Below are 113,682 nucleotides of genomic sequence, written 5' to 3' on the forward strand. Positions count from 1 at the left end.
GGGTCGTCTTGGAACCTTGGCTCTAAATATAATTGTTACGTTTTATGTAAAGGTTTGTTTACGGGTTGAGGTGACCAAGGAACAGGTCTCAAACCAGCAGTGCATCCTACAACGCTTAAAATAATGCAGCGTAGCTAAAACGCCAAGTTGGATCAATGGACTACACGCACCAACTAAAATGCTAATCATAAAATATCACTCGGTTTCGAATACGCTCGATACCCCGCTCGAGTCGGAGGTCTGAAAGCTCAATTTAGCGCTTTTGGATCCTTAATGCCCATTAATATACCAGATACACTCTATGATAGGAATGAAACCTTTACTTCGCTATGAGGGTAGTGAAACACAATAGCCCTGCGAAAATTATGTCCAATAGTCAACTTTTCTCACCAAACTAAGCGGCAACGGAGATAGAATCACAGAATTGTGTTATAGTTACTTCAGATAGTACGCTTCTACCTTTGGGTAGAGATAAAGAATGGGGGATTTTGGAACTCATTTTGGAGCATAACCCTAACCCTGTTTCATTTCGCAGGCGGCTTTTAATGTGCTTTACAAGTACACTGCTTGTGAATGTTTGCCCCGGTCATGGAGGCCGCATCTTACACCGCCCCCAAAAGTCCAGGAGTAGGATAGCACCGCTGGCATGCACACGTAGATGGAGGGACGACCTAGCTGTTGCCACAGCCACAGCGCTTACCGCACATCCTCAATCCTGGTGTATAGCAAGTCCTATGCGGATCCCCGCGTCTCAACGTTCCTATGGGGCAGACAAACCATAATAGGGAATGGGGAGTGCGTCACCTCCAAACCACCGTCCGGCCTCAAGTTCCACGTCGGCCATTGGGTATACAAATACCTGTCTTCGTCTTGGAAGCGGAAGAGGTATCCCAGCGTACAGATATATGCGACATAAACATTAGTGTGAAGATGAGGAAGAAAGAGGGCGGCGGAAGCTATCCTATAGGCGGGTTTCAATATTGGCCGGCCTTGGCAACGGTCGCTGCACAGGACATCCCGCTAGTGTTCGAGGCGCCTTCACCGCATACTACGCACCCCGAGCCAAGATGCGCAAGATGCGCAAGATGCGCCGCCAATGGGTCTGCGTGAGATGTTCGTCTTCTTCCTGGAGGTAGCGGTGGGAAGTTATCGACGGGAGTCGTGCGGGCACGCATCATGTATTATCACCCGCTCTACGGTCTTGGCTAGGCGTCGGGTTCCTACGTCTTGTTTTGAAGATTGGATGATATGATTGGCTGGCATAAACGAATCTCTGGTGTGTGCGGGAACTGTGGATGTCGGTGCGGGCGGCGGTGTGTGAGACTGGAGAGTTGAGTGTATAAGACCGCTACCTATCGCTGGAGTTTCCTCAGTCCTGCACATGAGTGCTAGAAACATTTAGGTATGCGTGGAATTGAAACATGCCCACGCTGGGGGTTGGATAAAGGATTCGGCAGATTTGTATGCAGGACCCGTGGTGTGTCTGGTGGCCACTCGGTAAAGCCAGGTTCCACTACGGACGGGTCCAGGAAAAATAGAGTTTGAGCTGTAACTGTTAGTGATTCATAGACTTGTAGAAGGAAGAGTGGTATCGTGTCCACGGCCAAGAGACTTACTGGGTTGCAAACACCGTACCTGCGCTTCTAGGTATTTAAATCATATACCATCACTCGATTCCGAGGCTCCAGTCGCAATGCTTGGTTAAGTTCCAGTCGTGTTGGATAGCAGCTCAGGGTGTGAAACAGGCGTTCTCTCCGGACCTCCTATAAGAGAGCTTTTATTAGCTAGATATCACCAATAAATGAAGCTTTTATGCCTGAGTTCCTTCTGATCCGTCTCCCCAACCCGCCCTCCTTTCAGCAATTGTAACCCAACACATCCCCCCGCACGGCAGCCCGTAAGTGAATCGGTATCCCCCTTACATACCCACTCACGATAACTGTTTCACCGCATACATGACAAGCAAGATGGGTGTGTCCAAACCTGTCTACTTATACCTGATAATCCACATCTGCCATCATTGCCGGAAGTCGTGTGTCCAGCAAGCCACAACCTCCCGAAACACACCATGTTCCGGGATATATGCAGAGTGTCCTAAGGGGATGCGCAAAGTTGACACTCAATAACCCACCTCCACGCACCGCGAGATGTCTGGCCGAAATAACAACTACACTAGTACTCCAGCTCGGCGACGTCAACTGTCAGTAACTGAACTGCTCGCATCCCAGACTCACGTACCCCCCCCCCCTCGCGGGGTTTCAGACGATATTGGCACTTGACCCACTCACCGGCAATGCGGCGGTCAGCTTGAGATGGAAGACTTTCCGCTGGGTCGAGCCAGGTAAGTGTGTAGTACATACTTGTGTTCCACGGCAGGGGCGCTCGAGTGTCGTATTCTCGTGTCAGTGTGTGCTAAGACCAGGAATATTGGTGTGGTTTGGGGAACATATAGGTACTTGTACATGTAGTTGATGTCTCACATCAGCGCGAGTGACCTGTGGTGATAGGGCCAGCTTATCGGGTTGTTGTGATAACCCTAGCCCCGCAACTCGCCGCAGGCTGGGTTTTTCGTATCACGGCTAGCTACCTACAGTAGCTAGGGCAGGGTTTGGTTAATTGCGCTACGTATACATATAATCAAGCTTTAGAGTAGAGTACTGATGCGCGGAATTCTACAAAGGAACATGTCAGAAGTGAAGATACCTTGTAATTGGGGGCATGCTATGTGCCTAGTTCATGCATGCCACTTGAGAAAGCTAGCACTCAGAAGCCACCATGGAAGATACATGTGCACATCTCTGCTCTGCTCTGCTCTAGATCTACTCTACAGCCACACACAAAGGAGCCAGAGTCCCCATCCTCGCTCTCTTCCCCATCCACCCCCATAGCCACCTCGCTTAGTTCAACCATTCAGACAAAGTCCCTAGAAGCACAGATATGCACAAATAGACAAGTCGACGATCAGGTCAGGGGTCGGGGGGTCGGAACTTATGATTAGGGTTAGGGGGTTACGCATAGATTGACATGATTGATTAGACTCGCACGGACTAGCAAGTTGTAGACTCATATTGCGTGTGTTGTCGTTAGATTAGTAAGTGACTCTACTCTATTCAGCTATCGATCTATGTATGTACATACATGTACTCTATCTATTCTACGTACCCTGGGCCAGTCTCGTCTAGTTAGTCGTCTTTCAGCTTCCTCAATCGAAGGATTCTCTTTTCTTTACATAACATCCGGGGGTGCTGCGGCAATCAAGTACGCTAATTCTCGAGGATATGATCGTCAGGTACATCCATCCTTTCAACCGAAATAACTCGGCTGTTTCTGGGCTCCTGGAAGGCAAGCCTTGAGGGAACCGGATAGACATAGGCAGCGGCTACATATGCATTGCATTGTGGTTTGGCTATCGCTATGATATCTATTTGCAATCGAGCACGAGGTAACGTTTTCGAGCCCCTCTGCCCCACCTCGATCTACGCTCAGGAAATCGGCAACCTCGTGCACAGCATAAGCTTAAAAACACATCAGCGATGGGCTAACCAGATGTTTCACCAGCTCGAATTTCGTCTGTCTGCCGGGCCTAGTTGAGCCGCGGCGGGCCAAGGCGTGTGTTTTGAGTCGAGATGCGGAAGGAGCTTGTACTCGACGTTATCTAGCGTTGGGCGGCGAGACTAGATAAGCCACCAAGAACCGAATGATCCGGGGATGTACCGTTCATTGGGATGATAGTAGCGAAAAAAAAAACGATCTGTCAAACCTGAGGGCCAACGTTGAATCCTCTCGGATTATAATATCTGCACTTTGTCTGCTCGTTCGTTGAAAATCTCTTGATTGCACTTACTGGAAACTTTGGAGCCTTCTGGAATTTAGACGTTGATCTTCCCCTCTGCCGATTCCGGGGACAGGAATTAAACTAAACTACATGTAATCATGCATACGGAGCCGTCCGTACTCTAGTGCAACCAAGGGAAATCACACTCGGTGTCAAGACAAGACAAGGCCAGGCCAGGCTGCATTGCATGTCTTAGCTAGTGCTGAGAAAGAAGAACTTGGAAGAAGTGGTTTATGCAAGGGTTTTGCCCAGTCGAGTATGCATGTGTAGAAGTAAGGGTTTTATACCCAGAAGGTATGGGCGATATAGATTGCTATATGCATACCTGACACCACTGTCTCAACATACATCATCTGAAGAAAGAACGTTTCATTCACTTCGCTGATATTATCTAGCCAGAGACACCTGTGATGCTGATTAACATGGTAATTCGCCAGTAAAAGTCAAACACGGACGACAACTACTCAGGCGAACAAGCCTTACCCCAAGATTTGAACAATTGATAGTGTGGTACATATACCTTTCACAGAAATTGCGCCCGTGATGTCTATTTTTCGATGCTGTAGTAGTACTGCTGTGGTGCAACGAGGCTCAGCAAAAAGCATTTCCGTCCGGAAATCATCCGCAGAGCTCTGGTTGGTCAATCATGGGTTGGGGCGAGCCAGTTGTCTCGCACTTCCCGATTGAGCCCGTACGCGCGACCTTTGAGAACCGGGAAGCCATTTGGAAAGGTCTTGTATTGGACCCACACCGGCGATAAGGCCGTACCTAAGCTTCCACCAGTTCATGAAGCAATGGCCCTCGAAACGGAGGTATATCAAGTTGTCCATGTTAATATTGATATGGTATATCCACGCCAATGTGAGCTTCCAGATGTATCCTTCTATGTAATCTTTCTCAGAGGGAACCTTACTAATGCATACATATCTACTCTACTCAAATAGACGCTCTGATTATGCGCGGGGGGGGGGGGGGGATCCGGGATGGTAAAGTACTTTTTTGCGGTTTTCTCTCTCGAACGATTGGGTCATAGCACTACACCCACATCGCCTGCATGCTTTCGGGAGATCTAGAGCACTCAGCACTCCTCACGCACCCATGGCGTAATAAGATATTAGATGTAGATGGAACACAACTATCCGCCAACTTTACCTTTCCGGGAGAGAAGGACGTTAGCGAAGGCCACTAGTATCTCCACCATTTCCATATCCCCATGCTCCCCTTGCTCCACAAATACGAGTACCTGTGTGGTGCTTTACGTATGTAGGTACTCGCAGCAGGTAACAAGTACCCGAAAATGCAAGCCCTAATCTGCAATTACCATTGGAGTAGAAGTCAAAAATACACCAAAACCTTGCAGCTACATTTTCGGGTACTTCAGGCCTGTTGCGAGTACTCTAGAGTACCCATCTGGAATACATGTGTAGGTACAGGGCACAGGTAACTACTGGATTGGGATAGAAGGACTACTAGGCAGTTATGTAAGTACCGCACACCTTACGCTTTTCTGCGCTGTCACTTGTGGAGGACAGGTTAGGCCAGGGTTCATCTTCACCATCACCCATACTCGCAGGGATGGGCTCAGGGTTACCACTAAACTACTCCTCGTACCTGCTACTTACTACTAAGGGCGTCCCTCTCCCACACACCCTCTTTTTTTCTCCCTCCCACAAATTAAATGGTTTGACATTTTACATATATTTTCGAGATCCCCCTCCCCACACCCCTTCTAGGCCGGAAATACTCACCAAGGAGTTTAAAGTAGTATCGATTTCCAGCTTTCTGTGCTTACCTGCTTGCCTCTCACCCCAGCCCTGGTGGTGGTGCTCGTCAATCAATCAATCAATTCTTTTTTGACGTGTCTTGGAATAATGAGGGTGGGTAGAGGTGCATTTTACTTAGACTTTGGGATAAAAGCTAACATTTACAAAAATAGGCCTGAATCAGTGTGCCCTCAGAATAGTTTGCTGAGGATAGTATTCTTCAATAAGAAAGGACTTGAATTACTGCGACTACTCCAACGCACTACTACAACTACTGCTACTACACAGCTACAAACCCAATTTTAAAGAAGCGCAATCATGCTGTCTCAACCCAATATCGCGTCAATAGTAGTTACCTATATCTGCACGTTCCTTTCTGCCATCTTGATAGTCACCCGCCTCCTCTTTCGCTTCCACCGTGGCGAACGAATGTACACGGACGACACATGGATGGGAATATCATTGGCTCCATTATTTATCAGGTTGGGGATAATACACATGGTGCTAGTCTATGGAACAAATAATATCGACTTTGATAAGATTAATGTGATGGGTATGAGTGAGGAGGAAATGCATAGGAGGGTGGTGGGAAGCAAGTTGATCTTGGCTAGTAGAATATTTTACGCTGGATTGTGAGTTTTCTGGATTTGAAGGGAAGGGAATTCATGGGGACGATGGACTAATTTGGGGGAGTTAAGTCTGTGGTGTATGAAGGTGTGTATTTTGGGGTTCTATGAGCGCCTGACGGCTAGGTCAAAACCGTATGGTCTGCTTATCGATCTCACGTACTTGACCTGCGGGATCACTTTCATTGCGGTAATACTTGGCACCGTACTTGAATGCCGCCCCTTCCCTGTATATTGTAAGTCCTCTTCAGTCTGGTCAATCAACCATATTTCATACTAATATATCGCAGGGCAAATATCGCCATATCCTGGAGGTGAGAAAAAGAAAATAGTATTGCCGCCTTTTCCTTCTGTTACTGACGAAATTTATAGAGTGTGTAAAAGCTGTCGCACAGCTATTTACTATGGCAACTTTCAATATACTGACTGATGCGTTGCTCATCCTCATTCCTCTACCTATGGTCTTTAAATCCAGACTCCCTCTCATCCGGAAGATTCAACTCCTAGTCCTCTTCGGCCTCGGATTTTTCGTCATGGCCGTCACGATGGTCCGTTTGCCTGTTATCATCGGTGATCAGTCTGTACAGAAGGCACGCACACTATGGGCTTCAATTGAGTGCTTTGTGGCCTGCGTGGTCGCAAATGCGCCTGTTGTTAACTCATTCATACAAAAAGTGCGCAAACACACAGCCACTGAACACGACCAATACCAGCTCAACTCTTCATATGCGAGACGACGGCGTATGCCTGTAACGGGCCAGGATAGTGTCGGGTCTCTGACGAGGAATGATGAAATGATATCTGTGATTGAAGTTAGTCCATCCCCAGCTCAAACGCAACTATCCAAGACCATCCCTAACATTCGGACATGACAGACCAGGACAGAGGTAGTCCAGAAGATAGATATCAACCTCGACGAGTCCCTCAGCCGGTCGAGATCGAAGAAATCACCGTGGCGGGGAGACTTCTTGGGAACCCAAATCTGGACAGAGTCCGAGACGGAGACGGACAACTTGTATTCTTTCCCGCCTAGAGCGGTCCTGAAGACGGATAGATCCGGATCTGTTTAATCACTTTCTTCCTTTCTTTCTTTCTCCTTCTTTGCAGCATTAGTCACGGGCGTTTTGGGTAACACATACATTATATTGACATGGGATACATGTAGAAAAACGGGGGGTTAAGCTTTTACTTTATATTCCTTGCGATGGCGGAATTTTTGATGGGATAGGATATTTTCATATATATTATTGGCTAGCTTTAAATAGCGGCCCGCATGGGGGGAGAACATTGGACTTTGCATACATGTAGTACTTTATATTGTGGATATTCCCTTTTTTATGAATGCATTAATCGATTCCAAGGCATAAAAAAAACCAGAGCTAGGAAACCTCGCTTGACAATATTCCTGGATCATCCCTTACTTGAAATTTCGCTTAGGCACTCTCGAGTACTTTACTGGGTGTCAAGTACGCGAAGCAAGCGCAGGGTGCATGGTCCAGACTTGCCAATTTGGTACTGCCATACGTATGCGTGCCTGCAGTTATCCAGCCCGTGGTTATATGCAGTGTTTGCCCGAGTTTGGTAAGCCGAGTGATGACTCATGAATGGGGTGTCATATGTTGATTAGACTATTTAAGGCAGTTACTGTATATTGGAAACGTCGTTACTTGTCTCGGATGCAGATATAGCTATGTAACCTATGGGCATGTGTATCATGGCTATGGGGGGGTGTGTGTGTATGTGTGTGTGTGTGTAGTACATGTAGGTGTAGCGCCAGGTGGAGTATGGTCAAGGGTTGCGTGGAGGTTTTTGGCAGGTAGGGTTAATTACTGGTGCAGCTAGCCCTCTAAGCTAATAAGATTGTATTTTGCGTTTTTGAGGGTTATTAGCCGTAATTTTAAGGGTACAAAGTGGTGGGTTTATAAAGCTGATAGCTCTAGCGTGCTCTGAGTGGTCGGAACTTCCCCAGGCCAATTCACAGCATTTGCAGCTTTTGAATCTACGTACTCTTTCCTTCATCAGAGAGGAATCGTTATTTGTAATTTACGAACTGTACAAAGTAGTTACATTACATTGCGTCGGATCTAAAGTCTAAATGATGATCGTCCCAAGCCCTTTAAAAAGTGGCAACCCCGCTCCAGATCTGCTCGCTCAGTGTAGCATTCTCCTTGACTACCGCCGCAATCGCAGGAATCTCCCTCTTCAACAAATCACTCACCATCCTGCCAAAAACAATCGACCCAGGAACATTTAGATGGGTTCTGTCATTATCATTCAGCGCTAGCTTTAGCGATGCGGCTACGCCAATCTGCTCGAGGTAGTGGACCGAATTCTTCCACAGATCAATGTAGTTGGTTTCGGTCTCTTCGGCGACCTCAATGGCGTACCCGGCCCAGGGGGCGAGGGTATCGGCGATGGTGCCGTTGGCATTGTAGTTACGACGGGAGAGCGAGGTTACGAGGACCTGTGGGGTGTTAGTTTGGGAAACTTGAGAATTTCGCGCTTGATGTTGAAGAGTTACATACAGGCTCACCGTTCCTTTCTTTGACATCGGCTACCATCTGGCGGAGGTTTGTCTTGAAGGTTTCAGTGTAATTGGTGAGTTTCATATCGTTATGCCCAAACTAATACACCACAGTAGCGTTAGCAACATGCTCTGCTCAAGGATTCTAATGCAGTGACATGCCTGGATCGTAACATAAACGGTGCTGTTACCAGCATATGCCTCTACCTTCCCCAACACTGTCGCCCAATCCCCTCCCGACATGAACGAGCTCGTTGTAGCACCATTGTGACCATAGTTTATGGCAAAGCTCGGCGCCTTGAGTGTGAAGTTCTTGAATCCATCACCCCAACCTACACACAAGATCAGAATTCGCCCAAACCAAAAACAGGCTGGTGTATAATAACTTACCCCCGCCACCGGTAGACTGAGTAGCAGTCGTGGAGTCTCCTGCCAAAAGGAACACCGAAGGCTTCGACTCGGCAGCTTTCTGGTGCTTTGCTGGGGCAGCTGCTACAATCTGGAACGAAACACCGAGGAGTGAGAGAAGAACTGAAACCTTCATTGTGGCGAGATTTTGGAGGATGATGGAGCTGTGGATGGAACAACGAGTCGGGGGCGGAACCAGCAGTTTATTTATCTTCCATAATTTCATTCGCTACCAGGTTGCGTAGATTGAGCTTTTCCCTTTCCCCGGATGAAGGGGGATAAATATTAATATCAAGGGAATCTGTTCCTGTTTTTCTGCTGTACTTTTGCAGCGAGAAAGGCCGCATCTGGGTCGAGGCTAAATTTCCCCAGTATCTGTGTATGCAACTCGGTGGGATGGAGTAAAGATTTCCGCCTGGGGCTAAATGCTTAGCTCTTTCCCCACATATTCGGTGTGTCGTACCAGGGGTGAGGGTTCGGAATAATGCGAACCGAAAACTGGGCATCTCGGGAGTCGGTTGGGCGGAGTCGGCACGGTGCAGTGCGTGCTATATACTGGAGACTATATAAATTGGAACCTACATAGACCTGAAGACTTTTATATCAACAATCCGACAAATATAAGGATCGCAGACATCACCGACCTTTTTAACTTGCCAAGTTGCAAGTGATAATCCATGATGCAACGAGAGAAACCACGCACTTTGCCGCTCAATCATAAACTGGATGAATTGACTTCTGTAGTCTTAGTACTAAGAATGATAACCCAAATTTGATTTGATCAACAGCTAGCTAAACATGAGATAGTAGCTTGTCATTGTTTCAAAACCCTGACTTGATAGAACCATCGATTTCTGTGCAATTGGTTAACCCCAAGTTCAAATTCTATTTCTCGAGCAATTATCAGTTGTGGAGAGCGATGGCTTCAGCCCTGGAACCCATTCGTAGCCGATAGGAGATTATGGATTGGGATGAGATGAGGTTGATAAGTTCAAAAGTATCCGCTTAAAGACGTGAAGAGTTTACGTTTACTCTCCCACACTTCCTCATAGCGTACTAACGTCATTCTATTTTGGCGACTAGCGAAGCACGCTCGGCTAACACACAGTGCTTGAGAACAGAAGCACTCAGCTCATCATCTCAACTATGTACATAGCTTACACCACCCGGATCATAACCCAGGAAAATCCAAGCGCCCATAGTGACCGAAACAGCAGGAATGGCAAGAAACAGAGACCTTACAGATGAGGGAATAAAATACAAGTATGACAAAATACCATTCCTTCAAAATTACCATCATCTTGGAATTAAGGTAATGTATCTCACTCTAGCTCAATCCTAATATATGCTTCCCCCTATTCTGTTCCTTTATGAATAAATAATCATATGTACCATCCATGCTTCACCGGCTTAATTACCCACTAATCCCCTTTCTTCTTTCCCGCGAGTTTATTTCGCGGGCGCCCGCTGTCACAAATATCGATCAAACCTCCTAGGTTCAAGGATTTGGTGTCGATATCCCTAGCCCTGTGACGGAGCAATATCGGTGTTCGCAGACTTCTCCGACCTCTCCTTTTTCATGCAGGCGACAGAAGTCGTCCCAGATTTAATTTGTGGGGTGTGAGACATTGAATGGGGGAAGTTCACTAATTGGGTACCTACAGCCGACATACACATCAATAGGGGGAATGTACTCTAGTGAGAGTGGGCTTTTTTTTAAGCTTATTTGCACATATGATCCAAGAATTGTGGGGTAAGATATCATGGAAAGGTATGTAAGAAGCAGAAATTCGTCTGAATTTAGTTCTCTGTAATATACAGAAAGATATATATATAGAGCATCATGATAACCCAACATGAGACCACCGACTTTTCGTTCCCAACTAGCATTACTCAAGCAGTCATATCAACCCATGAAAAATCCTCCCACATCTTAATCATTGCGGCCCAGAACTACCACAGACAGCTAACTTCGGGGTTGGAACATCGCAGGCCTCCGCACACGTCTGTATGTTCTTGTTCTTACAATGGCACGATTCCGGGTATGATTGTGCACAAACGAAATTGTTGACACAGCCCTCGTACGTACCCGTTGGACATACTTTGGCGGGCGTGGACTCCGATGGAGCAGGCGAGGGCCCGGGGCAGAAAGACTTATCTGTTGGCAGCGCGGAGACGAGTGTCAGGAGAAGAGCCAAGAGGAGGGTGATGATGAGAAGCTTCATGATGATTATCGTGATGGACTAGGCGGTGTTAGCATGAGCTCGGCGAGCGCAATGCCAGGAGAAAGGAGCATACCAGTTGGAGAGATTGATGAAAAGTCTCGACGATGAGGAGGAGGCGCTGGTTGATGTTTGGGAGAAAACCAGCTCCCTTATGTACTAACTCCCCAATAGTCGTGGCGTGGTCATTGCGTCAATCGTCGAGTCTCCAACCTGTTCAGCCCAACCTCAGAGGCCAAGAACAGCCTACCAACAACGCATCGCCACTGGCCGAGGAAGAGAAAAGCAAAGAAAAGAACACTGCAAAGTGCTGAAAGGACCTGTCGATCAATCATGCCAGGATGCTCTAGTACCATTAAGAGTGCGGCAGAGCACTGTGTGAGACATAGATATGCCTTTTGGGTGAGCTGTCTTTTGCACGAGTGGAGTTTGGTATGTAATAGATACGGGCTCTAGCCGTGAGCTTGAACCTCTCCTCTTCTACTCCTCGTATTCGATCCTTCATGCCCTAACTCAACTGACCAACAACAGCACAGACAAACATGCAAAAACTATAATAAAACCCTATATATATCAATCGATCAATCAAACTACCGCAGTGGTCGTTCCATTCACGACCTCAGCCTCAAACCACGTCCCAGCAACCGGCCCGCCAAGCCCCGTCTTCTCCACCCACGCAGTCAAGTTGAACTCCGCGATGACGCTCAAATCCAGATCTGAGAAGGAAACATCAAAGCCTTCTGGCTGACGATACAAGAAAAATACATATCTGTTTCAGTTCAATCAGTAATTGGGCATCATGTGGTACATACATCGGGTGGCACGACATACCTATGTGGACCTGAGCCAGCAGGCGGATTAGGACCGCGATATTCATTCGCCGCAGCCGTGGTATTAGTAACGATGTTACCGTTGGGCGAGCATTCGGAACCAATGATGAGATCACTGGCAATGTAGTGTCTTATATTTCGTCGGGTGGGAGTCTCGCGACTGGGTGCGTCAGGGTCTACTATCACACCCACGTACTTATCGGTCTCGCTGGGTTGTAGGCCGCGAATTGAAATGATGGGTGCGATCTGGGAGTCTATCTACAACATCAGCTCTCATGCAACAAGCATCATGCAGGAAACCTATATGTACCGTTGCGACCAATGCGAGCTCCGGGGGTAAGGGCTACGGCAGTTCCGTTTTTATAGTCGAAACTGAGATACGCGAGCGCAGAAGGCCCGAAGTAAGGTATAACATCCGGAACAATTTCAGCTGCTTCGAGCTTTTCTGAGATGATTTCGAGGTCAGCTGAGGTGGGGGGTGCCGCTACGGCGTAGGCGTAGGCAGCCGCGAAGGCGGCGGAAAATGCGAAGACACGGACGAGCTTAATCATTTCTGTTCTATTTACTTTGGGACTTATGAAAATGGTGGGCGTATTGCAGGTATTTATGAAATCCCACACAAGTATATGTGCTTCAGGTACCTGCCTACTCTAGCTCAATGTATGCAAGACGGATGATCTACTACATGTAGGTATGCATGCATGTAGCTCGGGGACGATCTTACCGAGGATCTCCAGGCACAGAAAAAACAAGTCTGAATAAGCTATAAACACATATATGTGGAAGTTGGATATCACTTGGCTCTTTTGATTGCGGGGAACCGGGTGAATACCATAGACTAGCTACATGATGCGGGCGAGGTTAATTGAGAAGTACTTTTGTCATTGTCCAGTTTAATAGATAATGCTCCAAGAACAGCTCCAAGTACTGCCTGTCATCGCAAGTTGGGATACATCAACATGCAGTTCGCATTTAAAGCGTAATGCTATGATGAAGCATCCCCAAACGCAGCCAAACAACCCGCGCGCACACAATCACAGCCACCGCCAAGGACCGCGGCGGCGTTGTGTATGCGGTCTATACGAGGACAGGCCTTCAAGTTCAAGCCATCTCCCGATATACAAATTTCACACCGACACTTTTAGGAAAAACTGTCCATCTACGGACTAATTGCTTTGCATGCCCGGCAGCGAGTTCCAAATATTCTCCCTTTTTGGTATCCTCTTCAGGCTAATGAGATGCGGGTTTTAGTTTTGCGTTATAAAACTAAACGAACTTTACCTTCTACAATTATCAAGGAATTTCTCGTAGTATTGGTACTAAATAGTTCTACTCCTGCTTCCTTGGTCTAGTGTCGAACAGGGTATCCTACTGGCTTAGAATTCTAGCTATTAGTTATTCCAATGGTTATGTGAATATCTGGTACCGGATAAACAACTAATCTTGCTCTATCTAGCTCAAAAACTAATATAGGTTTGGAGGGTAGATCCTAGAACCATTATTTTCTATATGCACTGTGCAAATGTAACACCAATAGAGTAGACGCTCATGTACCCGGAATGTAGACCGGTAATAGATTTATAACTGGGTGTGTGCTTGGCGGGTCAGATAGAAAATAAATGTATTAACAAATTAGAAGCCGGGGTTAGAATTAAGATCGTTTGAGATGATTTTAGTGCTCAGAGAATGTACTGATTATGTATGAGTTACCACTGATATTTAAATCTGAGATATTCAGCCATTTTAATCTGTGCGGGGGCCTTCGGTCAACATCACAGGAGCCGAGCTTCATAGATATCCCTTATGTTTTGTAGATACGGTTCTAGAATCAAAGTTATTCTCAATCTCAACAGGTGTCAAAAGAAAGTTCAAAGAAGTCATGAAACGAATGCAGTTATCCACTTTCCGAATTCCCATTACCCCAATCCCTTCAAAGTCTCACAGGAAAAAACCACTCTTATACTCCTCTTATTGTTCTAAACCTTCTTCTTTAGCGCCGTGCTCACCGATGGAAATCCCTTGGTCCATCGACTATCATCTTTCTCGGCCTCTCCCACTAGCCATTCAGCTAGCTCAGACCTCTGAATTCCTAGACTTGTATTCCCATCCCCAACATACCCTTCCGCAATCTCACCAACTGGGCCTTCACAAATACTGATATTAGCCCCTCTCCTCCAACCGGGAACGAGGGAGGACTTACCATTGCCCAAATTTCCAATTCTGAAGATAGTCCAATTTAGATCCTGAGCCTCCTTTTGGAAGAGCTCACTGATCCCTATAATCTGTCTCCACGCCGCATGTACCAGTAGATACACAATCCATACAAGAAACGCTGTCAGCCATCTATGTCAGCCTCGGCCACAGTCAATCCTAGAATTAGCACCACAAACCTCGTCCCAAAGATGGTTTGTCTTCCGGGACATAGATAGATACTGTTCCCATTGCCAATATCCTCTTGACTCCATTATTCCTCATCTCAGCCACAATACGGCGATATCCATCTGTAAACGTATCTCCAATCGTCCATGGCATCAGCGACGCAGACGCGGTAGGCCCAAGCAATGATATCACGGCATCTGGCTTCTGTGCAAATGCGGCAGAGAGAGGTGCAGTGTCTGTAAGCTCTCCTTTGAAGACCTTAATATTTGGGTGGGCGAGAGTTTCTGGGGAGAGCTTATCGGGGTTGCGGGCGTGGATTATGACGGTATGGCCATGGGCGAGGGCGAGGTTTACCGTGGCAACGCCCGAGGGGCCCGTTCCGCCAAAGATGAGAAGGTTTTTCGGTGTCATTTTGATTATACAATACAACAAATCCTTCAACTATATAGAGCGAGGATTTGTTATCGACCTTGAATTTTGATGTTTAGTTATCAGAGTTAGATGAGGAAACAAGGTCTTTATAAAACTTTCGAAGGCGGCATGCCGCGGAAGGGTAAATACCCGAGAACCGAGGAGTTCTTGGTGTTTTGTGGTGTGTTGCTATTTGCCGTGATACGGAATTCCGCGATTCGACTCGGCCGGTACGGTGATGATCACGGGATTCAGATAAACATGGATATAGCACTATCAGAAGCCTCAGGACTCGGATTTCAAATGGTGCTATCACAGTCGTTGTTAGTTACGAACACAGAATTTAATGCATGTAGTTGGACCTTAGGCAAGCTGCAAGCTTAAGTGGTGCTAATATGTGTAACGGGATAAGACTAGGATGATATTACCGATGAGGGCAGTAATAATCTGGCCAAAAGGGGATGAAATAGGAGATTCGTGATTAGTTCTCTGTCTGGTTGCGCCGCATGCGTGACGGGGGATAAATAACGCCACAAATTCTGAATGTGGCCTATTGGAGTCCTTTGTCTTTTTTAACTTTATCTTTTTAGGGGCAGGAATCTGTAAATTATTGAAAGCCATTATCTTGAATTGCTATTGGTATTAGCACCGGAAAATTGACCCAAGTTGCGGCTTCAGGTACCTGTATGGTATTAGCCACTTTTCACGCCTTCCGTCCGGCGAAAAAGCCATTGGACTGACTTTAGACTCATAAGCTCCCTCTACCATGTCTTTTTGTGGTATTTGCAAAATTTTGAGATTTGGATTGAGGATAAAAGATAGTTAGGCGTTCTAGAATCGGCAGCACACGCTGATCTAAGAAACCGAAGCTAGACGGGGAATTACAAGTGAAACAAGTTCAAAGGTTCTGCCTCGAGTTTCCCGTGGACGGCGCCGATGGCTATAGGTGACTTTACCGGAGGACAAAGATAGAAAAATGTGGACGTCGTTAATTTGAAGTTGAAAGTAGCCACAGTGTTCTTGGTCGTAAACTATTTTCTTAAACTAGCTTGTCTTTCTCCATATACACAAGCCGCGTCTCTGTTTTATTTCTTGTATTTTAGAGTTTCAGGCCCGCACGGCATTATGTATTAATTGTCAACTTCAAAATCCAGGCTTAGGTGCACGTGGTCTTTTTAAACATTGAGTCAGTCACTAACAGATCCAGCAGCTATTTTGGACCAACCTTCCGCACATAAAGTGACACCCGGTACTCTTCCATCAATTACAAGGCGCTGTGGCCCTAAACCCGATGTTACTACTTGGATTGCAAAGGCGGTGATCTAGGTGAACGGCAGAGATAGATAAATCTTATAAGGGTTAGGGTTAGTACTTCGTCATTTTGTCTCTTTCGCAATGATACGTACGAGTTTGATTGCTAAGGTCCTAGCTCCAAAGGATAAAAGCTCAAAGTAATGATACCCCCGGATGATTTGTTACAATATCCCCGCTCCTGGTTTCCCGTTGAATCATGAAATCTCACTCACATTTGACAATCGAATCTCTCCGGCAGCGAAGGCTCTATATATATGTCTCGAAGAAGCAGATCCAGTGTCGCAGTATCCGGTCGTACCTTGTTTTATTTGGAAAACGCGTTCCCTGAATATTAGTTGGATCATGAGATCTCACTCATGTTTGCGAGTTTGGGCCGGTGGATTCGTCTCAATGAGATGTGGGGGAGGGTTGTATGGCGCCGCCCAGACGAGGTTGGTTTACAGATAGGAAGCGGTAGGGGCTCAGATATATAGCATTTTTCGAAGGGTGCCCGCATATATATACGTCCTTTGAGCGGTAGAGGTTGAAAGATACCTATATAGAGTAATGATACAGGTATGGTGCGCCCACGCATAAAGGTGACAAAAGGTGACAAGTCAGGTTTGGTGGGTGGAACAGGCTTGGCAGTAGGGTAACTGCAACTTCACCACACCTCAACTACACCTTTACACACCTAAAACTGATAGGCAACAACACAACCAGTTTTCAAGAGTTAAATTGGTAATTTTGGGAGGTTATCCAGCAAGATACTGTGAAAAGGACTTGTCTTAATCTCGAAAACTCATAGAGTTATGGTGCATAAACCAAGAGGACAATAATATTGCATCTCTATCATTCCCAGCTGTAACAGAGCCATTTCAACTGTCTGGTGTATGAGTACACACAGGGCCCGGTTACATGCTGAGAGTTATTGTTAGAAGCCAACTGCACGGTGATATGCAAGTACCGGCAGTGTGTGTTTAGCTACCAGCTGTTAGAGTAACTACATTTCGGGCGCTAGGAAGGGGATCTATTCATGGGAGCAATGACTGACGAGTCTATGCCTTGCCAGTGATTAGAAGGCTGGCCAGAGTGAAGCTCTGATTGCCCGGTGATCCTCTGTATCCTCTGAGCATTGTAAGATCGCCGATAGTGGCAGGGACTATGCCAGGGAAGTCTACAATAAGCGAAAGCTCTACAGCAATGATTAAGCTTATACCTGAACGGCAGCTCATTCATACAGGCTCCGGTTGTGTGACAACCAAAGCTGCAGGTGTTATAAAGGCTTTGCCTAAGGGTAGTTGCCTTGGGTATCGGAAACACCTGTTGACACTTAGAGAAAAGTGGGGTAGCGGTGGTATTGTTTCCTGGACCAAAGAAAGGCTTCACCAGAACTTAGTAAGGAATTAGGAGCAGAGATTAGAAGCCTTCGGAGTATAAGTGCTCAGGTTCATTCTCGCCCTTCAGTCCTTTTCTCTCGAGTCTTCATCAGAAAGAAATATCAAGTTCTTATCGGTAGCAGACCCCTTAAAGATTATTGAGTTCTAGCGATAGTATCTTTGAATAATCTGCAACCTGATTGTCTATCTTGCACGGCCGTCTCTATTCTATCTTATTTTATTTCTCTTAGAAGAGACTCCCATTATACCAGCCCCATGGCAACCACCCACACCAAATAATTTTGAGCACAACAACCACACAAGATATTGTTCTCCCCTTCGGGAATGTAGTAAATAAGATGTAGCTTAACAATATAGAACCCTGAAAATACTTTTACATTAAATAGACAATGATTTATAGCCTTTTTAACAATGAAAACGCAAATCCTATCACTATTTGTGCATCTAAAAATTCATTTTAAATTTTCTATATACTTTTAAGCTAATCGACTATTACCTCCCAAAATTACGAATTTAACTCTTGAAAACTGGTTGTGTTGTTGCCTACCAGCTTTAGGTGCGTAAAGGTGTAGTTGAGGTATGGTGTGGTGAGATTGAGGTTGCAGTTACCCTACTGCCAAGCCTGTTCCACTTTGTGATTGCTTGGCGCATTTTACATGCTAAAATACTGAATTTCAAGCTTGAATAACTTTTTAACCAGGAGAGATATCAAAAATCTGATTGGTAAAATTCTTCTTCATCACTAGTACTTCAATTTTACCAACCGGAATTTTCATAATTTGTTTCGTTAGAAAGTTATTCAACCACGACCTCGCCCCAATTTTTTGACTACCTTTATGATTGGGCGCACCATACATACGTGCAGGTACACGCAGAGGGGTACATACATACATGTACTCCACATCATATTACCTCTCTGCAATAAGTATGAATAAGGAGATGGTCTTATGTTGATGCATAGTTCCTACCTCCCCGTGATTAAGAGCAGTGTTGTGCCTCTAGGTGCACAGGGCTGCGCTGATGCAGAAAAGTGCGAAAAGCCATTGGTCATGGTCATTTTATTGAGATGACCTACCGGGTACAAATTTTAGGTGTAGTGTATGTTAGTAACACATATTATATGTTACCAACACATATATGAGCATGTTATGAGTAACTCACAAATGTAATTGTGCGAATCTCTAATGAGGCGGGATTCTATAACAAAGACGTAGGCCGGTACCGAGGCAAGGATCGACTCGGATATGTTCTAGGACGGGGACAGTGGGCCGGGCTGAATACCGATCGAAACAGAATAGAATTTACTTGCAAACCGAATGAAGACGTTGCGTAAAGAAGAAAAAAAAAAAGTACAGATAGTGAGGACGAAGCCTCGAATATAAACCCCAAAGAATAACCCAGTAACCAATCTTCGTCACCACACCTAAGAAAATATCAAACAAATATAATAACGTCCCACAATCCATCCCGATCCTTCTTCCTACAACCTAACCCAAAGCGCTTAGCGCTTACTGTATCCTCCGAGTATCTTTCTAACATATCCAACCTCACCGAAGCCATCCTAATCCTTCACCTAACGACCCATTCCGCAGTGTTCTCGTCGGCAGAGCAGGTGGGAGTGGTCGGGCCGTAATAGAGTCACAAAATTATATGTGTGAACCTATACTTTGAAAACACATGTAGTGTTACTTGGACCTTTGGAAGTAGGCGGAGGCGTAGACTATGGTTGACAAGGAACACAATCGAGGCAGAGGATTTGAGCTTAAAACTATGGGATAAGCGATATACTATGGACTCCCTTGGTATGGAATGCTAAGGGACGATGAATGTGGTCTGTGGAAATACTCAAGTAGACTATCTAAATCCCAGGATTCAGGTTGCCAGCTCTGTGTAATGTAGGATAAAGATAGAATTGTAACCTAACAATACAGAGAGAATGAAGAAAGTTGTGTAAAGAGGAAAGAGAAAAACAGAACATCAAAGAAAGACAGAACCCTTTTAGATACCTAATAACCCCAGTCCAAATATGACTCATACATTCGCACAAAGGAAACCAGTAGAACTCAAAGGAAACCCATATTACTAATTCCAACCTCATTGTCAAGTACTTTCTCTTTATGCCCTAATACAATACCCGATCGTAATGCTAAGACGCCGTTACAGGAACATATAAAGGGCATAAAGAGGAAGTACTTGGCAACTAGGTTGGGATTAGTAATATGAGTTTCCTTTGGATTCTATGGGTTTCCATCATTCGAGGTTATGAGTCAGATTTGGATTAAGGATATTGGATATATAAAGGGGTTCTGTCTTTCATTGATATTCTATTTCTCTCTTTTCTCTTTATGCAACCTCCTTTATCCTCTCTATATTGTTGGTTTACAATACTATCTTTATTCTACGTTAAACATGGTCGGGCCACCGGAATCTTGAGATATAGGTAGCCCACTTGAGTATTTCTACAGTCCATAGTTATTGTTTCCTAATTACTACGTCCTCAGTCTGGGTTGTGTTCCTTGGCTACTATAGTCTACGTATTCATCTATATTCATAGTAACATGTGACGGTTCCCCAGTAGAATTAAATATGCTACTCACACAGTTGATTTGATCAAAAGAAATGCTACTTGCCTGTAGTATTTGTTTCTGGCTACATTTCTTTACATGGATGAAGAATAGCATGATATCGTGAAGCCCGCAGGAACAAAATTAAACAAAACACTTGGCGCATATAAAATCTCGGCATTTCTGAGTGCTGTGGCCGGTCTTCTCTCGGCGTTAAACCTCTTCTTAATTTCTAAAACCTCACTGCTCTTCCTCCCTTTAATTTCTTCTTAGTCTGACCTCTTTTATAATTCATAGTATACCTCCAAACCGGCCGACACGACTGTTCCTATATACATATATATATAGCCAACTAACCGTATTACTCGCACAATTGATTCCCAGTATAATTATAAATTAATATATATATATATATATTGCTAGTAGATATATATTTTTTAAATATATCACTAATTGTTTTACTTGTATACTTATTTATTTATGACTATATACTATAGCTAATTAAAATAATGCTCCGTTTTTTCTAACTATGTACTCACTATTATCTTTTTTCAAAAGCTCAATGAGTTCTCGAATTTACTGTGCCATTATTACACTCATTACCCCCCTCCTTTCCCTGTATATAACCCTCCCTTCCCGAACTGTATTGAATTGCTAGATATAAGCCAATAACAATTCGTTTTTCTTCCGAACATGGAATCATTCTTTTTTTCTCTCGGATATTCGTTCTTGTAGTGCTTTATCTGACTCTATTAAAAGTGGGTGGGTTCTCAAAGCCATATCATCCTCAGGAAGCTCTACTATAAAGTAAAATGCTACCACTCCGAAGTGACTCTCATTTCTTCCCAACCGTTGATTTATTAACTCGAAACGAAAATATGAGCTAGAGCGATATTGATTTAATCAGTTCTTCTCAAGGGGGTGAGTAGCAAGTATTCCGCAAGGTACGAAGAGTGTAATAGGGGACGGTATGGGAGCTCGCAATAGGGGTACTTCGGGGCTCTAGCGTTGGTAGGGTTCGACGAGACGAAGAGAAAGTGATGCGATGGTCTTCTTAAAGAAAGAAGAGGACGATAATATTGTATAGTAATAGACAGCGTAGATACAGAAGACGTTGCGTAAAGAAAGAAGAAGAAGAAGAACGAGAAATACAAACAAAACCCCCCTTAATATACTCAAGGAAATCCCAGCGATGACAAATCCAACATGACTCATACATTAACGATCAACAGAACCCGGTAGAACCCAATAGAACCTTTCTGACTAATCCGACTCTTCATAACCCCGTACCTCTACTAGTCGATCCATGAAAGTTCTTTACCAATGAATATGATTTAAACAAGTATGAATTACCTCGTTGCCTTGCATCAAAACCTGTTAACTGGGATATATAGCAATGTTTTGGAATGTCATAACTATTAGCCACTTCGTGTAGTTGAGTATCATCCAGACCTCAATTAAAATTCTGGGCGGCATGTTCATCAAGATAGAAATCTTCAATAAATAGTCTCTCGTGTCCTTTGAGGTTGTATTTTTTCGATAGACTGCAGAAGTGAATAAAATCGGTTCAATTTTCAAAAAGAGTAGATCCAATATCATTTAACGGTTTTGATTTATTTATTCTCTTAGTCAGGAATCTTGATAGGAAAACATTTCCATCACTGTCTTCGTCTTTGCTACTGGGATATCCATGGTCGATTGTGTAAATCAATGTACTCTTCTGCTCAAGTAATATTAAACTGATGGATAAATTAGGATTGGTTGAGACTTTTGACTTTGCTATCCCCACCAGTGTGCCACAAATATAATGGAGGTCTCTTCTAAAAGAAATAAAATAGGATAGAATTGAGATGGCCGTGTAAGATAGACAATCAGGTTGCAGATTACTCAAAGATACTATCGCTAGAACTCAAAAATCTTTAAGGGCTCTGCTACCGATAAGAACTTGGTTTTCTTTCTGATGGAGACTGGAGAGAGGAAGACTGAAGGCCGAGAATGAGCCTGAGTATTTATACTCTGAAGACTTCTATTCTCTGCTCCTAACTCCTTACTAAGTTCCGGTGAAGCCTTTCCTCAGTTCGGAAAATAATACCACCCCTACCCCGCTTTTCTCTAAGCGCCAGCAAGTGTTTCCGATACCGAAGGCAATATCACAGCCCGACCATCCCCACCTGCTCTGATGACGAGAATGCTACGGAATCGGATTGTTAGGTGAAGAATCAGGATGGCTTCGCTTAGATTGATTATATTAGAAAGGTGCTCGGAGGATACAGTAAGCGCTAAGCGCTTTGGGTTAGGTTGTAGGAAGAAGGATCGGGATGGATTGTGGGACGTTATTATATTTGTTTGATATTTTCTTAGGTGTGGTGACGAAGATTGGTTACTGGGTTATTCTTTGGGGTTTATATTCGAGGCTTCGTCCTCACTATCTGTACTTTTTTTTTTTCTTCTTCACGCAACGTCTTCATTCGGTTTGCAAGTAAATCCTATTCTGTTTCTATCGGTATTTAGCTCGGTACCCTGTCCTCATACGAGAACATATCCGAGCCGATCTTTGCCTTGGTACCTGCCCACATCCTTGTCCTAGAACCCCCCCATTAGAGGCAACCACCCTTAGTCGAAGTTATTGTAATACCTGCAGCCTTGGTTGTCATACAACCAGAACCTGCATGAATGAGCTGCCACTCAGGTATATGCTTAATCATTGCTGTAGAGCTTTTCACTTATTGTAGACTTCCCTGGTATAGTCCCTGCCACTATCAGTGGGCCTGCAATGCTTAGAGAATACAGAGGATCACCGGACAATCAGAGCTTCACTCTGGCCAGCCTTCTAGTCATTGGTAAAGTATAGACTCGTCAGTCATTTCTCTCAAGGGGGCGAGTAGCGAGTATTCTGCAGGGTACGAAGGAGGTAGTAGAGGTCGGTAGCGGAGCCTGCAATAGGGGTCTTGAGGGACTCTAGCATTGGTAAGGGTCAACAGGACAAGGGGAGCAGCAGTGCGGTGGTCTTCTTGAGTAAAGAATAGGAGATAATATTGTATATTAATTGACAGCATAGGTACAGAAGACCTTGTATATCAAAAGAAAGAAGAGAAAGAGAACAGAAACGAGGACAAAACCTCTTAATATACCCAAGGAAATGCCAGCGATAACAAATCCAAAGTGGCTCATACTCTTGCAATCGACAAAACCAGATAGAACTCAATAGAATCTTTCTGACTAATCCAACTGCTCATAACCTAGTGTATCAACTAATTGATCCATGAAACCCTTCTCTGGCTCCCCCTGTCATCATCGAAGGTAAAGAAGAGTGGGAGGTTTACGAGATTCTACACTTCTAGCTCCGGTATAAACGTCTCCAGTATCTGTGTAGTTGGAAGGGGTACGATGCCCCTACCTGGGAATACTCTGACAATATCATCAATGCCCTCCACTTCCTCCCCCACTTCCATCGCTTATACCCTACGAGGCTTGTACCCGTCAGAGTTCTCGCAGAGCTCGAAACTAGAGAGGGGACTGCTATCACGGTCCCACCGCCCCCACCCGCTTTGCAATCGAGAACTCTGCGAAATCATATCAATGGGTGAAAAAACGAGATAGTATCGGTTATCTTGGATGAGATAAAAAAGGCGCTCGGAAGATACAGTAAGCACTAGGTGATTCGGGTTAGGATTGTGGGAAGAAGGATCGGGATCGGTTATGGGATTTCATTATATTCGCTTGATATTTCTTTAGGTGTGGTAGCTAGGGTTAGTCATCAGGTTTCTCTTTGGAGTTTGTGTTCGGGGCTTCGTCTCCTCTCTTTGCACTTCACTTTCTTCATTCTTCAGACAAAATCTTCATTCTGCTTGTTAGCAATATATTCTATTTTCGATCGGTACTCAGCCCGGTCTCCTATCCAAGTCCATAAATGTATCCGAGTCGATCCAAGCCTTGGTACCTACCTTAGAATCCTGTCCTAGAAGACTACCCCATTAGAAAAAGAGGGATACCAATAGCAAGTATCACTGAAGTTACTGTAACGGGGACTATGGGCGTAGGAACTATGAAGCCAAGGAATACAACCGAGGCGAAGACGTGGACGTAGGAGGTTCGTGGACTATGGACTATGGGGCCGAAGGGTACACCTAAGGCAAGAACGGGGACTGTGGACTATGGACTATGGATGGTTGTACCTGGTCTAGTATACCGGGTAAACCCTATGACGTAGTGCGAACCAAATAGTATTCGTAACTGTAAAGTACAGAGGTTGCGTAAGGAAAAAAGAGAAAGAAAGAGAAACAAGAAATCACAAGACAACGCCCCCCTTATATATCCATACCCTATCCCAATGCTGACTCATACCCTCGCATAACAGAAAGAGAAAGAACACAATAGAAACCCGCTTCACTAAACCCAACCAGACTACATAATCGTTCTCCCTTGTACCCAGACAACTCACATAGCCAACCCGCCTAGCTGCCGTTACAGTTACCACTAAAAGAGACAAAGTTGCAGACGAGGATCCGAAAGTTGCTCTTTCCAATTCTGCTAATGATATCAATCAAACTATTAATACACATAGGAAACGTTGTAAACCGACAGTGAATAAAAATGATACTGTTATTAAGTATCCAATTCAGCTAGGGAAAAGCCAACTACTGCCACCGCTAAAAAAATCCAGAGGTCACCGTATGAAAAATGCCGGCAAGCTGAATTCCGATAAGAGTGAGATTGCCAGTACTGCAGCCAGAAGTGCTGCCAAAAGTCTTACCGGAGATGAAGAAGGTGACAGAGAAGACAGAGAGAATATTATCTGTTATACCAGTAGAGGGACCAAGGGAATACGTCTCAGTGCAGGGGGATCTTGAAACACTACTAGAGGAGATGTTAGAGGGAAGGTTACCAGAGTTGGTCCTAAGAGACAGCAGAAATGTGGACAATTCGGATTCAATGAAAGATATAATAATAGGGATACAAGTGACATAGGGGCGGGCATGGAAGAAGAAGGGGAACAGATAGGAAACGACGAAGTAGATGAACTCCGGATACAGCATGATTCTGGCATTGGGGATGATGAGGGTCCAGATGAGGGGATACAGTCGAGATACGATACAATAGAGCCGGAGGATAATAATGAGGGTAGCCAAGTGAAGTCCTCCATTCAGTGCTCGGGACATCAGGTGAAGAAAAGTAGGAAAGCCCAATACAAAGAGGAATTCCAACAACGGGTAGAAATTACTAATGATTTGAAGAGAGCTGAGAGAGGATTAAAGATAGGTTGGAAGAGTTTCAATGAGGATCACCCATTAGACTATATATTACACCTTACCATTCAGCCCATTCTACAATTATAAACATACAGATGCTTACATAAATATAAATAGTTGAAACACATTTTTTAGGGTTTACAATGTTTGATATGCAGAGGATAAGATGGTTTTAGCTAAAAATAAAACAAAACGGTTTAGTGCGGGTTGGAAGGAGTTATATGGGACATTCATGATAGGTTTTCAAATAGCTTAGACAATGGTATATGATGTAAACACAAAAATAAATATATGCTATAAACACAAATATATGCGTGAGTGACACAATTATATGCATGACTAGCATACTGTCTTTGCGTGAGTGACACACTTATATGCGTAAGTAACACTGCTTTTGTGTTTTGCACACATTTATATGCATAACTCACACACTGCTTTTGTGTTTTTCACACATTTATATGCATAACTCACACATAACCTTTTTACTCACTGCCAGCAAAAACAAAGCAGTTTCATGTGTTATCAACACAATGTACCAACACATATTTTATGTGTTGGTAACACATGAAATTTTGTACCTCGGTGGACCATTACTCGTGGAATTTGACCCACAGAGAAGATTGGCGCGCCACGATGTGAACCTCAATTTACCAAAAATTACTTGCCCGGCACCGGCCACCACGACCCGCCTCTCCTCCTCATGCACGCCCAGGTTGTTGCTGATTCGAACATGTTATCTGAATCTATATCTGACCAATTAATCTATCACTCGGATTTGCTCTACCCATATGAGGGGTGGGGGGAAGAATTGCAATTGCAATTGACAAAGTAAAAGGGATAATACTAGCTATGGATTTCTATTCGGCAGGATATACGTATTTGTTTATACGTGCTCATTAAACAAACCCATCTCTTGAACTCGTGACTCCCGACAGTGTCAGACATGCGGATTCAAAACAACTTTCTCGCCATTTTTCAAGTACATTATTGTACGGGACTGTTTTCGTTTTTCCAGCGGCTGATCACACAGGACGTTGAAGTTACCTGTTCAAGCGTCACTACAGGGGAAGATTAGGGGCGTTTTCAAAGACAAATAGCCAAGCAGGAAGTAATAATGTCATATGCGACCGGCCCCAAAACTGTTGTTTTCATTGTAATAATGATTTTTCTTTCCCGTTAAGGTGCAAATATAGATATAATTATAGAGACCAGGTTAGGATGTTGCCGGAAACACGTAGCTACATGTATCCATCCATGGCGGCTATAGAGGAGATATTTTGATATAACTAAGGGCTAGAACAAATGAATTAATATTGGAAGATACCACTACAAGGTATCGGGCATTTTAGCCCGTGGATATATTTATCGTTGGGCCAGGCCATGATCATGGCTTGTCTAAGGAAGATAAATGGGCTTTGGGACTGCACCGCTCGACACGAATTGCGATGGGACCTTATAAGTTCGTGCAAAGATTGGGCGTCTCTCTGGCTTGGATTCTCTGATATCGGTTCTCCGAGTAGGTGCCTAGAATGACCCCATGTAGCTCGGGGAGAGCAAGAGGTAACCCGAGGCAGTGACCGAGTTACGCAGTTGAGGGGATCGCACCACTTATCAAAGCTTGATTCCCGGACCGAAGGAGTCGCGTTCTGATAGTTCGGTTGCAACGTTACAGTTCATTACACTAGGTTCAACAGAACTTCTCGATCGCTAAGTTCCTTCCATATGTGTATTGTTTGGCCGAATCGAATACGAGCGTCCCGGAAAACCATAACTAAATCTACCAAAATCAGACTCCCAGGATCTAATAGATCATCGGACAGCTCTCCATCCCTGGCTTCCGATAAAAATAACATCCTCGAATTGTCTAAACTAGGCAGCTGATGTTGACATAGTCACTGATCAGTAAGGTTTAAAGTTAACTCATTGCATGCAAGATCTAACGGCGAGCCTATGGTTAATTTTTTTCTTCACCAAGTATCACCCGTAAGGAAGGAGAGAAGGTCGGGAGTTTGCACATTGGTTAGGTTCACTTATATATCTCCTAATAAAGGAACCTCACCCGTGAGCTTGGTTCGACGTTTCCTCGACGTGGCATGTCATACATACCCTGACATTTTATCACACGTGTGTCGTCGAGTATTCATCAGACGTCAGAAGGATATTCGCGTGATACCTGGCACTATGTACTAGAGTATGTAAAGAGAAGTACACATTTACAACTCGTATAGATCTATTTTTGTATGGGTAGTGCAGGTACAGCTGGGGAAGCCTATACCCGGAGTGTCCGCGACATTCAGTTTGATGATTACTAATACAATTAAGTACTGCTTCAAGTAATTAAAATAAATAGGATAATGCCAAGGGATCTGAGACTATTTCCCTATTATTTATATGCTAACCAGTTATGGAGTAAATGTGATAGATCTCCTTTCTAATATGGTAATAATGAACGATTTGGAGTAAAGAATTAACCGATTAGGCAATAAAAAGAGGCGACATTCAGTGGGCTCACCACCAAAAATGTACCAACTTTAAAGTCGAACCACACCTCAACCACAACACCTAAATTAATTATCTCTCTATAGAACTGTAGAGAAGAGGCAGTAGGATTATTCTATAGATAGAAAAGGAATTTAGGGGTTGTGGTGGTCGAGTAGTTGACGCTAGAAATCGGGGCTAAAGTGCTCCGGATATAGGCTTCCCCAGCTGTACCCTATGCAACAAACAAAATCCCCGGGTACATACGTGCCGAGCGATCCGCTGCCACAGTGGCGGGACCAATTGTGGTGCTCTCGGAGGTGAGACGGGTTTGGGAAACTATTCGCCGGTTGGTTAAGACGAAGTGCGAAAAGAAGGATTGCAATTTGGACATGTACTTTCTGGACGAATCCCTTTGAACATCAATGTCAGGGGCAAGGCAAGAGTAATCAATCTGGCATTGATTCCTGCACTTTTGAAGCATCCTGATCGATATCCTGCATATGGGATGAATGGGTGGGGATAATCCCTCTCGGAAACAAGCTTATGTCAATCAACTAGTTTGTTGCTTGTATCGTCCAGAGTAATCCATTGGCACCAGCTGCCCTGGCGATTAACCAGTAATTAGCGCGGTGATTTTATTTACTAACCCGTACGTTTCCTTCTCGCTTTGTTAATGTTTCCTTCTAGCGGATCTCTCATTAGGTTCTATTTTCGAAGGGAAAAAAGAAAAAAAACTTCCTAGCTTTCCCCTCGTTCCCGTAGCGGAGGCGCCGAGAAAAAGCTAGACTGGGAACTCTTCGGGTCTCAGAATATCCCATGTCTAAGAATCGAGAATTGAATCACCAACTCAGTCAGTAAGACTTCTGCGGTTCGAAAGCTCGCCAATTACTCTATTCGCTTCTGTAAGTGAGCTTCCGGTTTAGACATACATACGCGGCTGGGCTAAGGATGGCTTTTTTTTAATATGTACATGTAGCCATGAGCTGGCGGTTGCTGGTTGAGTGAAATTTCGTGACTTGGTTGATCCTGTTGTACTCTAGACTGATAGATTTCAGTCAGCCGCTCGGTGTAAAAATGTGGAATCTTTCGAGCTCAACAAAGCTTAAGACTTCCGAGAACGAGTGTTCGGCTCCCTCTCGAGTGATCTCCGGTGCATTGATCTGGACGGTACGGCGTGTTCCGTCTGACATCTCACTACGACCCGGCCGCCGAGATATGCCGAGAAAATCATGCGGGTCTTTCACGACTTTCTTGAAGCCAGCCTTTTCAGCCTGACTTTCAGCTGAAGGGTAAAAACCTTATGTAAATTGTGGAAAACCGCCTATCGCAGCCACAAAACCTACAATCTACGCTTCATTGGGTGATGCCAACGTCACGCAAGCAGCCAGCGAAGACAAGAAGATCCTACATGTCAGTCAATGCAGGGTGGTGGGCGAGCAGAGCAGGAATGTAGAGGGATCTGGGATGAGCAAAGTACTCACGAGGTTGAGTACATATGTACCGTACATAGAGTAACAAATATGATACAGGAATCCATCAGCCATCGTTGTGATTGATACTCACCCATTCGTTCTGCAAGTTCTGCAAGTGCAATTCTTTCGATCGGTAGTATGCGAGTTTGCATTGGAGGTTCTTGGCTGGGATAGGGCTGCTGTTTGACGATTGGTAGAAGTAGCGAGGTTATCAGCCGCAGAGCTCGTATAGGATAATTTTAGTAAGGCGTTTGACCTGAAGTGGTAATTCACGATGATTAGGACTCCGATCTGGGAACCCCGCACGAGCGATGTCTCTTGAGAATTGAGTACCCTCCTACAGCACGCATGGGATATGGCTTGGGCTTGGATTGAATCGCAAGAAACGAAAGAGGAGAAACATGGCGTAAAGCGTCAGGCAACTACATGTATGTGCTCTATTAGCTAGAGTACATGTACCTACCGGCCACCTACCTACTTGCACGAGGACGCGGCTTCAACTTGACTGGCACAAATGCAAGGGCCCATGCTAAGGATATCTAGAGTAGATCTAAATTAAAAGTAATACCTGGACTGCTACAGAGCAGGTATGTCAAGTTGAGTACTTATGTACAAGTACAAGCTATGTAGTTATCCCTTAGGTCGGTAAGGAAGACTGGAACGAGGTAAGATTTCCTCTGGGTCCTGATCAGTGTCTGGAACAACACTTTTGGTGTGTACCTGCGTACGTGTTGTGTGTGGAGTGTAGGGCTTTCTTCAGCCGCATGGCTTTTGATTTTTCCCCTTTCAATTTGTGTGCCTAGCCCAAAGTGCAACAAAATACCGTGAAGGTTTTGATTTTGCTAATAACCAGCTGTAGAATACTCTAAAGTCTACGGTCCTGGGTGGTTCACAACCATGCCATGCCATGCCATGCCATCCCATGCCATGCATGTAGCTAGCCTAGCTAAAGTACCCACAACTTTATCTCTACCTACAGTAGCCACTGTACGTACCAAGCTACTCCGAAAGAATGTCGTATGCTAAATTGTAGAGGCGTACAAACGCCAACCCAGAACTGTAGCTGCAAGCCATCTTAGACTAGCGGAATCTAACCGTCATGTGTCCGAGAAGCGGTAAGACCAGAGTTGTGCATCCTTAATTTTGCGTTTTGACTCAGCTCGAAATAAACTGTCTTTATCTCTGATCCACCCGTTGTCCTGTCTATTAAACCCCTCGAGTTTCCCTACTTAATGCTCCTCTTCCCCTCTCATCCTTATCCTCCTCATCATCCCACCAACACTCGTTCTCGCTCAGACTCAATCCAATTGACGAAAGCACTCTTCAGCATACGAATAATCACTATACGATATCGCTATCGTTAATCATGGTCAGAATTGGATCTCTTCTTCTGCTCTTCGGAGCTGCCATTGCTTCCGTTGCTGCTCAACAATGCGGTACTCAGAACGGTAACAGGGTTTGTGCCGCCGGACAGTGCTGCAGTCAGTACGGATGGTTAGTCCCCCCGTTCTCGGAGTTCCATTTGTATTTTTAGGATATTACTGCCTCTTGGCATCTGGTTATATATGTGTCATATCCTGTTACTTGCCGATATTTTAAGCCTTCATGATAGTTGTGCATCCTATATACTGACCTTTTCCCATTGCACAGGTGTGACACCAGTGCTGCTCACTGCAATCCCGCAAACTGCCAACGTGCCTTCAGTGGTGCTGGATCGTCTTGTGTAATTCCCCCACCATATACATTTCGCTGTTATCTCTTCTTCCTCATACTTACTTTGAACGATGAATAGGCTGGATCGGGATCAGGATCAGGAGGCACCACCACCTCTACAACTCCTACCAGCCCCCCTCCAAGTGGCAGTACTGGTATTGGCAACAATGTCCCCCACATCGACATTTGTGGTGCTGGCAGCGGTGGCATTAGCTGCCCAGGCGCCGGTATTGGAGGCTTCTTTTATCGCTGCTGCGTAAGTTACACAAGGACCTTCGGCATAAATTGAGATAGGGAAAGCTAAGACATGTTGAATTAAGTCTGGAAATGGTCACTGTGGACCTAAGAACACTGCAAGTCTCAATCATCCCTTGCATCGGAATATCAAATACTGATTATGTTAGGAACAATCTCAATACGATTATTGCGGTACTTCACATTGCCAGCCTGGTTACGGTGCCTGTGATCCCACCCGTTCTCTTCCTCCTAATCCTCCGGGACCTCCTGGTACTGCTGTTGGTCAGGAAAACTGCGGACCAATCGTTAACAAAAGATGTCCCTCCGGACAATGCTGTTCCGGATGTGAGTTTAATTCAATATTTGACTTGGAATTAGAGAATAGCTACTAACTCTTCATGATAGCCAACTACTGTGGCACTGGACCTGATTTCTGTGGCGCTGCCAACTGGTGTCAGGTCAACTGGGGCGAGTGCCACAGATAAATTGATATTTTTGCTACCGGATCCCTGTAATGGTCTGAGGCCTCTTGAAGGTATAATCGTGAAACGATTCTAATGATTTTCATGCTTTCATAATATCTCCTATAAGCATAGCTACTTAGTGCACATGTAATTCCTCAAAATTAAAAATATCTTTGCTGCTTATATAATTATTCATTGAATATCACTCGGGGAACATTCTGCATTTCATGTGGGGTATCAGCTGGGGGGTTTAGTGTAACGTCAAGTGAATTTACGGCAAAGACCCTAAGCTGTCATTCAGATCGGTCGGTACTGGTGAAGCGCACGAGCGGCAAAGGCAATACAGTGCTCTACGTACATACATTAGAGTTTATTAGAATACGTGGTGCGACTAGCTTGACATTCCACCCTGCGCAAACGAATCTAAAAAGAAAATCAGGTACCATGCATATACTACAAAACTAAAAATATAAGCACTACATAGTACTTATTACTAATAGCAAGATTTAGAGGTATCTCTCAAGATTAAGGGATTCAGGCTTGATATTGACCTTGCGTGTTCGGTAAAAATACAGATTTTTACCGCTGTCTAGAAGGGAGTAGGGGGACCTTTAAGGGTGGAAGCTCTGTAGAACCAGATGACCATATTTCACAATCGACTAATAAGGTTCCCAAACTTCAACATCTGGTCCAGCCGCGTGATATGCGGTGGACTGTGACGTTGAGTGTTTCGATTCAAAAATACTAAATGAATAGGAAGACAGTGGGGGCTGATAACTGGCTACTGCAGTGGCATCCAGCGACTTTTAGTCGTTCAATTACGACTAGAGGGCGTGGAACTGAGATAATTAAGGTAGGCCGGCGTTAAGGCTATTTTCTACATTCAGAAGAATTAACTAATTCCAATTCCTTCAAGCCTCCGCTGTTGCACTTGTAAAAGGCTAGCCAGAAATCACAAAAAGAACTGCCTGGGGCCAGGGTTAGAGTAGTGTTGGTGACAATCTAAATTAGTCCAATTAGTAGAACTTGATAAAACGATACTGGGCTGATAATAAATGATCGATCTGATAAGATTGATCTAGATGCTTTGATTGTACTTTGGACGACCATCCTCCAACGTCGGTCATTCGGGACGCAGATATTCTCCACGTTTACACAAAAACTTTATCATTATCACTAATTACATTATTTACAGGCGTATCCTTCCTTATTCATAGTAAACTACCCTGGTCACTTTAGTTCTTTGTCTCCACACCCTCGTCATGTTGCCTTCCGGTGCGTTCATGGCTACCAATAACAACACCACCGTAGTCGTTCTTCTCATCCGCTTCCTTCAAGTTGATATCCTTCGTGATGGCAATGAAGCCCAATGGGACAAACAAAAGAATCAATGCAACCATAAGCTGGATGCGCATGACGTCATCGTATGCACGATTGATTCCGGTTCTCTCAACAGAACCCATGAGGTATGTAGAACTGGCTACGACGAAGTTATCCCTGATGGAAGCAATTTCGGTAGCGTTGGAGTTGGGAAGGTGGAGTGCTAACTTTTGAGGGAGAAGGTCTAGGAGCTGTTAGCGGGTTGTTCTTATTCCTGGAGGGTATGAGGGAGAATTACTGGTCCAGATACCACCGGAGATGGAGTCTCCAACTGCTCCGCCGACAGAGTATCCTGTTGCAAGAAGCGCGGTGACGGAAGCGACGTCTTTTCAATTACCTTTAGTTTTTGTTCATCCCTCCTGGGCTTTATGGCCAAAAGTGGAGACTAACCTCTGTGCTTAACAGCTGCCTGTACACCGACCTGAATAACGTTCAACAAACCGGTACCGATACCAAAGATAACCTGTCCCATCACCAATTGCGCAGTGCTGGAATCAATGTCTCTATATCTGAACATGAGACCACCACCGATAATTTTGATGCAGATACCTGCCACTACAACCCACTTGTAGTTACCAGTATATCGGACGGCAAAGGCAATAATGAGACCTGATGCTGTAGAGGCGAAACTGGACGCAAGGACGATGTTGGTGGCCGCCTTATAGGAGTGGCCACGAACAACCACGAGGTATGAGTAGAAGTATGGCTGGTAAATGTAGAATGCACAGAAGGCAAAGAAAACAACTATTTTTTTCCAGGGTTAGAATTGGTTTACTGACTACAGGATTGGTCACTCACCACCGCAACCTCCAAGGACGGTTCTATCTTTGAGGAGATCCAGGGAAAGAATTGGTGTCTTTGCAAAGTATACCTCCCAAATAGGGAACGCAATCAAGCAGATGACACCGACAACCAACATGACAATGATGTGGGAGCTGGCCCACTTGTCAGGGTACCTAGCTGCCAACGTCATGGGCAACAACACCAGTGTAAGACCGGCGGTGAACAAGGTGAGACCGAGGATATCGAGCTGTGAAAACAAAGCAATGGGAGCCCGTAGCAAGGCACTGTTCTTGTCTTTGTTGGAGATGACACCAGCTTTGGACGCTTTGCGCTGATGGTATCCGAGAGAGATGAGGAGGGGAATCGCACAGGCGGGAATGATGATGGCATACATTCCGTATCCCCAACGCCAGGTGCTATCCCTCAAGACGCGCTCGACAATGGGGGCTCCGCACCATGTGGTGAAGAGGAAGGGGGCCAAGGGAAGAGCGTTGAAAAGAGCACGCCATTTAAGGTTGGTGGTATCTGAATGTCAATCATGTTAAAAAGTGTCTCCTCAGCAAAGTATAGAGTGTCAAAGACTTGCCAGCTGCAAAAATCTGCTGCATGAACTGAATACCGACTTGGCCGGCGACATAGAAGATTTGAGCTGCAGCAAATGTTCCTATGTCCTGCGAAGCGGCCTCAAGGATAAAACCAAGAGTGAGCAAGACGACGGAGAAGGTGAAAGCTTCAAAACGACTATACACCGCCAATAAGCTACTACAATATCATAAGATTGGGGGGAGAAATATACCCAAAAACATCGGCAATCTTTGCAACTGGCGGCTTCGTTACAGCATACATAATATTCTGTACGGTACCAATAGTCGCAAGGAGAGAGTGTGCTCCGAATGTTGAAGTTGCCATAGGCTGGTAGGAGTAGATGGTCTGGGAATCCAAAGATACCGCGACAGCTAACAGCATGATACCCGCCCATGCGGTCCACAGGCCTACTTTCGACCATGCCAGTGTCACTCCTTCGATTTTCGCGACACCTGCAGTTTTCTCGATGGAGGCGGTGTCACTGTTGTTAGTGATAGCCTCAGCTACAGGTTCTTTCTTCTCCGACTCGCCGTGCATCTTGGTGTTGTATTGTCAAATTCAGAGACTTGGAAGGAGAGCTACTGACGAGAGGATACGAAGCTCTGGTGCGGTGAGGGGTACCTGATATATAAACTCTCCCCACCGCAGCAGAGGATGTTTTCTCTGCTTGCAGCCTCGGGTGGCCATGGTCGTAGGTACTACTCATGCATTGGTCGCCCCATGCACCCCCGGTTTGAGCAGGTAGTATGTACTCTCTAGGTCTAAGATTATGCAGGGAAGATTATTTAGACTTCGAAGCTCTCCACGCGCTTTTTTTTACGTGCCGAGCCACCTTATTTCGCAATCCACTCCTCTTTACGGCAGTCAGTCTTGCGACTCAATCTCGAATTTCCTTCCAAGCTTTCAATATTCCAAATGGTCACCAGACTCTTTCTCCACAGAGAGGCGCATAGCGTTGGGAACTTGCAAGCTACTCCTCTCCCATTGATGTACACACATAGGTACTAAATTACCAACTTACAATTGATCGGGGCGAATTTTAAACAAAATCGCCAGCTTTTACGGTCTTTGGCGTAGCAGAGCTAGGCAGAAGAAAAAACAAGGATAAAGTTATCATCGGATCAGATTGTGTGCCTGCCAACTAGCGCCCTTGATCTCAGTTGTCAGAAATCGCAAGCGAGATGGGGGCGCAAATTAGCAACACCCCTCCAACATCCCACTTACGGACTCCGGTTTTTTATCGGATCTTGCGATTAGATTGTTGCGCTAGATCATATCAGATGAGATTACGAGAGATGGCGTCGTTCTCGTGATGATAACCATGCCGTGCCCCACTTTACCCACGTTAACTTGCAGGGGACGAGCGAGGTGGTGTGGTTTCCTGGGTCTGCTAGGTACTCTTGGCCTGCGGCATGATGGATGGAAATTCGCGCAGCTCCTATCCTTTTTTGTAGACCGATACAAACTGAAAATTTTCTTCTTCTCGACCAATTGAGGATGTGGCGGGTTGCTGTTTGGATTGCTGAGCACGTTTTTTCTAGTCTCGTCCCAGGCCCTTGGTTTAAAAAAATTGTCTGTGCCCCAATTCAGCGATCCTTTCCAGTCAAGTGGCCGGTATCCTAGTAAATGATTTGAATGGGGTGTTGGTTTTACATAAGTGGAGCGTTACAGCAAGTTACGCATGGGAAGGATCTTATCTAGGCAGAGGTGACTCTCTATTTATAATTGTCACGCTCTGGAACAACCGGAAATGCACAGCTGTGGGTTATCAAATTATAGGTGAGTATGACAGGGGGTAGACTACACATTTAAGACCCATTTCTAGACATGCTTTACAAGCTTCAGCATGCCGGAAAACACCCGAATGATACTCTTGAACAAATTTGAACGATCGTATGATGACACCGGTACGTCCGGGCTTTTTTAGGTTTACGGTACATGCAGTTATGAGGATGTTTGTAGTACCGTATTGAGCCTGGTTAACATGTTTTCGTAAATACCATGGTTATTGTGCCACAAATTTCTTTGTTACTTGGGGCTATGCCCTTTAATTTTGAAGAGTATGGGGGGTTGGGAATCGTGTTTGGTATTGATGCTGGTGGGTACGAGTGAGTGGGGCCGGGTCATTCATGCCTAGGCCTATTATGGTACCGGTAATAATTGCTGACTGTTTTAACCATGCCGGATTGGATATTTACTTGATTTATTCACAAGTGATCACTCGATTTGTCTCACTATATGAGAAGAAAATATAAGGAACAAGGATGCGATAAAACTCGGCATTAGGCATGTAGATGTTCGAGACCTAGATAAGTTTCACGGTGACATACAAAGCGATAAAACGCATCTACTCCATGTCCGACTTGGAATTACGTCTGGTTGGGATATGCTCGAGAAATGTTATTTTCCTTAATTAATAAATCGCCGTTTTCCCCATATTGATAAAGTCACATTTGGGGCCTCCCCCACTCCCTTGAGGCTAAGATATATCATGGATACATGCTTATATATTCATGCACAAAAAATCATAACTCATCAGAAAGCTACATGTAGTTACAAAAGAAAATCCTAAAAACCCCAAGACCCCCAAAACTAAAAATTATATATCTGTTTGAGATACTTATTAAGAACTCCAAAACTCCCCCATCCTTCCGGTGTAAATAAGGACTCCCGCACCCCGCCGCTCCGTTTACGGATATGTCACCCGTCATCATATTTTAGGAAGAACCGTTATCTCGTAGGATTCAAACTCTTCTCTTCTTCTTCCTTCTCGATTCTCTCTCCTTCCCCATTCTCGATCCTCCCGATCCTCTCTCATTCTTTCATCACGGTCCCGGGTTCCCTCACCACCTGTTTCTCCCTCGCCATCTACTTGCCCCTGACTTCCTTCACCGCGAACAGAACCACTTGCATCAGCCCCTTCCTCTCGATACCCCCCATTTCCATCTTCAGCCCCACCACCATGCACTGACCCATTGATTCCTCGATATGAAATTTCACCATCCGTCACTACAATTACGTGTTTCATCAACGAACACTGTCTCGGATTCGGCGATTTGAAGATCTCGTTGATCTCTTCTAACGTTCTGTTCTTCGTCTCAACAAAACTGTTTTGTTACAATAAGATTAGTGAGCACGGTAACCAGATGGAAGGAGAAAAAACTTTAAGGGACGCGCGCTTACAAGAAAAAGATACAGACAAGTTCAATCACGTCCCAAACAATGAAGATGAATACGAATCCCCAGCTAATCTTGTCGATGATAGTTGCCATGCCATAGGTGTTAAAGATTGCTGCGACATTCACAAAAAAATTGTACACGCCCATACCCTTGGCCCGAGTTTCATATGACAAGCATTCTACGGGGTATAGCATCTGAAGTGGTGTATATGCGAACGAGTGCGTGATGCTAAAGAGATAGATGAACGCAATCATCGTGCGGCTTCCATCGAGATTTGTATTACTTTCCTTCCCGTAGTAGGTAGAAAGAATGAGGATAACGGTCCACCATATGACAAAGAGGCATGTTCCGATAAGAAGCATAGGACGGCGTCCTACACGATCGACGAGGAAGGCGCCTACAAATGCAACAATAAAGCAGAGTACCATAAGGATTGCGTTGAGTTTGAGCTGGGTCCGTTCGTCTGTGATGCCGATGTTTTCAAGAAGGACGGGCATGAAGTGTGTTACAGCGCCATTGCCGGACCACTGGACCTTTGTTAGAAGGGATAGCAATGGTGGAAATAATATAATGGAGAGATATACCTGAGAGAAGAAAGCCATACCGATGACACAGACCATTCTCCACCTGGCAGTGGTGGTGTTCCACAACTCGGAATAATCCCACCACCGCTTATCAGATCCCGAAATAACTATCTCTTCAAGCATCTCCTTGTACGAAAGAAGTACTATTGGTGACTTCCGGTTACCCTCGCCGTGGTACATCGTTATGACCCGAATTGCTTCTTCATTGCGGTCATTTGAAACAAGCTTCGAAAGAGTCAGCATAGATTCAATATACAAGTGTGCATGTCATAGCACATCTATTGATTGTTTGGAAAAATAAAATGAAGCATGACTTACCCAACGCGGCGTTTCAGGGCACAAAAGACACATGACGAGAAGTGATCCAGAGGCAGCGATTTGTAGCCATAATGGGATTCTCCAGGCCTGGGGCGATTTGATGGTGTCAGTTCCATACATTGCCCAACTTGCTGCAATCTATAGAAAAATAAAGGTCAGCAACAAAAAAACACTTCGTCATATACTCCCTAAAGTAATAAATTCTGTTGTCTTACCCCGCCAACAAAATACCAGGTGTTGTAAAGCCCCGTCAAGGTACCTCTCCACGCCGGATGTGCCATCTCAGCTACATAGGTCGGACCAGCCGTCGTCAAAATGGCCGCGCCGAGACCCAGTATAAATCTTCCCCCCATAAATTGGGTGGGTGTGCTTGAAGTTGCCTGGACGCATGTCCCAATGATTGTTATAAAAGCACCGGTGAATAGGCCCCATCGTCTTCCCCATCCATCTGCTATTGGGCCACAGATGAAGCAGCCACTGAAGTGTCCAATCGAATAGACCAGAAAGACTATACCTGTGCTTGATCCAAGAGTTTTCATCCCGAAGTAACTAAATCACTATGATTAGTAAGATTTCATAGTTACAAAGTCCAGGTTAATACAAACTCTTGATACTCCTTCATAGCATTAATCCCACCCATGACAGATCCATCATAGCCGTTGATAGTAGACGATAAAAATGCCACAAATAGGAAGTAATACAGCTTAAACATCGGCTTCGTCCATGGGCTCGGTTTCTGGGCCAGCAGCGCCTTCGTAAAGCCCACATGAGAAACACTTCTGATGTACTGCTGATCGCTCGAGAGTGGGGCCGCCAGACTCGGAAACGAGTCAGAGCACGAATATTGCGTTGGATCTCCCGGCCCTTTACTCATTCCTCCTGGTGATGTGACTTCGTCTTCAATACCATAATTTGAAGAAGCAGCACCGGTGGTTTGATATCGGTATTCTCTCTGTGGTGACGTTCCCCCATTAATGCTGCGGACGGATGTGTCCAGCTCCATGGCTGGATGGAGGAAAGGGTTTGCCAGCTTGATGGCAGACAGGCAGACTAACTGAAGCCTTACTTAATGGGAGGGCAGCGTCGCGCAATTATTCGAAATGTATTTCCCGTCAACCTGGCATACGGTTGGTCTCCAGGAACAGAGAACCATAACGATGATCCACAAAAGTAGTAGACAAGTCGGGGAAGGTGGTGGGTACCGTAGGGAATATCAACAAATAGACTGCGGGAAAGGACTGGGGTGTTTTGTTTTTTGCATTCTTGGGGGGGGGGGGGGGGGGGGGTGTGAGGCTTGTGGGATGGGGACTGCAATAATTGGGGAAGCTGTCAACCCTGCCCGTACAGAATAGATACCCATGTCTGCTTTTCAACTTTCTCATACCTAATTTTTTTATTTTGTTTTATCTTCCAAGCGGAGGGACGCATCGCTTAGGGTGCCCCGCGTTTGTTGATTCAAATGACCATCCATTACTGGGCCTGTTTCGAGATGCTGCACGCTGGATGGCAGCTAGTTCATCACTGTTGGCCATGGTGGTCACGGAAGATCCTTTTGGTGGAGTGAGTGATAAGTAATATTACGACGCCTACTAACGAGCTAGTAGAAGAAGTGAGACATGTGCTCTAGCCTCTTGCTCGCCTTACTGGTAACGCCAGGTACGGTACTCGATCGATCCTTTCCTCCTATAGAGATCATGGCGCCCTTTCTTTCAGGAAACGAGATTCTCTATTATTACTAGTATCTTCCCGGTCCCTTCGTCACCACTTCCCCGGAAAACACCAATTCCATTTTGATCGATAGTAGGAGGATGCAAACAACTTTCTTGCAAGGGAGTTTAGGCGGCGCACGGCCTCTTCGCAGCGTGGGAGGGTTATGAATGTGGGTAGTGTGAGTTATACATGTAAGCAGCACCCCTTTCTTGAGCTTGCGCTTGGGATATTTGGGATATTTGGGGAATGAAATTCGTTAAAATAGTTGATAGCTGGGGGTAGTTGGAAGCAACCTTTCCACCAGTCTCAAGGGATGAGATCTAGTGGACATGTGTGACAGTACCGAGGCATTGGTGGTCGTGCCAGGTTTCAATATCCTCCCACTCTTACACAAAGTGCGTACCTATAACTATGGCACATATACCCTGATGTTGATTCACATATGCTACTACCTACCTAGGTATCTGATGTTGATATAGGTACATAGGAGGTGTCTTGTGGCGAGCGGTGAATGCGCCTGTGGTGTGGCACTCACGATCATGCAACACTTTCTCTGAGGCTCGCCGTCGGGCGTCCTTTCAGCGAGACCCCGTACTGAAGTGCTGCACAAAGTACTTGATCGCGAGAGGGGACAATCATTAATATCCCATCATGGGATTCGGCTAAACAATCTATCTCGCTCATGAAAATGGTTCGTTGAGATGAGACATGAACACCGCGCCGCCAAAAAGTCTTGATCTCAGAAATTCCAATTAGCTAACGCCACCACCCTGCATTTCCCCAGCACGATTGGCCGTGGCAGCTCAGTTCTGGTAGTTTTTTTTATCTACATCTACAAGTGGTACGTATGTAGGTAGGTATTCTGATCTAGGGCTATCCTTTCCCAAAGCAAGCACCTCTCACGCTTCCCCGGTCACATTACATGTCAAGAGGGGCGCGTGCACCCCAGAAAACCAGATATCGATTCTTGACCGAAATATTTGGGTTTTCCGGGGCGGTGGGGATGTTCTTTGCTTCACAGGCGGCTACATGTAGTTGCTGTTACGCTAAAGACTACAGCAGCTCGGTAGATACAGCGATGGGGAAAATTATTGTAGAAGTATGGTAAGAGTCCTATTGGCCAGGGCAGCCACCTAAACCCTGTTTTTAGACCCCTGTTTCTACAATAATTTTCCCCATCGCTGTAGTTGAGAGATATGTTTTCGAAGCGACGCACGCATGTCACCCATCCAGTACAAGCCCCTGCATTCGCCAAGGTAAACCCGTTAAATGCTTCCCTACCTGCGAACTAGGTTCTTACCAGGACGTCAAGACAAAGTGTGGCTGGGAGGGGATTGTGAGGAGGAAGGCTTGTTGCTGTAGGTTAGGTGCTCGGAATCTTGGGGATCTTCGTATGGGGACTCTACATCAAGTAAGTAGAAAGGTTTTTTCTTGCTTTGGCTATTATTGACTTTGTGTGAATAGACATCCCTCTGCGACTGTGCTCGCTAGCCAACCGAAGAGATGTGGGTTTATGCTTGTGGAGAGCCATGATACTGGGAATATCCCATTCTCACGTATTGCGCACTGAGTTCACCCCTGTTCTCAATTCGCCTTTGTCTTCGCCTTCAGCTGGATGAGCTGCAGCCATAGGTGCAATGCTCTCAAACATAGTTGTGTCCTAGGTCTCGGTTCAGCGCCGGAACATTATCATCCTACATCCAAGCCCTATTAACGGATGGTACCGGCACCGCGCCGAGTGCGCTTTAGTGATCAAAATAATAATAATATCATGAGTTAGTTTCAGAGGACGACATCGTTACGCCGCCACTGGTCCGAGTAGTACGGATCACACGGTATCGGGGCAAGCCGGTTTATTTTTCTTTTTCGTTACAAAACCCCTCATCAGCGTTGTGGTATGCCGAGTCGATTCGGATTGGAACGGCATTTTGGTCCTCAGTGAAGAGAGTAACACATAGCGCTGGCGGTTTGTTTAAAGTTCGTGGCTTACTTTCCCCAGGATTACTAGAGTTCGGATGTTGCACTGCTTCTCGTGGTGGGTTTTCTTTTTTCTCTCGTGGTGGGTTTGCTTTTTTTCTATCTCGTCTCGGTTTTCTTTTTTTTTCATCTCATGAAAACGGCTGGGCAGGCATTAGTAGAGTAGGTAGTATTCTGCTGTACTTGCTCTAGCTCGACGCCTTGAGGAATATCCTGGTGCCGTGACAATCCGGGGAAAGAGTAGCGAGAAAATGAGGGTGGCAATCATCCTCATGTCTCCCTGAGTACTGCCTTATCAACCTTTATGAAACCGTAAATCTTGTATCATTAGATGCGATTCTGCGCGATTCTGCATGGGCTCGCTGCATTAGGAAAAAGCCTACTTGGTCTGGCCGTTGCTTGTGTCAATAAGGATTGATGTGTTGAGTTCAGTGATCAGTTCATTAATATTACGACGTCAATGATCGACTGTAGCTAGCCCGATCTGAACAGACAGTACCTTATTCCTACCGAATTTGGGACGCCCATCACGAAGTCTTAGCTAGGGCCATGTAGGTAGAGTACTCGTAGAACTCTGCATGTGTTTATCTGGATCTTATTTTACGCTCCTTTTTACCCCCCGCTCCAAGCCACGATTGTGAGCGACGGCGTATCATTCCGGCCACGCCTTGAAGAAAAATGAAGTCGAAGGAGAAACATTCCACGAGAAAAACAAAGCAACATTTTTCTGGGATATACGCTGTCATAGAGAAACTCTCGCTTAGCATGGAATCCGAGTAAGCCCCCTGTGACCTATATCAATCACATGATCCAGGATGATTCTGTCTAGGTCGTGGGTTATTCAGTCAGAGGAGGTGGCGAGGGCTGAAACTGTCTGACTATCATTATTGTTGTGACTTCGCTTAAACGATGTGTTGGAGCGCGATAGTTCGCATTGAGGGATTTGCACATCCGAGTGAGAGGTTGTGAATCAGTGTGGTATTGGAGAATTTGGGGATTGACGCACGAACCCCGTACCAAGAAATCAAGCACACATAGCCCTTTGGCTTGTAAAGGGGGGATCTTGAGACGCCACATATCGTTGAGTGTGGTAACTAAACAGCGTTTTCTACATGACAGTTATGGGAGCTCATCCTTAGCTCGCATGCCCACTAGTGATTTATTTGTGGTCGATCCTGCGCAGAATATCACTACAGACATGATATAAATTTAGTTTTGTATCAAAGAAAATAAGATTAGTGCAGGGGAAGGTTCTGAAACGATATAGAAATGGCGTTTTGCTCGATGTATACCTCCTGAAAGATGCCTTGGTACTGAAAAAACTAAGGCGCACTGCAATCAATTATTAAAAAAGGCGCGTGTAAATTTACCACTCAATATAACGGAATATCTTGAACTTGTAGAAGATTTATCTAGACGTGGTATTTTTGCTCGACCTAGTTTTCTAACAATATCTACATCACCTCCTTGGTGCAGTCAAGTCCCAAAGAAACTGCACCTGACGTCAATGATAGTAATGTCGGCTTTTCGCACGCTTTGAGCTTTGCTACATAGACGCCTTCACGAGGTATAGTGCTCACGGGGGTATGGTACAACTTTCAAGAACGTCAAAAATGAGCATGGAGAATTCGAGAAAAATCAACAGAAGTCCTTATTTTGCACAGAGAATTGTATCTATAAGCTTTATTTGCTGATATTCCTCGTATTTTTTGTGCCCATTTTTGTCGTTCTTAGTTGTTGCACCATACCCCCGTGAGCACCATACCCCAGTGAAGGCGTCTACACGTCTTTTCGGCCAGTATAGGGCAATGTACTCCAATGATATCAACAGGGCACGTGTTCTATATTTCTCTTATGGAAGAAATCTGTTGCTTGTCCGCCTGTACTTTCTCTATCTCTGAGTGAAAAAAGCATTCAGTAGGTGGGTGATACCAGAAAAAGATATCTGAAACCCCCGACAAATGCTCAAGCCACCTACCATCAACGGTAAATACGGAAACGAATAAGAATACGTGAGCTTTCTCTTGGAATTCCATCGACCCCATCTCGCTCCGGGTTATCCCAGCTAAAAGTTCACAAGCACAGCCGCATGAGCCCCGGGAAAACGCAGCAGTCGAAATCTTAAACCCACGTGTATCCCGATACACCAGTTCTCCGGCCCCATAGGCAAAAGCCAAACCCGGAAACAGCCCCCATCTTGCGGCCCGGATAGAGAATTCCGACCGATCGAGAACACCCAATCCTATCCGATCCGCTCCGATTATATGGCCCTTGCACCAATAGACTCAGAGTCTTGTGGTATGATGATTTTACTGTCTCACGGTTGACCGGCGGTGAAGAATCGGCAAATCCTCTGTCTTGGAGGGCGAGCAAGACATATAAGATGAGCACTTATACATTACTAATGTCCAGGCACTGTGATTATCAGATCCGGAACCCCGGTGTCATCTCATATTCGATCCCACCTCGATTGGACATATCTTATCTCGGATCAATGTGCCCGAACCTTCCGTGCCTGCCGTGATAGTGACATGTCCCGGATGAGCTGAGCTGAACAGTGGCCCGAGTCCCAATATCACGGATGTAGGCTATAGCTAGCCATTCTTATTAATCTAGATAATCTAGATGGAATCAAACGCCACAGTTGTTTTAATGTCATGATATTACTATACACACCGCGTGTAGAGTTGCGCCTAATATGCGCGTAGATTAGATAAGGGCTGTACCTAGTATGCACCTGCCACTCATCCGTACAGTTGCGCGCACGCCGTGGAGAGGTTGCCATTGCCGACCAGCTTCTGCCGGCAGTGGCCAATCTAATCGAATCGGTCAACCAGCCAGACAGCCAACGTGGGGTTTACTTTACTTTGCCCTTCATATGGATCTACCGGTTGATGGGGGACGGAGGAGGGGGAGGGGGTACATTCTGATCAGATCTGGCTTAAATTTCGAGGAAATGAGATGCAAGAGATCAACATCATCGTTCTAGACTCGACACTCTCTGCGTAAACGATACAGTAGCAATGAATTTTGTCTCCTCCATTGAGAAGTCTATCGCCCGCGGGGTAGATGGGTATATTAGCAGTAAAGTCTTGGAGTTCGAAATGACATCCGCCTCTCTGTATGACCTAGCTATCAAAGTGATGAGATTCCTCCCGATATCGTATGTACCTACATATCCAAGCCAAGGCGCGCGGGGTATCAATATCCATCATTGGATGAGACATTGCCTTAATTCACCATACGAACGACCTGCTAGTTTGTTGATGGGCCAAGAAAGTTAACTATCAATATTGATAACCTATATGGAAAACCAGGAAGTAACGCGCCGCCGCCCCCAGATCTCCACGTTCAAGGCCCGATAGAGTTTTTTTCGAGAAACGCATTCCCCGCGAAAGCTCGAAGATCATCAAACCAGGAGGGTGCAGTCTTGAATTCAACGGCTCGCACATCCATGGACCCAGACGGTACCCAGGAAGTGCTGCCCCGGCCCACTAGCTAAAGTGACGGTCCCTGAACCCGCCAAACGAGGAGAAAAATGGATTGATTGAAAACAAGATTTCTAATGGTGATGACGATGAATGATCAAAAAGTCGAGAAGCTGGGGGAGAAGAAGGGGGGGGGGGAGAGAAAAAAAAAAGCTTCGAATTATCGGGTTGTGAAGATATTGTGGTGTCTATATCTATCTGGATACCCGGGCACTGGCACAAGCAGCCTGCAGGGGAGTGGAAAGGTCGGTCCGTAGATCCTGTACATGCCCTGGATGGGACGTTGGATGGAAATTTGGTAGATCACCCCCCTGTTCGGCTATGGAGATGGTGCCTATATTGGAGAATGCCTATTTTGGTCGAAACTTCAATAAAAGCAACGCTATAGACAGCTTCGAGAGGAACCCTACAAGATCCCAATTCCAACATCACCACCTGATCCTAACGTACCAGTCAAGTGCAAAATGCAAAATTGTTTCTTTGCATGGCTACCCACAGTAGAGTAGAAACGTTTGGACGGTGAATCCGCCGGGCCAGTATGCCAGATTACCGTCAAGCACTGCATAAAGTACATATACGGGCAGCACCGGGGGGGAGGCTATATGCACGTGCAGGCCTAGCTATATAGGCAGGGCCGATGCTGCAATAACGATAAACCAGCAGTAACCCGAACACCATTAATATTAATAACGAGTAACGTCGGCTGCGGCTGTTTGGCCAGGTACATGTATGTATGTATGTAGAGTACATGTATGTTTGCATCGACCTGAACGCGCGCCAGGGCATGGCCATGGGCACCGAAACACACTCGCTCTCTTCCCTCTTGATCTTCTCTTGATCCTCCACACATACGCAAAACGGCCATGATCAACGAACATTGTACTTACATCTCTGCTCAATTAAGCAGGACCCAGCACCAAAAGCTTGAACCTCATCGTATTGTATCGGTCGCACTGGACGGAAACCACGGGAAACAAGAAGCAAGTCGACGATATAACGTGCAGGTAGGTCCTGGATACATGGACTGCTACCTGCATAGTATCTGGCTAGCATTCCCAAGACGGCATAGCGCCATTGCAGTTAATCAACCTGTTTCCACGCTACCAGAACTGTTTGCGGATCCTTACCCCTGCTAGGAGTCAACCAATATTAATTGCTGTAACAACGGTACTGACGGGAGACGTCAATTTCTTGTGCAGTGCAGTCAGTGGCATGTTCTGGAGGGAGGTTCTCGGACTGCTCATCTCATGAGGTATGTATATACATACATACATAGCGGGGTCCCAGCAACTGGTTTGCCACCCATTGAGTGCCCATATTCTTGATTGTCTAGTTGGTAAGTTCATAGCTAACTATATGTAACTGCTATATCTATCTAGATACGAAATAATAGCAATAGGAATCGAACGGCTAACTGGCCATTATCCTCAGTACTGCCATTGTTCGACAAAGATATTAACCTAGGCTCCCATAAACATCCCCCCCCCCCCCCCCCAATGTCCGCCGCCCCATATTCCCCGCCAATTCCGGAATTTTCGGCTCCCAGTTCCTTGGTAGAATAAGCTTTTTCCCACGCATCCACAGGCTGATTACTCTATTACCGTACTCGCTCCGGGCGGACCTGCGTTGCGGATCCCTTCTTTTTCTGACCGGACGAGAGGAGGATATTTCTTCTACAGCTTCCTTTCTTTCTGGCTACAGTCCAGATACGGATCAAATATTCCGATGGCATTGCATGCTGGATAGTACTGTGGGTCGTGGTTGCGAGCTTTCGCGGTGTTGTATATGTAGCTTATAGGCCGTGCGGAGAGGTGTGGACCCTGGTCGTCGCAGGTATAACGGGGAGTAGGGAGTACTTACTATATGGCTGATGAACAGGTCGGTGATCGAGTGTTTTTTTCCTGCTAGTAGAGCTCTATAGTAACCGTACGATGTGGGTGCATTGTAGGGTTAATTACATGTAGTTGGACCACCGCCCGAGCTCCACTTGCCATCACCCGACTTGGTTCTCTGCAGCCTGGCTGATATTTCCACGCAGGGCCCTACATAGTACTGTGAAGAGCTCATATGTTTGCTCCTTAACTCATCAAGCCAGTACTAGTAATCCCCCAGGGCAAGGCTTGGTATAAGAACCGCCCAATCCACCCCCCGAGAGAATCCACCCTCCAAGACAAGACAGCAAGTCTCTCTGCACTCAGTCACTCTTTATCACCCGTCTCTCCTTCACACAAACGCAAAAAATGAAGTACTCCCTCACCCTTGCAGCTATCACGCTGCCCATCTTTGCGGCCGCCCAGAACGCCGCCTGGGCGCAGTGTGGCGGTGTCACTTGGACTGGATCGACAACCTGCGTGAGCGGATACACATGCAGCAAGATCAACGACTGTAAATCTTGTCCCGTCCTTGGCTATATATCGATGGTGTTGGTGGCTGACTTGGGAATTGTATGTACACAGACTACTACCAATGTGTTGCCGGAACGGCCACAACTACCGCCGCTGCTACCACCACTTCTGCGGCCACTTCGACAGGCACTGGAAGTGCTAGCTGCTCGGGTACTTTGACAAAGTTCAAGTACTATGGTATGAACGAGGTTGGTCTCTCCTACGCATATCTACTCATTGGGTAGTGTATATGATGCTGACTGTATACTACTACTAGGCGGGTGCAGAGTTTGGAAACGCGAATGTCCCCGGTGTGTTGGGCACGGACTACACATGGCCCACGACCGACAGCATCGACTACTTCATGGCGAAGGGGTTCAACACGTTCCGTATCGGGTTCTTGATGGAGCGCATTTCGCCTCCGGCTACTGGTCTCACTGGCGCGTTTGATGCGACCTATTTGGCCAGTCTCAACACGGTATGTGGCGATACTGTGGGGATGTTTGGTTTGAGGGTTTTGGCTAATGGTTGTGGATTGTAGATTGCAACTTATATCACCGGAAAGGGAGGATGTGAGTTTATGCTTGTCGGTGATGGGTTGTGAGTGAGTGGTGTGCTGATTTGTGGTAGATGCGATCCTTGACCCCCATAACTTTGGGCGTTATAACGGTGGTATCATCACCGACTACACCTCGTTCGGAACATGGTGCAAGACCTTGGCTTCCTCGTTCACGTCGAACTCCAAGATCATCTTCGGTCAGTCCTCTCGCAGAGCATGCTCGTGTGGCTGAATGCTAACTCTTCCCACAGACACAAACAACGAGTACCACGACATGGACCAAACCCTCGTCTTCAATCTCAACCAGGCCTGTATCAACGGTATCCGTGCTGCCGGCGCCACCTCCCAGCTCATCCTCATCGAAGGAAACTCCTACACCGGTGCCTGGACCTGGGTCTCATCTGGCAACGCCGCCAGTCTCCTCTCGCTGACCGACCCCAACAACAACATCGCCTACGAGATGCACCAGTACCTCGACAGCGACGGTTCCGGAACATCGCCAACATGTGTCAGCAGCACCATTGGCGCTGAGCGCATCGCGGCCGCCACCGCATGGCTCAAGGCAAACAACAAGAAGGGATTCCTTGGTGAGATTGGAGCGGGAAGCAACGATGCGTGCATTACGGCAGTTAAGGGCGCGCTGTGTGCGATGCAGCAGAGCGGCGTGTGGATCGGAGCACTGTGGTGGGCGGCCGGGCCGTGGTGGGGCGAGTAAGTTTTGATGATCCCTTTCCGGTTCGTAATAGACGTGGACTGACACTTGAGATAGCTACTATCAATCGATTGAGCCCCCGAGTGGTCCAGCGATCGCCAGGATCTTGCCTGAGGCGTTGACCCCGTTCTTGTAGAGTCTTCACTCCGAGATGGACCAGCTGGTAAGTTGATAATGGTGTAGAATAGTCGGGGAGGGGAAGTGGGGGAGGGGGAGAGGGAGAGGGAGGGGGAAGAGGGGCTCTGAGAGCTTTTTGTATCATCATTAAAAAAGAATTTGTTTGTTTGATTGAAAATGAAAATGAAAATGTGAAATTGGTTGTGATGAAGTACTTGAGGCTGTCGGATATATAGGTACTGCTATGACTGGATTTGTCGAGAGAGGTTGAAGAGGGTTGTGCATGTTTGTGCTAGCAATGGTGGTGGTATTTCGGCCAAAGGGTGCCGATATGATTCGAACATTTTTAGAGAGAAAGCGACGGTGTGCACGGTGCAGATGAAGTATATCACTGCACTATATGTACATGAAGTACATACATGCAGTCGCCCCGGTGGTGCGTACGGACTCATAGCGGGTGTGCCAAGGACGGCCGAGTGACTGCTTATGACCGCACTCGAGTCAACGCATAAAGAGCAAAGACGCAATCTGTCCCCGGACGGTGTACTTACATGTGATGAGATCAACCATTGTACTTAGGCCTCCCAACGCCGTCTCTCGCAGCCCTCTGTGATTTCCCTATCATCATCATGACGAGTGTGCTTTCAGAGGGACCTAATTATTCTATTCCGCCCCATCCAGAATTTGGAGAGGTTTTGAGCTGACTTGAATTTTCGGAGAGAATGGCGTGCCGATGGTGTTTATGTCCATTCTGGAGCAGACCGTCTAGCGTATTGGGGGAAAGGGGGGGGGGGGGGGGGGTAGTTAATCAACTACGAGGGCCCTGAGTGATATAATTTGAGCTTTTATCATTCCGTGTGAACATCATCGCGAATTTCGGACCCGTCAGGTCACCTATGAACTCAATCGATTGATCTCTCAAAGTCGTGGTGGATATCTCGACATAAAACATATTCCTTGCCATACACATCTCCTTATCCCTCAATATTAAAATACATAAACCAACTAATCTACAGTACATAACCAAACCTACCACCGTATTCTAAGGGTATAATTACAATAAATGTCTATCAAATCCTTCATGCCACTTTGCCCTTCTCACCCACCCCAAAATCCCCTGGAAACTCCACGCTGCCAACCAGGCCCTCTACACCACCGACCAACCTCCCCAAATCTGCCACCAAGATGCTCACCGCCACCTGCAAAACCGCAAACGCCACATACCCTTCCTCCCCACACCTCTCGATCCCCAAGATCTCCGCATCCCGCTCCTCCAGCGCCTTCGAAAGCCCATAAGGCCCGGGCACCACCACCGCCGGCGGCAGTGGTCGTCCCCCCGCAAGACTCGTCGACAGCAAACAAAGCAGCCCCGTCACCTGCGGCGACCGCGTCTCCACCGTCTTGAGCAGCGCCGACAAGTCCCTGACCCACGCCTGACTGCTGTGCGAGAAGCTGCGCGAGGCGAACGCAATGATAGACAGATACGTGCTGATGCTGGCACAGACATCAATCAGATGGTCGTAGTGCGCCTTTGGCCATGCCCCGCGCAGCGACGGCTCAAAGACCGTCATGGCGCTGTTGCGCCGCAGCGAGTCGAGCGCGATGATGGACGAGGTCATGAGCTTTGCGCGGCGCTTCTCGAAGACGGCGCCGTGGCTGTGCTTGTCGGTCTCGTCGCCGGCGGTGCCGTCGATGCGCATGCGGACGAGTGAGATGGTGTTGCTGTAGCTCTGGGCGAGGAGGTAGAGCTCTGCGGCGACGTCGCTGCGGATGCGGGAGCGGGTGGAGGTCGGGTATGGGAACACGGTGAAGAAGAAGGCGACGCCGATGCCGGCGAGGGTCACGAGGAGGCGGTACCAGCCGAGGTCGTTGATGCCGAGAACAGGCTGGCCGGAAGCCTCGGAGGCGGGGATGCCGGCGACGCGGACTTGCAGCTCGTAGCCGATGATCATGATCTGCGTGATCATGGCTGTGAAGACGGATTGGATTGTCTGTGGGATCTTGATGATGAAGTAGAATTCTGGGGCTGTCAATGATTGCACGGGCAGGTTCTGGGTGGCCAAGTATGGAGAATGGGAAACGTACGGATTGCAACAAAGAACCAGAGAAAGACGATCACACCTCTGTGCTGATGGGTGAGAAGAATATCTAAAGGGCGGTGGGAAGACGACTTACGCAGTGTTTCCATCGACAATATACCAGTTGACAAAGGCGAATATCACAGCCATGACCGTGCCAATGATCCTCCCAATGAAGCCAAATAACTACACCAAAGCGTCAGCATGGCTCTCAAACACTCTAACGTATAGAAGAAACTCACTGAAGCACCACTCGTCGGACTCATCCCAATGGCGACCATAATCATGGCCCACATGACCCTCTTCTCATTGAAGAACACATAACTCGACTCGAAGAATGCTGGTGCCGCCACAACCATTGTCGCGCACGCAACTCTGACGCCGAATGCGCTCTCATCGCTCCTGAACAGCTCTGCGCAGTGTGAAAGAACCTCACCAACCTTCTGTAGACCGCTCGCCGCCGGAAGATGCTCTGGGTCCCGTACTGGTCCAATCCCTGGTTTGCCTTTCCTGCTACCACCAACGTCACCAACATCGACAACGTCGTCCCCATCCCCATCCGCGCTCAAGAGCCACTTCTTCACCCTACGAAGAGAAGGATATACAAACCGCCGCCGGTCGAGGATACCAGATGCCTTTGTCGCCTCCGCAAAGCGCGCAAGCGACAGGAGAGACTCGGAAGCAGAGCGAAGAAGATGCTCCATAAACAGCACCAGATACAGCATACTCTTTGCATCACCATCAAGCATAGTCTGCGCCTTCCTCGTCATATCCCCCACATCGACTGGGACCTTCGCCTTGAAATGGCTCTTGATCTCGTCTGTCCTTGTCGCATAAAACGTGTCTACTCTCTCCTGTAGCACATCGCAGAACCCAATTTGTCCCGGAACCTTGACTGCCCCCTCTTCAACATCCGCCGCTTTCTTGTCCTGTTTCCGTCCTCCAAGCTCTAGAAGAATCATCGTGTGCTCCACCGCCTCCTCGCACAGACCTGCTATAACGCCATACGGCTGCCGTAGTACCCGCATCACCTCCGCGAACTGCTCTTTGCCGCGGCACTCCCCGTCCTCGCTCGTGGCGGCGCGGGCTACCCCGCGGTCAAAGATGTCGAGGATGGCGGTCATGCCTTGAAGCGGGAGGGCGGTGGCTTGCAGGTGCTTGTGGGCTGCGCGCAGGTCCGTGGTGGTGTAGTGGCCAATAGCAGTCTCGCGCTTCGCCATAGGGAGGTCGAGGGTGAGCTTCGCAAAGAGGTCGGAGTGCGTCTTTTGGGCGACGGAGAGCGGAGGCGGGGCGGGCTTGTCGGAGCTGGGCTTGTGGGTGTCGTAGAATGAGACGTCTTCGTACTGCTGCATGAATGTTTTCTGTTTGTGGTATATCAGTCATTGGCCCCTCTTACTTCGCACCCAGATATCATTGACGCCTGGCGGAACCGGGGGAACTACGAACCTGCTCCTTCAACAGTGTTTTACACCCTTCAAGATAGCCACCGACGCCTCTCCACCAAACCATCCGACAGTTGACGGGGATGACCACCACGCCGACAACAAGACTGAGCGCAAAGCCGGTCATGAACGCCTTGATCAGAAGCACCACGATGCTGATTGCCCGCGGCATCGTGAGGAGTGGCCCGTACGTGAATACGACGCTTATAAAGATTGTGTAGAGAATCACCGGTATCGACAGCGCCGGAAACTTGGCGCGGAACAAATTGACGAGCCAGACGTTTGCAAAGAGCCATGCTGCGGAGACGGCGGCCGCGGAGCCATTAAATGCGGTGGTGGGGGATGAGGGGTTATGGCTGCGCGCAATTGTGGCAGTCCAGAGGCCAAATAGGGCTGTCGCGGAACCAAGGCAGACGGCGATCTAGAGCTGTTATGTTAGCGGGGTATTGAGAGTTGAGAAGGAGGGGGAATTGGGAGCGTACGGTGTTCTGGATCGTGAGTTGGACGAGCTTTGCGCGTGGGAGGATGCACATGGACAGACTGGCGACGATGGTGACGAGGTAGCCCATGGTGCCGTAGGTGGCGGCGATGGTGGAGTTCTGGTACATTGCGGTGAAGATAGTGGGCGGGAGGGCGCCTCTGTGTTCAGGCAGTCAATATTTCGTTCTCTCTCTCTCTCTCTCTGGAATTAGAATTGAGTTGACATACTTTGCCATCATCATCAGCGTCCCAGCATCGAGTCCTAGCTTCCCCCATAGTGTCGCCAGTTTCCCCGCCGGCTTCTTCTCTTCATGTACGGTGCTGGCGTCGGCCATCGTCAGGTCCTCTGAGTCGGCAGAAGACATGATGGTGATTACTTTAACTTGCTGCTTAAAAGATAAGCTTAAACTCCCCGATCGCTGTTTGTTGATTATAATTCCAGAAGCACCACAGAATCGGGGGGGGGGATCAGCTATTCTTTATATAAATAACAAAATACCAAATCCCATCCAGGCGTGCTCTGCACGCCTAAACCCAAAACCCCATCGGATTCCGACATCGAGTGTCTCACGGAATCCGTCACTCGGAACCCGTAGGCTAGCAGCTCTGCGCTGGGTGATCCTGACGCAAGAGCGCCGGGCGTTGCAGCCAATAACGGGAGTAGCAGTGGCTTGGCCTGCAGGATTCCTGATCGCAGCAGGGGTACGGCGCCGGAGAGACTGAAAACTGGTTTTGCTGGAAGAGGAGTAGTTGGAGGCGGACGGAGGCTTAATTGGAGGATGGGGGGGGTTACATAGCCAGGGAAGAACTACTGGTGCTGCTTAATGGTAAGCAGCTTATGCTGCCTACAGTCAAACACTCCGGCTTGGAACCTCTTTCTTTCCACAGCTTGAGCTGAGCTCTCAGTAGAGTAGTACATATGTCAAGTCCTGGTGGTTCGTACAGGCGTATCTACCCGAGCGATAAAGGGGCGGGGGAAAAAGGGGGGGGGGGGGGGGGGGGTGACAGGCGAATTCATGTTTCAATTGACGGAATAACCACGGTCTGAGGGCCAGAACTGCTAGGACAGGCCTTATGAAATCGTAAATATTGATTAAAAATCCCAAGACTGGCTAGCCGGCGGGCGCTAGCCATCTTGGCTTGCTCTGGCTAGTCCTGGTGTGGCTTTTTCTTGTACGGTAGGCGGGGTTAGGGTTGGTGTTCCCTGCCTTGCTTGGGCTTGGGGGATATAGAATTAAGGGTTTCGTCAATTTCATGCTAATGAGATGCATGTAACTTCTGGTTTTTGGGTCTTGTGGTGCTGAGAGATGGTGGATGAATAGGCCTATTGGGGCTGCGGGGCAGGTAGGTGTTCTTTCTATTGACAATAGCCTCAGCTGACAATGAGCTGCCTATATCCTATTAGATATTGCATTCGCACATGTTGAATTTGCAAGTGCAAACATCTCAGCTGGCGTCTGAATCATTGCATACACAGACACAATATGAGGGTCAACAGAAGCGGTGTTTGGAATGTTAATGCGCTAGTGCTGCATCTGATAATTACAACTGGCTAGCCCAGCTTTGAGGGACAAATAACCGTCAAAGAAATACAGTCTCCGCTTGACGGATCAGGCCATATATTGCAGTCGAAGCACAAGCAGAAATACATAGAGTTGGGCCGCGAAGGATACGCCCGAACCGTTGGCGTCGTACGTCCGGCTTGGGATAGGTGGCATATATATAAACGGACGCGTATATACATTTTCCTCACGATCTCGGATATATTGAGGACTTTACAGAAATCCCCTTCGTTGTGTGGAGATTGATGCGGGAAGTCCACTGGCTGAGGGATTGCGCGAAGGCAAGGAACCCGAAAGCCGCGCTTTGAGGCCGGCCGAGGAAGGCTTCTAGCGGCGGGATGTTATTGTGAGTGGGGGCTGTGGTTCCCGTTATATGGATTAAGGTCTTGTGGCTAGAAATATTATTGAGGTGCTTCTTTAAGGTATGGATTCAATGCACAGCCCGGTGGTGCCATGAAAGGGCTGTGTTATAACTACAAGTACTTATCTATTGTCTACGTTGAGGATAGGCTGCTTATCCCATGTGTAAATAGCTATAACTCGCAATATTCGTCACGAAATGATTTTGGAAACAGTTATAGTGCAGGAAACGTCCAAAGTCTATTGAACTAATCAAGACCAGGCAATTTTATCAAGACGATATGGTATGATCAAGATTTAGATTATCATTAATTGCATCGACCAAAACCAAGACAATCTACAAGGTACAAACGAAAAGGTCTATAAAAAGAGCGTAATTGGACCCACTCAATGGGCCAAACCATTTCTACACCCATCACTTCATGAAATTACATCCCAACACCTCACACCTGAGACCCCCACCCCTCAGTACGACCTCCTATACCCGTCCAGCGGTACCGCATACCCCGGCGGCGGCCCCGGAGGCCTCAACGGCGGCTGAATCACCGGCCCCGGCGGACTCGGGGGGCTCTGAGGACTCTGCGGACTCGAGGGGCTCTGAGGACTCGGGGGACTCGGCGGCACCTCATACACTGGCCCCGGCATCGGCGGCACCTGCACCTCGATCGCCGGCCCAGGCGCCGGCGGCCTCACCGGCACCTCCATCACAGGGGGCGGACCGCCCGAGTTGTAGGGGCTCTGGTATCCGAATGGCGGGCCGGGGGACATCAGCGGCGGAGGCAGCTGCGGGGCCTCGGGGTTGTACGGGGCGGAGAGGATGGGGGAATCGGGGGGGCTGTCGGATCGGCCGCGGTGTTTGCGCCAGAGAAAGAATAGGAGCATGCCCATGAGGGCTGCGCCGAAGATGCTGCCGACGGCGACACCGCCGATGGCGCCGCGGGAGAGGTTGTCGGATGCGGGGGGGAAGAGGGCGGGGGTGCCGGTCGGGGTCGGGGTTGCGGTTGGAGTTGGGGTTTGTGTGGGGATTGGGGTGGAGGAGGTGGTGGGACGGGTGGTGTAGATGAAGGTGGGAGGGGGCGGGGAGGAGGTGGGAGAGCTGGAGGATGATGGGGAGGATCTGGAGGTTGAGCTGGCGGGGTTTGAGGAAGAGGATGAGGGTTTGGAAGAAGAAGAGGAAGGAAGAGGAGAAGAAGAAGAGGGGGTGAGTGAGAGAGTTGAAGATGTTATTGGACTGCCGTAGATTATTGACGTGTAGTCAGAGGAAGAAGACAAGTCGAAAGTGGAGGTGTAGTATACAGGTACAGAATAGGTTGTAGGTAAAAAGATGAACGATGAGGAAGAAAGGATTAAGTTGCCAGAGCTGGAAGAGCTATCATATATTGGCAAGCCAGTGGTGGAGGTTAACGATGAGCTAATCGAGTGTGTAGAAGTAGGACCTTGAGAGATAGGATAACTGGGCGATTCGATGCAGCTCGAAGAAGGCAATTCTGGAGTGGGGGAATATGTTGGCTCGGAAATCACACTGGATGACGGGAAAGTGATATAAATGAGGGAAGATGTCGCAGAAGATGCAATCGTTGATGAAATTGAAGGGACATAGGTTAAACAGTCTGAGGTATAGAGAGAGCTGCTTGTGGAGGTGAACGCAGATGAGTATGTTGAAGGGGGAGGAGGGGGGCGGAGGAGGGAGGAAAGAAGGATATGAATTGGCTGTGCAGGAACAGGTCGCGGCAGCATCGTTTGTAGCTGTTGTCGTTGTAGTGACTGTGACAGTCACAGTGACGGGTGGGGGACTATTTACAGTGCTGAAAGTTAACAAGCGCAAAAGGAATGAGAAAAGCAGTTGGTCTCTTACCAGTAGAGGCACCAGTCGCTCTCTGCCCCATGGTTGTAGCAAGGCCTGGCCTCTGATCCCATAATGCCTAAACAGCGGACTTGAACACTTAGTATCAATGACTTTATATCAAAGCTCAAAGGCTAATATAATATAATGCAATGTAGGTACGAGGCTTTCCAAGTGAGATTTTAGGCGATTCAAACAATCCAGGACCTTCGAACATGTGATGATAACCCACATGTATCATCAATATGACAAAAGAAATACCAAGTAGAGATGAGCAACTTACAGATGAGATTGATGACTTCGTAGTAATGATGGTCAAGTCTCCAATTGATGAAAGAACGATATTTCAGCGTCGATGGCCGTGGGAAGGACCTGCACTTGAGAGCGATGGTGTATCTGCCAGGGCGGAACTGCGTTGACTGACTTGGCCAGGAAACTCTTTCAAGCAATAGAGAATGGGCGCACGATATATAAATCCGTACCTGAATCCAAAGTGGCCCAGTGCCCTGACAGCTACCCTCGCAAACCTTGCATTCGAGTTACCAGGCTTGAAAGGTAAAATAGGTGGACCATGAGCTCAGGGTATGCCCCCCCGGAGGTGGGCAGCAACTCGTTTGACGAATCGGATAGAAAAAGTCTAACGAGGTTGGATGATACACATGGTGCTGGCAGAAAAAAGAAGCAACCCTTCAGCTCCGAGATTGACCTTGTTGAGAATTCCTACTGGATACTGTCCATAATATTGCAAGGGCATAAGCACAAACAGGCAGCCTGGTGGGCACTCAACGGATTTATACAACTAGTGATAAGAAGTCAATAATAAACTTTCAGGTTCGTTCCTTGTAAGGTCCAAGATCCATGAGATAGAGAGATCCCAACAAGGTGGATCTGACAGGCCCGAACAACGCCAAATTCATATCTCAAGATGAGAACGGCCGGTATGTTTCAACCGAAAGTCAATACTGAAATATCCTCGAGATACTGTAATGATACATGACGTCCTGCTCCCACGTGTACGTACATGCAACTTTGAGGCTCCTGGCCAGAGATGTAGCCATCCGTCAAGTCAATGTATCCAACCACGTATTTGAGTGCTGCACCGGTCAGGTTAGAGGTTCTGGGGCGCCAAGGGACTGCAAGTTTCACAACTCGAAGATGACAGGGTCTCATATCCTGGGCAGAACGCCCAGCCGTGATTCTATTGGCTGCCTTACCAACGCACGCCTGGTCAATCAGATGAATCCTTTCCTACCACCAATCTCATGGCAAAGACCAGCGGCTCATGCAGAGTTAACATGTCATGAGAAAACTCAATACCAGCCCCGAGGTCTTCAATTATGCCAGTTGGCAGACCAGAACCCCTTACATGTTTCGTGAGTTCGTTAGGATATGTAGCTCTTAATTACATTCAAACCTAGATCTTGATGGGTCAAGTACCAGAAGTAACCAAGATAAAACCCTATTCAACCTGATCAGTGGAGTAAAAAAAAAAAAAAAAAAGATTACGAATGGAAACAAGGCTCCTGCCTGGGCCGTTCCATCCGTACAGAAAAGCTACATACCTGAACTGTATTCCACGTGATGGGCTCTAGGATGGTACAAACGGCTTGGGAAAAACGACAGCGGGCGTATACTCTGCCAATAAACTTGGAGAGGAAACGTTAAACACTGAGTATGTGCACGCGCAGTACGCTATCCCATTTACCTTGTGTGTAACCCCAAGCTGGCCAATCGCCGTCCTACCTACCCCGCTTGGATTTAGTCCTGCGCAATTCTCTTGGTCTCTAAAATATGTAACTGATTCTCACATCGTTCAACAACACCATCCTTTGCAAATTGGTCCAAGATCATAGTGGGTTTGAATTTCTAGTTGCCTCGATATATAGCAGAAGCTGGAGAAAGGCAAATATGCCTTTCGGAGATCGACTGCGTGCCTTTGGTAATAGGTTAAACATATATCCATCATCTAGACGGAAGGCTCGAAGTTTATCATCCCCTCATTCTAACCAATCCTCCACACTCGATATCCCAAGCGAGCATCCAAGATCAGCTATTCCTCCAGGGACTACTCCCTTACAGAGTCCAACTTCTCCTATACAGCAAACCCCCAGCGCACCCGTTATCACTCCCCAGCCTATATTACAAGAACCCTTGAGCTCAACGGATTCTGTCCACAGAGTCTCCGGTGCATCTGCCGCACCCCCGGTCACGCCCCACCCTGATCCCTCTTTCTTAAATCCCCCAAACCCTTCAAGCCAGCCGGCACCATCTTCAACAGCTTCCCAAGAAGAGCTTGTCAGTACCCTGTGGGATGAAGCTGTGGAGAAATTGAGCGTGGAAGATCGAGAATATTTCAAGACATCTGGAAATGACAAACTCAACACGCTGGAGACATTTATTGGAGAAACCAAGGCGAAAAGAGATGAATATAAAAAGAAGCAATGGAAATGCACTAGCTATGTTGATAACATTTTAGCTCAGCTAGATAAACTTGCAAAAGTCGGCGATGTCTTGGTGAAGCAGAGTCCCAGCATTGTGGCTATGCCATGGGCTGGTTTTAGATTCCTTTTACAGGCAAGTTATCATAGCTGCTCAAATTGGTATCCAGGCGGCGGACTCACTGTCTATTGTAGATCTCTTTGAACGATATCGAAATTGTTGAGAACGTTCTGCTTGCGCTTGAATATATCGCGCATACACTAGGTCGATGTGCAATCTATGAACACCTCTACCTGAAGCCTTCAAATCACACAATTGCCGCGCGAAACCTTCGAGCCGCGCTACCGGATCTATACGCTGTAATTTTGATGTATCTATCTGAGTCAAACAAGCATTTCACCCAAAACCTTGCTGGTACTTTTAAATTCTTTGAATCCAATATTTTCGATGCTGACTATATGGTAAAGTGCGGGCTTTACACAGCACATGGGATCCATACATATCAAGATTCAAGCCACTCATGGAGAGGATCAAGGAGGGGGAGGCAACCGTGGAATATAATGTCCATGCGGCGAGAGACCAAGGTACGACATGTCTCCCTAAATTTGGCTCGGATTGCATCTACTAATGAAAATTTCGACCTTTAGGCCAAGTTGCCATTAATGAGAAAAATGATCATGGTTAGAAAGACTTAAAGAGTCGAATAACTCGTATGAATTTTGACTGACTTTATACTTGCAGTTCAACAACAGCAGATGGAAAAACTACAGATGATCCTTGAAGCAATGAAAATGCCACAAATCCAGCAGGATTTAGAAGATATACGCAGACGTATCGCAGAAAATTCAAAGAGTATAAAGACTTCTCTCAGTTGATCCGATAATGAATGTTGTAAGGCCGCCGATAGCTAATCTTCTAGTAGGTGCCGAACGCCAAGCTATTCTGAAGTGGTTATCAGAAGTGTACTTCGAGGACCATCACAATCTCATCAAGTCGAATCGTCATCCGGGTAGTGGTGGGTGGCTTTTCGAAAAGGGGGAGTTTATCAATTGGAAAGCATGCGCAGAGAGTTCTATTCTTTGGTTGCGCGGTTTCCGTAAGTCCTTCTGATCACTTTACACACATCTGCACAGTTTTAGTCACTCTCCTTATATAAACTGCCATACTGCCGCGATCCCCACTGCTATATATCTCCTACCTTACACTGATGTATGTTTATAGCTGGTGCCGGAAAGACGAACCTAGTGTAAGTTCTCAAGATGCTTTCAACTTACTTTGAAGTAGGAGGGTTGTTTATACTTTTGTTCTTCACGCAGATCGGCAGTCATTGATCAATTCACGGATACCCGACGGAAAAGGGAAGCTATTGCGTACTTCTACTGCAAATATGATCAAGAGGAGCGACGAGATCCATCGCAAATTCTCAGGGCGATCGTGAAACAATTATCATCCGTAGAGCCCGGCTCAAAGCTGTCTGAGTTAGTCGAAGACATCTACAAAAAGCGCAAGGATGGCGGATTCAAGTCCGGCCCTTTGACTATGGCAGAGAGTGAGAGTCTATTGATCGAAATGACTGCAGATTATGAATCTACATTCATCTGTATCGATGCGCTGGATGAATGCGATAAAGATACACGTGGAGATCTGTTAGATGCTCTACAAAGAATTTTAAAGAAATCGACCTGTCCTATCAAAGTCTTCGTCGCTAGTCGGGATGACCAGGACATCAAGCTCCACCTTGATGGTCTGCCCAATGTTTATATACGACCAACAGATAACCATACGGATATCCATCGATTCATAAGGGATGAAATAGATAGATTGGTGGATCGAAAAAAGCTGATGTATGGTTTTTATGATCCTGAGCTCAAAGCTGCTATCATAGAGAATATCACCAACCGCGCAGGCGGAATGTAATATATATACCAATCTTCTCGGTTTAGAAAACTCGTGCTGACATGGTGGATTTAGGTTCCTTTGGGCCAGTTTGCAGATCCAAAGTTTGTGCCGCGAAAAAACAAAATCAGACCTCGAAAAGGCAATGATTGAGATACCGGCAGGGTTAGACCAGACATTTAATGCGATCCTTCATAGAATCGATGTACAATCGGAGCGAAGTAGAACACGAGCAAGAAGGGCGTTAGTGCTTATCCTCGGCGCCCAAAGACCATTATCGTCAAAAGAGTTAATCCAAGCCCTTGACATGGATTCTAGAGGCGAAATCAGAGCTGGTGGTCTCAAACCGGATACTGTACTGGATGAATGCCAGAACTTTGTTGTCCTTGATCAAGAGCTTGACGTTTTCCGCTTTGCCCACTTATCCGTCAACGACTTTGTAAGAACTCTGTTCTCCGAGGGCGACACACATGCAAATATGGCAGAGATTTGCCTTGAATCTCTTCTTTGGCAGAAATGGCAGGTGGAACTTGTAAAATACGCTCTCCAGTATTGGGATGTCCATATTCGATCATCCAACACAAGCAAGCCAGAATATAGCTTGAAATTAAGAAAGCTACAGGAAGAGCTTTTGCTACCAGGCGAAGGTTTCAGGTCATTTATTTGCACATTGGAAAATTTTAATACGAAGGAGGGCAACAGCCGCTGTTTCGAATTCCGCATAATAGCTAAGGCGGTAAATACACCGTGGGATGTCGCCTGCAGATACGGGCTGGTCGATATGTATCTGCATTTTCTAGATCCGATAAGAAGATCAAAGACTTTTAAAATAAGTATTGAGCGCGGATTGTGCTTCGCGGCAGCTTTCGGTCACGAACATATATCTCAACAAATTCTGATGATATCCAATGTGGATGTCAACACAGGAGGCGGGCCAGTAGTGGGTTGGATACCACTAATTTACGCAGCCTATTTTGGGCATGAGGCGATTGTCAAGATGCTACTCGAGAGGGAGGACATCGATGTCAACTGCAAAGATAGTGATGGAGATACAGCACTCATTTATTCAGCAAAGAATGATCACAAGGCGATTGTCAAGATGCTACTCGAGAGGGAGGACATCGACATCAACTGCAAAGGTAGTGATGGAGATACAGCACTCATTAATGCAGCATGGAATGGGAATGAGGCGATGGTCAAGATGCTACTCGAGAGGGAGGACATCGATGTCAACTGCAAAGATAGTAGGGGATATACAGCACTCATTTTAGCAGCAAAGAATGATCACAAGGCGATTGTCAAGGCGCTACTCGAGAGGGAGGACATCGACATCAACTGTAAAGGTAGTGATGGAGATACAGCACTCATTTTAGCAGCAGTGTATGGGTATGAGGCGATTGTCAAGATGCTACTCGAGAGGGGGGACATCGATGTCAACTGCAAAGATAGTAGGGGATATACAGCACTCATTAATGCAGCAATGAAGGATCACAAGGCGACTGTCAAGATGCTACTCGAGAGGGAGGACATCGATGTCAACTGTAAAGATAGTAATGGAGATACAGCACTCATTTATTCAGCAATGAATGATCACAAGGCGACTGTCAAGATGCTACTCGAGAGGGAGGACATCGATGTCAACTGCAAGGGTAGTAGGGGATATACAGCACTCATTTATTCAGCAATGTATGGGTATGAGGCGATTGTCAAGATGCTACTCGAGAGGGAGGACATCGACATCAACTGCAAAGGTAGTGATGGAGATACAGCACTCATTAATGCAGCATGGAATGGGAATGAGGCGATGGTCAAGATGCTACTCGAGAGGGAGGACATCGATGTCAACTGCAAAGATAGTAGGGGATATACAGCACTCATTTTAGCAGCAAAGAATGATCACAAGGCGATTGTCAAGGCGCTACTCGAGAGGGAGGACATCGACATCAACCACAAGGATAAGGATGGAGATACAGCGCTTGGCCTTGCGATAGGTCGCGGGCAAGAAGAGATCATAGGACTGTTACTTGCTAAGAATGACCTCATCATAGATGAGGATATCGATTTCGAATCATCCTCTCGTTTGTCACAGTCGATAAAAGCCGAATTAGCTGCGAGGTGAATATATCTTTGACAGAATAAGGCACAGTGAAACAGAACTGACTTTCGCCCGACTAGAAGGTCCAAGACAAGGAAGGAGTCCGAGGCGACCGGGGTGGATCGCGTTCCGTTGGATGGATCAGCCTGTTTGGTCGAGGACGCAGAAATGTAGGCCTAGGGAAAGTATGTAGCTGGTAGGATGATGGATTGAGGATCTTGTGGGATGTTTTAAATTCAACACGTGCAAAATTGCGACGGGCGGAGTATTGTGGCCACATGTTGATTGTAGTTGGATGATATTGTATTGCAATTGTACATGTAGTGCGCGCGTACGTGTACTTATACCCTTGTAGTCGATCACCCCAAGAGATGATTCAAAGGTACACATATTTCAGGTTGCTAAGTACACGCTGAACCTTCTTGGGACGATTAAGGATGTATACTTGTACGTGCGTATGCTTTTATACTCGTTAATTAAGCTCATATCATACACCACGACGTGGGGAACTTGTCAACTGTACAGTCCCACACTAGCGGGGGATCAATCCGAAGGTGCCAATTACAAGAAGGTATAAGAATTCACTAAACATCAACGCGGGAGCTTTCGTGGGAAGTGTGCCTTGCGTATGCAGTTGGAAGGAATCTGTTCGTAATACACATCTCTCCAACTTAACCGGCCGGGTCCGCTGAGATCGGTATTATCGTGTGATCGAACCAGCACATAGACTGACTAGCTAGGCAAAACTCATCTCAGAGTTCCCGCTTCAGACCCACCCATGAAACAAACCTCAGACCCCGCCCACAAACCGAGGCCGTTTTATGAACTCCCAGGCCAACATCTAAAAAAGCAACACTGGGACTAGTGATGCATGGACCGAGTGATACTGTATGATTAGAAGCTGTTGCTGGCCGTGGAAAGACTCTATTCTGCTTGCTATACCGCCAACCTACAGGCAAGTAAAAGTGCGATGTCGTCGTAACCTCTATGATGTGCTAGACACGTTCTCGAAGTTACGATTGGGTTGAAAATGTGTATGTGTTAGCATGCAGAATTTCCCTCAGACGGCCAGGCCAGATTAGAACGGTGAAGCTAACCATATTCGGTGGTTACAGATACGCTTTGCTCAACGCTCTCAGTGTTGATTCCACACTGAGTCTCTGCATGAATATCTCTAGTGTGCCATAAGGAACCTAATTAATGATCGATGAGAGAAGGAACATTGAGAGCGTTCAGCGGAGTGTAGCTGTACTTCCTATACGTATACGGTTACCTGTGCTTTTACCGTTCTATTCTAGACTATCTATTTAATCAAGGGATATGTAGTCTTATCGCCGACCAACATATTTTTCGTATATTGCGTCAGTAATTCTTACCGTGCGACCTGGCCAAAGAAGGTAACCAAGGAAAGTGACTGCCCGTGGATTGAGATTGTCGTTTCTTAGCGATTAGCTATAGTTTGAAATTTGCGCACCCCACTCTACACTCATTTACCGACCGCCATCTATTAGCTGCCTAGATATTGACGGATATCTTGAAGTCCTATTTGGCCGGGTTAACATCTCGGCTCAGTTCGATGGCCGAGGCATGGCACACGCCCGCCCCAGGATGTAGTAGTCGTAGCGGAAAATAGTTTAGATAGCCTGTAGCTATAGCAAAGATCTAGGACTCTAGCTCTTCCAAATCAGTCTCGAGTCCGTACGTGTTTACCAGTAAATGAATATCGGAGTGATGGCCCGGCTTGAAGTATGGTAAGCATTTGAGCATTGAGTGCTGCCCGTGTAAAGTCAATTCTATTGAACTTTTGACTTGATGGGAAACGGGTGTGATAGTATTTTTAGATTGATTTAAAGTGAAGGAGCTCCGAGCTCGCGAGTTAGGGGCTTAGGACATGTATTTGCACCCATGGGTCCTGGCGAGAGATCTCTTTCTGAGTTTACCTTATTTTTTCATGAATCGGATGACATACATGTAGACACATAGCAGTACTGACTATTTGTGTAGCTGTCATTAATAGTATGGGAATGCAGAGCCCCGTCCCATTGCAAGCTATTAAAGTTCAAAAGTGGCTTCTATTGTTTGAAACCGCAGCCTAACCCTCGGATATCCGACATGAATATCGTTACCGAGAACACCATCTCCACCTAAAGTTTTACTATATATCGCCAGCATCAGAAAGATTTAAAGTACAAAAAGGTGAGTTGGGCGCTGCCGGCATGCACTTGCTAGCCCACCTAGCTGATTTTACAAGAATTAGAAACTGAAATAACCTTAGAGAAAGTACACCTTTAGCCTCTCGATCTCACTAAATAGCTCACTTTCCCCACCCCGGGCCCAAACAATAAACAACAGCTCTCCTCTCTCAAAGCCTGAAGTTGCCATGGCTTACGCCCCGCCAAGACCGCCTCATCCTGCGCGAGCTGATAACGACTCCCTCGAATCCCTCAGGAAGGAGATATATGGAAGCCCAACAATAGAGACTCTCAAGTCCTGGAAGCGTCGCTGGTATCTTTATTCTTTCAGTACACGTCTACTTACGTACTTCATAGTACTTATGCTTATGCTCCTCGGAGGTATAATTGTTCTCTCTTTGAAGTTTGGAAAACGAGAACATAAGGTCGTTTCAAAAGCGGCAGCAGCTCAACCGGCAAGGGTCTTCCAGTGGTGCTGTGATGGAGTCTTGGAGGTGCCATCCAAACGTAAACCAGTTATATAGGGGACCCAAGAACTGAACGAGGGTCCATGATCCAGAGAAGCGCGCGTTGATGGTGAGAGTCTGAACTTTGAAATATAGTGGGCTCCTTCCTATATTATACCTATATGGCTCCTATATAGCTCCCTATATGTAAGGCTATACTCTATGCAGTCCATGTTTACGGTCTGCATTCCTATATACTACTTATAAGCTAGTTTCAGTTTCACTGCCCGTACGTTTGTTTGATTATCCTCATGCCGTTTGAAACTGGATCTACTCTATCTACTTATGGCGAAATACCTGTGCCTTGAAAACTACATGTAATATTGAAAAGGACTAATGATAAAGATTATTAATAGATTCATGTGTCTCCTTTAATACTTGGCATACAGTGAGCTTGGGGCTCAGGCATCTTGTGTTTTCTGAAAATGATAGCTTCTCCACACCCTACTAAATTGAGGCGGAATAATATAAGGGCATAATAATCGAAAGTTATTACTGGCTAGTATGTGATTCGCAGATTGGATTAGTTGGAGCTCGACCTAAAGACCGAAGATAAGAATATATTTTTTCTAACTACACAAGAATCTAAAATGCAATGTAGCACAGTGAGAATTAATGTTCCCAATTAGAAGAGCCAAGGACCAAGACAAAAAATAAAGACAAAGAAAAACAAGTAGCTGAAGAGCGAGTGATTGAAAAATATCCATCCTCGCACAACCTAACAACCAGACTCCCCGGGTTGGACCATGTCTTGCACTAGCTCACTAAGTCTTTTCTCGATCGAACCCAGTTCTTGGTAAGCTTTCCGAAGTTTAATACTAATCTCGCTCTTTTCCTCCTTCAGTTTCATCAATTGCACTACGTCACTCGCATCTTCATCCATCAAGAATACCAGGTCAGGCGGCTGTTGAACCTTGTTGTAAAGTTCCTCAATCTTTGCTGATAGCTGTCTGGATTGGCACGATAAAGTTGTGATCGCGCTGTAACAGGCTGCTCGCGATCTTGTGAGGAGAATCATCTCGTCTCTGGAGTTCCACCCTGGTTTTTTGTCGCCGGGTTTCATTCTTGTCGTTTGAGTGGGCGAGAGTATAATAATGGTAGTAGAACCAGTTGGTATATATTGAATGTAATAAGATATTGTTAGACGACCGAAAGAGAGTGCTGTGATATCCGGGTATGAGCACAGTGTGGACCTTCTTTTTATAAACACAAGAACGGCCATGGGCTTCTTATAAAGACAGTATGAGTCTTCCCTTCAGATATTTGCCATGGCGCAAACAACTTCAGTTCTACAGGATCTTTACCAGAAAATGTGAGTGGATAGAAAATTGGTCATTATACTGCTGCCACATCCGTCTGGTGAGCCAGAAACATCACCAGACCGGCGTAAAACATCTTCATAGAATGCCTGCTAAAAACCAGATGTGTCACCTGCGAACCGGAGTAGCAAACCACAGGCCCTAGATATAAATAGAGGATAATATCGTGCAATAATTAAGAGCCCGCTCTAGATCTACCAGTCCGCCAGATCACATAGTCTGAACTAACACCGTCGTTCAGCCGCCGAGCCTAAGGTGGGTACCAAGGATGTGTGGCTTTTGCTCACAGATTACATTATCTTCTTATCAAGTAATTGATAGACACTCACTAAAATCCTGAGCCTCTGTAATAGAGTAACGGGCAGCATCACCGGGCGGAGGTGTCGCTTAGCTCTAGCCATAATTAGTTAGGCTGCGAGTGACACCATCGAGTGATGATTGATGATCGAGTGCTCTCATATGAAGGAGAGGGATTGCCAGGCTGTGAACATTTCATTGTTCTGATGTCCTACCGCATAATAGCCCAGACGTAACTGGCCCAATCTCGCCTCCCCAGAGAAAGAGCTACAATTACAGCCCCTTACGGCGATCTTATCTTATCATTACAACAATTTCGTCGTGCTCACCATACTTAGCTCTTTTTTTTTTTTTTTTTTTTTTTTTTGTTTAATTCATTAACCATACTGTAGCTCAAGTGCACTGTTGGATAAGTCCATCTAAAAGCAATAGTCTCATATAACTGGCCCTCATATCCTTGTAATCACGACTCCATTGTAATGTTTTCCTCATAAACAAAATTAATCTAAAAACTGGTACAATACATTATCATCCCGACCCCAGAGCGCCTACTAAGCCTTGCCGGTCTTCTTCGTTTTCTGGACAACAGGAGCTGTCTTCACGGCCTTAAGTGGTTTCTGAACTACAGCCGCCTTCTTCGCAGCTGTCGCGGCTGGTGTCTTCGTAGTCGCGGTAGACTTTTTCGCCGCGGGTGTCTTGGCAGCTGTAGTAGACTTCTTTCCGGCGGTGTTGGGTGTCCTTGTGGGGGTTTTCTTGGCTGCAGTGGTCTTCTTCGCTGCAGTGGTCTTCTTCGCCGCAGTGGTCTTCTTCGCCGTCGTGGTCTTCGCCGCTGTGGTTTTCTTCGCTGCAGTCGTCTTCTTTGCTGCGGTGGTCTTCTTTGCTGCGGTGGTCTTCTTTGCTGCGGTGGTCTTCTTTGCTGCGGTGGTCTTCTTTGCTGCGGTGGTCTTCTTTGCTGCGGTTGTCTTCTTTGCGCGAGTTGTGGGCCCCTTGGAGGGAGTCTTTCTAGCTGTAGTTGGCTTCTTGACTGCAGTCTTCTTTTCCGCGTTGGTAGTCGGCTTCTTGCTCGACGCCTTTTTCGTAGCAGAAGCAGCTTTTTTGACAGCTCCAGGCCTCTTAGTAGCTGTGGTCTTCTTCTTCGTAGCCTGGGATTGCTTTTTGGACGTGACGTTTTTCTTTGCTGCGGCAGAAGGCCTCTTCACAGTAGGCTTCTTGACACTGCCGGTCTTCGTCTTTGTTGCAGAGGCTTTTCCAGCTGTTTTTGCTGTTGTCTTGCTGCCGGCCTTCTTCCGGTTGGGCGCTGATGCCGGTGTCTTCACCTTTGCGGATGCCTTCTTGTTTATGCTCTTGTTAACCTTCTTTGCAGCCTTTGCCTGTGTCTTCTTCGGTGAGGCCTTTGTGCTCGCCCCCTTCCGTGTGCTGGTGGTCTTCTTCGGGGCTGCTTTCAGCGGGCTTCTGCCCGTGCTGGGTTTCACCTTGCGGCCGGTGGGGTTCTTGGCCGCGCTCTTTCCGCCGGCGGCTCCCCTCGAAGCCGTATTGCCGCCTTGGGGTGGCGTCTTGGTTCCCGATCCAGCAGTGGCACCTCTGGACCCCGACCTGGACCCAGAGCTTGGCGGCGTCTTATTGCCCGAACCTGCAGTCCCGGACCCGGACCCGGACCCGGCACCCGATCCAGCCGCATTCCCGCCTGCACCTGTGCCTCTGCCCGACGATGGCGAGGGGCTTCTGCTCCTGCTCGGGCCCCTCGGATTGCTACCACCTCCCGGCGACGGCGGCGGGCTCTTATTCTGCGCCCTCCCCCTCTGGCTGGTCCCGCCGGGGGACAGCGGGCTCTCCGGCCTCGGGACAGTGCTCCCTCCCGCGCCCTGTGGCGGATCACCCTCCTTCCAGACCCTCGCCTTCGCCTGCGTGTCCGGGTTCACCTTGATGATCTCGGTCACCTTCTTCTCCTTGTCCGGGTCCGTCAGCGTCGGCAGCTCCGTCTTGTGGTATATCGTGTTCTCCAGCCGCTGCTGGATGACGTCGGGGCTCTCCGTCTTGGGGTCGCCCATCTGCCCCGACAGCACATGCACGCGCCCGGAGGCCTCGAGCGCGTACTGCTTCGACGCGTTGTCCCACCAGGGGAGGCCGGGGTCTTTTCCTGGTGGGGCGCCGTCCTTGACGTCGTTCTTGGACTTGAGCTGCCCGATGGTTTCGAGGCCGTTGGCGGTGGCGTAGGCGTCGGCGGGCTTTTCGAGGCCTTCGCCGGCGGCGGTGCGGCCGTGCCAGAAGAGGGAGCCATCTGGAGGGGTGGAGAGCTTCTGGCGGAGGACGGGATCAGGGTCGGGGCCGTCGACGCGGCGGACGAGGGTGGTGGGGAAGGCGGTGGTGAGGGGGAGTAGGAGGAGGAGGAGGAAAGAGGCGAGGGGGAGGCGCATTGTGGGTAACTAGGGCGGTTTGGGGGGGGGGGGGGTGATAAAATGAGTGTAAGTGACGGCCGGCGTCGGGACAGAAGGAAAGTTCAAAGGAATGTGAGGGAGGCCGAGCTCCAGAGAGTGCAGATGCTGTGCTTGCTGGACAGAAGCTTTCGGGGCCTCTGTGCAGAGCTATATATCATGTCGTGAGACTCTGCCCGGTGAAAGCTTGGTTGACGAGAATTGAAAACCATTTCCCGCCATGGGTCAATGACCGCTGCAGAGGTTTCGCAACCCTTTGCTCGTGAGGTGAGGAATTATTCCCACCACGTGTTATTCCCGGTGGTGGTTTAAGATGTTTCTTTGCATCTTTGTTTCCGGACATTATCCGCTGCTATTTCCAGACCGTGGAGACATTCGGACCCCGTGGGCATCGTTTGGGCCTGTCCCTTTCCCCGTCGTCCAAGGGATGGATGTGCATATGCAGGGAGACCTGGAGAACCGGGGCTCGAGCTGGAGAACTGACAACTCGGATTCTTCAGCATCTCCCGAGAAACGCCTTACCGGCTGGTCGCCCGGCCAGCACAAACCACATTTGACCAGACTCATGTAACCATAGTCAAGAGACACGGAGGCGATGGGCTCCTCCAGCGCATAGGCCAGCGTTTGCATATATCTTGCCATTAGGTAACAGCGGGCGGAGGGCAGACTCGACATCCGCTGGGAGCCGAACCCGGTCGATAAGCATATCCTCGATCGACCCTGGGGAGCATCAGACAGTAGGTGCTGCTCTAGGATGTCCGCCTTCCCACCCAGCACAGTCGAGCATGGTAGTAGGCCCGGGGGGGAGGGGGGGGGGTGAATGGTGAACACAATAAGTGGGGTTGTATATATCTGCAGACTGCTGCTGCTCGCATGTACCTGCTGCCGGTCAGACCATCCCGGCCAGTGATTTGCACATGGGAAACAAGCGACTCACCTTCCGCTAAATGCCTAAGGGGGTGCCAACCCAGTAATATAAGGCACGAGAAGATCTAGAGGAGATGTATCTCAGCTGGAACGGTGCGGGTAGCTGTAATATAAGCCCGTCTGTGCTGCGTTCATGCTCAGTGCCGGTGGCCATGGTGTTGACGAGGTTGACAGGCCAAGAATAGTCTGTGCTTCTTCTTCTTCTTCTCCTCTTCTTCCTCTTCTCCTGGGGTCCGTCTTCTCGAGTTCTTCTTCGCTGGCTGCTCTCCTTGTCTGGCTGCTCTCCTTCTCTGTCGGCCCTTCTTCGCGCTCCTTCCTCTTGCGGGCGGGGCTGACCGGGTTTCATCGTGGGCGGCGCGGGATATATAGCATCTGAACCCAAGGCATCCCCTGCGGCCGAGTCTTGGCACGGCTTGTGTAACGACGACATGCCCTGTCTAGGTGAGCCTGCATCACAAAATATCACTCGTCTTAGCATCCGATACCGCTATCGTGCGTTGAAGCTAGGAGGTACATGTACATGTACATGTATATATGTATTGTCCCGACTGAGTTACGAGTATCTTGATATCTACATCGATGAAGAAGAGACTCTTAGGGTTTATGCTGCTTTGACTCTTTAATTAGATTCACGTACGCACTTTAGTTCAATCACTGCACAAGTGTACATGTCATGCCTACATAAGCTTCACGCAATATTCTATTCGAGGTAAATTTCAAGAAGTGGATTCGACACAAATTTCAAGTACATTCAAGTAAGTACATGTATCCCTCATTAAAATCTCTAAAAACTCTTTACAAATCTCCGACTTCAGCCAAAAGGAACCACCAACAAATTGAATACCAATGCCAAGATTTAGAGTGGGTTTGTAGCGACGATAGATCAATTATCAACGTTGATAAACGCCCTTATTAACCTGTCGCCGATTGTGACCGCCACGACTGCCATTCTCTTCGATTGTTCCTTTTTTCGTCCCAGGTATACCTTCCCATGATTCCTTGCGGCTTTAAACCAGGCCTTTACAGATCCAAACTTCGGTTGGTGGTGAACGGACTGGACAAGTGGTTGGTGATTTAGGTTACCTGTTGCGCTGTAGATATAGACAATATCCACTTTAGGCGCGTGCGGGGGAAGTAATCGTCTCCGTAGTTTGATGATACGGCCTTACGTTTCGCAGGGACGAGTACAGTTAGAATTGAAAACATTGCTGTTAGGAGAAGATGAAATCGCACCTTTCACTTTTTTCGCAAATTTCTCGATAGATATGATTGAGCTTTTGTAAAAGGCTGTATTGGCAAGGCCTGGATACCTGGAGATGAAAATGTAGATGGTTGGCACTAGAGGTAAGTTCTCCTCTAAAACATCCACCCGTTTTCCTTCTGGTTTTTCAATCACCTCAAACCCTTTCGAATACTGAATGGTCGCGGCAGAAAACCGCTCCTCAATGAAGGTCGGGTTGGTCCACTCCTCGTAGTCGATTGTTCGATCAGCGGCATACGCATATACCGAATGAGAGTTGGTCATGAACATCAAGTAAAGAAGAAACAAGGTGAAAGAAAGAAGGAATCGAAGGTTGTTGAGTGATAGCATGTTGAGAATTATAAGGTTATGAGAGCTAGATGTTTGATAATAATAGGTTGATTTGTAATGATGTTGATGTGTGGAGAGATGGAAAAGCAGACGTACGAAAAAAACCAATTTATAGCCCTGCACCACGAGCACTGGATGGCCTCCAAGGTTCGAAAATCTCGTGGAGCCACATTTTGAGACCCATTCAAAACACAGACCTCGTATATATCTGCGGTTAATTGTGAATTTGGAATTTCTTTCGACCTGCCTTGGAGCGTTCGCGTACTATCGATAGACGTACTTACTCTTCGACCCGCCCTTGGTGTTGATCTAGCGACACGTGTATGTATACTTTGTAACTTTTGCCGCGGGATTTTCATGTCGGAGTCTGGTGGGGTCTTAATTCTTTATGCACATTGAGTCCCAACAACAGCTCTCCGAGCTCCGACAGCAGCTTCTCCGATATCAATCAGAGAGCTCTCGATTAATTACAACTAATCTCAAAATTATAGCGGCTCCGGGAGGAAATATAATCAATCATGGCGAATCGAAGATTCAACGTAGACGATACAATCTTGATCGAAGCCGGGGTAGTGTTTCCGGTCGGCGGGGAGGTAATTTTTTGTACCAATTGTCGGCGTTTGGATGACCTTGATGTATAATCTTACCGAAGAAGAAGCAGATTTTGCGATAGGCTAACGATTTGGCTGGATTTATTCAAAGCTACACCCAGGATGAAGGTGAATATATATACAGGTGGAACAAAGGGAATATTTGTGCTAGAACTAGAACCTGATAGTTTAAAACGTGAATTATGAAAGCGATGGGAATACGAAGTTTCTGCAGATATCCGGGGGACTACAAGAAAATGCCGATAGCAAATGAACGTACGATGGAAAGAAGAAATCGCAAACAGCCCGCTGCACCGAATGGGTGTGTGCACAGTCTTTCCGGGCTTTCGGGATAAGAGGAATTCCAAGGAAATAGATCGAAAGGAGAATCAAATCAAATAAAGGGGTAAGGATGGAATTTCAAGAGCGGGAGAAGTTGACAGATCTCCTAGAGGCTGTTCTATGCGTCGATATGACATGGAACAATATCCCCCACATATGGGAGGTGTGCCAACTAGTTAGGCTTCTTTCATGATCCATCTCCCTTGCATACAGAAAGAAATAGTTGATCAAACTAGAACTACCAGTCAACATAATCTAAGAAGATATTCGGTACCGTAGCTCAGATTCAAACCGCAAGTCCTCAGTCAAAGGTAGCGTGACAAGAAAGTCACAACCTTCTGGTACCCCTCATCCGCTGCTGCGACCACGCCAAAGAGGTTTTGCACCTCCACCTTCTCAGGATCGGCTGGGTGCGTTTCGGAAGAAATGTAAGTGGCTTCCAAGTCCTTTAGCTTCCCGATGGCTGGAGCTATCTTCTTGACCAGGTGCTGAAGATCTGTCAGCTCCTGTTTGGCAAGACGGGCATTTGCTTCCTCGATCCTCCGGAGGTCCCGCAACCCCAAGATTCTCTTTTCGGCTGCTTCAAGGTCCCCCATCGCGACTTTGACGTTTCGAAGGATAGCTTCTAATGAATTCATTTCCATCGAGGCGCGAGAGAGGAATATCGCTGTGGGCGAATCCTCCTTGGTGGACACTACCGGCGAACTGGTCATTTTTGCTTGAGCGTTCGAGGTACTTCCTCTTGCTGTGTTTCTAGGTGAATATTCGCGTCGATAGTCAATCTGAAGGTGAGGGTAGAGTTGGTAGGTTGAAGGAGGAAGAGGGTTTCAGAGATACATATACGCTCATGGGTTCACCTTCCTTGCGATGATCATACGACTGTTCTATCCTGTGTGAGTCATGAGTAGGTATACCCTGAGCTTTTAGCAATCAAATCGTTTGTACTCAAAACCTTACTCTGAGCAGGATGCTACCAACGAATGTGCTCTGGTGTCCCTTATAGAGACTAATCGCTTATCGGCGGTTCATGACAGGATATATGTCAACAGCATGTACCGGTGAATTTAGGAACTAAGCTAACATGCATACTTCCGAGAATTATTCCCTGACCCGATTGTCGATTACCAGAGATGGCATGTGGGGCTTGTGCTCTCTTCGAGATGCCCCAACCAACCACACACATGCTCATGATCATGCAAGTCTCGCCAAGTACTGTTATCAAAAGAAGACCCAATGAGATTCGCACGCGGAGTTGGACGTCCTAGAGTACTAGAGAGTGTAATTCTGGTTACACAGCCGAACATTGAGATCGAGAGCATGATGATGACTTCTCGTGAGCACGAGTGTACATGGTATATAGTGATTCTCAAATCTGGTCACGCGAATCCTTTGAGGATATGTCTGGGGCAGCAGTAATCAATAATATATTGGGACAAGCATTAAAAATCTGGGATCAGGTTAAAGTACTATTAGATGCCGAATGTCGCTGGAAGCTGGCAGCTATATAGAGATGTAGACGCTCACTCGACTCGATCTTTCAAGTGGCATTCACACCATATACGTCGATAGATTTACATGCACCTATCTACAAGTACCTACATATATCCTAGCTACATGTACGTACATGTACGTACACAATACATTGTTGACAGCTAGCCGAAGGGATGGAATGGAGGTGTTTCTAAGCGTTCTTCTCATCCCTGCGATTATTGGATTAAGCTTGATTTTTGAGAGGACACTTATAGCCGGCTGCGTCATCAACCACAGCATCAATCTACTTCATGTCCTCTGGCTCTCACCTGTCGACTCTCGATACGTCAAGCTCAGGATACGGGGAGACCCCTCCTTCGTCTCGCCAACACATCTCATGCTCACGAACACCTGCATGCGTGTTGCACTCCTAAACGAAAGGTTCGCTTCCTTCAGACCACCAGCTGTTTGTGTGCTGTAAGAGGGAAGCTAGGTACCGGTTGATTTTTGAATCTTCAGCTCAAGCTGGGGACTTCAAACCCCACACCAACCATTACCATGAACGATTCTGCCTGTTCAACTAGGACTCCGTTCCCTTTGGGTGGATCTCGCGTCTCTTTCCGGAACGTCTACAGCTTTTGAAGGATATCCCCCAATGCCCGCCCGAATATACCGGCCTGAGAAACTTGACCCCACATTCCAGTTCGTGGGAAGTGAGCCTTCGTTTATCCAAAAGGGGGCTTTGACAAGTTCAACACCCTTGGTGGATACTTCGAGCACTATGTCGGATTGTTTGGCTCTCGCAGCCGAAGGTATACGTTCAGGCTTTTCTTGCCTTGCACTCGGTAAATGCTCCCGATAGGACTTCAAGATGAGTGCTCTTCCAGGTCTACAAGCTATCTATAGAGTCTCTGGTTTAACCCTCTTTTTTGAAAATGACAAGATAGATGATTGGCAGGTAACATCCATGTGTTCGGGAGTTATCCCATCAACTGAAGACGGCGAGCTAGTTCTATAAGCGACTGCAGGCAAATTGCAATTAGCATGCTAATCCCCGCCTGATTTGTATGGATGGAGTAATTTAGGAGATGTCGAATTTACCTACTCGCATTTTCATCCAACCGCCAGGCGATGATTTATAAGCGGCGGTTCGCGAGTGATAATTCATGACGCTAGTCGAACGAGTCCGGTATAGAGGAAGTAGAATAGACAACCGGACGCATGATCGATAAATTTTCCCAAGGTTTCTCCCAGATACCTTGACCTTCATGCAGATTAGGCTGTACCACTGACCATGGATATATGACAGTTCTCGTCCGGAGGGGAGTGGGTGGGACGGAGGATACTATGGCGGTGGCGTTACATGACGGGTGTTCCTCATCTTTGTTGGTCGCGGCGTCTACACATGTCCTCTTGCGCCCAAAGGTGAAGAGAGCAGGCAAATTAAGAATGCTGTGCCGGTACTTTAGGGGCGCGAGAAAGCGTAGATTTACCTGGGGAAACCGCTGGGCGTCGAGGTTCCGGATGTGGGATCCTCAAAAACACTCTTTTATCATCATGGATAAAGCTCTCTGGCCTGGCTTGAGGAGGCAATAACCACCATTGTTCGACCAACCCAAGAAGACCAGGCCTCTGCAGTGCTGATGGCCTCCGATACCAGAGCTCATCGCCGTCGTCACTGTACTGGATATTGAGAATAATCGGCTCGGCAATGTCGAGCTACTTATTCCACCAAAAGCCATAAACCATGGCCGCAATGAGTATATGGATCAGTACGTGTAATTCAAGAAGAGCCGTTGGTAAGGTCTATATCCGTCACCAAAGTAACTGCAGCACAAGTCAGCCAACCTATCCACACCCAACGAGCTTTGCAATCATATCGGGCTTTCCTTTTTCAAGGATGCCTTGACGTTCGACCTTCGATCGCAGTTCTTCAGGATCTCGTCGAAACTCCGCAAAGAATTGTTCCACGCTGATGTTCTCTCCACAGGGTCGGAATAACCCTCTCTGAATCACAAAGAAGCAAACTTTTCCGAAAGCGTTCTCATCTACTCGCCAGCCACGGGTCTTTAGGCAATGGTGGACAGGCTTCCAGACATTACCGTCCCACCATATCTTCAGCCTACCAGGAGTCAGTAGCTCTATCACTGCTTCGGCGGTCTTTAGCTTTCGTGGATCTGTCTTCTCGTGTTTGACTGTAGTATCAATTGGTGCAGGTTTCCGCGGATCTATGGCCTCTTCAGTTAAGCTGACCGCACACTCTACTATCTCGGGTATGCGCGATACACTATTCAAGTGTGGTGCCCTTAACAACCTTGGGTCAAGTGCTCTTGCCGTAGCTGCCCTCACATCTCCTTCTTAGCTCGAAATATAGGCCTGATAAACCAGCGCTCGATGGAGTCGTCTGGTTTGTTCCCATTCTGTCTAGGCGGCCGAAACCACCTCATCCGGGATTAAAAGTGCTTTGAGGGTCCATTCGACCTTCTTCATAAACTTCACGAATCTGCTGGCCCCCGGAGTACCTTAGGGTGAATAGCAGTCCATACACAAAGACCCAAGGTTACGCCAAATGTAGTGATGATACTAAACTTGCCACGGCCGCGTGGTTCGGACTGCCAGCCAACCAGTATAGCAGATTGCTCTGGAACCTGGGGGATGGGGGTGGCGGATATGTTGACGATTAAAAACAGTGCAAGGAGGATTCTTGACGCCATTTGCATGGCCAAAACTAAGATTTATCGTGCTATTCGGACTCCGTTAGCACAGCTCCGGTGGTTTATTGTACTTGTGAAATATAGGCAATAGTGGATACTCACCACCCACCAAAGAGAGTTCAGAGTTGAACTTCATTTTCTCGGGATACGGAAACTCGAGGATAGGAAGAAAGGCTGCTTCGGTTTTGCATTCGGGGTGTCTATTTGAGGTGATATGATGTTAAGCGCCGTGGATATGTATAAGAGAACTTCTCCACGGAGCTAGGCCAACGCCGTATGGATGGAGCAGGCAGTTAGCGGCTGGGGTGCTAATAGTCGACAATTACTTGTTTAGGGCCCCTTTGGCAGCCGTCCAAAACGGAATTATGGGACTTGAAACTCCGTTCTGGTGAAAGCTCCGTTCTGAGAAAACTAGTTGTGTTTGGCAACACATTTTGCGGGTCCAGAAAACAACGTTAACTCCATGAAAACGGAGGTTTTAAAAGGTAACTCGGACTTACTTTTTCTTATCACAATCTTTCGCCATCATCCTAGTCTCGTTGTGTAAGAACACCATCAATACCACAGTCTCCCAAACAGTACATCACGCTTAAAACTCCGTTTTCGAATTTCTCCGTTCCCTCCCCCCCCCCCCCCCTCTCCGGCCAAACTACCGGAGGGCTAAACAAAACGGATCTTCCTATAATCTCGGCTCCCAAACGGTCCCTTATATAATTTGGTGGTGACTATCGGGTATGTACTTATATATTCTTACACTCTAGCTGACCCAAATGTATACCACATGTATAGACTGTGGCGACAGAGATGTATCGCTGGAAATCACAAGGCTATAGCTAGGGATAGGGTCTAGGTTGGTTCCCGATTCCATGCTACTGAGCTATGAGGCTGATCCAGATCGATTATGATACACGTACGTGTGGGTGAAAAAGAAAGTAAAGGTACTATAAATTCTACCGCTTTCAGGCTAGAATTGTGCTTCTACGACAGAGTCACGGGAAACTCTGCTTTACTTTTATTCTGTAGTATCAGGCATTGATGTTTATGCCTTTCTGCTGACAATTTTACAAATTATACTGACGAGGCTTTATCTTGTATTAGGGCAACACTCTCGGCGTTTCCTGGGTTAGGGACTCAAGCGGGAAAGAGCCTGGAATTAAGTTAACGTTGGCTGTAGGTACATAAGCAGAGCAGTGATTTCAAGATTGCCGCCAGTGCCTTTTCAGGCTCGTGCAAACTGACATACTCATAGTCTAGGGATTGTGGGGTTTGGACTGTCGATTAGCCCTGCTGGGTTACAACTCTCCCCGGTTGATTCGGGTCACATTCTTCACCTATTCAAGAGCCTTATAGTTGATATTTTGGCCTTCGGGACATAGATATTACAGTTCGTCCCAGTACCAGGGGAATTCGAGGTCCACTTGACGCATTTTATACCGATACAAGTGCTAGATCATTAGAGAGATTGATCCCCTGACAGACAGAAAAAAGTAGAAACCGCTGTAGATACTGGTGCAACGGAGAGACCGCCTTCCCTGAACCGTGGCTTTGATTGGGACAGCGTTTCTGGTAATGTAGAGGTCGGTATAAATGCAAATTGCGCACATGAGCAGTCAGTTAACTCCACTCAAGGACTAGATGTGCTTAGCGCCATAACTCCACTTGCACGAAGCCTACAAGTTAAAGGCTCGGTGGTAAAATTAGTCATGCATTGAGAGGATAATCTATCAGTAGGATAGGGAAAATTGAGTCGATGGTACCAGCGACTAGGAGTAGATGTCCTTATTATTGAGCATAGGGTCTTTGCTGGACTGATACCCGGACTCGTTATTGCATTTGTTTGACGTGACGACATCGGTAGTTTCAAGCTTGTAAATTCCTCTAGGAGGTATGGAAATGTATCGGTAAATGCATCAGGAAACGAATCAGTAAATGCATCAGTAAATGTGCTTTAAGGGGAAGAAAGCACATTTCGCTCAGAGAAAAAGAGTAAAAGAGTACGTCATGGATCGAACCTCTACTTATTAGCCTACTAAGCTAGCTAGTATATATTCTCATCAGCCTTGTTATGTAAAGCGCAAGTGGTCAACGTATACGTAGCAACGCAGACGATGTGAACCTGTCAGGGAACAAAATTGTGGCCTTCTCTTGAAGATAAGTATTCTTAGTAACTCCTCGATTGATAGATCTAGCAGCGGATTCACCCTGATATATACAAAGACCACGAATACATGTACATGTAGTCATGCATGAATCGCGGCGCGATGATTTTAGGCCAGACTCATATTGCTTATAACACCTATACAAGGAACCATAATAGTATGCGTATAGAGGGAAAGGTATCAAATCTAAAATTGCAACGTATGTTGAAAATTCAATGATGGACAAAGGCTTTACGCGCTACTTAACGGGCATCTCGGAAGCTGCTGGAGCGTCATAAACCAACAACATCATTCCCCATTGAACGAGGATGGAACATAACGATATCGCCATGACCGGACCACCTCCCGGAACAAGCCTTGATGCCGACGACTACAGCTTCGGGGAAACCTCATCAACTCTTATGAATGCAAAGTTATCCTTGCACACCTTAATCGCTTCAGACTTCACCGGGGTTGATCCCTACAGCTTTCAGGAAAATCACCTCCAGACTATGAGAGTGCTGTGGGAAGAAACGCCGCCTAGTTCCAGATACCATTACCGCGTTAGGAGGCGTGTGGAGCAATGGTTCATTACCATTGGCCAAGTCAGAGACTTCGCTGTCAATCATAACATCAGATGTTCACGCTTGGAAGAGGCACAATACCGGGAGATAGTGAGGCTAAGAATTGCGGTGCATTCCGACCAGGACAAGGGTCAAGTAATAAAGGACCGAATGATTATCCTGGGATACGGAGGGATGGATATTTTGGTTCCCGTTACCGGGGTTGAGGGGGACCCTCCCATCGAGTCAATCGACTTCATGAGCATCAGGGCCGCGCACCTACTCCTGGTAGCGGCATGGAACAACTTGGGGAGGGAGCTTCAAGTGGTTCGCCGTGTTGAAGGACTCGAGCGCATTTTTGGTTCCAATTCACTTACTGAGGAGGAGACGCATCTTTCCGTTGCAATCTTGGCATATTGGCTTGCCGAAGTAGACCTGGCATACGGGGAACTATATCCCGACCGACCCTACAATTACGCTGAACTAGTGGAGGGCTGTTGAACGTCAAGTTCGGAGTTAGTACTTGTTCGAATAGGCTCATAACGTTTTGGTCAGATTTGCTTTTGCACGCGTGCATCCCATGGCGCTAAAGTTGTATACTTTTTGTCAGATTTGAGGGATTTGTGTATGTATGGGTAATTCTCCTCATCAACTGTTGTTGTTTAAAACCAAATTGAGATTTCTTTATATATCGCCTTTCCATTCTCCGTGTCACTTGTTATCATTTACACCGTGGTTACCACGATTTATGATCAGATCTTCAACCCCGATGAAATTACACGTATCGAGTTTATGGATCTGTTCTTTCAAAAATACTAACTAAAAGTGTTAAATGCCAAGACACGAATCCCGGGCTTGATCGAAAAGAACACCCTTGGAGAAACTGATCGAGTGATAATCCATGAATTGACCGAGTGATAAACCATGATGATACATCGAACGGTATGCACAGGGGCAAGGCTAGGGTTCTAGGAGATTCTTGATGATTCATATATAGTGGACGGATATAACTGCAAGGTCAGTTGCGAGGATATGTAATGCAGCTGTGTGGCCTTGCAGCTTCGTTGTGGATTGCCAACTGTGGTCGTTGTCGGTTTTCTCGAGAGTAAAGACACGGATCCTGTTTCTTTGCAACCGCAAGGGCTTGTGGGCTCTTTCATGAGAAGTTCCGACGGCCGCATGGACTTGTTGTAATAGACATTGACTGCGCAGCTGCTCCTTTGCTGCTCAGCCGGTAAAGATGGCTTGTTGCCCTGTCTTCGTCTCCTGTGTCGCTGTCTTGTTTTTGTTCTTTCGAATGGATGATCTATGGCTTCTTCCCCTCATTACTTTTCTTTTTTTTTTTCTTTCTTCTTTCTTACTTACAAGGCGCTGAATATCATCTCTGTACGAGAGCAAGCGTCGCCCTCGATAGAAGCGCTGACATAGAGGTAGGAAGAAACCGGGCGACTCGTGGTGCGCAATATGCGGCCAGCTCTGTAAATAGCAAGATCACGGTACTAGTACTATGCCCATCGATCCAGCCCAATGGGCGAGATCAGACTATACCCCTTTGCCGAATAACCTCGCGCCCACTGAACATCCCGCTGACCCAGGCCCGAGATTCTGGAAATCATATATATACATGCACACTTGGTTCTGCGTGCCGGGATTTGTACTCCCGCCCGGGGTTGCGCGTGGTCGCTTTGCAGTAACGGCCGAGACGGTGTCGACGCGGCAACCAATAAATACATAACTCTGTCTTACCGAAGCCACCACACTGTACATACTAGCGATGCGCAGGGAGATCTTCGGGAGTAGGCTATCTGGCTCCAGCCTCCCGCGGGTAAGGGAGAGAGTACGGTGCAGGGTCGAGTATAGTGCGCACGTGCAAATAGTTAGTACGTGAGTTATATACACACATGTATTGTACATATCTTCGGCAGTGGGATTATCTAGATCTCGAGGTGGCTTATAGATAGATGCATACACGGTAATTGATGTTACATGCTTAATTATTCTACTCGACTTCGTATCAGATCCGGGCTCCCGTCGGGGGGAGGACAGCCAAGGAATAGGCCATGAAGTCTATTACATACATACTTGGGAGTATCTATATCCATACATGTACACATGTATATAACGAGGTGGACATGGGTATTCACATTCACATGGCATGCATGCTGATCCGTGATGGTGTGCAACTCCTGGCCTTGCCTTGGCCGCGGAACACCCCGTCATGGCCTATCACTCGGTCGCCAAGATTGAGGTTTGGCTGGTTTTCTATGTAACCGTCTGGATCTTATGTGGAAATCCACGTCGATAAACACACGTCATATAATTAATGGGCAAGTTGCCCACTTGCATGTCTATCCTATGATTCCTATCCCATGGACCGGAGCGAGTTTTGCACCAAATTTAGTGCAAAAAATCGAACCCGCTATTACCCCCCCAGCCCTTGATAAATAATATTCGAGGAATAGAATAATTACATTTTATGAAATTCAGTGAAACAATTGCGGCTAGCTACCATACAGAGTGATACCTCACATGTTGGGCAACGCCATTGACTTTTATGTCCCCTCCCCCCTGGGCTAGTCCCAGTCTTCGCTGCCTCCTTCAATTTATATCTACACAACCAACACTCATCATGACCTTGAAAGGGCTCGGGTAGATGCTCTCCATCGCCTCTAGAAGGAGGTAGCATAGTTGAATTTGTCACATACTTGAGTTTTTTGGAGCTTGTTTCAGCAAGAGTTGTGGTTGTTGACTTGCGCTTCCCAATATTTCCTCCTTCAACCTCCCCCACTCGTGACCCTTTCAGAATGAGATCCCAAGCTACTTGTAGGCGGAACTGCTTGTGCTCAATAGATGCAATGGTTGACAGTATATGGAATCCGTTGATGAGCATTGTGTCTAGAATCCAAAAGAAAATTGGGAACCATGTCCGGAATGTTGTCAACTGGGTATCATAGTACGTCCTATATTGATTAGCAATATCTACCCCACCCATATGGTGGTTGTATTCATTGAAAGGTGCGGGGATCTCTAGCTCTTTCTCTTGGTTGTCTCCAAGTTCTGCTAGTGCTTGTTTATTATTAGTACTTTTCCCTCTGGGTCGTTTCCTCATTTTCATCACAGCCGCTTGCTCCCCCTTCAGATAATGTATTGTAGTCATCATTGTTACCGGGGCATTATCAAACCATAGTAAAACCCCTACCCCTCTAATTACCATTCCTGCACTAAAGTGGTAAGGAACCTTCCCTACATCTTTCTTCGGTATTGCAAGAATTTGGGGGAAATCCTTTGAACTGGGCCTAGCTGTACCACATGCACCCACATCCAACCGCTCCCTCAACATCCCCAACAATGGGAGACTCGTATAATAATTGTCAAAGTATATATGCCATGTTTTCCTTTTTAGTAGCTTGCTTGCAAGAAAGTATACCACTTCTCCAGTTGGTGTCAATCTCTCAATGGCAGGTACGGGATCAGGCCCAGCCTGATTAGAGTTGGGATGGAAATCCCATATATACCCATGATCTGCGAGACAATGAAACTTAAAGCCATGTTCTATTGGCTTGCTGGGCATCTTATAGGTATCCAATGAGCGACCAGTACATCTGATCATAGCCTCATCAATGCTGATATTTGTACTGGGTACCCGGTAGGCCTGAGAAGATTTGCGCAGTTGATCAAGCAAAATATCAATTTTTCCATGCCAGAGGTGGCGTCCATCTGTTGTATGGGTTGGGATATTGACTGGGGATACATGTAGATAGCGCTTGATTTGCTCAAACCTAGTCAGGCTCATGTATTTGGTGATAGGGTGGAGTGGATGAAGCCCGTCATGCTTCCAATAATCCTCCAAAGCAGGTGACTTAAATATTCCCATATATATACAGATACCAATCCATACCCATAGCTCTTTGGCAGATATATCTACCCAGGTCCTTCCAGGAGCTGGTGGGTCCTCCCTCTTGGATCTCGCATATGAATTGGTGTTGGTAGCCAGAGTATCAAATAGCGCATCTGGGAAGAACAATTTGAATATTAAAATGGGGGTAACTGCCAACCCATTGAGAGAAGGGGGTAATCGATTGTAGGCAGCGTGAACAGGATAGTATTCTTTCATTGGAGTGAATTCTGGGACTGCAGGTAGTCTGTCCTGCAGTGGAGAAGGATTCTCCTCCAGCCTCGGCACCGAGTGATATTTCGTGATCGAGCGGATTGTTGGCTTTTGGGGTTTATTGACAGCCTTATGGACTTCTGATGGGCCTGAGGCTTCCTGATCTGAATCTACCACATATGATAGTGGCTTTGGCCTAGGCCGCAATACTCTGTCACCCATTGATACCAAGATATATGTATGTTTGTCAGATGTAGTAGGTATATATGAGGGGCTTGGAAGAATTGAGATTGTGAATTGGTTAGGCTTAGAGAGTAAGTTTTGAGGGTGCAGATAGAAGGAGGTGATAGTAGGGATCAAAATAAGCCCTAAATCGTGGGGATTGGATAGGAATTGGCTGAGTATTACTAAAATCACTCTAGTAGTATCTGTGTATCGCTGTCTGATAAAATTCCAGGAATCATACAACTATACCCAAGGTTTTTATAGTCAAAAAAATTCTAAAAAATTCGAATAAAAAAGTGATGTCATTGCTTGTAATCTAAATGTCATTATGATTATTACAGACTAGGGGTGAAGAGGGGTAGATAGCTTTTAGTTGACCACAGCGTTGTCATGACATAATTTTTGCACGAAATTTAGTGCAAAATCGTCACATTACGGTCCATGGGATAGGAAACGCTGCAATACTACACAAGTATGTGCTGACTGCATTTATTTACTTTAGCTCCCCCGCTGTAACCGTTTGTTTGGAACGTGTCTGCGATTGAAAATGGATATTCATCATGTAACATCAGATAAACAGGCACGTCTTGCTAATCCTGCGAACACGAATATCGAGATCTCACCCGTGGAGAACCCACCCAGCCCGCACATTGCTCGTAACTACACAATTAATTGTCCGCACAGCACCAACCACGGCAAGGTGAGATGTGTGCGCTGCACTACGAGTTCTCACCGCTTCTTCTTTTTTAAGACCAGCTGTAAGTGTGTACCTGCCCGCATTGGCAACCCAGGAAGGCTGAATTAAGCACCGTCACAAAATTGAGTTCCATGCCAATATTATCCTTGTAACGCTCAGAGCGTGTTGAAACAACTTCCCTAGGTGCGGCGTTTGGTTAACTCCGCTGCCAATGCCCGCCGGTCGCTCTATTTGCCCGCCGGGCGAACTGATTACCGCCAAGCCCGGTCAGGGCTAGGGTTAATATTCGAATAGTTAGCCTTGACAAACTCGATAAGGGCTGTAATAGTTGCTTACTATTAACTGCCGGATTGCCGCTGCAGCGATGTAAGGCCTAAATCTGTTTCGGAACGCCGGCCAGTTCAGCTATCTGACGAATTGTCGACTGTCTTTCAACAACTCCGCGGTGCACTGGCATGATCGACTGTCGGTATGGGATGCGCTGTGATTCGACATATAAGGCCCCATTGGCAGAAGGATCAGGTCCAGAGTAGGAACATCTCACCGCTCTGAGAGTTCTATCGATATTCAACTGCTCATTCCGAGTCCATAAATCATGCAAATCAGCCCCAAACATCTCAAACCAGAACATTAGCAACACCCTCATCACAATGGTCCATATAGCTCTCGCAGGTGCCAGTGGCTCCCTTGGGAAACTCCTGCTCAACCACCTCAGTGCCCATCCATCCGCCCACAGAATCACCGTTCTCTCCCGCTCCCCCACCCCTCCAAAACACACAAACCCCAACATCACAGTCCGCACCGTGGACTACACCTCCCTCTCCTCCCTCACTGAAGCCCTCGCCGGTGTCCATACCGTCATATCCACCCTCTCGTCCCTCTCCTCCGGCCCGGCCCAGATACTGCTGATCCAAGCTGCAGCGGCCGCCGGGGTGAAGCGCTTCGCACCCTCCGAGTGGAGCATCCACCCGGACCTGAACTACGACCTCACTCTGTACACCGACATCAAGGCGCCCTCTTGGGAGGCTGTCAAGGCCTCAGGTATGCAGTACACGGCACTTGAGAGCGGGGTGTTTCTGAACTATATGGCGTATGGGAGCCCTAAGCCGGGAGCGCGGGAGAAGGCTTTCAAGGGACTTCAATATACGCCGTGGATCTTTGATCCGACGTTGGATACAATCGAGGTACCGGGAACGGGGGAGGAGAGGTTCGCGGTGACGGAGGTGGAGGATGTCGCGAGAGTTGTGGCGGACGTGGTGGGGAGGGATGAGGTGTGGCAGGTAGAGGTGAGTACGGTGGTGGGCGCGGTGACTTGTTTTAATGAGTTGATTCGAGAGATGGAGAGGATCACAGGTATGCCAAACATTGGTTTTAAATCTTGGAGTGGTCATTGACTGATGCTGTACTGCTGGAAACCTAGGGAAAAAGTACAAGGTCGTGTATCAAGACATCCCCCTCCTGGAGAGGAGGATCGCCGAGGAGACCACCCAGATGGGGAGGTTTTATTGGGAGTACCGTCTGTGTCTGGCGCGGGGCAAGGGCAATGTACAGCCGACGTTGAACAAGCTGACAGACCTGAAGTTGACGGGTGTCAGCGAGTTTCTGGAAACGTGGTGGGGAAAGTAGGATGGTGAGTAGGAAAAAAGGACGAAAGACTATGCTGTAGGATGTTTTCTGCCTGTGGGAGGGCGGGAAAACATCTTGATGTTTACTTCTGATTTTTTATCATGGTTATAGTCGATTCTGTACTAGGTAGACTCAGATGCTATACTCTTGTTGTTCTAGTTTATCCGGATCCAGCGAGTTCGTCTATCCAGGACTAAAGGTTTCCGAGCTAGTGAAACGATTTCCCCAGCAGGCTTACCCCGTGGACTGTATTTTTCTATAATAAATTGGATTTACCTACAAAGTGACGTGACCCAAGATGAGAGGACATTGTACTCAGAGAGCCGCCAATAATATACTGTACTAAATATTGAAATGTGAAGCGACAACATATGTTACGGTCACTAGAGACGAGGGAGGAAGTATTCCAAAGTCAGCTAAAAACCGTACTCTTTCGTTACGACAACATGCCATTGCCGGTCATAGCCAATGAGAGTATTTAATTATCACACTGTATAAGCTTACCACAATGATTGTTTTGGGTATTGAATGGGGATGAAGTAGGGGTATACTCTCAGCATCGGCGGATTGTTTTTGCCCTCTACATCCTGAGACAATAGGAGGGTCTCAAGTCTAGTTCACTTAGTTAGAACGCGGTCCACTCTGGCCCGGGAACCTCCGGTGGAACCAAGTGCACTGGGGAAACGTTCCGCATAGGCGGGCTTCGTGAGTGAGTGATAATTGTGGACTACCTGTAGTCCGGGTATATATAGAGTTCCGTTATACATGTATTCTTGGGGAGTCTGCATGCAGATTTGCTATATATGGCGACAGTTCAAGTACAGACTTCATACGCACATGACGAAGTAGTACCGGTTATCAATCTGTATATTGTGTTCGCATTAGGAGGATATCTCGAGAGTTACACTGTGGGATAAAAGTAAAGGTACATGAATAAAACGCTAGCCAACACAAGAGCAGATATCGACAGACAATATATCCGCAAATCTGAAGCGGCATATCGTACTGATTTCTGGATCAACTCTTGGCCGGATATCGTGTCATCTTTGTGGCGGACCTCCTTGGGATTGGGGTGGATTCATCAGCGTTGGGTCCAGCAACGTGCTTTGAGTGGCCTCTTTTGTGCTTACCTTCTCGACGGAAGATATCTGCGCACCTTGCCTCTTTATCTCTGCACAAGACCTCCTTGACTCATCCATTGACCGCCTAACGGGGGGGTCGATATTATCCTAGAGCATGGGTTTCAGCCTTGACGCCTAACAAAATGAGACCAGTCTACTCACTTCTATCTTGGGGGGAACCGCCGAAAGTGCTTGAACCGCCGTGGCTTGTACTGCGGCATTGCTATCAATACAATATACATGACTACTCGATGAGGGTTCAGGGTTCATCGTTTTCTTCTCAGGCTCGATAGCACGCCTCGCACCCCGACTACGCAAAAGATCCCTCAATTGCATCTGCTTTGAACCTTGATAAACAGAGCTTCGGATACGGTAGACATAATCGAGTGGTGTTCGCCCATTGCTATCCTTGGAGTTGACATCAAGACTAGGTGCTGCGGCCAGTAGTAAGGCAGTCATCTTCGTACTACCTCTATTCATCTCATCAATCACGACCGCTAGATGTAATGGTCTTAGGTCCTCGATAACATATTTGCCAGTACATCCCCATCCACCTAGTGATTCGCCTGCGCGCATATTAAGATGGGGTAGCGGGAACGACATTCTTACGCGGGCACCAAGGTCTGCACCCTTCTCAAGTAGAAGTTTAACAACATTATGTTCTTCATTTAAGATTGAAAGGCTCAGTGCTGTCATGCCCCCCACATCCATGACCGGGTGCCCTCTTGACGTATAACCAAAGCCATATCGATCAGATTGACAGACGAACCGGAACCGCGCGGGCGATATTGCCTGCCTATTAACATCGACATCAGGGAGCCCAAGCAGGTACCGAACGCATCGAAGATTACCCAGACCGGATGCCACCATCAACGGAGTCAAACCGTACGGTGTGATGATGTCTGGACTAACGTCTTTCCATGTTTCCATAACCAGCTTCAGAAGTCCAAGTGATCCGTATCCACGCAGAGACGAGGCAAAGTGAAGCGCATTGGGTGGCATCTCGGGGCAGGTCGTCAGCAGCTCTCTGCAAATAGCATATTGGCGGAAGTAGACGGCAGCTTCGAACGGCGTGAAGTTCTTGCTCGAGGAATATTGTAAAGCTATGTTTTCAACTCTGAGTGGATTTAATGTTCTCATCGCCCACGTGTCGAATATAGGACCGGGTACAAAGAGGTTTCTCTGAGCGCTCAGAAGGACGTGGCTCCCGCCCCTTCTGGAATTGAAGGAGTGTGTTAACCACGGGCCAGGCGTCTCATATTTGTCAATAAATGGAGAGGCATAGTGTCTGTCCTTCTTGGCTCCATCCCACAAATGGAATTGGTACAATAAGCATTGTTTGGCTAGAATCCCGTGCTGCAAACGAACATCTGGAAAGAGGAAATATTGGACTATGTCGTCTTCAACCGCGAAGTGCTCGCCCGATCCAAGCAGGAATTCTTTCACGCTGAAATGTATGAATTGGACAATCTTGCAACGGTAATCATCGACTCTTATCTCGACAAGTCCACCGCAAGGTCGGAGAATGTTGGTTTCTATAAAGGGGTCGGTCAAAGTGGAAGGCATAGTGCAAGGCTGTATCTCATCCGTTTCGGTAATTTGACAAAGGTCAAGTAGTTCCTCCACCCCCAAAGGACGAAATGCAAAGAGTATGCATCGCAACAAGGCTTTGCCCCGTGCGCGCTCAGACCTTGGTATCCCCTTCAAGTTCCTTGAATAGGCTTCATCGACTCCGGAGGGCATTGGATTAAGGCTCACAGTCTTTTCCAGATGCTCACGTATCATGCCCGGTCGCAGAGCATCCCGCTGAAGCCGAAGCAGGAGGAACATTCCTTGACATCCGGATGATAACTGACGACTCACTCGATCCGTTTCATCACTATCCTCAAGCTGGAGGTCATCTGCAATAGTCCTGGAGAGCAGCTGGATATCACTCTCGGTATCACTCGAGACTATATGGTATTTGGAAACGTCATATGGAGGCGACCAACCGCATGCCTTGTTAATTGCCTTCTCGACCTCTTTAATCTTTCGGCTGACGATTAGTATTTTTGCTCCCGTGAGATATGTATGATGCAAAAGCTTATTCATAAACTCTTGCCTCACTCCTTGAACTTGACGGGTTTGAGATGTGGGATCGCCGTCGACACACTCGTCGAACCCGTCAACAATGAGGTGGCAGATGTCCACCCTACCCAGAATCGCGCGAAGCATGCTCCACAGTAGTGTAAGCACCGGATCACCGACGGAGGGCTTGAGTTCCTTGGCCGCATCTAGGGCCTGTTCGCTTTATGCACAGAGCTGAGATATCCAAGAGCGAAGAATAGAAATGGTCTGATCCTTTTCACCGCCACGATGCGTACAAAGGAAGAAGGCAGTAGGGCGTGAGGATCGCTGTTTGACATGCTCGATTATGCTTGCCGACAGGAATGTTTTTCCAATTCCGGGACCGCCGTACAGCCATAGCAGGCGAGAGGTGCCCATTCCATACGGTGGCCCGAACCAGTCGAGGAATTGTGAGTAGGTGAGAATCCATTTGCAGGTCCCGTTCTGCCTCTCCCGAACCGCTTCATCATATTCACTATCTGTCGACACGGCGCGAATCCAGGACGAAAATTTCTTTATTTTTCTTTCTTGATCTTGGGGATGTCAGAGAAGGTGCTCTAAATATTATTCAGAATAGATATGTGGAATACGTACCCACTACTTCTGCTCGTATAGCTTTTAATAGGTCATGGTAGCTCTTACGGTCCCCTTCTACTTTTCTTGCCTCGTCTGTAAACCTTTAGCCTTTACTCACTCTTCAGTTTGCGGTTGCATGACGCATATAGTAAGCTGCCATAGGTGGAGGAAGCGGAAATGCGGGCTGCAAGATATATGTATGTGTACCTTCCAAGAACGCTCTCAGTTCTTTAAGCTTTTCGTCCGAATCGCGCTTCCAGCAGTCATCGCTGTCCTCAGACGACGTAATGTTTTCTAACTTGTCAACCAATCCACCAAGATCTCCGAGAAACCTCTCAGATATTCGCCTGTCTTTCACTGCCCAACCAAATTTGCGTTTAAGTGATGTTTTCTGTTGACTGTTTGCTGCAGTATTTGTGACGTTTGCATCAGTTGCATCACTCGCGATCTCGAGGCCGTATTTTTTCAAGAGGATGTCCGTATCGATCCATAGGGTATGGATATTTTGTAGAATATTCCTTACCAAACGGCCTTGCTCCGAAGCTTCGTCAAGGCCCCCACCGGCAATATTCAGCCGCCTACCACATCTCTCAAAAATGAACCTCTCGGCTTGAAATAATGAAAGAAGCCTCTGCGAGTCTTTGCCAAACGTTTTCGCTGAACCGACTTGATCCATTATTTCCAGGCAAGCTGTGTATAGCCCCGCAAGTCCGATACTCGTCCCAAATGCCATCGAAATTGGTTCCACCATTTCGAAACGGGTGCGGGGGCTGCGCCGCGGGAAAAACAGGTAACTGGGTTCGGTGTCAGCGACAATATCCGGGTTGTATTAATGCTTCAACACGAGAATAATATTTGTTGGGTAGATCATGTGTAGTCGGTTCGTTGCCGAAGAAAAACCCACTGTAAGTTATGATCTTAATCAACCTGCCAAGTGACTCAATGCCTTCTCCTTTTGGGTGTTAAAGGGATAGCGTAGGCAGCTATAAGGTTTCTCAATATTCGAGTTTCGGTATTTGCGTTGTCCCCGGGAGTGCGTTAGTTGATATCTGGTGGGGATAGTTGGAGTATAAATTTCCTTCATTCTCCCTCTACCAGGAGCTGGCTAGGCCATGAGTCTTTCACCTTCCCCACATATCGTGTCTCTCCACCATTGGTGAGCTTGGGGATGAGCCCCAGGTTAATATTACCCGAGGGGTTATTCTGATCTTTCCCTGTATCCGCCCTGTATATCGCACTTTAACGTCGGGGGCGATTATCTGGTGGAGAGCAATCTGCTGGCAAAGCTGTCTATCGTATTTCACGGACCACCCTATAATAGAGGAACGAAATTTCTAGGGAAGATCTATTATTTGATAAGAGAGATAAGAGGATCTGTTAGTAAAGCCACACAAAAACTTGCTTTTTTTTGGGTGGTCAGCATTTGTTGCCAGACGGAGGGATAGTCCATAGCTTAGGCGATCGCGACTCCATCAAGATCGGCGAAGATTATCTTGCATGAGAGAATCTCCAATCGGAATACTCGCATGATGCCATATCAAGCTACTTGCGTGGCGCACAAAGTAAATACTTCTCAAGGACTGCTCAACTAAGAGAACAAAGAAGAACCTTTAAAAATTATTCTGCGCATATCGAGAGAATTCCTTGGAATGTTGGGGGCGGTAGAAGAGAGGAACGTTCATTAGAAGAAGAGGAATGGAGGAGGTGATATTAGTGTGCGTGTGGGACTAGTAGGGATTGCATGCGATTTGGTAAGTACACACTAGCCCTAACCCTAGTACTAATTGTGCTGCGCATTGTGACAAGTGATTGTGCTGTAGACAAGATAGGCCCTAATCGATAGCAAAGAATAAGCCAAAAGGTCTTCCAGCAGCTTCCAGAGCTTGATGTCACTAAAGCTCTAAATAGACCATAAAATGGAGGTATGGCAGAGCGAAAATCAAGAATGTATTCACAGTAGGTCATGCTCGCGCTCGGCTCATTTTGACCCTGACGCGTCACAGTAGACCCAGAGCTTCAAAGTAGTTTTTAAGAATAACTATAGTAGCATCCGCGTGTGGTAACACACTATATTCGATCTTTCCTTTACAGCTTACTACCACAATGAAGTAAAGATATATTTATTTCGTAAGCAGATGTAAGAATACACTAAGAATATTTGAGAACAAAATCCCCGAGGAGCAGGTTTCTATTCCTCGTTGGTCTCTATACGCTTCCATTGTCCGGGTCCTGTTAGAACCAGAGTTCCAGAGATCCTCGAGGATCGGGCTGCTTCAACCGCATCACCTATGTAGGGGAGGCCTGACTCCGTTCACCGAAACCCCGGGTTTCGATCTGAATGGCGTCGAACAAGTCCACTCTGGGTAGTTCTATAGCTAATGAGTATAATAATATGCTCATGACAAGGAGTGTAATCGGTAATGAGATCACTAGCACCGTTTTTTCGGCGTATATATATTTTGAGGAGAGATTCGGTGTCTTTCAACACAAGCAAATTATCAAAGGTCCTATCTAAACGTTACGTACTAGCTACAATATACCCGAAAGGTGAGCTATCTCGAACGATGCCGGTGCTCGCACGCGTACGTTCAATTAGGCTGTCTTTTGGTCAACGGGCTAATAAAGAACGAGAGTCGACCGTCTTTTTTCGAGCCAGAAATCAGCTAGCGGTCATCTCAGTGAGGTGATGGCAGATATTGGTTATTCCTACCCTCCGTTTGGCATATGGAAGAACGACAATTACATATACATAACGGCAGTTATCAGCAGTTTTGAAAAGTTGAAGAAAGGTTCGTATATTAATTACTGGCCCCACAGTGCCCATTTATTGTTCTTCGCCTTGTTCGCGTTCGACCGCTCGCATCTGTCCAGTCCGAATCCTATTTGAGATCAGGTCAGCTGTAGTTGGCAGGTGGGTAGACTAGCTTCCGAGGACTGATCTCGATGGTAGAGGAGCACTTTATCATTAGGACCCTTCCCCGGAACACTTGACTGGTTGACAGATTCGAAACCAATTTGAGCTGGCTTCCGCATTGATTCTGAGGAAAGGCCGGTATTATAAGTGTTTACTTTCCCGGGGTTGATAGTTTATGTTCAATGAGCCACGTAATATTATTCTTCGAGAAGGCCACTTTGACTGCCTCTTTGGTCGAGCAGCTGTTCAATTTAATATGGCAACCGGAGGACCAGGCAAACCTTAGAGCTGGCGCTTCATTTCTGCTTAGTAGTTTATCGCTTTCATTCAGATTATGATGCATTTAACAACGCGTTGGAATAGCCAGGATATAGGCAAAGATGGATACAGCTATAAACTCCGCCATAGGAAGTTTCCACTAGATTAGAATAGTAGCTTTGACTGTGCACAGCCGTTTTGACATTTCTCAGCTTTTTCGTTGATGTCGCCGAGGTTTCTAAACATACATGTATTTTTACGCAATAGGGTTAATACGAACCTTTGAGATAGCAGGAGATGGAGCCTACCCCCGAACGCATAGCTCCGAGGAGGTGGGGGGGTGTTTAATCCTCAATTTATATGATTTTCTCGTGCTAACCAATTGGCACAATACTTGTCTAATATGTATTATCTTTACTCTCTGATGTACGCTCATTCAATCTAATTGGTCGAGAGAGACAGGGGCGGTTTAGTAAGAACGACACATTAAAATCCTGAGCGCTCACGATTGAATGGGGCCGAAGGACGCCCCATTGAAGGCCTTTCACCATTATTGAATACTTGATTGATACCCATAATCCAAAATACAACTCGCAGTCGCGAGGTGGTCCTGCTAGTATCTACGTACAAACGCACATGCGACCCTTTTCAACCTTGTATATGTCTAACTATCAAAAACTAGAAACACAATACAGATATAATTCCCTTCGAAAGAAAGCTGACATAAGAGATGAGAATATTGAACGGTCATTTTGAAGCATAAGTTTAAAGTGCCCATTACCATTGATGGCCATCGAGTACGCTACCATTCCAACTTTTCATTTCTTGTGCCACACCCCAGTCACTGCGTCCTTTTCCTTACTCCAATCATATATGCCCCCTCTTTTTGAAAAGTTCTCCTCATCCCACCTGATTGTCGACAAAGCCTCGGCCACTCCTACATCTAAGATAGAATCGCTCTGCAGGTTGACATTCTTATCCAAGAATCGCATGTACTCATCCAACAAGAGATAAAAGCTCATCATGACATCGTTCGGTTCAGGAATAAAGGATTTGTGATGCCTGTGTCATTGCAAAACTGCGTAAACTCCTCGTCAGTGACTACAAACCTCATTGCGTCACGGAGCGTGCTTTCCGAGTTGTTCTCGCCATCCACAACGAGCACCTGGAAACACTTCCACCGGAACGGAGCAATGGCCTCAATGTGCTCATTCATATCTTCATTAATGTTATACCGGTTGACCACCGTGTTCAGTTTGAACTTGATCCCGAATTCCCGGCAGAGACGTGAGACGTTCTGGAACTTGTCAATATGCCCACCCTGGGGGCGGCCAATCTTGATATTCGTTGCCTCAATGAAGGAGTCACACGATACACCCAGGATATCAATGTGTTTTCCATAGTCTCGAAGGTATCTCGCCGTAACTAGACTGCCATTTGTGATGATCGACACAGATTCGAGTTGGAACTCCTCCTCACAGAAGATGATGAGTGATGCAAGGTATTTCGGGTAGAGAAACGGTTCGCCACCAGCAAAGTTGATTTTGCGCATGCCAGCATCTTTGAGGAGCTTCAAACCGCGGAAGGAGTCCTCAAGAGGGAGTATATGAGAGGTTTTACCTGTATGGAAGCAGAAACCGCACTCGTAGTTGCATTTGCACATGAAATAGTAGTTTACAGAGATGGGTATAGGGGTATTCTTTCGGAGACGGATTGTTATCGGAATCACGGAATGATGTGCAAAGATGAAGTACATTGAGGAAAACGAGTGATGGGTTGTGATGTGAGTATGGTCAGGTAACGAAGGGACAAGCATAGAAAGTTATCGGGTAGTGAGAAAGCAAGTGGTGCGGCAATACTATTATTATGTTATTGTGACGGCATGCTTACTATTAGGGTGCTAACCGGGAACAAAATGGAAGAGGAGTTTATAGCTGGGGGCTGTTCTACTTCGGGAAGTAGGTCTAGGGCAATAGTATGATATACCTCAATTACTGGCATTTGCAAGATTCAGGATTACGTATCGAAATTAGAATGGAGAACAGGACTATGCGGGGTTGTTTTTCTATTGGGGTTATCTTCGGGTTGATAATGATATTCTATTATGATAGTTATCTCATTAGTATTAGAAAGCGGGTCTTGACGTAGATTCCAATATATATAAATTGTAACGGGAGTCCTTTCTAAGAGAAATAGAATCGGATAGAATAGAGACGTCCATGCAAGATAGACAATCAGGTTGCAGATTATTCAAAGATACTATCGCTAGATCTCAATAATCTTTAAGGACTCTGCTACCGATAAGAACTTGGTTTTCTTTCTGATGAAGACTAGAGAGAACAGCACTGTGGAGCGAAAATGAGCTTGAGTACTTATACTCCGAAGGCCTCTATTCTCTGCTCCTAACTCCTTACTACATTCCAGTGGAACCTTTCCTCGGTCCGGGAAACAATACCACTGCTACCCCGCTTTTCTCTAAGCGTCAGCAGGTGTTTCCGATACCCAAGGCAACCACCCTTAGTCAAAGCCTTTGTAACACCTGCAGCCTTGATTGACACACAACTGGGGCCTGTATGAATGAGCTGCCGCTCAGGTGTAAGATTAATCATTGCTGTAGAGCTTTCGCTTATTGTAGACTTCCCTAGCATAGTCTCAAGGGGGCGAGTAGCGATTGTTCCGCAGGGTACGAAGAGTGTAGCAGGGGACGTTATGGGAACTCGCAATAGGGATCCTAAGGGACTCTAGCATTGGTAATGGTCGACGGGACAAGAGGAAGCGAGGCGGTGGTCTTCTTGAATAAAGAAGAGGACGATAATATTGTATAGCAAAAGACAGCGTAGATACAGAAGACGTTGCGTAGTAAAAGAAAGAGAAGGAAATGAACAAGAAACGAAAGCGGAAACCCCTTAATATACCCAAGGAAATCCTAGCGATGACAAATCCAAAGTGACTCACACGCTTACGACCCACAGAACCCAATAGAACCAGATGGAACCTTTCTGACTAATCCAACTCCTCGTAACCCAATGTATTCACTAATCGATCCATGAAACATAGTCCCTGCCCTTCGGTGGACTTACAATGCTTTAGAGGATACAGAGGATCACCGGGCAATCAGAGCTTCACTCTGGCCGGCCTTCTACTCACTGGCGTGGGATAGACTTGTCAGTCATTGCTCCCATAAATAGATCCCCTACCTAGAGCTTGGAATGTAGGTACTCTAACAGCTGGTAGCTAACCACACTGCCGGCACTTGCATATCACCGTACAACTGGCTTCTAACAATAACTCTCAGCATGGAACCGGGCCCTGTATGTACTCATACACCAGATAGTTGAAATGGCTCTGTTACACTACTCCCCTCTTCCTGAATCTTGGTCTTCAAAATCTATAACCATTCTATTACCATCCATTCTATTTGACAAGAAATTCCGTGAAGTGGAAGGAATGGAAAATCTAAAGGAAAAACTACACCCCAACAATCTGCTTGTCCTTGAGTTTCTTAGGATACCTCATGTTGAAATCCTGAATGGCATCTTCAGCACTCTGCTTGAGATGCTCCCAAAGTTCCCATATAGCATCCTGGTTCTCATAATCTTCCCAGAGTACTAGCTTTTCCACTCGTCTCTTTTTCTTATTGACCTGGCTATCAGCTACTTCTCGGACAACCCAGTTCTGTTCTCCTTCAATCTCTTCAGGTTCCAGAGGTAGAACTCTTCTCTCAGGATATAGCGGTGCTCTGTAGAGCTCTAAGAGAGAGACATGAAAGACCTGGTGGATTTCCATTTGAGGGGGAAGAGAGAGCTTGTAGGCATGGGTACCAATAGCTTCTAAGACCTTGAAGGGTCACATCTTTTTCTGATCCATTTCCCCCCAAGGCCACTTTGTTTGCAAATTGGGCCGGTCAAACATTACTTCATCTTTGGGCTTGATTTCAGGTGGTGCCTGGGCATGAGCATCATACCACTGGGCCATCCTTAATTTAGCTTTACCCAAGGTGGCGTTCATAGCCTGCCAGATAGATTCCCATTGAGATATCATGACCTCACTCGCTGGATTGTTCCATTCTACTCCTTCCTTTGGGGCTGGCCAGTTGTTTCTGGGTTCATAACCATAGTTGGCATAAGGAGCCGATACTTTGGTAGACTCAGAGACCGCCGAGTTATATGCATACTCTGCCAAAGGCAAGAGTTCTGCCTAGTCATCCTGTTGATATTAACAATAACTTCGCAAGTAATGTTCCAGGCTCTGATTAACTCTTTTTTTTGACCGTCCATTTGAGGGTGGAAAGATTTGGACATCTTCAGCTTCACATTGAGGAGGCCCATGAGAGACTGCTACAAGTGAGAGATGAACCTGCTATCTCTGTCCGAGACTACATCATCAGGTCAACCATGAAGTCTCCAAACTTCTTTCAAGAATAACTTAACCAAATCTTCCGTTTTATTGAGTTTAGGAAAAGAGATGTAGTGTGCCATCTTCGAAAAGCGGTCCACTATTACCCAGATCTTTGTAAATGCACTAGATCCCGGTAATCTCACAATGAAGTCCATAGAGATGGAAGTCTATGGCCGATAGAGTATCTCCAACAGTTGGAGCATACCAAACTCATTGTGTCTTGAGGTCTTATTCCTCTGGCAGCTGTAACAGCTCTGGACATATTCCTCAATATCCTTATCCATGTTGGGCCAAAAGAAGTTGTTTTTCACCCGCTCTAGTGTTCTAAATTGGCCAAAATGACCAGCCACCTTAGAGTCATGTGTATCGGACAATATTTCCATCTAAAGCTTCTTGTCTTTGGGTATATACCATCTATTCTTGTAGAAGATGAGACCGTTCTTGACCGACAAGTTCTGGTCCAAATTTGATTTCCTTTCAATCAGGGAGCGGTGTAGTTCCTGCCAGAAACTATCCTCTTTAACAGCCGCATATAGGCACTCTAAAAATGTATTCTGCAATTGATTCACCCTGACAACCACTAGCTTTGCAGGATCCAAAACCAATTGACCTGGCCTAAAAAAGATCTGTGGCTCCGGCTGCAGAGTTTTACCTCCCTCTCCAAGGCGGTGATCTCAGCGCCTAGATAGCATATTAGTCTTGCCATTCTTTTCTCCCGGTCTGTAGACAACTTCAAAATTGTAGCCTGCGAGATCCTCAGACCATTTAGCTTACCGCCTAGTAAGAACCTTGGTAGAATTAAAGTACTCCAAGTTCTTGTGGTGTGTAAAAACCGTGATCTCCTGCTCGCGAGATTTGAACATGTGTTTCCATTCCCAGAAAGAGGCTACAATAGCTCCCATTTCCTTATGATGAATATCATAGTTGATCTCAGCAGGGGAGAACTTCTCAGAGTAGAAAGCCACCGGGTGTAGCTTTCCATCATCCCTATACTAAGAGAGCACTGCCCCCTTGACGAAATCACTGGCATCTGTTTCGACCACCGTTCTCCTACTAGGGTCAAAATGAAGAAGGATTGGAGTGCTTGTGAACAGCCTGTTGAGTTCTTCAAAGGCTTGCTCATGTGCTGCCGTCCAATACCATTTCTTGTCTTTCTGCAAGAGATCAGTTAATAGTTTGCAAACCTTGCTAAAGCCGTCAATGAAGCGGCGATAGAAGTTTACAAATCCGAGGAATGCCTGTACTGCCTTGACATTCTCAGGTATCGGCCATTCCTTATCTGCCTCCAACTTGTCTTCTAACATAGATATTCCTTCTAGTAGTGGAATGTTAGACAGGATTTTGAGGTTGCCCGGGAACCGTCGCCACACAATTCCGGCTCCGTGACTATGGGTCGAACAGGACGACCCGTGTCCATTCCCATCATCAAGTATGCGCATACAGGGGGTCGTGGTCGTGATTGCGGGGGCGGAGGTGGTGGTTGGGGGCTGTTGAGTAGGGTAACTCACTGTGAGTCTTGGCGACCCATCCTGGTTCACTCCCGGCACCGCCACTCACCGGGCGGGTACGACGATCGATGACTGGATGGCACCGAATGCACCGTCTCGAGCCGACGATCATTACGGCGCATGAAATTCAATGATGCCGCGTTTCCCCATCTTTTGCTTCGATGGAATACATAAATTTCGGATTCCGAACTGCGGGTTACCGCATCGGGCGAATCCCACTATTTGTCTCCGCTGCGTCTTCTTACGCTAACTCAGATTCTGCACTCCAGGTCACCACTTTACTAAGTTTGAATGCTCATAACCCTAACTACCCACATCCAGGTTCTTTCATGGATGGATTAGTGGATTTACGCGGTTACGAGGAGTCAGATTAGTCAGAAAGGTTCTATTGGATTCTACCGGGATCTGTTGATCATTAATGTATGAGTCATGTTGGATTTGTCATCGCTGGGATTTTCTTGAGTATATTAAGGGGGGTTTGTTTGTATTTCTCGTTCTTTTTCTTCTTCTTTCTTTATGCAACGTCTTCTGTATCTACGCTGTCTATTGCTATATTATCGTCCTCTTCTTTATTCAAGAAGACCACCGCCTCGGTTTCCCTTACCCCGTTGACCATCACCAACGTTAGAGCCCCTTAGGACCCCTATTGTGAGTTCCCATAACCGTCCCCTATTACACCCTTCGTACCTTGCGGAATACTCGCCACTCGCCCCCTTGAGAAGTTCCAACCACCACGAAATACACATTGATGTATTTCATTTTTACCGAAGATTGTATTTTGTACACGTAACCAAACCAACTTTCAACGCTCGTAACTCTAACTACCCACATCCAGGTTTCAACCACCACTAAATACACATTGATCGGTTACATTTTGACCAAAAATTGAATTTTGTACCAATAGAATAACAACGACCTGAAGAAAAAAAAATAGAAAAGTGTCACTTCAGTATTCTGTCCTACATTCTAATTCCGATACGTAACCATGAAAGTTGCAATTACCAGTCTTCGGCCTGTATCCTATTATTGTTCTAGACACTACTGAGCAATATTGAATCGCTGGATAGATATGCATGTCTATTAGGACAGTATGTAAAGCAAACACTAATGGTGAAATTGGTTACTACTGTTTGTGATAGCTTGAGAGGTATAAATATCAATCGAAACAGAAAGTGCATCAGAGTTTGCAATTGAGATTTGTTGGTATGGTTTGCTATGATTCGATTTGTATGCACACTTGTTGTGACAGAATGTAAATCAGGAATAGTAAATGAGATTTGGGAGGATTTTTGGCAATCGCTTGATAGGTATGCATACAAATCGGAATGGCAAGTAAAGTGTATACCGATAAGAAAATCTTTCTGTATGATGGTTCAATACTAAATAGGAGTCGATACCTGTCAGAAAAATATTCGAATCAGTAATTAGCAGTGAAATTGGTTGATATCATTAATAATTGGTTCATATTTATACGTTCTTATCAGAACAGCAAATTTAACAGTTGTTGACAAACAAAACCTTTTGTATTATTTACAATCCTTTGATGGGTATGTATCAGGACAGCGAGTGTATCAGAAATTCAAATTCTCATTTGTTACAATCGTTCATGAAGGTTTGAAAGCTATGAATATTTATTGGCACAGTAAAATACTGGAATTGATACTCAATGTATTTGATGGCTTGATTGGTATACCATGTTCTGGATCAATATTGAATGGATTGAATACTGCATTACGGTTTGCAAAATATCATCTCAAAACACTATGTTGTGGCTTCCCAATCTATTCTGAAATATATACAATCTATGATCATATTCTGAACTTGAGAGTGAACAATATTCAGCACTTGTCTCTAAAACTCATTGTTTTAAATGATAACAGTCTTCATAACGTGTATCCTCATATTTTGTATTTTTGTAAACGGGTAGGAATTTGACGATGTCCGCAAGATAACATCTGTTCCACCTTACCTCCCTATTAACAGTATGCGCCCGAATTCCCCCAAGCCTTTAGAATTAGGATTATGAAGGCTTTTGATTGAGAATGTCATATTTGAGCTGACTGGCGGTCAGTATAGCCCTCAATGGCTTGAGCGTTCTCAGTGTAACCCAATTCAGATCCTAAAACCTTGTCCGATTTCATGGATCGATTGAATAATATAGTAGGTTACAAAGGGTCGAACTGATCAGAAAAATTCTATGGATTTCTAGAAGATTCCGTCAATTTTAAGGGTATGAGTCAAGTTGGATTTGTGATTGCTAAGTTTTTTTTATTTATATTGAGGGGCTTTGCCCTAGATTCTATTCTATTTCCCTCTCTTTTCTTCTCTTTCTTTTGGTACGCAAAGGCTTAGGTAATCTACGCTGGCTATTGCTATTCAAGTACTATTTTCTCTTCCTTTCTAAGGATGCCATCACATGTCTCCGACCTTCCCACCGCTAGTCCTAAACTACTGTAAGTTTCTCCATCCCCTCTCGCTGATTAACCTACCAGCCCCTGTGACCATCTCCCGTACCCTGCGGAATACTCGCTACTCAACTCCCTAGGATTACGTTGAGTCGTAATCTGCACCATACGCCATGTCCACCCCCAACCGACCTACATGGATCTCATCTAACAAACTCGAGTAGTTTAACCATCAGTACGAATAGAATACTGCTGCCCTCTTTGACCACCTCGCTACTATGTTTTAAAGCATCCGACACAAGAGGGATAGTGCTTGTAAACTGTTCTCCGCCGCCCACAAAACCATTGACTACCTGGAAGCGCAAGTAATACAGGTCAACCTTGACCTCAATGTTGACCACATCGCCCCTGCCCCCAATATTCCAGTCCCCATTTTCGCTGCTAATGCACCAACCATTGTCTCCACCATTGGGTCTGAAACGTTCCCCGAAAAGTTCGAAGGCATCTGGACCAAAATCCCCGGATTCGTTACCCAACTCTGAATGAAGCTCAAAGTCAACCATAATTGGTTCCGCAATGGGACAGCAAAGGTTATCCATGCAGTCAGCTGTTTGGAGGGAAGAGCCCTTGATCAGGTCATACAACTTGTTAATGCCAATCCTGCTGACTTCTTGTCCTCCGTGACCTTCTTCTTCGCCCACATGGAATGCTCATTTAGAGACCTAAACACCCGAGATACTAAACACCGCAACTCATCTCCCTGAGGTAAGGCAAAGGAGACTTTGCCACCTACTACTCGCAGTTCATCAGAAACTTATCCCACTTGCATTACAACAAAGGAGTCAAGATTGACGAATTACCAGAAAGATTGTCGGACAATTTAAGAGACGTCATGACATATCGAACGGACAGACCCAATATGGTGGAAGCATATGCGACCATGTCAGTGACGATCGACATCCACATATAACTGACGTGCTATCATGAGGCACAAACGTAACTTCCTTTCGAATGGTGTAAATAAAGAGAGCGAGTTTTGATGATACTCGTTCAGAAAGAAGAAAATGGCAGTTTGTATGTTTGAACGTTCCCAAGTCTAGAAAATTATAACTTTAATGGGTCTCCCCTCTATTAAAGATCCATTGATGATGAGAGGCCAACCTAAGGCAACAGTGAGTGCCTTATAGGAATACAGCGGGTTTGCTCAAGTTCTTTTTCCGACTGACAATCTGCCCGTTGATAGTCGGGGGTACAGCAACTATTTTTTCTCAGGGGAGAGGAGAGTAACTACGACACCTTGAATGAATTTCTATCCGAGTCAAATCATGCAATTTGCCGAAATCTGTAGTTGGAATCTCAAGAACTATTGGAAACATCCGACCAGATAATAATTGTTTATTCTAACTTTATTAGAACCAATTTGGGTGTTTGTAAACCGAAGTTTTGCTTTAGTAGCTTGAGTCGCACTCCCACTCCCCAAAGATGCTCCGGAGCAAAACAGGAGCATTCCGACAGTTTGACACTCCGGAGGTTAGTGTTGGGGATTAAAACGTGTTTTTGGAATTAGATTTTCCATTAGCTCCGGGACACCGCCATAATCATTTCTGTCGTGCTAAAGCATGGTCTTTGAGTATCGGTTGGTGATATATGAAACCTGAAAGATTCGACTGACTAGGTATGGAACTGCCGTCCGGGGTTCCCTGTTCTATCAGCCATCTTTGTTCTTCTGTTCCAGGCTTGCCCAGCCCCCTATTGTTGACTTGTAAGACTTCTTACTCATTGAGATCACTGTCCTCTATACCACTAAAGGTAGGAGCCTAACTGCCCTTGTCTTCACGCGTCGATGAAGAACAAGCTGCTGTTACTTTGGGTCGGTGGTTAACTGATGGAATAGGTTCTTTTGTAACAGCCTGATAGTGGCCTTGTTACATTACTCCCCTCTATTGTAGAGTTGTTTTGAGTCCACTGTAGTGTTACTGGAACATTAGTATTTGGCATAGAAGAAAAACTTTAGCCCTATTGGCGGTTACGTACAAACTACATCTCTGTTTCTATCTCCATCAGAGAAAGAAAACTCTAACATGAAATGCCTTTTAAAAACAAAGAAAATGACATATTCTCCACTCTTGTCGTAGAACCTTCCGTTCCACTAGTGGAGATTTCGATGTTAGCAAGAATCTCTCTTTTTCCCTTGTCTTTTTTACGCGGATTTCCTCACGCTTCGGTTTCCTATCGTTTCTTCCATTGTTTTCAGGGAAAAATGGTATCCGAACTCTGTCAGACCGATGAAAAACCTGGTACAGGAGAGTTGGTTTTTGTTCCCGGATTTCTTCTGGGATACAGAGCTACTTACACCGTGTTTTGAGGATCCCTAAAGTTTCACCGTATTTTCCGATGTTTTTGCGGGTATTTTTGCTGAAATTCTTTCAGGGCCTCATCGGCTCTTCCTTGCAGAATTTCATATCGTTCCCAGGAGTCTTCCGAACGATACCCCTCCCAAACAATGCGATACTCTACAAACGTTTTCTAATGCCCAACGTGTTGCCATCGGCTATTAGCTATTTCTTGGAGAGCGTAACTGTATTCTCCTTCGACCTCATCTGGAGTAGGAGGGACTTCAGTGCGTTGAGGGTATCTTAGTCCCCGATAGGACTCCAGCAGAAATATTTGGAAGTCATCATGAATGTTCCATTGAGAGGGAAGCTTCAGCCTATATAACGCAACAACAAGTTTCTCATCAACCTCAAAGAGACATAGTTTCTTGTAGTCAAGCTTGCTTGAGGGTCGATTGGCAACCATATTGCGTCGGTCCATCATCACCTTATCCCCATCTTCAGGTTCTGGAGGTTTCATATGCTTCTGGTCATACCATTTCTTCTGCCGGGCCTGTGCCTTAAAAATATCAGTCCTCATAGTTTTCCAAAGAGCTTTCCACTTGAACTTTAGTACGGCGCTGGAAACATTGGCATTGTCCAGCTTCCTTCTGCGCGAATGCCAATTGGAATCAGGCTCGAACCCATAGTTCGCGTAGAACTGAGATACTTTAGTGGACTCTTGGGTTGCCGTTTTGTAGGCGTACTGTGCAAGCGGCAGTAACCCTGCCCAATCGTCCTACTGGTAGGACCAAAAGTTTCTGAAATATTGCTCTAGCGTTTGATTGGCCCTCTCAGTTCACCTGTCAGCTTCAGGATGTTATGCCGTAGGCAGACAAAGGTTGACTCCGAGAAGCTTGATCAATGAATGCCAGAACTTGCTTTCGAATCTGAAGTCCCGTTCAGAAATGATTACTTCGGATAGTACATGTGGTCGCCATATTTCTTGAAGGAATATGTGCGAAAGTTCCTTGATTGTTGCCTCGGTCTTGAGCGGTATGAAGTAGGTGATTTTTGTAAAGCGTTCAATAATAAACGCGATACGGGTATAGGCTTCAGATTCTGGCAAACTAATGAAAAAGTTCATAGAAATGGAGCTGCAAGGAATATTGGGGACCTCTAAATGTGGTAGCATCCTGTACTTTTCATGACTGGAGCTTTTATTGCTTTGACATGTATCGCAACTCCATACGTATTCTCCCATATCATTGTCCATCTTTGGACAAAAGAACAGTGCCCGAAGATGCTCTGCAGTTTTGAATTGACCCAAGTGGCTTGTGGGCTTCGAATCATGTAGGGCGCTCATGATTTTTGGTTTGAGCTCTCGGTGATTTGGTTTCATGGATCGACCAGTGGAGGTACGGGGTTATGAAGAGTCGGATTAGTCAGAAAGGTTCTATTGGGTTCTACCGGGTTCTGTTGATCGTTGATGTATGAGTCATGTTGGATTTGTCATCGCTGGGGTTTCCTTGAGTATATTAAGGGGGGCGTTTGTTTGTATTTTGTGTTCTTCTTCTTCTTTCTTTACGCAACGTCTTCTGTATCTACGCTGTCTATTGCTATATAATATTCTCGTTCTCTTCTTCCCTCAAGAAGACCACCGCCTCGCTTTGTTCTCGTCCCCCTTCAAACCTTACCGACGCTAGAGCCCCGTAGTACCCATATCGTGGAGCTCCCACACCGTCCCCTGCTACGCTCTTCGTGCCATGCGGAATACTCGCTACTCACTCCCTTGAGATTACGTTGCGTCGTCATCCGCACCGTACGATATGTCCACCCCCGACCCACCTGCATGGAATGCACCCAAAGATGTAGAGGAATTCAGGCAGATGTATGAGGCCGGCCCCGCTGAACTATTCGACAACATCGCCACCCTCGTCCAGCGTGTCCGCCTCCAAAGGGACACCCTTCATACACAACTCACCGCCGCCAACGAAACCATTGACAACCTCGAGGAGCAGATAAACCGGCTCAACCTCGACCTCAATGTCGCCCGCGCTGCTCCTGCCCCTACCGTCGCTGCCCCCGTTGCCCCCGCTCCTCTACCTGCTCCTGTCCCCGCCTTCAGGTCCGAAAAGTTTCCAGACCCTGAAAAATTCGATGGCACCCGTACCAAGCTCCCCGGATTCACTACCCAACTTCGAATGAAACTTGAAGTTAACCACGATCGGTTCCGGAACGAGGCAGCAAAGGTTATCTACGCCGTCAGCCGCTTGGAAGGAAGGGCCCTTGACCAAGTCGTCCCACTCGTTAACGCTAACCCTGCCGCCCCCTTCTCCTCTGTCACTGCCTTCGTCGCCCATTTGGAAGCCTCCTTTGGGGACCCAGACCCCCGGGGTACCGCCCGTCGCCAACTCGTTGCCCTGAAGCAAGGCAAAGGGGACTTCGCTACCTATTATTCGCAGTTCCTCCGCATCGTGGCATACCTGGACTATAACGAGGGAGCCAAGATCGATGCCCTGGCCGAAGGACTGTCAGAAGACCTGAAGGATGCTATGACATACCGGACAGACAGGCCTAACACCGTCGAAGCCTATGCCACCATGTTGATGACAATCGACAACCAGGTTCGGGGCCGCAAAGCTGAACAACGGGCCATTCGGAATACAATGGGACAATTCACCGCCCCCGCTGCTGCCGCACACCCATCTCATACCGCCGGAGGCCTCGCCCCAATGGACCTCTCCGCTCTCCAAAGCCGCCCCACTCAACGTCCTGCCATCGAACAACGATATACTTTTGTCAATGGACAACGCAAAACCTCCGCCGCTGAAAAACAATGGCGAAGGGACAACAATCTCTGTATGTACTGTGCCAACCCCGGTCATGTCTTTGCCAACTGCCCCTCTGCCAATCGCCCGCGCGGTAACCAACCGGTTATGAGAGGCGCCCTCCTCGCACCCAGCCATACGGCCGTCGACCCCGCTGCTCCACCGGTCGCTAGTCCCGCCTCCTCTGAGTCGGGTTTTCAGTAGTCCCGGGCTTGATCAATGGCCCCTGCCCGGGACCTTCCAATGTCTCTCCTTTGTCTGCGTTTTCTATCTCTGGCTTCTCGGTATCATCTGTGGAGGATAAATTGGATGGGGATCATTTTGTTGCTTCTTGTAAAATTATAAACAATAAAACATCCATTCAAACCTACGCACTGATCGATACCGGTTGCTCCGGATTCGCATTCATTGATGAAACATTTGCGCGCCATAACAACTTCCCGCTTCTCCCCCTTAAATCACCCCGCACTCTCGAAGTTATCGACGGTCGGCCCATATCTTCCGGACAAATTACCCATCTCTGCTATCTGCCGCTGACCATTGACTCCCACCATGAAACTACCCCTTTCTTCGTCACCAAACTTGGCTCGTATCCACTCGTCCTCGGAATCCCCTGGCTTCAATTGCACGATGCAACATTACGGTTTAAGGACAACAGCATACTGTTCGACTCCGAATACTGCAAACGCAAGTGCAACTCTTCCCCGATACCCGTTCCCATTAGAGGGGTTGCACCACCGCCCCGTTTTCACCTCGTCAGTTCAGCTGCTCTTTGTCGCTTTGCTCGAAGAGACAAACTCCAAATCTTTAGTACAACCATTGAAGAAATAGATCAAGCAACGGGCGTAGCCCCTAAGCAAGACTGGAGGAACCGGGTCCCAACCCGGTATAAGAGATTTCATAAAATGATGGACGAAGAATTCGCTAACGGGATGCCGCCTCGCCGCCCCTATGATCATAAGATACCGCTCAAGGAAGGGAAAGAGCCCCCTTTTGGGCCACTTTATGGTATGTCCCGCGAGGAACTCATCGTGCTGAAACAATACATACAGGACAACCTTCAAAAGGGGTTCATTCAGGCCAGCTCTTCGCCTGCCGGTGCCCCTGTACTATTTGTTAAAAAGGCCGATGGAACACTCCGCCTTTGTGTCGACTATCGTGGCCTCAACGAACTTACTGTCAAAAACCGCTACCCGCTACCACTCATCCGGGAAACTCTCGATCGCCTTTCCAAAGCCAAGTGGTACACCAAGCTTGATCTTCGCCAAGGGTACAATCAGATTCGAATGGCTGAGGGTGAGGAATGGAAAACAGCCTTCCGAACGCGTTACGGACATTTCGAATACACCGTAATGCCCTTCGGCCTTACCAATGCACCAGCCACCTTCCAACATTTTATTAATGATTGCGTCCGTGATTACCTTGACATGTTCTGTACAGCCTACCTTGACGATATCCTTATTTACAGCGACACCTTCGAGGAACATCAAGTACACGTCGAAAAAATACTGGAAGCCCTACAAAGAAATGGAATACTGCTGAAACCGGAGAAATGCGAATTTCACACACAAAGCACCACCTATCTCGGCCTGATTATCGAACCCAATGGTATTAAAATGGACCCAAGGAAAGTGGAGACGGTGAAGAATTGGACCGTCCCCAAAACAGTTAAGGATGTACAAGCATTCCTAGGTTTCGCTAACTTTTACCGCCGATTTATACGCGGATTCTCGGAATTGGCTTCTCCTCTTACCAGACTGACACGTAAGGATACATCATTTGGATGGACACGCGAAGCCCAAACCGCCTTCAATGCCCTGAAAGAAGCCTTTACCACGGCGCCCATTCTCGCTCATTTTGACCCGGAAAAGGAAATTACTGTGGAAACCGATGCATCTGACTATGTCTCCGCCGGTGTACTCTCCCAATACGATGACAATGGTATCCTCCGACCTGTTGCGTACTTCTCGAAAAAACACTCCCCCGCCGAATGCAACTACGAGATTTACGACAAGGAATTACTGGCAATCATTCGGTCTTTTGAAGAGTGGCGACCGGAACTTGAAGGGGCTGCACACCCAATCGCCGTCATATCCGATCATAAGAACCTCGAATACTTTATGAGTACTAAACAACTCAACCGGAGACAAGCACGGTGGGCAGAATACCTGTCACGATTTAATTTTGTTATCAAATACCGACCAGGGAAACAAGGAGGGAAACCGGACGCGTTGACAAGAAGATCAGGAGATCTCCCTGGAGAGGGGGATGAAAGACAATTGCATCAGAGTCAAGTTGTGTTGAAGAAGGAGAATCTTGATGCGAAGCTAAGTTTGTTGGCGGGTTCTTTCTCAAATGAGCCCGCTGAAAAGAACGCCTCACTGCAGGAATTATTTGATGAAGGATATAGCGCTGACCCGTTTCCCCAAAGAATACTGGATATGCGGAATAAAGGCGATCGACAATCAAGAGACATATCACTCGCCGAATGCACCGAGGTTGAAGGCCGATTGCTTTACCGAGGCAGCATATATGTCCCTGATTACGACCCCCTTAAGCTTCGAATCCTCCAACTTTACCATGACGCTGCCTCTGCTGGACACCCGGGACGTGAAAAAACATTCGAACTCGTCAGTCGGGACTACTACTGGCCCCTCATGCGAAATTACATTGCCCGCTACGTTCGGAACTGTCACACCTGTCAACGAAGTAAACCCAACACCCATGGAAAACTCGGCGTACTTCGACCTTTACCGATTCCCGAACAACCATGGCGGGAAGTATCGATGGACTTCGTTACGGGCCTACCGGAAAGTGAAGGGTACGATGCAATTATGGTAGTGGTTGACCGGCTAACAAAGATGCGACATCTCCTGCCCTGCAATACTACTGTCAACTCCGAAGACGTCGCCCGACTATACCTGCGAAACATATGGAAGCTCCACGGGCTACCCACACACGTCACCTCCGACCGCGGTACGCAATTTACAGCTAAGTTTTGGAAGGCTCTTTGTAAACACCTCAACATCGAAGCAAGGATGTCCACCGCCTTCCATCCAGAGACCGACGGCCAAACCGAAAGGCTGAATGCTGTAATGGAGCAATATCTACGTGGGTATGTCTCATATCAACAGGACGATTGGGTAAAATGGCTTCCTATGGCAGAATTCTCCGCCAACAATCAGGTCTCCGCATCCACCAAAGCTACACCATTCTTCGCAAACTATGGGTTCCACCCCCGGTTTACAGTGACTATCAAATCGTTGGACAAGACCCCACCGAGTCTTAACGCTAAGGACTTCGCCTCGAAGATGAAAGAACTCCACGAGCACCTACGTTCCAATATCCGTACAGCGCAGGATCAACAAGAGCAGGCCGTCAATACTAAACGAACGCCGGCCCCACAGTACGATGTCGGTGATATGGTGTTTGTTTCAGCAAAAAACATCCGGACCACGCGTAATTCCCGGAAACTGGACTGGAAGAAACTGGGACCGTTCCCCGTTAAGGAAATTATATCGCCATATGCGTATCGAGTCGACCTGCCTAAGAGTATGAAGATGCACCCCGTCTTCCATGTGTCATTGCTGGACCCCGCTGCGAATGATCCTGTCCCAGGGCAAACTCAACCACCACCCCCGCCCATTATCGTCGAACAAGAGGAGGAGTATGCAGTTGAGGAAATCTTGGATTCGCGAGAATTACGAAACACTGGCCTACAATACTTTGTTAAGTGGACGGGCTATACCGACCCTACCTGGGAACCCGCCGCATACCACGATAATACCGCCGCCGTTGATATCTTCCATGTGCGCTACCCCGACAAACCTGGACCATTGGAAGGAAAGATTAAGGTTAAGGCTCGCAGGAGCTCGCGCTTGAAGGGAGGGGCTACTTTCATGGATCGACCAGTGGAGGTACGGGGTTATGAAGAGTCGGATTAGTCAGAAAGGTTCTATTGGGTTCTACCGGGTTCTGTTGATCGTTGATGTATGAGTCATGTTGGATTTGTCATCGCTGGGGTTTCCTTGAGTATATTAAGGGGGGCGTTTGTTTGTATTTTGTGTTCTTCTTCTTCTTTCTTTACGCAACGTCTTCTGTATCTACGCTGTCTATTGCTATATAATATTCTCGTTCTCTTCTTCCCTCAAGAAGACCACCGCCTCGCTTTGTTCTCGTCCCCCTTCAAACCTTACCGACGCTAGAGCCCCGTAGTACCCATATCGTGGAGCTCCCACACCGTCCCCTGCTACGCTCTTCGTGCCCTGCGGAATACTCGCTACTCACTCCCTTGAGATTTGGGATGTACCATCTTTTCTTCTAAATGAAATCACCGTGTCTCAAAGTTAGGTTTCGGTCTACTGTCTTACCGAAGGTGTGATCTACAGCCTGCTCCAAGGAGAATTACTCAGGGTCTGAAGCTGAATGAGGCCGGATTTTGTGCAGAAGCACAGGTGTGAGTTTGCAGACGTGAGGTGATTTTGGGCGTTAAGATTTGATCGTAACGGTTGGTGGTTGTACAGAAACCATTCTGCTAGGGCAACTTAGGATAGGATTCTGAGGTTGGGCCAGAACCGTAGCCGTACAATTCCCGATTCCGTTGCTATAGGTTGGCCAAAACAAATAGAATCCATCAGCATCGTCAGGTATTATACCCATTTCTGATGGGGTGAACTCAGGGTTAAGGTTAGCTCCCCATTACCAAAAACAGGGAGACCCTTTTAGTATGCAGTTCTACGTGCCGTACAGTCTCCTTCAGGCACTTCTCCTTTGATATATAGGGGACGTAGGGTTGACTTGCTTTTGCCTCCTTGAACAAGCGTCGTGAGGTGGTTGTTCTACCTGTATAGATGCATTGCGTTCCGACCCAACGCAGGTTTGTGCGCACAACACATACAAATTCGCAAGGCTTCAGTACCCTCTTGGCTACAGCGTGCACCTCCACAGCCCGCACTTTCACAGGCCGCAGCTCCACAGGCCGTACCTCTACCACTGGCTCCCCGCCAACAAATCCAGCACCTCCAAATGCAGGAAATTGACACCTCCGCTACGACCAAATCAAGCACCAAGACTGCAGCGATTCTGCTCGAAATCATGCATCAACTATGCAAGGATTCTACTCCAAATCATGCAACAAACGGGCAGTCATTTTGCACCAAATGATTCAGCTATTCTGGAAAGAATAGGGCTACAACGACAGGTATTTGCACGCCACTGCCACCATATCGACAAACTGCCCCCTCAAATCACGCCCGTGTACAAAACTACTGACATCTGCAAATAATCAAGCTAAGGAGAAAGAAGGTTAGGTAGGGTTAGTTAGGGTTAGGGTTAGGGTTAGGGTTAGTTAGGGTTAGTTAGGGTTAGTTAGGGTTAGTTAGGGTTAGTTAGGGTTAGTTAGGGTTAGTTAGGGTTAGTTAGGGTTAGTTAGGGTTAGTTAGGGTTAGGGTTAGGGTTAGTTAGGTTAGGGTTAGTTAGGGTTAGTTAGGGTTAGTTAGGGTTAGTTAGGGTTAGGGTTAGTTAGGGTTAGTTAGGGTTAGTTAGGGTTAGTTAGGGTTAGTTAGGGTTAGTTAGGGTTAGTTAGGGTTAGTTAGGGTTAGGGTTAGTTAGGGTTAGTTAGGGTTAGTTAGGGTTAGTTAGGGTTAGTTAGGGTTAGTTAGGGTTAGTTAGGGT

At 46.7% G+C, this 113,682-nt stretch overlaps 26 protein-coding genes across 26 annotated transcripts; 8 read left to right on the top strand and 18 right to left on the bottom strand.

Moving 5' to 3' along the window:
• Nucleotides 1-5,916: 5,916 nt before the first annotated feature.
• Nucleotides 5,917-7,294, top strand: H6S33_012217 (uncharacterized protein; the record flags this gene model as incomplete). Its single annotated transcript, XM_044843604.1, has 5 exons — nucleotides 5,917-6,230; nucleotides 6,297-6,460; nucleotides 6,515-6,538; nucleotides 6,597-7,036; nucleotides 7,100-7,294. 5 exons carry the CDS (start codon nucleotides 5,917-5,919, stop codon nucleotides 7,292-7,294), a joined length of 1,137 nt encoding a protein of 378 aa, XP_044695885.1.
• Nucleotides 7,295-8,340: 1,046 nt separating this feature from the next.
• On the bottom strand, nucleotides 8,341-9,292 carry H6S33_012218 (uncharacterized protein; the record flags this gene model as incomplete). The annotated part of the gene is made up of 4 exons (XM_044843605.1): nucleotides 8,341-8,688; nucleotides 8,750-8,848; nucleotides 8,911-9,080; nucleotides 9,139-9,292. The coding sequence occupies 4 exons, from the start codon at nucleotides 9,290-9,292 to the stop codon at nucleotides 8,341-8,343; spliced, it is 771 nt and encodes a 256-aa protein (XP_044695886.1).
• A 2,671-nt stretch (nucleotides 9,293-11,963) lies between these two features.
• H6S33_012219 (uncharacterized protein) lies at nucleotides 11,964-12,759 on the bottom strand (the record flags this gene model as incomplete). The annotated part of the gene is made up of 3 exons (XM_044843606.1): nucleotides 11,964-12,147; nucleotides 12,210-12,462; nucleotides 12,519-12,759. The coding sequence occupies 3 exons, from the start codon at nucleotides 12,757-12,759 to the stop codon at nucleotides 11,964-11,966; spliced, it is 678 nt and encodes a 225-aa protein (XP_044695887.1).
• A 1,425-nt stretch (nucleotides 12,760-14,184) lies between these two features.
• Nucleotides 14,185-14,998, bottom strand: H6S33_012220 (uncharacterized protein; the record flags this gene model as incomplete). Its single annotated transcript, XM_044843608.1, has 3 exons — nucleotides 14,185-14,351; nucleotides 14,409-14,540; nucleotides 14,599-14,998. 3 exons carry the CDS (start codon nucleotides 14,996-14,998, stop codon nucleotides 14,185-14,187), a joined length of 699 nt encoding a protein of 232 aa, XP_044695888.1.
• Nucleotides 14,999-30,823: 15,825 nt separating this feature from the next.
• Nucleotides 30,824-31,965, top strand: H6S33_012221 (uncharacterized protein; the record flags this gene model as incomplete). The annotated part of the gene is made up of 5 exons (XM_044843609.1): nucleotides 30,824-30,905; nucleotides 31,108-31,180; nucleotides 31,250-31,426; nucleotides 31,491-31,752; nucleotides 31,813-31,965. 5 exons carry the CDS (start codon nucleotides 30,824-30,826, stop codon nucleotides 31,963-31,965), a joined length of 747 nt encoding a protein of 248 aa, XP_044695889.1.
• Nucleotides 31,966-33,106: 1,141 nt separating this feature from the next.
• H6S33_012222 (uncharacterized protein) lies at nucleotides 33,107-35,156 on the bottom strand (the record flags this gene model as incomplete). Its single annotated transcript, XM_044843610.1, has 6 exons — nucleotides 33,107-33,435; nucleotides 33,490-33,576; nucleotides 33,642-33,995; nucleotides 34,050-34,559; nucleotides 34,621-34,775; nucleotides 34,831-35,156. The coding sequence occupies 6 exons, from the start codon at nucleotides 35,154-35,156 to the stop codon at nucleotides 33,107-33,109; spliced, it is 1,761 nt and encodes a 586-aa protein (XP_044695890.1).
• Nucleotides 35,157-37,329: 2,173 nt separating this feature from the next.
• H6S33_012223 (uncharacterized protein) lies at nucleotides 37,330-39,704 on the bottom strand (the record flags this gene model as incomplete). The annotated part of the gene is made up of 6 exons (XM_044843611.1): nucleotides 37,330-37,726; nucleotides 37,803-38,326; nucleotides 38,384-38,608; nucleotides 38,702-38,839; nucleotides 38,917-39,250; nucleotides 39,307-39,704. 6 exons carry the CDS (start codon nucleotides 39,702-39,704, stop codon nucleotides 37,330-37,332), a joined length of 2,016 nt encoding a protein of 671 aa, XP_044695891.1.
• A 2,424-nt stretch (nucleotides 39,705-42,128) lies between these two features.
• H6S33_012224 (uncharacterized protein) lies at nucleotides 42,129-42,580 on the top strand (the record flags this gene model as incomplete). Its single annotated transcript, XM_044843612.1, has 5 exons — nucleotides 42,129-42,131; nucleotides 42,192-42,232; nucleotides 42,300-42,358; nucleotides 42,411-42,470; nucleotides 42,540-42,580. 5 exons carry the CDS (start codon nucleotides 42,129-42,131, stop codon nucleotides 42,578-42,580), a joined length of 204 nt encoding a protein of 67 aa, XP_044695892.1.
• Nucleotides 42,581-48,116: 5,536 nt separating this feature from the next.
• On the top strand, nucleotides 48,117-49,667 carry H6S33_012225 (uncharacterized protein; the record flags this gene model as incomplete). The annotated part of the gene is made up of 7 exons (XM_044843613.1): nucleotides 48,117-48,261; nucleotides 48,333-48,469; nucleotides 48,538-48,738; nucleotides 48,802-48,832; nucleotides 48,891-49,016; nucleotides 49,071-49,530; nucleotides 49,589-49,667. 7 exons carry the CDS (start codon nucleotides 48,117-48,119, stop codon nucleotides 49,665-49,667), a joined length of 1,179 nt encoding a protein of 392 aa, XP_044695893.1.
• A 1,060-nt stretch (nucleotides 49,668-50,727) lies between these two features.
• H6S33_012226 (uncharacterized protein) lies at nucleotides 50,728-54,013 on the bottom strand (the record flags this gene model as incomplete). The annotated part of the gene is made up of 7 exons (XM_044843614.1): nucleotides 50,728-51,668; nucleotides 51,734-51,771; nucleotides 51,824-51,912; nucleotides 51,969-53,087; nucleotides 53,173-53,589; nucleotides 53,651-53,807; nucleotides 53,877-54,013. The coding sequence occupies 7 exons, from the start codon at nucleotides 54,011-54,013 to the stop codon at nucleotides 50,728-50,730; spliced, it is 2,898 nt and encodes a 965-aa protein (XP_044695894.1).
• A 2,022-nt stretch (nucleotides 54,014-56,035) lies between these two features.
• H6S33_012227 (uncharacterized protein) lies at nucleotides 56,036-56,338 on the bottom strand (the record flags this gene model as incomplete). Its single annotated transcript, XM_044843615.1, has 1 exon — nucleotides 56,036-56,338. One exon carries the CDS (start codon nucleotides 56,336-56,338, stop codon nucleotides 56,036-56,038), a length of 303 nt encoding a protein of 100 aa, XP_044695895.1.
• A 112-nt stretch (nucleotides 56,339-56,450) lies between these two features.
• Nucleotides 56,451-56,886, top strand: H6S33_012228 (uncharacterized protein; the record flags this gene model as incomplete). Its single annotated transcript, XM_044843616.1, has 3 exons — nucleotides 56,451-56,582; nucleotides 56,631-56,771; nucleotides 56,830-56,886. 3 exons carry the CDS (start codon nucleotides 56,451-56,453, stop codon nucleotides 56,884-56,886), a joined length of 330 nt encoding a protein of 109 aa, XP_044695896.1.
• A 95-nt stretch (nucleotides 56,887-56,981) lies between these two features.
• H6S33_012229 (uncharacterized protein) lies at nucleotides 56,982-59,239 on the bottom strand (the record flags this gene model as incomplete). Its single annotated transcript, XM_044843617.1, has 12 exons — nucleotides 56,982-57,363; nucleotides 57,426-57,492; nucleotides 57,697-57,823; nucleotides 57,896-57,919; nucleotides 57,984-58,078; nucleotides 58,178-58,212; nucleotides 58,435-58,622; nucleotides 58,666-58,774; nucleotides 58,851-58,872; nucleotides 58,976-59,059; nucleotides 59,119-59,152; nucleotides 59,222-59,239. The coding sequence occupies 12 exons, from the start codon at nucleotides 59,237-59,239 to the stop codon at nucleotides 56,982-56,984; spliced, it is 1,185 nt and encodes a 394-aa protein (XP_044695897.1).
• Nucleotides 59,240-59,321: 82 nt separating this feature from the next.
• On the top strand, nucleotides 59,322-64,017 carry H6S33_012230 (uncharacterized protein; the record flags this gene model as incomplete). The annotated part of the gene is made up of 10 exons (XM_044843619.1): nucleotides 59,322-59,987; nucleotides 60,047-60,266; nucleotides 60,320-60,436; nucleotides 60,500-60,532; nucleotides 60,594-60,704; nucleotides 60,775-60,948; nucleotides 61,074-61,098; nucleotides 61,169-61,765; nucleotides 61,824-63,863; nucleotides 63,924-64,017. The coding sequence occupies 10 exons, from the start codon at nucleotides 59,322-59,324 to the stop codon at nucleotides 64,015-64,017; spliced, it is 4,077 nt and encodes a 1,358-aa protein (XP_044695898.1).
• A 3,242-nt stretch (nucleotides 64,018-67,259) lies between these two features.
• On the bottom strand, nucleotides 67,260-67,604 carry H6S33_012231 (uncharacterized protein; the record flags this gene model as incomplete). The annotated part of the gene is made up of 1 exon (XM_044843620.1): nucleotides 67,260-67,604. One exon carries the CDS (start codon nucleotides 67,602-67,604, stop codon nucleotides 67,260-67,262), a length of 345 nt encoding a protein of 114 aa, XP_044695899.1.
• A 1,104-nt stretch (nucleotides 67,605-68,708) lies between these two features.
• Nucleotides 68,709-70,571, bottom strand: H6S33_012232 (uncharacterized protein; the record flags this gene model as incomplete). Its single annotated transcript, XM_044843621.1, has 1 exon — nucleotides 68,709-70,571. One exon carries the CDS (start codon nucleotides 70,569-70,571, stop codon nucleotides 68,709-68,711), a length of 1,863 nt encoding a protein of 620 aa, XP_044695900.1.
• Nucleotides 70,572-72,399: 1,828 nt separating this feature from the next.
• Nucleotides 72,400-73,107, bottom strand: H6S33_012233 (uncharacterized protein; the record flags this gene model as incomplete). The annotated part of the gene is made up of 2 exons (XM_044843622.1): nucleotides 72,400-72,680; nucleotides 72,750-73,107. The coding sequence occupies 2 exons, from the start codon at nucleotides 73,105-73,107 to the stop codon at nucleotides 72,400-72,402; spliced, it is 639 nt and encodes a 212-aa protein (XP_044695901.1).
• A 1,237-nt stretch (nucleotides 73,108-74,344) lies between these two features.
• Nucleotides 74,345-74,752, bottom strand: H6S33_012234 (uncharacterized protein; the record flags this gene model as incomplete). Its single annotated transcript, XM_044843623.1, has 1 exon — nucleotides 74,345-74,752. One exon carries the CDS (start codon nucleotides 74,750-74,752, stop codon nucleotides 74,345-74,347), a length of 408 nt encoding a protein of 135 aa, XP_044695902.1.
• Nucleotides 74,753-80,711: 5,959 nt separating this feature from the next.
• H6S33_012235 (uncharacterized protein) lies at nucleotides 80,712-81,425 on the top strand (the record flags this gene model as incomplete). The annotated part of the gene is made up of 1 exon (XM_044843624.1): nucleotides 80,712-81,425. The coding sequence occupies one exon, from the start codon at nucleotides 80,712-80,714 to the stop codon at nucleotides 81,423-81,425; it is 714 nt and encodes a 237-aa protein (XP_044695903.1).
• A 5,179-nt stretch (nucleotides 81,426-86,604) lies between these two features.
• Nucleotides 86,605-87,580, top strand: H6S33_012236 (uncharacterized protein; the record flags this gene model as incomplete). The annotated part of the gene is made up of 2 exons (XM_044843625.1): nucleotides 86,605-87,307; nucleotides 87,375-87,580. 2 exons carry the CDS (start codon nucleotides 86,605-86,607, stop codon nucleotides 87,578-87,580), a joined length of 909 nt encoding a protein of 302 aa, XP_044695904.1.
• A 1,040-nt stretch (nucleotides 87,581-88,620) lies between these two features.
• H6S33_012237 (uncharacterized protein) lies at nucleotides 88,621-92,134 on the bottom strand (the record flags this gene model as incomplete). Its single annotated transcript, XM_044843626.1, has 5 exons — nucleotides 88,621-88,809; nucleotides 88,864-90,974; nucleotides 91,065-91,340; nucleotides 91,402-91,476; nucleotides 91,591-92,134. The coding sequence occupies 5 exons, from the start codon at nucleotides 92,132-92,134 to the stop codon at nucleotides 88,621-88,623; spliced, it is 3,195 nt and encodes a 1,064-aa protein (XP_044695905.1).
• Nucleotides 92,135-95,373: 3,239 nt separating this feature from the next.
• On the bottom strand, nucleotides 95,374-96,311 carry H6S33_012238 (uncharacterized protein; the record flags this gene model as incomplete). The annotated part of the gene is made up of 2 exons (XM_044843627.1): nucleotides 95,374-95,617; nucleotides 95,665-96,311. The coding sequence occupies 2 exons, from the start codon at nucleotides 96,309-96,311 to the stop codon at nucleotides 95,374-95,376; spliced, it is 891 nt and encodes a 296-aa protein (XP_044695906.1).
• Nucleotides 96,312-98,023: 1,712 nt separating this feature from the next.
• Nucleotides 98,024-99,237, bottom strand: H6S33_012239 (uncharacterized protein; the record flags this gene model as incomplete). Its single annotated transcript, XM_044843628.1, has 5 exons — nucleotides 98,024-98,392; nucleotides 98,471-98,748; nucleotides 98,826-98,889; nucleotides 98,965-99,050; nucleotides 99,159-99,237. The coding sequence occupies 5 exons, from the start codon at nucleotides 99,235-99,237 to the stop codon at nucleotides 98,024-98,026; spliced, it is 876 nt and encodes a 291-aa protein (XP_044695907.1).
• Nucleotides 99,238-99,336: 99 nt separating this feature from the next.
• Nucleotides 99,337-100,573, bottom strand: H6S33_012240 (uncharacterized protein; the record flags this gene model as incomplete). Its single annotated transcript, XM_044843630.1, has 4 exons — nucleotides 99,337-99,568; nucleotides 99,728-99,897; nucleotides 99,958-100,440; nucleotides 100,511-100,573. The coding sequence occupies 4 exons, from the start codon at nucleotides 100,571-100,573 to the stop codon at nucleotides 99,337-99,339; spliced, it is 948 nt and encodes a 315-aa protein (XP_044695908.1).
• A 2,496-nt stretch (nucleotides 100,574-103,069) lies between these two features.
• Nucleotides 103,070-103,465, bottom strand: H6S33_012241 (uncharacterized protein; the record flags this gene model as incomplete). Its single annotated transcript, XM_044843631.1, has 1 exon — nucleotides 103,070-103,465. The coding sequence occupies one exon, from the start codon at nucleotides 103,463-103,465 to the stop codon at nucleotides 103,070-103,072; it is 396 nt and encodes a 131-aa protein (XP_044695909.1).
• Nucleotides 103,466-105,392: 1,927 nt separating this feature from the next.
• On the bottom strand, nucleotides 105,393-105,977 carry H6S33_012242 (uncharacterized protein; the record flags this gene model as incomplete). The annotated part of the gene is made up of 1 exon (XM_044843632.1): nucleotides 105,393-105,977. A coding segment is annotated over one exon (585 nt), but the record flags the coding sequence as incomplete, so codon positions are not given.
• Between the last annotated feature and the right edge of the window lie 7,705 nt (nucleotides 105,978-113,682).

This window comes from Morchella sextelata (assembly GCF_020137385.1).
Source record: "Morchella sextelata strain SCLS chromosome Unknown scls_7, whole genome shotgun sequence".
Lineage (NCBI taxonomy): Eukaryota > Fungi > Ascomycota > Pezizomycetes > Pezizales > Morchellaceae > Morchella > Morchella sextelata.